The sequence below is a fragment of the Lycium barbarum genome, chromosome 2 (genome assembly GCF_019175385.1).
Source record: "Lycium barbarum isolate Lr01 chromosome 2, ASM1917538v2, whole genome shotgun sequence".
NCBI classification, from domain to species: domain Eukaryota; kingdom Viridiplantae; phylum Streptophyta; class Magnoliopsida; order Solanales; family Solanaceae; genus Lycium; species Lycium barbarum.
The window spans coordinates 1,520,836-1,632,818 of record NC_083338.1 but is presented as its reverse complement, the minus strand read 5'-3'; the positions used below and the strand labels follow the sequence as shown (position 1 = coordinate 1,632,818).

Below are 111,983 nucleotides of genomic sequence, written 5' to 3'. Positions count from 1 at the left end.
ATTGCTGCATTGGCCTTGCAATTGCAATGGCTTGTGATTGTATAGATAAGACCCAGATTGATACACACAAACCACAAGAAAATGACAAAAATGGTTTGTTCCTTTGAAAGATAAGCTTAAAATAGTCTCATAAACATATATTGAGTTTTATTTTTGTGAAAGATTAACACTTTTTAGTTTTCGTTAAATATTTAATAATTTATATTCATTAAATATAATAAATTATTGGATGTTTACGTAATGTTCCTAATTACCATAAACTCATATTAAAATATCTCTAAAAGACTATGACATGCAACATGAATATCACGTTCCAAAAATTTCTCTAAAGAGTTCCACGTGACAATACATGTGAAAAAGTTTGAGTCAATAAGTTAAAATCCCCCCAAAATTAACACCATTTTGCGAGATCATACCCAAATTTTTAGGTGTTAACAAAATTCACCTAAAGTGCCATGAAGTTATTGTACCAGATAGACTCATTTTTAGACTCCTATACATTTTGTCACATATTCAACTGGTTGTTTTTATTTAATCTAAAAGAAGTTATAACAGGAGGGCGGAGGTATTTCAACATCTTGCATCCAAGTATGAGTGAGATCAAATATGGATTATTACACGTGTTAAGCTATGGTGCTAATTAACTAATTAATTTCGTAATTAAGTTAATTAAAAACATTTCAAATAGGACATATTTAGATCAGACATTTAATGACACAAACATACGCGAGCTTAAGTATTAACGAAAATACTCAAATTCAATTTTGTATTGTACGAGGGTATATTTGGACCTTTTTCGTTCATTATTCTTGGACTTGAAGGTCATATATAGAATAACAAAGGGCAAATGTGCAAATATATCTTTCAACTTTACAATTCAAAACATATATACCTCTTATTAAAAAAGTAATGCATATATACCCCTACCGTTACACAATTGATGCAAATATATCCTTTTTGCTGCAAGTTAGTTAAAAAAAAATCATTTAATATGATTTAAAAAAATAAATCTACCCATTTTTTTGAGTAGATTTATTTATTGAAAAAGGGCCAAATATACCCCTGTACTATTGGAAAAAAGCCAAATATACCCTTCGTTATACTTTTGATTCAAATATATCCCTATCGTTATTTTTTAGGTTCAAATATACCCCTGTCATTATATTTTGGCACAGATATACCCCTCATTTTAACGGAGGAACATTTGTCATCCTCCTAGCGGTCTATTTAAATTTATACCCTAATTAATTAAAATTCAACTCATGATCCGATATCCAACTAAAAGATTCATACTCAATCAAATCAACTAGTGTATAGTAATATAATGTGATAACAAAGGTTCTTATTCTCCAAAATCCCCAAATGCTTTGATCTGGCCAAAAATACATGACCGATTAATGATTTTATTTAAAAAATAAGCTAAATAATTTTTTAAAAGATATACTTGCATAATTTGTATAACAATAGGAATATATATGCATTACTTTTTTAATAAGAGTTATATTAGTAGCCTGTTTGGCCAAGCTTATATTCCCCCAAAAGTACTTATTTTTTCAATAAGTGCTTATTTGAAAAAAAAGTGAGGTGTTTGGCCAAGCTTTTGGGAGAAAATAAGTGTTTTTGGGAATAGCAGAAGCAGTTTTTCAGAAGCTAAAAAAAAATAGTTTTTGCCCAAAAGCATTTTTTTGAAAAGTACTTTTGAAAAAAATACAAATAGAAGCATTTTTTTAAAAGTTTAGCCAAACACTAGTGACTGTTCCAAAGTGTTTTTTTAATTAATTGGCCAAACACAAACTGCTTTTCGCTAAAAGTTCTTTTTTGAAAAATACTTTTTTAAAAAAATACTTTTTAAAATAAACTGATTTTAGAAGCTTGGCCAAACAGGCTATAGCTGTGAATCAAAAAGTTAAGGGTATATTTGCACTTTTTCCCAAGACAAAAGATAAACATACAGGAAGAACTAGAAAAGTCTGTGAATGTACAATCCTACCCTCGAAGCCAACAGACCTTAAACGAACGGCCAAGATTAAAAATGTTCCACCAATCCAACGGCCCGCAACATTCACAATTCCCTTTATAAACTTCGTTTTAAAACCCTAATAAACCATACCGCTTTTCAGCTGCCTCTATTCACTCTTCCTTAATTTTCGCAAAAATGGTGAGTTTTCGCTATAACAATTCGAATTTACTTTTTTTTTTTTTTTATAATATTAATATGAGATTTTGCGTTAACATTGTTTGTTATAATTGTTAGTTAAAGTTGTATTTGGACATATATATATAGATATATATATTTATTTATTTTCACTGTTAATAAGTTTGAAGTTTTGTGCTGAAACGTCTACTGGGAGAAACTATTTACGCCACATAGCCGATATTTTGAGTTTGTTACCAGTTTAGCCAATTTTTGTGTATAAACAATTTTTATACGCTTTTGAGACATTATGTATAATACTGTATAATATTGTATGACATTGTATATTAGGCTATGTGGCGTAATAATGTATGTCGGGCTGTATATTTTTGAAAATTTCCCTTCCAAAAGGAAAAATTATGCTCTATCTATGTTTACTGGGAGAAACTATTTACGCCACATAGCCGATATTTTGAGTTGGTTACCGGTTTAGCCAATTTTTGTGTATAAACAATTTTGCTAGAAAGTTAAACTATATCATTTGGAATTTACTTCTATGTTCTTGAAATTAATTTCAGAATTTTGCGTCAACATTAGCTGTAATAATTTGAAGTTAAGTTGTGTTTGGCCATATATTTCACTGTTAAAATGTTCAAAGTTTTGGGCTGGAAAAAGCTAAGTTGTTGGAAAATTAAGCTGGGATAAACTATTTACGCCACATAGACCAAATTTGAGTTTGTTACCCTGTTTACCCATATTTGTGTATAAACACCTGTTATATACACTATGTATAATGCTTTCCAGCAAGTATAACGTTGTAATATGGCTACGCGGCGTAATATTCTATGTTGGTCTATGTATGTTTCAAGATTTCCCTGTTTTTGGAAAATTACACTCGTATGTTTATGGGGAAAATTATTTACACCACGTAGACCAAATTTGAGTTTGTTACCCGGTTTAGCCCATATTTGTGTATAAACACTTTTCATACACTTATGCAAGGTTTACATTATGTATAATGTTGTATAATATTGTATATAGGGCTATGTGCCTTAATATTTTATGTTGGGCTGTATATTCTTGAAAATTTTCCCCTTATAATTAGAAGTCAAAATTGTGTTTGGGCAAATATATATGTCACGGTTAAAAAAGTTTGAAGTTTTGTGCTGAAAAAAAACTGATTGAAACCAGCTTTTCAAATTTTGAGAACTCAACAATTTCCTTCTGAAATAACTATATCGATTCGAATTTTGTTCTATGTTCTTTATATTAATTTCAAATTTTGCTTTAACATTTTTTTTGTTATAATTGGGTTTTTAAGGTTCTTCCAAATGATGTCGACTTGTTGAACCCTTCAGCCGAGCATGAGAAGAGAAAGCACAAGCTCAAACGTTTGGTTCAATCTCCTGACTCTTTCTTCATGGTAAAAATGATTCTTCAATGCGTTTATATACTTTGAAATCATGTATTTGTCTTTTGAATTATTGAAATTGATGTGCAATTTGTTTGTTTTTCTGTACTCTAGGACGTCAAGTGCCAGGGTTGCTTTAACATGTAAGTTCTGTTTTTCCTGTTGCTCATTTTTCTTAGTTGTCGTTTGGACATGAATTGATAAGAGATTTGAAAAAAGTAGTATTTAAAGTTAAGTTGAAAAACAGTATTTGGGAGTTGAAGTTGTGATTTGATAGACATTTTGAGTTATTAAAAAGTTGAATTTTGTGCTTTAAAAACTGGTCAAAACCAATTTTCAGATTTGTAGAACTCGTGTTAAATAATTAATGTCCGCCTTTAGTGTTTGATGTTTGAACAAATATATGTGCAGAACGACGGTGTTCAGTCACTCGCAGACAGTGGTGGTATGCGGGAACTGCCAGACAGTGTTGTGCCAGCCGACTGGTGGGCGTGCAAGACTCACAGAAGGTTGTTCTTTCAGGAGAAAGGGAGACTAAGTGCTTTTAGAGTTGAAGTGAAAGTGAAAAGTTTATATGGGAAACAAAGTCAGTTTTGGTGTATCCTGTTTTTGTTTATGATCTTTTAAGAACAAGGATTTTGAGTCTACAATGGCTGATGATGTTTTGTTTTCAATTAAATTGGGTTTCACGCTTGGATTTTGAATTTTGCTATATATTAGTAGTTCTATGTGGCGATTCCTGAAATTCTCCATCAAATTCTTGAACTCTTATGCTTGCTGTTTGAACTCCACTATGAGTCTGCTAATCTTGTTAGCATGGTTTTTTTCGGTCTGGAGACAGCATCTTCTCCAGCATGTTTTGTACAGCTGCTATGATTGGATTTTAGAAGATTTGTTATAATAGTCTTAACTAGGCGTTATAAGGTTATGTATCATCTACCAAATTGGAGTTTGCTCAATTAGCAAAAGTCGATGTCTTGTTTGCAGTTACGAGCTCGAGACTTGTGCCAAACGATTTACGTTTGATATTTAAGTGGATAAGGGTAAAGGAATATGGCATTAGAAGGATTTCTTGTTGTATCATCTACAACCATGAATTCAATCTATGCAGAAGTGTCCTTCACTCGTACACTTTGTTTGCAATGGAAATAAAAGAAAGGAAAGGCTATGGTATTGTGCTTCCTGCCGGTCTAAGAAGATGTAGGGATGTTACCTTTTATAAGATCATTTGATTGATAATAATTATGTTTTCGAAATGAAATTTGTGATTATTTATGTGATGGTAAAGACGTTTTCAAGATCAAGTTTGTGATTCGTGGAAATTACTATATTGTTTCACTTGCAAGTATAATACATGTACCAAAAGTGAAGACCAGTATTTAGAACATTGTGACAAGTTGAAGCAACTCAGTAAACGCGATGATCTAGCTATTATGCAGATTAAAATGTTATTTTTGTTGTAGCTTGAGTTGTTTAAGGTGTGATTGAATGGCTTATTGACAGGCTGTTTTTTATCTAAATACGTTAACATTAGTTTGAGCCCGTTTGGATTGGCTTATAAGTTGCCTATAAGTTGTTTTCAGTTTTTTTTGAGTTTTTGACTGCCAAGCTTAAAGTCATTTTGTGTTTAAAATAAGCTCAAAAAATTAATTGGACCCGTTTCGCTTAGCTTATCTAAAGCAGCCTATAAGCTGCTTTTTTTAAGCCCATCCAAACAGGCTCTTTAACCATTATCTTTTAACCACGACAATGACAAAAAGGAGATGACAATTAGACCTGAGGCTAGTGTCTTTAGCAGAGGGTAAATAGATATGTCATCACCCGCCACCCATATTTGACGTTCTTTAACATCGTAGTGCTGACTTAAGCCAGCCCAAAAAGCACTCGTAATATAGTATATATTGTCCTTTAGACCATGCCCGGTTTTCCTCAGAAGAGACCTCACACCTTACATGTAGCTTACTTATCTATTTAGCAACTAAACTAATGTGTAACTTGCGTCATCAAAATTCATGGGCTATTTGGAAATTCACGGTGTGCCATCCACACCATCCAAGTTTTAATGGCTACTAAAGCCGACGGACTTCTTTGTGTATGCATCTTCAACGTTATGGATAAAGGTAGCAACCCAGCCCCTAAACCAGCAAAGGCACTGATCCGGGGCCTTGCCATCACCGCTATACTTGTCTCATGAAAAGGCCTTACGCCATTAAGGGTATTCTTACCCCTTACATGTAGCTCCAGCTACCAATGTAGGACTTTGTCTGCACACCCAACAAAAAGTTCAAGAAGGACTAAGGTTCTCTCAACTTTGACAAATATCAATCAATATATACAATCATTACAAATTACAGAACCATTTAGGAAGGCTCATATACATACATTTTAGCAATTCTAAGTAGCAATACATTTTTTTTTATGTTACATTTTCAAAAAGAAAAAAAAACAAACATACATTTTGGCAATTCACTTCAAAAGTCTCGGGCCCGAGTTAGAGTACATCCATGATGTTATGGTCTCCACAAGCATATTCAAGTCCTTCGAACTCCCAGAGTTAAGAATAATAGAGTCTACGCTACCAAGTGTATTTCCTACTTCCTTTGTGACACTTTCCCATGGTGTTCCCGCAGTCAAATTTGCCAATAGCTCGCTGCTCCTATTAACAGCGTCTGTCATTCCTGGAGGAACATCTGGCAGAGCCTGAAAGTAGGAAAAACGGTAAGATATAGTACATTGCTTCAACCTCTGAAAAAATGCACTATTTGTAGCACAAATTGGACATGCATAAATCTGCCAGCAGTGTCTCCTTCCGTTCCGTCCCAATAATGTGATGCACTTGTACTGCCATGGACTTTAAGAAAGAAGGAAAAACTTTTGAAACGTTATGTTCTAAAATTAACATTTGATATATTTTTACTATAAATTATCTCATTAAGGGTAAATTGAGAAGTTTAAAGTTAAATTGCTTCTAAATATAGAAAAGTACCGTTCTTCTGGGAGAGTCTAGAAAGGAAATTGGATCACATAAAATCAGAGTATTAGAATCAGAAACTAGGTGAGATGGGAGTTTCATTTCACAGAGTTCCATAGTTTAGGGGGAACCTGCTGTAGAGGAAGCGCATGATCTCCGGGAATAGTGCGGATAGACATATCCAGCATTGAGCTGATGGCAGAACCTGAGCTGAGCACCTGAGCTAGTGTTGAAGTTTCGTCGATTGTATCATCTTTGAACTTCACTAAGAGATTCCTCGAAATCCCGTAGTAGGACCTTATCTGTAATATACATTAGATAAGAAGGCTAACATAATTTTGGACAATGAAAATATACATTTTGTTTAAGCTACTCTGTCCCATTCTCTACAGCATAATTGCTACGTATTTTTTTTGAAACAGGTAACATCGGCATAGTTGCTAATTGGGAAAGTAAATTATAAAAACTGCAAAATCTATTCCAAATCGCGCCAAAATCCGGACCTGCCATTCTTTTTGGAATGGGGGAATTTTGTTGTAATATACACAAGGCAATTGAGTTATGTAAATCTGATATGCTGCATACATAACAGTTTTAAGTGAGCAGAGAACTACTAACATTTGTATAGCACATATCTGACAGGGATAGAATACCAAAGCATGAAATTCCAAATATTTAGAGGACTGTACAAATTTGATATCTTATGATATTTTACTCGTATATAGTGTTGTATACCCTGAATTAACAAATAAAAACTCCAATAAACATAATAAATTATGTCTACACGTGCAAAAACACACATCCATCAGTTATATGAAATTCAACATCATAATCTACTTTCAAGTCACCCAAGATCATAATAAATTTAAGAAAGCATCCAAAATACATTTCACATGAAATGCTACTAATCTAAATATCTAAATCAAGCTCTTGAAATTATTTATCTCATGCATAGTGATTAAATTATTATCCAGTGCATAACTTTTGCAACACCAATTGACTCAGAGAGGAAGAAGTAATCTATAATTAGGAGCCAGGCTGCATAGCATCAAAATAATCAACTCATACCAGAGGAGAAAGGATATGTATTTGTTCCGCATTTGCATAGCAGTAATTGAATTGGTCATACAAATAAACACTACATAGGTTCTGCCAGTAAATAGCAACAAAGTAAACTAAGATGTTCATGCCAGTTAATGAGCACTAAGATCTTAAAAATTTCCATACCAGCCTCTGAGTTTCTTCTGGTCTTGGAGTAAAGTTTTCTTTTCCATTAATCAAGTCCGTGTACAGAGAAGTCAGTTGCTCAACCAGTGGAAAAACTTGCTTCGCAATTGAGGGGCTAAGGTTCTCTATTTGCTTCATAGTCATCTCTGCCTGCAGATATAGAACACATGAGCAGAGTAAAAGAAGGTATCCTCTTATTCAGTTCCATGTGAAAGTTCATGAGAAAGTGACATAATGTTTGCACCTACATAACCAACATTTAGTACCTATGCCTAGCACTACAGCATCCCACCAAAAAGTGAAGGTCAACCAATTAGGAAAGGTGAGCAGAACATTCAAGTCAACTCAGTTCAGCAAAACAAAATAATTCAGATAAAAAATCAATTGGGCAGCATTAAGAGTTCAAAGAAGAGGATACGAAGGTTAGGCAATTCCTTTCACCTCTTCTACTGTTTTGTGCTCCTCTGAGAAGGAGAGTAATTGAAGATGCTTTGAATGAAAAGTTGTATCTGTCCTTATGTAGTATAATCTCGAGTGTATATGAAGCAGACACACACTTTGAATTCCTAATCAGTACAGCAATAACTAGGAAAAGTTTTGGCACAACTTTTGTCCTCTCCCAGCATTATTATTATCAGTGGTAGCAATATCAGCCGAAAATGACTAACCTGCTCAATCCACCCGCAATAAAACCATAGTCAACTCACCTGTTCAAAGTATGGGTTCGTACGGATTAAGATGGGTTGAGACGGATTGGGTTATAATGTTTCCATTTTCATTACTAATCCGAATAAAAGCTTCTTTATGCTTCCTGGGTCATGAAAGTTACCAGACTTCAATTTTCTCGGGCCTGTACTCTCCCTTCCCCCCTATCGCTCTCCCCTTCGGATATAGCGTGCCTATCTCTCTCAATGTCCCTCTTGTGCGCTCAGCAGGGGAGACACAGAAGAAAACCTTCCAGTTGTCGGCACAGGAAAACTCACAATTTTCAGAAATCAATTTTTTGACGAGGATCCAATTTTTGTTGGCCTGCTCAATCGATTTTTGAGTCATTTCATTTTATGATTTGGGGCTGTTCCATAAATCTTGATTCAACATTTGCCAAGTTCTCAACATGGCAGACCAGGATTATGCGTTTCAGCAAATAAGTGCTGGTGAGAGTGCCATCAATAAGCACTTTTCCAAGATACAGTTAAGTAGACATGGATATAAGTTGGATGTAAAATTCTAGTAACAAAATCTATTATCGTTTGTGTTTTGAGCAATCACACAATTACGTAGAGGAAATTTTACTGCTCTTGGCATCCATTCGTCTGATGACTAAATTGGTCAAAAATGGTCTTGATCCAACCCGTTTATCCAGGAAAAAGAACATCTATAGTGTCACATGTGAAAGTCATCTAACAAGAATAATCAACAGAAGCTTGTAGTTGGTGAATTGAGCTACATACCCCACGACGAATGGTTGGAGATGATGTGATCTGCGATAAAACTGGTCCAAAATTTTGCATCACTGGAACAAGAACAGATGAGAACAATGGCATTGCAAGGCTGGCATCCTGCGAAAACAAAGCAATAGGAAACTTTTTAAACAGTTCCAATGAGCATATGCTTAAGATGATGATGGGAGGCCGCCTGGCTTCCGGACACAAATATATTATTGTGCACATTAAAATGTTCAGCAACGGAAACTCCTAGTGGTATAACAGGAGTAGACCTAAAACATATAAACGTATTGCTGTTTTCACTTGCATGAATAGCTAAACAATTTTATTAATGATAGGGAGACCCCCATATAACAAGCCGTATACCCCCCCCCCCCCCCCCCCCCCCCCCCCAAAAAAAAAAAAAAAAAAAAAAAAAAAGAGAGAACCTAAAATATGGTTCTCCACAAAGGAAACCCAATAAAAGAAGTAACTTGGATATCAAACCTTGGTTCTTAGATTAAGATCTTAGCAGGAAGCCCTCAACGAACAATATTTCAGAAAACCATGTCAAACTTGTGAAGTGTTCATAACTACAATTTGCAGGTCTACTTGCCATAGCATTATTGTAAGCACCATGGACTAACAAAGAGGGCAGATAGGATGGGCACAAAAACCATGACAAAGTAATAAATGTGCAGGAAAAACATTTAACAACAACAAACACATGTAGACATGTATATATATTTTACATTGTGCTCACATTCATAAGATGAACTACAGGGAAATCATACTATAAGCATAGATTTAGTAGCTAGAATCTTCAGTAGTAGTCCATTGGTAGTTACAAGGTTACGTTTATGATATCCACACTATAGCCATCAGAACATAAATTCATGCAGTCGACCATTGGCCAATATGAGTCGGAAAACTCTCTTGAACACCTTAAGCTGATCTCTGAAGTGAGAGAAAGAGCACCAAAAGAACTGTCTCCAAAGTTTCCCTCACAGCCTATATTTTTGGGACACTTCCCCATAATTTTTTTTTTTTTTAAACCTCTACATATCTACCTCTCCTAAGCTTCCTGTATTTGTCATACATAGATATCCCCTGATAGCTCATTAAATAAGAGAGAAAGAGTTTGGTTCAACCAATTAAAAAATTCTTCATATCTAGTTCCATAAAGTACACTATTTTCCTTTATGAGGTTTGGAATTTAAATGGGAACCATGGACAATGCTGATTCATATAGCCAAGACCAACTTGTTTGGACTAAGGAGTAAATGTTATTGTATGAGTTTTGAATTCAGAAGTTCAAACTAAGGACAAGGTTCCAACTAATCAAACATGAGAGAATTGCAGCTATTTCCCCTATCTATGATAAGCTAACTAAAAGCAAACTAAACATAAGCTTCCAACTCTTCCTCAATGCAACTAAAGCACAACGAACTCTGAAGAAGCCTCATCTCACTCAGGATGGATGACTCTACAATCATGTAACGGGGTTGAGGATAATTCACACATTTCAGGATGTTATACCTAGGTTTAGTCTTAAAGCTAGAAATTACATAAAGGGTGTCACAGGAAAAAAATAGTTTTGACTGGTAAAGATTATTCCTGCAATTCTGAAGAGACGTACAATTATCCCATATCACTTATAAACATGCAGCAACTTGATCAGCCTGAGCTTATGAAGCTGAATCTAATTTGATATGTTGCTTGTATATTCTACCCTATCCCACCAACCAAAAAAGAGATGAAAAAAGAACAAGATAAACAAATGAAAGCAAAAGGTGGGAAATAAAGCTTGAATACGTCAATTCCATTTGTATCTGGCTTTGCATCCCTAAAACCGATTTTAAAGTTGTACGAGTTCAGGATAAAGCTGAAAATAAATCCATCGAGTACCATGTTGTTGAAAGCCATCAATACATTCCCACTTCTTTTCACAGCATACCTTGATCCTGATATCAAGCATCAATGTGTCAAACACCGTGGACCAAGTTGACCAAATTTGCCTCTATGTAATAATATTACTGAGAATACTTTAACTAACCAATCAAAAGGTGAATTACAGATCCCAAAGAGTGTCCAATGCCAAATACAGGAAGGTCTTCTACCTGTATCACTAATGGACATTCATAAGAAACAAAGCATGATAAAACAATCTCATCTTAGGCAAAAGCTGAAACTCACTCTATCTTGGAGAAATCTAAGGCACCTATCAAACTTAAATTGCACTTCATCTGCAATGTAGAAATGGTCAAATCCACTAGCATAAGGTGTAGCAATCACCAAGACATCCCTGTTCTCACAATGTAATAAAAGTAAGTTGTAGCAAACAAGAACATATTCCCATCTCACAATGTAAATAAAATTAACCACTATATTTACCCCACTTAACAGATGAGACAAAAAAGGGACAAGAATTATAGACTCAGATATTAGCAGGCTATAAAACCGCTGGAACAGGCATCTGGTATTCTAATACAACTAGTAGCACAAAACCTTTGCTTCTTATGTCTGATTAAACAGTTGGAAATCCCTTTACCAAACTACTAAAGTAAAACACGACCACTTAAATTATAATAGCGGCCGGCATGGGCTATAAAATGATACTGCTGGAACGGACATCAGGTAGTCTAATACAACTGGTAGAACACACAGCTTTGCTTCTTAAGTAACAGTTGGAAATCCCTTTACCAAACTACAGAAGTAAAACATGTAGTATATACTACAGTTAGCACCTTAACTAGCAGAGGATAAAGTTCATGTAGTATATACTGCTACGGGAAAGTGGATAGTCATTACTGAAGTCTGAAGAGATCTAGCAAGATACTATTGAAAAAGTGGACCTCTGCTCATGCTTACTGAAAATCTGAGAGGTCAACCTTCAAGCGTTAAATACAGCCTATGAGGGAATGGGAATAAATATATAGTACTGTCACCCCATTGGTACAGTGATTAGTTAAAGCCTTTTACTTCTCTTTTCCTGCTTATAAGTAATGCAAAAAAGAGAGAAAAACTAACTATAAATCAGAATGATTCCAAGGTGCACATATGTCACAAGTATAATAAAGAAGCAATGCTGCTTTCAAATAATAAGCACACAACTTTGACTCAAGCATCAAGATCAAACCACTCACTTTTCTCTGAGCCGCTCCAGGAACAGACGGTAAGAAAGCTGAGGAGCAGCCCCAACAAAAACACCTCCAACAAAATGTACAACTAACTTTGGCTTTGAGGTTTTCGGTTGCAATACCCATGCTCCCTGGAATAGCAGAGTGAGTCGATTTCATTGATAGTTCATCAAAGCATTGCTACAATTATATAGAATGTAGATATGTGAGCTACCCTCATTTTCCTTCTGAAGCAACTTACTGTCTTATTAACTGTTGAGTCATAATAGAGATTGTATCCACGTCGGTTCCCGACACCCATTATAATGACTCAACATATATATTGATCCAACATTAAGTTGTTTAAAAGTTACAATCCAAAAAATGGTTTAAGATACTCAGATTTGGAAAATTAGGGAAAGGGATAAAGGAAGCAAGATTCATATCAATATGCACTTGTAACTTTACACAAAAAGGAAAGAAATTTTCTTGTTTCAATTCTTCTGAAACTACAGCACGTTTTGAGGGAATTCCTTTAGTAACCTCGATTTCATCCCAGTCCTCTGAACTTCCCCAACCTTGAGATTGCTTCACCGTCTCTGTGAGTACTCTGTGAATAAACATGAGCAATAGTTACGTCTAGGTTTAATGAGCAAAAAAGACACTGTTTAACTGACAACGCTTAATCAAGAATCACTAGTCTTGTGATTAGAACTCCAAATTCACAACCATATATGGTGGTGGATAATTGACAATTATGGATAGATTAGATTAGACAAATACGACAATTCATAGTGATGAATTTATACCTTCAGGGTAGCTAAAAATGTAAGTTCAACAGTCTCCCCACATTCCATCACCGAGATTACAATTATACTTATCCAATTATTGGTATAGTAACTCATTCCATTTCTAAAAATTATTCCTAATTAACTTTTTTCTTTGATAATCCTGATATCGGGGTCATCTTGCGCACAACTCGACTAATTCTACGTGGCACCTGCTGCTTCCCGCCAGCACAGGTACCGGGTAACTCTATCCACCATGGCTCGACTAATTCCACGGGATACCTGCTACCTCCTACAAGCATAGGTAGCATAGATACCAGATAACTATATCCACCAAAGCTCAACTAATTGCGCAGGGTTTATCTGCTACCTCTCACCACACCTAGTAATTGGAATTAAATTTGAGACCTCATGATTATCAACCCACTTTATTAACCACTAGGACATAACCTTGGGTGCTCCATGCTTATATTAACTAAACTAGTCACACTTTGCATATTAATTTTGATCACTGCTTTTTCTTTTTTCCGATAGTACTAACCCCCAATGTTACACCTCAACCAACCAAAGGCAAATTACACCTTTTAAAACACTTCCCAATACTCAAACTGAATCCAAGAAGGAAAAAGGTGTAATTTGCCTTTGTTTGGTTGAGATGTAACATCGGGGGTTAGTATTATCTGAAAGAACAGTGATCAAAAGTTTTTGATAAGCAAATATGTAAAACAAGTTTTTTCATATGCCTTATAAATATTCTGAATTGTCAATTATAGTGACTTATAGTACCTTTTACATAGTTTCCGAATATGTAAATTTTATTTCAAAAACTTTAAAGATTCCATGTTCAAATTCACGGTCAAAATTGAAAAGCTTGACTCTCAAAATACGAATTATGCCACATAAATTGAGACAGAGAGAGTGTTAGTTTAGTTAATAGAAGCACCCAAGGGTGTGGCACAGTGATCAATAGAGTGGATAAATCAAACTTTGATCAATAGAGTGGATAAATCAAACTACTTAACTTCCACAAAGTTGGAGGTCCTAACAGGCAACAACAACATACCCAGCGAAATCCCACATTTGTTTGGGGAGGGTAAAGTGCACGCAGACCTTATCGGTGGCGAAATCAGGATTTTCATTAAGGGGGTTCAAAATATGAGAGGTTCAACATCTACTATATATATACATAAAAATAATTTTAACGATGTATAAATAGTGTAATTTTCCGCTGATGAAACCTTCCTCCCTCCACCCCTGGCTCCGAAAGACCCTTGGCTCAAGAGAAAATATGATCAAAGTGAAAATAGTGGCTTATTAGCTTTCTATGATTTTTTTTTGGGGGGAGGGGGTTTCTAGTTGAAATAAGCTTCAAGGATACAACTTTTTCTATTTCTCTGCAAAATAAGCATATGGGGGTGTGGGGTTTGGGGGGTGGGGGTGGTTTCCAGTTGAAATAAGCTTCAAGAATACAACTTTTTCTATTTCTCTGCAAAATAAGCATATGGGGGTGTGGGGTGGAGTAGGGGGTGGTTTCCAGTTGAAATAAGCTTCAAGAATACAACTTTTTCTATTTCTCTGCAAAATAAGCATATGGGGGTGTGGGGGTGGTTTCTAGTTGAAATAAGCTTCAAGAATACAACTTTTTCTATTTCTCTGCAAAATAAGCATATGGGGGTGTGGGGTTTGGGGGGTGGGGGTGGTTTCTAGTTGAAGTTCTCTTGGCTCAAGAGAAAACACTACAACAAAGGTCAGATAAGTACAAGCAATTCAAAGCTGTAAAAAGCCATGATAAAGATTCTACAATAATACTCACAGGAACTAATCACAGACCTTTCAATATCTCTATAAAGTTGGATTCCAGTACTTGTTGTTTCCTGCTGATTATTGTTACTGCTACTTCCAGTATTTTTCAGGTCACATCTGATTCTGTTTGATTTTCGATTTTTGGCATGGAAACGGATACTGTGATTGTGTAATATAGTAGAATTAGAGTAGAAGGAAATCGGCGAACAGCCAAAATTGGCCTTAGGAACAGTTACGGAGTTCATTTTACAAGTTGAAAGTAGAAAGAAATGATGAATACGCAACCGTGCTGTTCTTTACCTTTTGCTTACACTCTGTTTGTAATTCTAGTTTTATCTGGGTCGCTTTCGTTATTTGCTTTTCGTATCACTTTAAATTTCTTAGCCTTATTTAACCTTTTTTTATACTTTTTATTAAGCTGAATATCTTTCGAAAACAGCCGTCCTAACTCTACCCTCCCCAGACCTTACGTTGTGGGATTTCACTGGGTTGTTGTTGTTGTTGTTGTCTGTTTGGGTGGATTTTATATATTACTCCCTATGTTCATTTTTACATGTCTAATATTCTAAAAATAAATTTTTATTTTTACTTATCACTTTTAGCATATCAAGATAAGACGATTTCTTTTTTTCAATTTTAGTCATAGTATTAAATACTAGCTTTAAATTATTTTTCATATCGAATAAAAATATCACCAATTAATATGAATATATTGATAAATTATGCACTTTATTTATTACTCCTCCCGTTCACTTTTACTTGTTCAGTATTCTAAAAATAGATTTTTTCACTTTTACTTGTCAATTTTAGCATATCGAGAGAAGACAATTTATTTTTTCCTATTTTACCTATAGTATTAATTACTCGCTTCAAATCAATAAAAATATGCATCAATTAATATGGGTACATTGATAAATTATGAACTCCATTTATTATTTTTTAAACAGCGTGAAAAGTCCAAAGTGGACAAGTAAAAGTGAACGAAGGGAGTATTTCATAATATATTTATTATATTATATTGTAGTGTATTTCATAATAGTTTTGATAAATCTAACTTTTAGGATAGATTTTCTCGGGTGAATTGATTAAATGATCCTCTACAAAATATAACATATCGCCTTTGTGTTATTTCAGAATTGCTCGTGTATACAAAAGGTCATATACCTATATTTATTTTTGTAAAGACCCCTTTTAACTAATTTCCTCTCTGTGATTATATAGTGGCACACATCAATAATTTGAAGCATAAACCTGTAAGATAAATTAATTACTGAGTAGAACTACCGTAAAAATGTGGGAAAAAGATAAAAGATATGATTATTAGATACTTCCTTCGTCTCAATTTATGTGACACCATTTGATTCGACACGAAGTTTAAGGAAGAAATGAGACTTTTGAAATTTGGTGGTTCAGAACAAGCCTTAGATATTTGTGACCCTAAGTATCACAGGAAGATAAATTATTTCTAAATATAGAAAGATGACATTTTTTTGGGACAAACTAAAAACGAAAGTGTGTCACATAAATTGAGACTTATGGAGTGGGAGTAATAATTAAAGATAAAATGAGGAAAATAAATAAGATAACAACATGATCACACTAAATCGACCGTTACACAAAATGACACGTTTCGCCCTTACATAACAATGAATTTAAAAATACGATACAATAAAATTTGAGTAACAATCAAAACAAACATTATATTTAAACTAACAATACAATACAATGCAATACAAGTGGTGACAACCATCCAAACAAGTTGTTATTAAGCAATTACGTGGGATAAGTAACAATCGGTAACTGTTACCAGACATATTGGCGGGTCGGGTACGTGTTCTATTAGAATGGGCTTAAAGTCAACTCCCCTACTTTGTGATTTTGTTAATCATCCTTTAATTATTATTGGCTGAAAACATCACAATCTCATAAATGTGTCACTAAAATTCATTTGGACACAATGACATTAGCATTAGAACATATACAAAGTTTTCCTATTAAACACTTTCGCCTAAAAAGTTTTAGAAAAAACTTTTTGTGCGTGTTCTCAAAGTCTGAGAATCACGATTTATTTGAGTTAATGCGTATAATTAAAGGACATGATGACGTATTGTAAGTGGACAATTTATTTACATAATAAGCAGCGAAAACACACATAAACTTTTTTCAAAATCAAAAGCGTTTAATAGGTAACACTTTATAATGTGCCTCGGTTGTTCTTCCTTTTGCTTAAACACGTGGGATAAGTAACAACCAATAACTATTGAACAGGCATATTTGGCGGCTCGGGTATGGATTCTGTACCAATGGATTTATAGTCCAGTCACCTAACTTTGGTAAAGGGTTTATAGTCAAGTCACCTAACTTTGGTAAAAATAACGCAAGCTTGTCACTTTTGGGGCATGTAAAGGAAATATAATCACCGGTTGAAATGTAGTTGAGAATTATTATTTGAATTGTTGAATAAAATTATCCACAAGTTAAGGTGTCCTAAAATTCACACAAGCTTTTTGTAAGTTTCGAGCCGTAGTCATGTTTGTTTGTTGAGTTTGTAATATTAGAATGCAATAATATTTTCTCAGGTACTACTAGTGAAATAATGTTACATTACTTTGTTAAATATCAAGAGTGAAATAGGCACCCTGAGTGCAATAATGTTTAAGGATTAGTTTATGATAATGGAGGGATAAAAACTTGCCCACACCAGGTGAATATACCAATCGGTTAAAGCGTTTGTGACAAATAAATAAACTTCACATCCCAAGTGAAATTTAAATTCAAGATTAAGCTGTCAAGCCCTCCAGTTCACAGTTGAAAGTACACTATTTGCATGAAATTTGTTGTTACACGCATATTGCAATACAAATACAAGTTAAATTAACTTTCGTGTCATGTCATACACATTTGACTCGAATGAGGGGTAAGATGCCCCATTGTTTTGCTACAGAAAAGACAATATGATTCGCAACAATCAGTTCTCGGTGGTCTTCGAGTTTCAGGTAAACATCTTGTGCCTCATCAGTGAACCCAAAGCAAACAGCAACATCTGTTACTGGTGCCAGTTTTGAGCCAATATCCAGAGCAAAAAAACTTTACATAATTCCTAACTGCAAGCCAGAGTGGGCGTTAAACTGTAAGTGTTATCCACTGAATTACAGGCAAAATGGGATGCTGCGAAGAACTAGACCTCAGTGGTTAGAACGTCCAGATCCTCATCAGCACCAACTTAGAGCCATTGTCTACTGTCCCGTTGTCATTTCTCTATCTCCTCCTGAACATGACCATCTGCATTAAGAGATGAAGTTGGATAAAACATTGATGGCAACTCAAATACGACCAAACCCCAAGCCTGGAAAAAAAAAAATTAAACTCTAACCAGGAAGCTCAACAGCCAGGTTCGCCTGTTGATCTGCATCACAGTTTGATTCCTACCAAAACAAGAGTCGGGAAACTATTACTTCTCCAGAAAATCAGCAAGGTTGAACTAGCTCGGTAATCGATCAAACCATAATGAGGGCTCTAATTCAGTTATGGTGCTACTATAGACCAAGTTTGTGAGTGATAAACTGAGACAAGAATATAAACCAAGAATAAAGATGTAGAAAAGATTATTAAATTACCCGAAGAACATGAATGATGCGGAAAGAAAGAAACCTATCCTTCAGCTGTTTTGCCTGCTGATATAGCGTAGAGATGTTTTGATTTTTAACCTTCCACAGACCCTGGATCTGTTTGGAAAGATATACACTTAAAATGAATCAAAATGAAGCAGATAAAGAAAAGAAGAAACCACATTAAAAATTAAGCTCAGACGTAAAACAACTTGTCATGAGACCCAACTTTAGAAGCTATAATAGAGCATCTCGGAGTTATAACTATGCCCGTCAAAGACTTCACAGAATTCACAGAACGAGGAAAAGTATGACGATTATATTTTCCATTAAGAGAATCTTCTTGCAGACAAGAACTATTTCCAGCTTCGACCTTTTCCTTCTCTATCTTTACCCAGTAGCAGAAGGAATCACTCTTTTTTGGTTGGTCCAACTCAACCAACTTACTGTAAGACTACACCAATGGCGTTGTCGCTAAAGCATGCAGCCATTACTTGTCTAGGGGCATTTGTTAAGATCCCCATTACCATGAAATACTCAAAGAAGGTCGGCTAGCACTAGGTAAAACTGAACACAGATGACAGGGGACCTGATATAGCCATTATCAAACTTACCAAACTCATATTCTTTTGCACCCAAGAAGCTCAAGTCAAACTGAATATGAGGAGGAAAGTTAGATCGTTGTCCGATCTTTATCGTCTAATCCCTAAATGTGACGACCAAGAGGAGGAAGATATTTCCCAATAGAGGTCCTCCTTATGTCAAAATTATAGACCAGGTGTTTATTCCTTTCCTTCAAGTTCTACTGCACCCAATTAATTGTTACTAACTAACAGACCAGAAGATCAAAATAAATTGTTGCTTTTGTTCCACCCTAGGGGTTAGGGTTAGCTCAATTGGCAAAGGTTGAGGAGCTTGTGTCTTAGGTCCCAAGTTCAAGCTCCTGGGTGGGGAACTACTCCTTTGATGGGTGTCGCAATGGCCTTATTTGCGGTATTCGCGAACTAAGTCCAGTATTTTAAGTGGAGAAGGGTAGAGCGGTGGCCCATCATCCCCGAGTTTCGAAGGTTGCGGTTGGTCCAAAGGGATGGATCCAGACCAATTCCTCGGTCATAAAAGAAACAATTGTTTACTTTTGTTTCGTTTTTGGTGTTGAGAAGAATTCCTAGATGATCTGGATCCACTTTAGACATAATAGTCCTTGGAAGAAGAACAAGGATATACTTTCACTCTTTTGACATGTAGATGTGGCTACTAGCACAGCCTTTTGTGCTAAAGATACTAAGATTGTTACCTTTTAAAGAAAAAAAAGTTAATAGTTACTACTTACTACCTTATCCTAGAATGATCATGTACAATATAAACGTTTATCCTATAGAAACAATTTTTTTTAGACGAAGTGACTTGAGAAATGGGTCCACGGCTCGAAAAAAATTGTCAGACGTCCTTGACCTTAAAAATAAACAAATAACGATACCATTCATCTAGCTGAAGTTGAAAAGACCAAACAAAACTTTGCTGGAAGTATATTATCCAGGTACAACTTTGATTGTGCAGACACACAAAAGAGAAGCGTGATATCAAGAAATAAAAAGAACAAGAATAAACAAATAATACGGAAAACGGACCTGCATACAAACAAGTTTGGAGTCACCCTGAGCACGAATACTTGTAAACCCTTTGCTATGTGCATATTTCAAACCCAAGATAAAGCCTCGATATTCAGCAACACTGGTTGTTGCTATTCCTAAACCTTCACGTAGCCTACAGATCTATTAATTGCAAAGTTGTACTATAAGTGCGACGAAGAATAAGGAAAAGCAAAAACAAACACAAGAACAGTAATTATTACCAGACTTCCATCATCAGCTCGTACCACAGCTCCTGCACCAGCTTGTCCCGGGTTTCCTTTCGAAATACCATCAAATTCAAGAGTACAAGATCGCTGCTGAGTATAACCACGATCAGCTTCTTTCAGTCCAACACCATAAACCTTCAAGAGAATTTAAAAGAGCTCAACCTGATAGTTGCCGCAAATTCATCATAGATTCACTAAATTACGATTTATTAGCTTCGCTGACTTCCCATCAAGTATAAAGACAATTAATTTTGTTAATTAGATATACTGAAAGCATTTATGTTTTTTTGAATAAGAAGTCATCGTCTTAACAGCCACTCACACCAGATGATAGAGCTTGGTCACCCTTAGGAGGTTCTAACTTGATATGCTTTCTTACAGGATCATACGGAATAACTGCTGATCCAACAGCATCCTGCAAATAAACATGTCAAATAAACACGACAGATTCCAGAACTGTGGCAAGCCAAACAGATCGTACAGGGTGCGAACACAAGAAACTAGTATTTCATTTTTGTAAGTAATGCAAGCAACTAGTACTTCTTTCATAAGTGTAAGTATTCAGTACTACTTCGAGCCAAAATTTACATAATATACCTCTCCAAGAGCCAGATTGTACAATGCAGTACAGCAACAATATATTGCAATGAATATCGCAACTTTATGTACTTCGCACACAAAAGATCTCAGAATTCATCAAATTATAACATTTAAACAACCTATATATGTTTCTATCAACCAATAGGTGGTAATAGTTCCCCTTTAATGATCAATGCAAACTTTGCAGAGAGCTAACGTAAATACACTTATTACTCATCCAGTCATCTAATGAAAACACTTGATACACAGGTCACACGTAATTCCAAATCTAGAGGTAGACCCCCACAATGCTAATAGCATGTTGTTTGTCAATTTATGTGAGAAAAAAAATTCTGACAGGAAGGATACGACATCTCCTTTTATTGTTCCTTCCATATTACTGATGTTTCTCATCAGAATAACTTATTGTAATCTGTAATGGGAAAAGACACCTTGAATGTGTGCTATCAACAAGAGCACACATATATTAAAATTTCTATCCTGAATAAAAAAAAATAAAAAAAAGACACATTTTACTAGAAATATAATTTTCAGATCTCTAGCTACCTTCACTAGGATGTGGCTCCTTGAATAGATTCTCAGAACTATATAGTCCTTTGTAATGAAGTTCAATCTTATAAGGTTCACTACCTTACATTTCATTAAGAAATAGAAAGAAAACACAGATAACAACAGAACTTGTTGGCAAGCTACTTTTCTTATAAGCCACCAAGCATGACCTATTTTTATTTTTACTGAAATACTACTATTATTTTTTTGTAAGCAGCCAGCACAATCTATTAACAGCCTAAGGCACAAAGCCCCATAAGATAGAGCCAAAGAAAAGCACAACTACAGACAGGAGTTGACAAAATACTGTTCTTATAATCGGCACAGTATGACCTATCTTTATTTTTATTCTTATTCACACACAACTACAACAGCTACTGAAAATTGTCAACAACAACTATTGCTACTGCTTATCGAGGTACTACAACAACTGTGGAAACCTATTAACAAGCTACCAGTATTCCCTTTAAATAGATTTAGCTCATTAACAGGTTCCGTATTGGAGACTTTCGACCTCATTACATAAAAGGTCTACCGAGACATAACAGAAAAACAATGATAGTTCCCAGAATGGATTAGTATCCGATCTTCAAATTGAAAGAAGATCAAGTGCCTTGCAGCTGAACAAGTAACTTTCTCATGTAAGTTGTAAGATCATTGATTATGGCATCTCAAAGAAAGTTCAGCAAACAAGCCTCTAGTGTTATAGTCATGCTTCTATATCTAGAGAAGCAAATAGAAGAATGTACTCACTTCGTTGGATAACCAAAAACTGTTGACACATTAAGTTAGCTCTCACTGTAGAACAAGAATGAGATATGCCTCAAAGGCAACTGCTACAAACGCTGAGCGACTTATACAATAACCTAGTATTTATATAGCCCTAACTCACCCCATATTCTGACCATGTTGCTTCCTGTGACCTCTTCTTCGGCATATGCTCAGATGCTCCACCTTTGGAAGAAGATTGCGTCTGCAAAAGATTTAGTGCTGATAAACTTGCATGAGGGTTCAAAAGAAAAAAGAGGAAAGAGTAGATATGTTATTTCTGGTCAATGGTCATCACACTTTACTACTACAATCAGCTTGTTCACGATGGACTTGTTATCACAGAACAGTGCGGGGAAGAAGAAAAGGAAGAATAGATACAGCGAGAGGGGAGAGAAAAATAAAATAGCATAATTATCGTGATGTAAGCATCTTTCACAATTTATAAGTACTACTGATAACAGGAGTATTCACATCAATAAGGAAGTAGGAAATATAACTTATGTACAAATAAATTACTGAATCAGCTGCATTTAGTGATCATCTTTGATAATATTGACTATGTAGAAGAATAGCAATGTGGTATTTGTCACATGTATAATGTAATTTACAGAAGTACACTTTCTCCCTGTAACATTCGTTCATATGATAAGGGATCAATACAAAATTAATAATCCTTTCCTTAATAAGGGATCTGTGACGACTGAGGTAATGTCTCTATAGTCTATCCCTTCCATCATAAAGGCAGAAGTCATGTTTTAAAGTTGAAAGTATTTTCCCAATGCAAGCACCATGCACCATGGCGGGACTTCGTGAATTCTGCTTATGACATCAAGTGCTAAACTTTTTTCTTTAATAGACAAAATCAGCAGGGAATATCATGATTTTACTTCCCAAGATGAGTTGCAATTAATACAACAGAATCCCAGCTTTTCTCTTTTGACTTTTGCCTCTATTTTAGGATTCTTTCTTGGGTGGTATAAACTATATAATAAGTGGAACGGAGAGTTTTTAGTAATCAAGTAGTTTTAGCAAGGATCATGCATGTTCAGATTTGTCTTGCATCAAACTCACAACATGAGCCATAAGTAAAAAATTGGATCAGACAGACAAATTAAACTCTTTTCTTCTTTGTTCCTTTTTTTTTTTTTTTTTTTGGAAGTCTTGTGTGTCATCCTGGAAAGATAAACATACTGTGTATAAGGACTGCCTTTGTCCAAAAGTTCTGAGATGAAATACCTTACTCATAAAAGATAAATAGACAATTTTTACACACAATTTAATACAATATCTGACCTGAAAAGGGCATGGTGCTAGAGCCCCAAAGAGACCTTCGGTCAGATCTGCAGCTCTGATAGAATAAAGTGCATTTTTAAGCCCACAAGATAGAAGATATTCCTCTGTGTCTTTTGGCATGGAGTAGCCTTTATACACACTAACCGGAGGATCACATATCTGCCAAAGAAAAATGGGAAGAGAGGGGGAGTCCAACGGATTAACACACTGTGCGTTTGATATATTTTGCTTTTTCTCAACATATAGAAAACATAACTGCCTTTATGGCGTTACCACCCATATTCTGTTAGAGAATTCCTATACTACTATAACAGTATCTTTATCAGACAAACTACGATAACTATCATTAATCCAGAAAAACCAAGCTGAAGCTGTAACGAATTTTTTTATTTTTGTGACTAGCAAATGATGTGGTCAATCTTTTTTATGAAGTTCTTGTGGTGCAACTACCTCTGCAGATATTGACGAGGAAAAGAACAGACAAGATAAATTTGATGTAGCATTTGCCTATACATCTTGACTACAACTTCGCAAGTGAAGTTGATCCAATGGCAAGAGCACTCCAGTCCCAACCAATAGATTGGGAGTTCAAGTCACCAAGGGAAAAAGTGGGAAAAGTATATACACACACACACATATACATAAAGGTATACACACATACATATATACATGTAACTGCAGATTAAAATTCCTCAAATAGTTACCGAGGATCCGACTTGAGTCTGGCAATCACCCAAGTTTCTGTAGACTCCAACAAGATCTCCTTTCTTAACTACAAAGAAACCATCTCTCTCTTCCTTCATTATTGGAGTAGGATCAATCTTCCGTGAAAGAGAACTATCCCCTCTACACTTGTTAGATGCTAATTCTATTCAGAAACAAGTCAAAAACAACTTTCTAATTCGAGCTTGTGCAAAAGCTCATCTGCTAAGAAAGCACCGGAATTCCACAAATTGAACTCTTCAAGGAAAGACGTGTAGTGCTTGTAATATTGCAACAAAGCATGCATGAAACAAGCTATTCATTAAACGGGACTTCGCTCAGGCTCGATGTTCCTGCAAAACCAAAAACAAATAAGAAAACACAAAAAAGTATTTTTTTTAACTCACTGATCCATGCATGTATATACATAACTTCCCTAAATATCGTAGGGGAGAGATACAAAAGGAAAATATTATCTTGTACACTATTCTCTTTGTTCCACTACTACAATCTCAACATGACCAACTGAAACAACAACAACAACAAACATTCCCAGTGTGATCCCACAAGTACTAAATCAATTTTTAATTAAAGCCATTTTCCCAAAAAAAAAAAAAACAGGAAAATGTTTCCGACATTTGGTTGGTCCGGGAGACTATTTTCTAGAAAAAAAAATGTATATTAAAGTTCATCAATAATATTAGCAAGCGAAAAGTGTTTTCATTAAATTGTCAAGTTTTAAAGATTGAAGGGGAGCCTTGGCGTAACTGGTAAAGTTGCTGCCATGTGACCAGGAGGTCACGGGTTCGAGCCGTGGAAACAGCCTCTTGCAGAAATGCAAGGTAAAGGCTGCGTACAATAGACCCTTGTGGTCCGGCCCTTCCCCGGACCCCGCGCATAGCGGGAGCTTAGTGCACCGGACTGTCCTTTTGTCAAGTTTTAAAGATTAATTATAGGAGCTAATTGGAGCAAGTAACCCATACACTAGAAATTGGAAAATGACTTCCATCATAACAAACACAGCCTAAAACAACTCCAAATTTTGCTCTATTTTCAGATAATACATTCCTTTTTCCCCATTGTTGAGCGCAAGAAACCATAATTTTTTTGGGAAACTTACATAAATGTACCCTTCGGCCAACTAGTTTACAAAACATGGCCGAAGTATACACTACCTATACACTTCGGCCGCATATGTTGTGTATAGGTTTGTATATTATATGTATAGTATATGTATATTTAATATAAACTATACACTACCTATACACTGTGTGTACATATTTTGTAAACTAGATGTCCGAATGATATTTGACTGTAATTTTCCCTATTTCTTTTTTTTTTTAAACTTTTGAACTGCTTATTATTGAACAAAAAGAAAAATAACTTAAATCCAGCTAGATAATTGGATAATCAAGAATGTTACACTGTATTCTTCTTCTTCTTCTTCCCTTTGCCTTAAAAATTCAAACTTTAAGTAAATACCCTGCAGTAAAAAGTTAAATTCAAACATAAAAATGGAGGAAAAAAATTATGAAAAAAGAGTAAAGGAGTTGAATGAGAGCTAATAAATCGAAAATGATGGATGAAATTAGAACCCTAATTTGGAAAATTAAAAAAAAAGTGGGTAGTTTAAAATTGTTGTGTTTTTAGTTAATATGCATAAATGAAAATGAAATACCTTAAATTAATTGATGAAATTGCGCCAAATCTTGGAAAACATGAACACAACAAGTGTAGAAAGAGAGGAGTTATGAAAGAAAATGGGGTTGGCGTGGGAAGTGGGGTGGGGGTGAAAGGGAAAGTGGGGTGGGTGGGTGTATAGACAAAACAATATGTGAAAAAAAATAAAAAGTAATGGGTGCGTTTGGTACGACAAAAATGATTTCCCGAGGAAAAAGCGATTTATTCTAGTTAGTTTGTTGTGTTTGATAAGTGAGTTGAAAAATGTCATTTTTAAAAGTATTTACGTATATTGAAAATAAAATAAATTTATGAAATCAGAGTGCAACTTATGATGGCGGGGATAGGCGAGGTGGGGGTGGGGTAAGCAAGAGTACGTGGGCGAGGGGGTGGTCGCAGTAGGTGGAGGGGTAGGCTGGTTTGGGGGACCGAGTAGGTTGAGGTTTAGGTGGGGTGAGGTTAGGTGGGTGGGGTAGGCAAGTGAGGGTGGGTGAATAGTGAAGGGTAGGTTGGGAATGAGTTGTGTATTTTTATTGGTCCGGAAAGTATTTTTCCTCAAATTTTTAAAGAAAATATTTTTTAAAATATTTAGTGCAACCAGCTAAAAAAAATAGAAGAACATTTTCGGAAAAACATTTATGTCAAACCAAAGACACCCTATATGTGCTCATATATGATCTTTTAAATATGTTAGTAGAAGGTTTATAACATTAAAATAGAGAAAAAATCAAAATGATACACGAAATTAGAACCCCAATTTTGGAAAATCAAAACAATGGGTAGTTAAAATTGTTGTTTTCAGCTAATATGCAGAAATGAAAATACTAACACTCGATTAGTTGATGAAATTGCGCCAAACCTTGGACAGCATGAACAAGAAGGGTGGGGGTGAAAGGTATTGGGCGGGTGTGTATACACACGCAACATATTTTGTAAAAAAAAAAAAAGTTATGGGTGTGTTTGGTAAATGTTTTCTAAGGAAATATTTTTTTCTCGGGAAAAAAAATAATTTTTTTACTCATTTTCTTGTGTTTGGTACTCAAGTTGTATATTGTCATTTTAAGAGCTTTTGCGTATTCAAAGCAAAACACTGTGAGATTTTTGAATTCCCAGTGCAACTTCAAAATTGGGGGGGGGGGGGGGGGGTAAGGGAGCTGGAGTAGGTTGGGGTGGGGGTAGGTGGGGCAGGTGGGCGTGGGGCTTGGGTTAGATAGGGGTAGGATGAGCTAGGTGGGGTAGGGGTGGGTAGGGTAGGCAAGTAGGTGGATAGTACGGGGTGAGTTAGGGATGCGATGGTGTGATTTTATTGATCCGAAAAGTATTTTTTCTCAAATTCTTAAGAAAACATTTTATACTATTTTGCGGAAACTATTTTTCATCGAATGAAATTTTTTAAGATATTTAGTGCAATAAAACAAGAAAAAAATATGAACCATTTTTTGGAAAGCATTTTCCGTCGTACCAAACACACCGAATATAAGTAAAAAATTTATATAAGCATATAATATTGTTTAAATTTTATATAGCATATATTTATGGTGCTTGCTTGACTTTTTCAATTGAAGTTAGTTATTAGTAATTTATTTTATCTTAATCACCAAGGTTTAGGTAAGTCCGTGAACGTATATTAGTATGAATGTAAAGCTCATATATATCTTTTCTGATTTTGTTATGTTACTTTACAGATAATTCTTAAAACATACTAATTATTTAGGTTTTATATTGAGCTTTGCATTCTATATTTAAAAAAAAAAAAGTAGAAGTCATTTATTTGTTCTTTTTAATTATTTAAATTTGGTTAAACTTAAAACTATATATGAATGTTCATTTGTTGTTGGATATAATCCAAGGAGAAAATTTATCACACAAGAATATTTCAACTTCTTATAAGTTCGTCTGTTTGTTTATTTCTGGAGACTGAAAATTTTGACTAGATTATCTGGACGATTCATTATTTGTGATTAGACAATTTAGTGTGGTAAAGTGACTCAAGAAAGCGATTAAGGGGTGGGAGTAATTAAAAATGCACGAAAATAACTTGATTGCATGGAGTATATTCTCTCTCTATATGCTACTTATAAAAGGAGAAATTTGTTCCTAATAAGCCATTATCTAATTATGCTACAAATTCTATCTGTTCCGGTTCGCATTATATTTGAAGTTGACAATTTCGCTTTTGATGTAGTTAGTAAAGTTGAGTTTTGTTTTTAACTTTAACAAACCTGTGACTGCCTGAACAAACTAGTCTACGCTTAGCAACCATTGGGACACAATGTAGCCTAAGCGGTGTGATGCGCTATACTTTCGGCTAATATTTTTGCACGTCGCTTGATCATTCAGTTGATAGTACTGTTTATCTGGCGTTTCTTATTCCCCTATTCACTGTGAAACAATTACTTGATTGAAATTTTGTTGGAAAAATAAGTAGAATTTTGTTCCTGCGAATTATAAGTCGAGACGCGCACAAGTTGATTTGGATACCACCGTTATAAATTTTGTTACAGTAACATATATTCGTCAATCTTCATGACAAGCATGATATAGTAATACAAAATCAAGTCAAAACCTGCTATATAATTAGTTAAATTGGACTCTCTAACAATTTTGACAATGTTAGCATAACAATACGACTCAATGTGTTCAAATTCTTTTTATTGTGGTTGATATTTACTAGTTACAAATGAGACAAAGACGAAATATTATTATGATTCTTCGAACTGAATAGATGGTAATAGTATTAACCAAATATCTAGTAAAAAAAATTGATATATCTAGAAAGAGAGTAATTCTAATGCAAAAAAAAAAAAAAAAAAACATAATTAATATTCTCATTAATGGGTTGTACTGTTGTAGTACAAGAATTGTCACTTAACGAGGCTAAAGAATATTGTTTATACGCAGAGAAGAATAACAAGTATTTAGCATAATACAATCATGATTATGAATTTAGGATATTAATATTTATACATAATCATGCAGTCACGACTTCTATATTGCCACTGTTAACCGTTTAAAAAAAATACTAATCTACAGACACACGTTAATTTTCAGCAAAGAAATTAAATTTGCACGTATGCCTTTTAGCCGTTCCTTCTCATTCACATGCTCCAATACCATCTCGTCTTGCCTAATAGGAAGTAGTGTGTCGTAATGATGAAAAGCTCTCGTGACCCCCTTCGAGTTTACACTCATAGTTTGAACACCACAAGTATTAACACCACTTAATGAAAAATTCATTGACAATGCCTTCAACAACAATGCTTTAGCTTCTTCTTCATTCATCCCTTTCTTCCATTCTTTCTCCAAGAAATCGCGCAAATAAGTAACCCCATATCCACCAACATCAAAATTAGACTTCTCCATAACCATTCCACCATAACATATCTCATATAGTTTACTTCCTCCACCAATAATAAGTCCGGTTTGTAGCATGTTTTTCTTGTTGTAATTATATGAGGACAACATTGTACCTATAGTCCCAGCCGCGACCATAGTACTTTCTTGGTCAAGAATAAAATTGCGAGCATCTTCCAAAAGGATTTCTGTTTCTAATGCACAATTACACAACATGACATTAGCAGTTAACTGTGTGATTGCGTTAGTGGAACCAAGATGATGGTGGTGGTGTTGGAGGGGTGGGACTCGTTGGAATCAATGATGAACAAGGACATACTTCAAGTGTTAAAAATTGATCAAGCGAAATAATCAAGGAACACAAGCAGTAATGAGAAGATGGATTCAACAGAGGGGCGTTCCTATATATAAAGAGTAACTATAATTACTAAATTGGTTAGGATTAGGAAATATAGAGATCTCTTAAACGGAATAGTAGAACCGTAGTTTTGTACTTTTGTTATAGTTCAAGCGGGATTATGAAGAGAATACTAGTTCAACTAGGATTATGAAGAGGGAAAGTTTCCTAATTTTTTTCTCTCAACAGTTTCCTAATTTGGTTAAACTTAAAAGTGTATATGAATGTTCATTTGTTGTAAGATATAATGAATGGGACAATTATCATGTTCCAAGGAGAAAATTTATCACTCAAGAATATTTTAACTTCTTATAAGTTCGTCTGTTTGTTTAATTCTTGACAGTGAAAACTTTGACTAGATTATGCACGATTACTAAATAGTGATTCGACAATTTAGTGTGGTAAAGAGAAGTTTGGTTAATCTTTTATAATTCTCAAGCTTACTCAAGAAAGCCTCGTGACTAAACGAGTTACAAAAAGAACTTTTTGTAGGAAATTGGACTTAAGCTAACATTGGTTGATTTAAAAATCAAGAACTTTGTGAGGAATGTGGTTTAAAAAAGAAAAGCGATTAAGGACTGAAAGTAATTGGAAATGCTTGAAATAACTTGATTGAATTGAACTTGATTGCTTGGATTATATTCCTTCTCTATACTAGATATGCTACTTATATACGGAGAAATTTGTTCCTAATTGTGCTACAAATTCTATTCCAATTCGCATTATATTTGAAGTTGAAAATTTAGCTTTTGATGTAGTCAGTAAATTTGAGTTTTGTTTTTAACTTTAACAAACCTGTGACTGCCTGAACAGACTAGTCTACGCTCAACAACCATTGGGACACAATATAGCCTAAGTGGTGTGATGCACTATACTTCCGGCTAATGTTTTTGCACGTCGCTTGATCATTCAATTGATAGTACCGTTTAGCTAGCGTTTCTTATTCTCTGATTCACGGTAACAATTATTTGACTGAAATTTTGTTGTAAAAATAAGTAGAATTTTGTTCCCGTGAATTAGTCGAGGTGCGCACAAGTTGATTCGGACACCACCGTCATAAACTTTGTTACAATAACATAAATGCAAGATATGATTGCGTACAATAGACCCTTGTGGTCCGGCCCTTCCCTGGACCCCATGCATAGCGGGGGCTTAGTGCACCAGACTGTCATTTCCTTTATATTCGTCAATCTTCATGACAAGCATGATATTGTAATACAGGAAACCGAGTCCAAACCTGCGATTATTAGTTAAATTGGATCAACTGTGTAACAACTTTGACACTGTCAGCATAACAATACGACTCAATGTGTTCAAATTGTTTTTATTGTGGTTGATAATTACTAGTTACAAATAAGACAAAGACGATATATTATCGTGATTCTTCTAACTGAATAGATGGTAATAATATTAGCCAAAATATCTCGAAAAAACTTGATATATAAAGCATCCATCCTTCCTCTGCTTCCACTGAAAAATTATGAAAAAGAGAGTATTCCAATGTTAAAAAAAAAAGTAACTAATATTCTCATTAATGAGTTATAGTAAAAGAATTGCCACTTAATGAAGTCCGGCTCAAACATAGAAGAAAATAACAAGTATATATAGCATAATACAATCATGATTATGAATTTCTGATTCTAATATTCATATTTAAATCTTGCAGTCATGACTACTATATTGCCACTATTAACTGTTAGAAAAATACGAATCTAAAGACACACGTTGATGTTCAGCAAAGAAATTAAATTTGCATGTGTGTACTTGAGCAGTGCCTTCTCCTTCACATGTTCCAATTCCATCTCATCTTGCCTAGTAGGAAGTAGTGTGTCGTAAGGATGAAAAGCGCATCTGACCCCCTTCGAGTTTACACTCATAGTTTGAACACCACAACTACTAATACCACCTAATGCAAAATTCATTGACAATGCCTTCAACACCAATGCTTCAGCTTCTTCTTCATTCATCCCTTTCTTCCATTCTTTCTCCAAGAAATCGCGCAAATAATTAACCCCATGTCCACCAACAGAAAAATTAAACTTCTCCATAACTATTCCACCATAACATATCTCATATAGTTTACTTCCTTCACCAATAATAAGCCCGGTTTGTAGCATGTTTTTCATGTTGTAATTATATGCAGACAACATCGTACCTATAGTCTCAATCGTGACCATAGTACTTTCTTGATCAAGAATAAAACTATGAACATCTTCCAAAACTGTAACACCTCGTAACTTCGGACGAAAGTTTGACTCATAAGATGATAATATAATGGAACCAATATGAGGATTATAGGAAGTGTTTTGATAAATATAATTTGATTTCCTATTCAGATGAACACCTTGAGTGGGTGACAGTCCGGATACATCCGAATGTGTGTTAGAAACCAAGGGCTTAAGTTAATTTCAGAGTTGAGTGATTAGTGGAAGAAGAAATCAGCTAAGCCGTAAAAGAGCAAACTACAGAAGAATAGCCTTTAAGAGTTGTCAAAAAGGGGTTGCCCTAATATTTACAGTGTGAGCAGAGTTAAGTCGTTAAGATGAAGTATGCTAGTTATGAATACAGTAGCAACCCGTTCATGTAAGTAAATTTAGTTTTTCCCCATGAGAAATTGCTCAGATGTGAGTCAAAAAAAAAAAAAAAATCGTCAGTGTTGTAGAATACAAAGAAATTACAGAAGATAAGGAATGTTAATTGCAATCCCATCAGAAGAGAAGAATTTATAAGTATAAGATGTTAGCCTTGGTCTAAGGGGGAGATGCATAAATCGCTAGTAAGTCCAGCGAGATAATGGAAGACCTGAATGGTTAGTATGAGATATGAAGAACCTCAGTTAAGTTAAGTTGGTATAATGAGACAGTCTCCATAAGGAATATGCCTCATCTTAGAGGAAACCCGAAGTGAGTAGAATGATCGTCGAGCGAATCGTGTCAAGTTCAATTACTATCGATTAGGCGATCACAGAAAAGCTATAAGATCATACCCAGTTATGTGTCATAAGGGTAGTGCCATTGCACAAGACTCTAATCTTTAAGGTGCTCGCAAAAGACTTAGCGTACAACCGTACTATGAGTATTTTAGGAAGAATCTCAAAAAAAAAAAAAAAAAAAAAAAATCAAGTATGGGAAGTACAACTCATGATTTAGGCAGACAAGAGAACTAAGGTGAAAGAATTTCACTATTTCTCCAAGCTAGGAATTCGACTTTCAGACTCCGAAGTGGGTGGAGTTATTGCTCAGAACATGACTTATTCCTCCTTAGTCATCGAAGTTAGAGAGAAGCAGTTTGGTGATTCCTGCTTGCTGCAGATGAAAGAGGGGATTCACGAATAGAAAGCCTTAGCTTTTGAACAAGGGGGAGATAATGGTACTTTGAGATACCGAGGCAGATTATGCGTTCCAGATGTAGATGGAATCAGAGAGCTAATTATGTCAAAAGCTCACCATTCTAGGTCTACCCCGTTCAGCTAGGAGACATGATTTAATTTCGGTGATTGTGGACAGACTTACGAAGTCAGCGCACTTCTTGCCAGTTAAGACCACAGATTGAACAAGAAGATTATACCAAGTCATATGTTAATGAAATTTCCGGATTGTATGGGACCCTAGTGTCCATTATTTCAGATTTTGGTGCTCAGTTCACAGCGAACTTCTGAAAATCCTTTCAGAAAGGATTTGGGTACGGAGGTGAACCTTAGCACAACTTTTCATCCTCAGACAAATGGTCAGACAGATACGCTATTCAGATCTCATGTTATGATATTCATGTTAGTTCAATACTCAGATATTTATGTCAGCTTAGTACTCAGGTATCAGTCCAGTACTCACGTATTCATGCCAGCTCAGTATTCAGCTAATCCAGCATTAAGTTAGCTCAATATTCAGTCAGCCAGTCTTCAGTTAGTTTAATAGACATTCAATTTAGTATCTCAGTAGTTTAGTAGTCATGTATTCATTCAGTTCAGTAACCATGTGTCCTTGATTTCAATGGTAATTGGGATGACCACCTGCCTCTTATTGAGTTTACTTACAAAAATAACTACCATGCTAGTATTGGGATGACACTGTTTGAAACCCTTTTTGAGCAAAGGTGTAGATCACCAATTGGTTGGTTCAAAGTTGGTAAAGCAGAGTTGTTAAGATCAGATTTGGTTTACCAGGCTATGGAGAAAGTTAAGTTAATACAGGAGCGTTTGAAAACGGCTCAAAGTCACCAGAAGTCTTACACAGATGTGAGACAAAAGGGACTTAAAATTTTCAGTAGATGATTGGGTGTTCCTTAAAGTCTCACCCATGAAGGGTGTCATGAGATTTGGCAAGAAAGGCAAACTCAACCCCAGATATATTGGACCTTATAGAATTCTACGAAGGATCGTTCTAGTAGCTTATGAACTTGAGTTGCCACGAGATTTAGCTGCTGTACACCCAGTGTTTCATGTATTTATGATGAGGAAGTGTGTAGGAGACCCGTCGTTGGTTGTTCCTACTGATACTAAAACAGTTAAGGATAGTTTGACGTATGAGGAGATCCCCATAGCCATTCTTGACCGTCAGATTCGCAAGTTGAGGACTAAGGAAGTAGCTTCAGTGAAAGTCCTGTGGAAGACTCAGAGGGTTGAGAAAGCTACATAGGAAGCTGAGGAGGATATGAAATCCATGTACCCGCACTTGTTTCAGGCTGCAGAAGAGATTTATGATGAAGCACCAAGATTTTGAGGTATGGAAGCTTTCTTTTCATGTTTTTGGTCGTGTGTGGCCAATTTATAATGCTATTGTGATGTAGCCCTGTGAGGCAATGATATTATGGGTTTTTGTGACAGGTTGGTAGTGCCTTATTACAGGGGAAACTCTAGCGAAATTTTTGTAGAATCCCGAATGGTTATCATTCGAGGACGAATGATCCCAAGGGGGAGATATTGTAACACCTCGTAACTTCGGACGAAAGTTTGACTCATAAGATGATAATATAATGGAACCAATATGAGGATTATAGGAAGTGTTTTTAAAACCAATTAAGTCATAAGAAATGTCTTTGGGCAAAGCAAAGTTGAAAACCATTCTACGGAACATGTTTGCAAGAGAGTTTATAGAAGGTCATACTTCCAACGATTTTAACCCCATTATTAATTTGGAATTTGGGAAAACATCCTTGATTAAAGTTGTAGCCCTTTGAAATATCTTTCCAACAGTATATTATGGAGGTCAAACGGACATCTTTGCAAAGCGTTATGCCCGTTTTACTGAAGCCTGTCTTCGCTGGAAAATGGGTGACTTCGACGGGAAGATCGACGGTTCGTCGATCTGATCGACGGTTCGTCCTTTGAACCGTCGATTGTGCATTGTTCACTGGAAATTTGACCAATTCGACGGAGCAGATCGACGCTCCGTCGATCTGATCGACGGTTCGTCGTTTGAACCGTCGTTTGGTCCGTTAAGTACGTTTTCGGGTCAAAAGTCGGGTTTACGCGTTTTCTTGTTATATTTGGGGTTGGGGTTTATTTCCCCAACACCCCATTCACGAAAATTCTCTCTAAACTCAGAGACAACAAATCCCAAACCTCAAGATCTTCCAAGGTAAGTTTTTATCATGATTCTAAGTTGAATTTAAGTCCCTAATCCCTTTCTAACTTGAGTAAAACTCTTCTAATCCATAGAGTTAGGATTGGAACATTTTTGTTGGATGTGGAAACCCTAGAACCCGAATTCAAGAGGATTGGACTTCAACAAGGTAATGTTTTTATCCCTAATCATTTATAGTTGTGAATTGATGAATTCTTGGGAGAATAATATTTGGGTTGGATGAAGAGAATTATATGAACTATGCTAGAGTTGTTGGATTGTTGATTTGGGATTGTTGTATTCATATGGGTGATGAAGAATGATGTTAATTACATCTAATTGAGATTTTAGCATTAGCTAGAAGTAAAAGAATGGAGATTGGGTGAAGAAAACACCATTAATGAGGGTTATAGAGCTTCATGCCCACTAAGTGTTTGATAAAATGCTTAGATGAACAAAACATGGATATTGTTGCTAATATAGGATCCCTATGACTTGTATTGCTATAGATTGAAGTTGAAGGGGTTGAAGGACATTGTGATACGCTCAAAAGCGGAAAGTTAAGGTATGTAGAACTTCCATCCACATGTGGGAATCTCTACGTTCTTCCCCATGATTCGTTTCGTAAAATATATGAAGTTCAAATCCTAGGGCATTAAACCCAACATATTGGTAGCCCGTAATTATGTATGTATGTACATGAATTTTGTATCTATGTTCGTTATTGTATTCCTAATCTTCCATTACGGATATTAGGAATCCTAGCTAAATCCATGAATCATGAATTCTTCCTCATGTGTTCTCATTATGTTTATATGAAACTTTATGATTTCATCCAGCAAGTTACAAGCATGTTTTCAAGTCAAGTATATATATATGATTATGAACTATTGTTATTACTCATGCATCAAAAACATGTTTTGCAAGACTATGACAAGTTATCTTATGAAACTATATTTACAAGTTATGATTTATGAAAACCATGTACAAGCAAGTTATGATTTATGAAAATCATGTACAAGTAAGTTATGATTCATGAAAACCATGTACAAGTAAGTTATGATCATGAATACCATGTACAAGCAAGTTACGATTCATGATATACCATGGGCAGCAAGTGCCACTATTTTCATGTTCATGTTTTGGGAGTTGCATTAATTACCGAGGAGGGCTTCAGATAGCCTCAAAACTACGTAGCCACCGTAGGATGAGGATCGCTCCACCCATGTCCCGGACGATCTCTCATAATGACTGGATCCTTTCATATTTTATTAAATCTCATGTTCCCTGGCAAGGACTGAGTGTTCTGCTGGCGGGACGCAAGCACCAGACCATGGATCGGTTATAAGTTATTGCTCTCCCTACTTATGATATTTTTACCATGTTTTATATATATATGTATGCACTCATGTTCATGTCCAGGTTTTCAGTTTCAGTTCTTATCATGTTATTCCATGTCCCATGTTATTTCTTTCAGTTGTTTTACATACCAGTACATTCAATGTGCTGACGTCCCCTTTTTATTGCCCGGGGGCCTGCATTTCACGATGCAGGTACTGATATACAGGACGACACATCTGCTCAGTAAGACAGCATTCGTATCAGCTTATTGGTGAGCCCCATCTCATTCGGGGTTTAGTCAACTTTTGTTTTATGCTTAGTTATGCATCTGAAGGTACGCTGGGGGCCTTGTCCCAGTAAGTATGTTTTCCAGTCAGACTCATGAAAGAGGTTTCATAGACTAGACAAGTCAGTTACGTTATGTCAGACATTCGGAGTCGTATAGCCATTTTTGGCTCATTCATGTTATTTCCGCACTCATGTTTAAACAAGTGTTTTTATTAAGTATTATGACTTACTACGTTTTATAAAGGCTCATCATGCATTCACGTTATATTTCCGCTCATGTATGTATCATGATGATTCAGCAAGCCATGTGGTTCGCTCGGTCACACGCAGTCAGGCACCGAGTGCCGTGTTACGTCCAGGCCATGGTTCGGGGCGTGACAAAAACGATTCCTGTTTCTAATGCACTATTACACAACACGACATTAGCAGTCAGCTGTGTGATTGTGTTAGTGGAACCAAGAATGACACCATCGTCTTAAGTGACTCCGAATCAGGGGCGTATGCAGAATTTTTTGCAAGCAGTGTCGATATTTAAAGAATTTTAATTAAAAAAAAAAGGATACTCTTAATAAGAGGCCTATACGTTTTTTCATACTTTTGTTTATAGTGTATATCCTTAACAACATAAAGTCTTTAATTTCACTTAATAAAGATATCATTTATATTAGTAAGTATACATTCAAGTTAATAAGATGTTAACCATGCGTTAGAAATACAATCTGTAGGATATTATTGTATAAAATCTATTTACTAATATGAAGATGTGAGTAGTCTAATGCAAAATTCTGAAATATTTTTATAATAAAAGTAGAGAATTTTTATTTTTATTGTTTACTTTTTTATATTTCTACAAACTACAATATTGTTTAAGCGATGCTCAAATCATGAAATTTACAATTAATTAAAAAATTGGAGCCTAAAATTTTTAGGGGCCTAAAGCGAAGGCTTCACTAGTCTCCCCCCTTGAGCCACTTCTGAAGTGAACAGATGAATAAGTCACTATAACGACAACATAATTTAGAAAAATACAATTAAGGTGTTAAACTACAACTCTCCTCGATGAGCTTCTATTTTTTTGAAACGTATTCGTAATAAACTCATTACAAATATTACTAAATACTTTTTTTTTACAAGTCACAAACTAACTACTCAGAAGCTTAGCAAAGACAATAACTTATAAATCACTATAATGACATCATAATTTAGAAAAACACAATTCAAGTATAAAATTACAACTCTCCTCGATGAGCTTCAATTTTGAAACATATCTATAATACACTCTTTGAAAATATTACTAAATAATTTTTTTATACAAGTCATAAAACAACCACTCATAAGCTCATCAAAGGCAATAACTTATTTTTGGCTGCAATATGAATTTGATGGATGTTGGTTTACTTGGTTTAGAAACTTTATTTTTGGGTCGGCGTCAAATGATCAAGACCCGACTTCGATAAATTTTCTGAACAATGCTATTTTTTTTTTAAAAGTCATTAGGGCTGACCAGATTGGAACACTCGACCTCGATGGTAAAACTAAAAGCTTAAACCAGCGCGCGGATGGAAGCACTTTTATCGAGCAGTGTCATTTTATTTATATAAAACCGGTATATCTTTTGATTCGCTAGATTATTTATGTAGATATAAATAAAAAATATTTCCGGCCAAGACACCGCTTGGTGTCATGTGCCTCCGCCCATGACTCCGATGATTGTGGTGGTGTTTGAGGGGTGGGACTCGTTGGAATCAATGATTAACAAGGATATACTTCAGCTGTTAAAAGTTGTTGATCAAGCTAAAATAATCAAGGAACACAAGAAGTAATGAGAATATGTGTTGGTGAATTCAACCAAGGGGTGTTCCTATATATAAAGAGTAACTAGTATTACTCAGTTGATTTGGAGTAGGAAATATAGAGATCTCATAAATGGAATGGTTGATAGTTTTATTACTAGTTCAAGTGGGATTATGAAGAGGATACTAGTTCAACTAGGATTATGAAGAGGGAGAGTTTCCTAAATTTTCTCTCAGTAGTCTCCTAAAATTGAATTATGGAGAAATTTCAAAAACCCTCTTCTATGCTTTGTCTTTGTAACACTTAATTTTCCTCGTGGATTAAAAATTAAATTCACGTTTTTTCATATGAAAACTTATTTAAATGATAATCTGTGACTAACTGAATAGACAGTCTACGGTCAACCAATATTGGGACGCAATGTAGCCTAAGTGGTGTGATGCGCTATAATTCCGGCTTATATTTTTGCACGTCACTTGATCATTCAGTTTGATAGTACTTCTTAGCTAGCGTTTCTGATTCCCCAATTCAAGATGAAACAATTGCTTGACTGAAATTTTGTGGTAAAAATAAGTAGAATTTTGTTTCTATGAATTAGTCGAGGTGCGCACAAGCTGACTCAGACACTACCATTATAAACTTTGTTACAATAACATATATTCGTCAATCTCCATGACACCAATGATATGGTAATTAGTTAAATTGGACTACCCGTTAACATAACAATACGACTCAATGTGTTCAAATTCTTTTATTGTGGTTGTTATTTACTAGTTACAAATAAGACAACCAAAATATCTTGAAAAAAAAAATTGATATATATATATAAGCTTCCATCCTTCCTTTGCTTCCACTAAAAAATTATGCAAAGGAGTGTAATTCCAATGCAAAAAATATAATTAATATTCTCATTGATGAGTTGTAGTACAGAAATTGCCACATAATGAAGTCAGGCTCAATCATATTGTTTATACGCAGAGAAGAAAATAACAAGTATTTACCATAACACAATCATGATTATGAATTTATGATATTAATATGTATACATGCATGATCTTGCATTCGTGACTACTATATTGCCACTGTTAACTTTTAGAAAAATACGAATCTAAAGACACATGTTGATGTTCAGCAAAGAAATTAAATTTGCACGTATGTCTTTGAGCAGTGCCTTCTACTTCACATGTTCCAATTCCATCTCGTCTTGCCTAATAAGAAGTAGTGTGTCGTAAGGGTGAAAAGCTCTTGTGACCCCCTTCGAGTTTACACTCGTAGTTTGAACACCACAAGTGCTAACACCACTTAATGAAAAATTCATTGACAATGCCTTCAACAACAATTTTTCAGCTTCTTTTTCGTTCATCCCTTTCTTCCATTCGTTCTCCAAGAAATCGCGCAAATAAGTAACCTCATATCCACGAACAGCAAAATTAGACTTCTCCATAACCATTCCACCATAACATATCTCATATAGTTTACTTCCTCCACCAATAATAAGCCCGGTTTGTAGCATGTTTTTATTGTTGTAATTATATGCGGACAACATCGTACCTATAGTCTCAGCTGCGACCATAGTACTTTCTTGATCAAGAATAAAATTGCGAGCATCTTCAAAAACGATTTTTGTTTCTAATGCATAATTACACAACATGACATTAGCAGTTAACTGTGTGATTGTGTTAGTGGAACCAAGAATGACACCATCGTCGTAAGTGACTCCGATGATTGTGGTGATGTTTGAGGGGTGGGACTCGTTGGAATCAATAATGAACAAGGACATACTTAAGTGTTAAAAATTGATCAAGCTAGGAAAACAAGAAGTAATGAGAAGATGTGTTGGTTGATTCAATTGTGGGATGTTGCTATATATAAAGAGTAACTATTATTACTAAATTGATTCGGAATAGGAAATACATATAAGGAGATAATCTAAATGGGAAGTAGAACCGTAGTTTGTTACTAGTTCAAGTGGGTTTAGGAAGAGAATACCAGTTCAACTAGCATTATGAAGAGGGAGAGTTTCCTAATTTTTCCTTTCAACAGTTTGCTAAAATAGAATATGGAGAAATTTCAAAAACCTTATTCTATGCTTGTCTTTGTAACACTTAATTTTCCTCGTGTATTGAAAATTAAATTCACGTTTCTTATTTTGATCTTTTTTCTGTAAGAAAATTTATTTACATAATAACTTTTTGATTTGATTATCATGGATAACAAGGACTTCACTCGTAGGTCTGGTTTCCATTCCAATTATCATAGTGATGATAAATCTCCTCATGATATGCCGTAAGAACTTGGAGTCTCTATCATATTGATGACAAATCTCCTTATGCTATGCCAAACCACAAGCACCGCAGGAGGTGAAAGCCTGGGTGAATGAATTTAATAAAACAAAATTAAAAAGAATAAGTTTTTGTGATCAAACGTTATAGATTTTTTTTCTCAATATGTTAGCATATAATTTCTAGCCATAAAAAATTAAAAATGATGTATAGACATATTCATGATGCTTTCCCGAGTTTTCTATTCTTCTACATTAATAAAATTAATTAAGAATGATTTATTTATTGTTTTAATTATCAAGATTAGGTAAGTCTAAAAACATGTATGGTGTAAGCTCATATATCGTTTGATGTAGTTAGTGAGAAGCTTATCTGTTTTTAGCTTTAATGTGATTGTCTGGGCAAACTAGTCTACGCTCAACCAACATTGGGACCAATCTAGCCTAAGTGGTGCGATATGCTACACTTCTGACTAATATTGTTGCACGTCGCTTGATCATTCAGTTTATAGTATTTGTTTAGCTAGCGTTTCTTACTCCACAATTCACGATACCGAATTTTTGTGGTAAAAATAAGTAGAATCTAGTTTACATGAAATTAGTTAAGATGTGCGCAAGCTGATTCGAACACTACATTTATTAAAAAAAAAAAAAAAAGCTCTTTCATCTGTGTCCTTGGCCATGGGCTACAAGCTATAAGTTGAGGCATTCAACTAGCTCACTAGGCTTACAGGTTGAGCTGCAGTTTATTTTGTAACTCACTTGTTTGACAGCATGACATTCAGAATCTTAAAGAAAACAACAACGTATTACTTTAACATCCTGGTATTAATTACAGTCAATCGAATTGATTATATAGATAGAGCAAATACGTAGATTCTACATTTCTTCAAAAATCAAGATTCTCTATTCTTTCACATTATTCTGTCCTAGCAAGAAAGGATCACACTGACCACTAAGGAGTGCGACGGGATTGATGGGATTCCTCAACCCTTAATCAGATGTTTCGAGTTCTAGCTCTAGGAGAATGGAGAAACTCTTGGTAGGGAGCATGTTCCCCTTTATGAAGCCTACACTATGCAAATATGAATTAGTCGGACTAGTGACCTCTAGATAAACTCTAACAGTCATTGATAGCCTCTTTCTTGGGCTCTCCAAGGGAATAAAAGAGAAAATACCCAATGGACAGAAATCTGGAAAAATCACCATATCTACTAAACTTTCTTCACTCAATTAAACTGTTTCTTGATTACTTGCAGCAAAATCTCGTTCCATGTATCAATAGGCCCTGGCAAACACCAATGAACACAGTCGTTCTGCACGCGTTCCTCAATCCCATTAGCAAATGGAAAAGGATGCATATAAGGTCCGGGATGACCATCTGGCCTTAGATATGCCAATTTCGTCACGTCCACTGCCTCAAATCTAACATTATGTGACATGTTCCTCTCACGAGCTTCCTTTTTCGCAGCGCTCACTTGTTTTATCGCTGTTTCCCTCATCTCCGCATCCATCCATTCGAGCTTCTTTTTCTCCTCTGCATCATAAGGCTTTGTCTTAGAACATGCCCCATACTTGTCCCACTCCCCTTCAAAATGTGCTGGTGAAAATGTTGTCATAATCACATCAAGTGGTCCAACATTTTTGCCTCTCCTCTCAATTATTGTCTTAAAAGTAGTCTCAAATGCCTTGCCATAAACATCATAAAATCCAACCTCAGTGTAATTCAAACCAGAACAATAATGACAACCTAGTACTTTGTCCCCGTAAAAATAAACTGCTGAATGCAAGAACCAATGTCCAACTGAAAAAACAACCAGATCCATTTGGCCTAAATCAGAAGCCCATTTCTCATCAACAGAGTCCAAGAACAAAGTGTTATAGTTTTTCTTGTCTGATTTTTCAACCCCTTTAACAAGAAAAGGTGACCAATATATTGATACATTCACATTATGTGAAGGAAAATGCCATTTCCTAAACTTGTTGTCCTCACCATGATTGAAAACTAAATCATGAGGACTAAAAGTGGATAACAAACAAAGTAAAGACTCCAATTGATTCCTAGCTAGTGAATCACCAACAAAGGCTAAATTCTTGTTCTTGAGGAGTTGAAGAAATTTTTTTGGGTCAAATCTTGGAAGTTGACAATTTTTTGGCTTCCATCTCCAATAGAGATAGTCATTATCAGGCCTTCCATGGGCTATGCAATTTTGCCCATCTTTGACTGTGCCACATTTTGTGTACAAAGGGCCTAACTTGTCATGAACCCAATTGCCATTGCTATAGTCACATGAAATTTCAACATTATCATTTCCTATTTCTGCAAAAAAGAATAATCTTTTGATGTGCAGCATTATCAACAAATGTGCATGCAAATCTGGAAAAACAGTGACTGAGCCAGAAATGTATACAAGTTGATTTTAAAAAAATAGTGAAATACCATACCTAAGCTTTGAATTTGTGACACTAAGAGCCTGTTTGGATGGGTTTATGTCTATAAGCTACAAACAACTTATAAGCTAAAAAAAATAAGTTGGTAGTCTAACTTATTTTTTTTTGGCTTATAAGCTGCTTTAGATAAGCTAAGTCAAATGGGCCAATTATTTTTTGAGCTTATTATAAGCACAAAATGACTTTAAGCTGGCCAGTCAAACACTTAAAAAAGCTGAAAACAGCTTATAAGCAACTTATAAGTCAATCCAAACGGGCTCTAAGACAATTTTTGAACTCCCTTTACCATTACACAAGATCTTTTTATGTCAAGGGGATTAAATAGTTCATATATAACATAAAGAATTATTTTCATCCTATTTGGATTGTACAATTTTCTGGTGAAGGGGATTCAATTGAACCTCCTTGACTCTCTTTAGCTCCGCCACTTCTTGTATTAGCTATAGTCTCAAACAAGTTGGGATTAACTATACAAATCCTCACTAGGAATGTTGCTCCACTTAAACTCATCTCTGGCAATTATTATACAAACACAAAATAAAGTACTAGAAGTTCTTTATATTCTACAAGTATAAATCTTTGAAAGGCTAAATGACGCCTTAAAAGCATATGATCTATTTAAATTCATCTCAAGTCAATATTATACAATACAAATAAAATTTACTAAAAATTCTCTATATTTTTTGTATGTATAAACCTCTGATAGGCTAAATGATTCCTGAAAAGCATAGAACCTACGATAAAAGTGCTAAAACAACTAAAACATGTTTTCAACTAATAGATATCGCCGGTATAAATCTTGGAAACACATAAAACAACAAGAAATTCCCTTAGTTTTTGCATTGTACCTTTTGATGGAGTTGAAGAAGAGGTGGTGATGATTAGTGAATGTTTAGATTGAGAAGGAGAAAGAGGAAAAGGACGGGCAATTAAGTGAAAAATTGCTAATATAGGAAGAAGAGCATAAAAAGCCCAAGGCAATAACTTCCTTAAGGGAATTGAATGTGGTTGGTCTTTGAATGGATTTGTTGTATCCATTTCTCATTTCCAAACCCTTTTTTTTCCTTCCTTTCCCTCAAAGAATAGTTTGCATAAAAGTGGATCAATATTAGTGCATTTTGGCAATAGGGTGGCAAGAACAAAGGAAAAAGATTTTGGTTACCAGTAGTTTTCCATTTCTTTGTTTTTGTTTTTGTTTTTGGAAGGGGTGATGGTGGAGGTTGAAAGATAGAGTATTTTGTGGATGATTAAGTCAAAGTGATGATCCCACTATATTTGGTTGGCCAACCAATTTCTTTTTTTGATAATGTGTCACCTAAGATTCAAACAAGTGATACAACTAGCATTTTCCATCCCTTTTTGCATCTCACATTGGAGTAGTTAGTGCCATACCAAATCAATAAAAGTGTGTTGAAATTTATCATAAACAATTGATATGTCTAGGAAAAACATGTAGAGAAATACTTCTTGGTTGAAATCATGAAGATATCATCAAGGTTCCTTTATAATAATTTGGTATAAATTTTAAAAGTACATTTACAAGGGGAATGACAAACGATTGAAATAGAATGGTGAAAGGAGTTTTATTTTGGAAAGTGTACTTAGAAAATTACAAAAGATATTAAAAATAAATAATAAATTTTTTTTAGTCAAATCAAAGTGTCTATAAGCTAATTCGACTTAATTCGGATTATAAGCACTTTTAATAAATATATGTCCTTTTAACCCTTTTACAGCCATTTCGAATAATAATGACCACCTTCCATTTTTTTTTTTTGTATAATGAATAAGCTAATTTAAAGTTAAAATTATTGTCTCCTTACATTTGTCATGCAACAAGAAATTACTACTACGATAGCCCCACATAATTGTTACTATGAAGAAACATTTTGCTCAAAACTTATCTTAAAACTCAACAAAAGAGAGCTAAAATTCAGCAAAACCAGTATTACCCCCACAGCTTTCTTAGATTTGTGAATTTCATACTAATCCAACTAACCTGTTTCTTTCCCCAAAATTATCTACCATATAGGTTAGAATTGATCCGGTGAAGAAAAGAAAATTTAATCGATAACGACGTTAAGTCTGGAGAAAGCATCTGATCACATATTCCAAAACCTTCAAGGATTAGGCATAAATAGTGTAATTTTATGAAGGTAGCAAATTTAGATGGAGAAATCATTATCCACAGATCAAATCATCAACAAGATTTTATTGCACTTACCCGTGAAACCTCTCATTCGATTTCGATCCGTTTGTAAATCATGGCGTTCTCTAATCAATGATCCAATTTTCATCGATGCACATCGAAAGAAAATGGAAATTGTTAGCGACAACTTGCGTCTATTCCAAATTGTGTACCAATTATATCCCAACGAAGGGCTTCGATCGTGGTGTTACGCGGGAAGCCCGAGCAACGAGTTAATTCACCCGGGCTTCCCCATAATGAACACGAAGCCATGTACCTATGAGTTGGTAGGTTCGTGTAACGGATTAATTTGTTTCCTCACGAATTTCTTACACGGTAAAAAAGAAATCAATTTATGGAACCCGTCATTGAGGAAATACAGGACGGTGCCCGCTTCCACCTTCTCCCCGGAACGTCAGAGGCACGCGCCTAGTTATGGGTTCGGTTTTGATGGTAGCAACGATCACAAAATGGTAAAAGTTACTTACATTGATGATAGAATATTAAAAAAACCAATTGTCGAGGTGTATAGTTTAAAACAAGATTCATGGAAGACCATTGGGGACTGTTTTCCTTCACAATATTATTACGTACGAGGTGTCACGGTTTTCTTCAACGGGTGCATCCATTGGCTTACGCAGCGCGAATACGGAAAAATTCGACCTAGGAGGTTGCCTATAGTTTCTTTTGACGTGGAAAAAGAGGTGTTTCAAGAATTTTGGCTCCCCAATCCTACAGAACGGGAAGCCAATTGTATAAGCCCGTTACATGGATCACTATGTGTTTGTGCAAAATCAACTTCACCAATCGATACAATTCTCGATATTGAGGTTTGGTTGATGAAAGAATACGCAATGGAGAAGACGTGGACAAAATTGTATGTGACAAGGTTGGATGAAGAGTTGTCCGGGCCTATAATTCCTTTGAGAGTGTTGGACCATTTTGCAGAGGCAATTGTGTACATAAATAAGAATGTTTTTTTATATGATCATGAAAATGAAGAATTTGAGGATTTTGGTATTTGGGCTAATGGAATTGGAGTTCCTTATGTGACTTCTTTTATGGAGACTTTGGTTTGGGTTGAACCAATTATAGTTGAAACTACTCGAATTAAAGAAGAAGTTAATTTTACAATTGAACGTATGGAAATTGAGAATGCAAAGCTAGAGAGTACAACTAGTAAGAAGGAAACTAAGGAAGTAGGTGCTAAGCAAGATGGTAATTGTGTGATCCTATGATACAATTTCCTCATTATGTTGTCTAGGGACACTTTTTCTTGTAATTTTGTTGTTGTATTATTAGGATTAATGTTATTGTAATGCATCAATTAGTATAATTCACAGTTAGGCTTTTGAATATTTCTTTTCCTATATGGGTGAAAAATTTCTTTCAGAGAAATCCAATCTTTTTTTATGGTCAATTTATGTTTTAGAATTAGGGGTTTATCTTAGTATAAAATTTGGCATTAAATTTGTCCACGGTAGTGTTTGGTTGTGGACATTAAACTAAAACTAGGAAAAAATTTATAATAATCCTCTTATTATAATCGCGGGATAATCTTGACATGCCGAAATGAGTTCTCTTTGATTCACGTAAAGCTGCACGAAGAATATCGAAGGAAGTTATTGCTTTTGCTATCAAATCGTCCATTATCCCCATAGTGCATGGTTACCGGCCAGATACAGTAAAATCAAATGAAATGTGAAAGAATTTCACATTCAAATCTATAAAATTTAAATTCTAAATCCATCTCTGTATAAAATGAAAATACGTTAACATTACATTGTGAAAAAAACAAGCAATCACCAGAACCAGAAGGGGCGAGATGTGGATGGTCGATCATTGCTCCTTGGTTTTCCCCACATTTGCGTCTCTTTAGGACTATGAAAATAACAGAATAAAAAAGTAAGAAGACAATCAGAAATTTTTCATAAGACAAAATTTGACGTAGCTAATACTATGTGGTCAATTCATTATTTGACATTGACAACGTAAGAACATAAACATAAGATAACAATGCATATAATGTTGGAAAGAAAATGAAAGTACAAAGTCATTCTAATGTTTCTCAGAAAAAACATCCTAAACGAATAATACTAGTAGTAATTAACTACGTAGTAATTTTGGGATGGTGACTTTTTTCGGATTTGATGTTTTTGTCTGTTTTTCTTTTACAACACAATGTGATAAGTATTGAAATAACAATAAAAAGAACTGAAAACCCATGTGCTAAGACCTTCAAATTCAGCCATTCTACCACAGTAAACATTTTTTCTTTTACATGTTCGGTATTCATTTTAGAATTTACGTTACATAAGGTCTATTAAAGGGAAAATGTTTTTTATTATAATTTTTTTTATTCACAAGACTTGAACTCGAAATTGTTGATTAAGGATGAAAGAATTATATTCATCTCACCACAATGCTCAATAATAAATCACTTTTATTGGTTAGGAGATTCCAACATAGTTTAAATTATTATATAAGTTTACAAATGGATCATACCTCACTATAGCGAGCCTCCTCATCTCATGATTATAAAACCTGCCACACAGACAAATTGCACCAACAAAATAAATGAGTATAAACAAACAATATGACTGTTTGCACTTAAACCTTGTTCTTTGTTAAATCTGTATAACACAAATTATCTATGTCAAATGTGTAGGTTCAACGATACTATATTCCAGAAAGAACATAAAGGTTTACAAAGAGCAAGTCCTCACAAAGTAATGCCCCAAATTTTATTGTAATGAGAGACTTATCCTCTATTTTTGTTAATTTTTATCAGTTTTTGGTGTCTAATGTAATTTTTGCTGTACAATTTTTAAAATTTGATGGGGCTTTTCTTGTGTTTCTTGTTAATTTTTTTCCCACAATTTCCATAAATCTAACAGTCCGAATTTGTAAATATTTGATGGTGACAAATTTAGAGTACCAAACTTCTCAAGAAATATGTTTAGGAGATATTTTGAACCTACTGTCAAACATAAAGACCATTTTTATTATTATTTGACCAATTGAGCAGATAATAATTACATCAAAATCAGATTAATGTACTTAAGCAAATATCACAAATCTGCTTTGAAATGTTTTACTTAAACCGAGAGTTTACCGAAGACAACCACTCTATCTCTCTGAAGTAAGGGTAAGGACTGAATACACTCTACCCTTCTCAGACTCCACCTGTTGGGATTACACTAGGTATATCGTTGTTGTTTTGTAAGCAAATATTATAAGTAAATCAAAAACTGTAACCAAATTTATTAATGATAAAAATGACCCAAGTTTCCATTTAGTTTTGAAAATAAAAATGTATTTAAAAACCACATGAAAATATTGTAAATCATAAGTTAGTTATATACAAGGGAAAAGGGTCAAAAATACCCTTCTACTTTGGAAAAAGGGTTAAAAATATCCTTTGAATTTATTTTGGGTCAAAAATACCCCTCTCATCCTTAAAGTTTTCAAATATACTCCTGTTTTGACGGAAATTATCCCCCAAAATAACCCGAAATCATTATTTAAACTCGTTCCATCATTTAAACCCGACCCAACTAAATAATAACTCATAAGATCCTCTTATTCCCCCAATTCCCTTAAAATTCAAACCTACGTATTGGGGGAATAAGGGGATTTTATGGGTTATTATTTAGTTGGGTCGGGTTTAAATGATGAAGCGGGTTTAAAAAATGTTCGGGTTATTTTAGGGGATAATTTTCGTCAAGACAAGGGTATATTTGAAAACTTTAAGGATGGAGGGATACTTCTAACCCAAAATAAGTTCAAAGGATATTTTTAGCCCTTTTTTCAAAGTAAGAGAGATATTTTTGACCCTACTCCCTGTATACAAAGCAGATAAATGAGAGAAAAGAGGAAGTTTACCAGCGTCCAGTTCTGTACGCTATATAACCTGCTGTAGTATACACTGGAGCCATAATAACTGTCATAGCATTCAATTATCGCGAAATTAGAATTTTCATTAAAGAGATTCAAAGTATAAAAAAATAAATACATAAAATGTCAATGAAATTCAACAATTGTATAAACATTATATATAAAGAAGTCAGAATTCAGATCAATAGCATTTCATAAGAGTGAACTTACGGGTACGTATTATATTTTTGATGAGATTATTTCCAAAATCAGCCATTTTCAGAGCTTTACTCAGCTAACAAGAAACAATGGAAGTGGAGAAAGTGGGTGGAAAAAAGTGTGGTGCTTTTTCGACAAGGAAATTAGTGCAAATAAGAATAAAGATTAATAATATTTATATTACAGCTAGGAAAAGATTCCTTAGTAAAATAATATATACTCTTATAAATAAAATAATATCTCACGCGTTTCACTTTACGTGACAAGGTTTAGAGTACGTGTATTGAAGATTTAAAGTACATAAAAATTTTGTATGAATTCGGATATAAATTCTTCAGATTTTGGAAATAAAAATTATGCATTTAAACACTCCAAATTAAAATATTAAATAATTCAAAGTATTTTAAAATGTGGTTAACGATGACCTATTTTGGCTCACCAGACAATAATATTATGCCATATAAATTGAAACAACCGCGAATCAATGATTCATGAAGAATAAATAATGAGCAGAAACATCAAAGAAAGAGACGGTATGATGTTGAGAACCATCCTATTTTGTTGGAAATTATTACTGTTCTTTTATTTTGTTCATCTGCCCTTTAATATGATTATTCCAAAAAAACAATAAACAAAATAAAGGTAATGAGAAAACAGAAAAGTTTAGATCAAATACCAGACAACTGTTCATTGGCATTTTAAATTGAAACATGCAACCCCATGTGGAGCACATCATTTACTATATGGTTAAAAAATATTTTATTCTTTATAAAATGAAAAGCCAAAAGCAAAAGGACAAGTATCTTCCACTATTTGTTACTAGTTTATTTGATAATTTATCATTCTTTGCTTAGGAATTAAAGAGACTTTAGTCAACATTGGATTTGCGGTAAGATGGAGGTCTTCTATTATCCATTTTAATTAAACGTTCAGGCTGGTTGTTATTAGCATTCCAAAATGGACCGTATGACCAAACACTATGAATATTATAGATTAGCATATATAGCTAACGAACTAACGACTTCATCATGCGATAAGAAATAGATTTTGAACTTAATTTAATTTCAAAAGTTAATTCATAAGGTTAGCATTGTCTAAGATAATTAAAAATACCAAATAAGATTATTTATTGAGTTTAACTATAAATCAATCGTTCATGTAATCATATTCGGCGTTTTCTTGTCGATTATTCTCGTGAGACTGAATTTAGAAAGAATTAGCTGTAACTGGGATATTCTATCAATTAATTGCATAAGGTACCAAGAATAATAATAAAAAGTCCAAGTGAATTTAATAGAAACAATAAAATTGATCAACGTAGCAATAAGGGAAATCATGACCTAGATTGTTTTCCGTTCATAAATAATTCATTTTTTCTTTGATTCTTTTATCTAATTCATTCTTTGTCTAGTTATCGTTCACTATTTATTCTTCGATTTCAGATAAAAGGGCGATAATGTAGAAATTATCATATTTCGTTATGAATAGCCCAATCCACACTAACAACTATTGGGCCAAGAAGTAATAGGGTCCAAAGATTTTCACAAAAAGCTTATTTGGGCAGGCCCATTTAGCAACTAGTTAAAAAAGACGAGGAGTTAGAAAGAGCGGTTATGCGTATTGTAATGAACAAATGAGGGTTGCTCAGTGGGTAAAGCATCTTCAATACGATCGGTAGGTCCAGGGTTCGAGTCAAGCAGGAGGGAAAGTGTGGAAACAGTATAGAACCTCCAAAATGGGAGTAAAATTAAAAAAAAATTGTATCTTAATGTTTAAGAGTTCTCTCTCGCTCGTCTCTGTATCTCTGAGTTTCCACCCCTTCTGTATCAGTCTCCTTCTGCTATTTCCTTGTAATTCTGTTTAGTAATTGCAATACTACAAGTCTGTTTCATTGTATGTGAATTGATTTTTTCGGGTTTGTTACATTGGTTTCTATGAGACCTGTTAGGGTTTTGCCCTGATTTTCTTACCATATTTGAGTTTTACTTTTCTCTTGAAGGAAAGTCAAAGTATAACCATAATTGTTTTACTTTTCCTGAAAGGAAAATATAATTCTATTCCATATTTGGCTAATCCTTTTCTTGGAGGAAAAGGCTTTGGACCTCTATATATTGAAGAATCTCTCTCATACAACAATGACACTATAGCATCCACAATGTAGTCATTAAAGAGTCTTGCTTATGGGGAGATAATTCTCTCAATAGGTTTTATGCTTTTATATATTATTTTTCATATGTAGGTCAATTGATCAAACCCTATTAGAATATTATGTCAGTTTAGTATACTTTTCTTTGTCGTCTTATTTATCGTCGTTCAATGTTTGCAATTGTAAGCTTCCGCATGATGCCCTGTTATTTCGATCCCAACAAGATCGAGATTTACATACCTATCCAGTCACATACTTAGGTTTAATTAGTCTAGTGTTTGCCTAGTTTTATTCTTTGTGATTAATTTACTTGGAACTTGGCAATTTTATGATCAAATATAGGAATGAGGAACAAGAAGATTTCTCACTTTCAATGGCAATTCAAGTTGTCTTAGGAAGAGCTTTGGGTTTAATTTCCGCAGTAGTCACAAATCAATATTCAAAGGTATCTATCCCAGAAGGATGATAAAATATCATGTTTATATACATTATGGAATATGTTATTGGATATCTGTCCACCAAACATTGAATAGATGGAAAGAAATCACTTAATATTTTTGTCAACTTGCATTCTTATTGAGACAATAACTCATAAAGAAGAGAATCAATTTATGGATGGAATCAAATATGCCCTTTCAAAATTTAAACCTAAAATCTCATAATTTTTAACTATTTTATTGATCACTAGATCATAACCTTTAGTGCGAACTTAGTTCCATCTTTGAATTCTTTTTCATGACTTGCTTGGATCACTCGATTTGTCCCCCCAAAACTAATGTTTTCTTTTTAGCTTCTTGTTTGACAATAACTTCAGTCACACATTAGTTAGTTGGCTTGAGCATTAGACCCTTTGACTTAATTGGCTTCCCGCTATTCATAAAAAAATTTCCCTATCATTTACGCTAGAAAATACTGTTGGCTAAAAAATAAATAAGTTAAACCAAAAAGTCAACATCAAAATGAGATTGAGTTGCGTAGACTCCATAACCTGTTTGATTCTTAAAGTTTCTCTTTGCTAAGAAACTCTGCCTTGCTTCTCAACCCCATCACTTAATACAACTCCCAATTAATACTTCTCACGATTGATTAACTTATCCGCTTAATAAACGCTTGACAATACATTCACGTATTAGTATTTTTAAAATATGAGCCGAAAGTGTTTAATAAAAATAAATATTACGTGTTCAGATGTACAATTGAAACAAATAATCAATGTTGTTCACTAAAATTATAGGCTAAATATATCAGAAAAACCCATAAATTTATAGGTACATTTCATTTAGATATTCGAACTATGAACACGTAATATGTGTTTCTATTAAACACTTTCGGCTCATATTTTAGAAATACTTATATGTGAGTGTATTGACAAGCGTTCATTACGTAGATAAGTTAATCATATAAAATATGTCTCGTCCTTTAATTAGAAACATGAACATCAATTGGAACATGCATGAAGTTTTATGGCTTACTGAGGCTAATGCGTTTAATCAAAAGAAGATAACTCATTCTAAGCGATTAACTTATCTACTTAATGAGCGCATATGAACACGCATAAAGCCTTTTCAAAATGTTCGTGTCGAAAGTGACTAATAGAACACTTTATCTTGTATTTACAGATGCTCAATTAAACAAACCGTAATTCGAATATTTAAATAAAATTTACCGATAAATTTAAGGGGTTATCATTGTAACGAAAAAAAATATGAAAAGATTAAGAAGGGCAGAGATAAGTCATCATCACATAACCAAAGGATGTGATGCAGTGGATGGGGCTGGTTCGAGTCCTGAGTATAGAAAAATTCTGGGTAGGAAGAACTTTCTACCGAATGAGGCCCTACGCGGCGCGAATCTGAATATAGTCAGGCTCCAATACCGATACCGAACACCGGGTGAGAAAAAAAAATCGATCATCACTGAGCTCTGACTTTCTTAGCTGCAACGCCAAATACAAATTCTTAATTAATACTCCTTGAGTTATAATAATGCACAAATACTATTGACTCGCCATTACTATGTCGTTCCTTTTTCTTCTCGTTCTCGATTTCCAATTATTGCCGCCCTCATCCCCTCCACTATGCTAAATATCTAATCCTATTTTATTGGAGTATCTTTTTCCTCACTCATTCCTCACATGGGCCATTAAATAAAGACTTACACCTACCCAATTTTATATTAAATCAAATAATTTAATTTTTAATAATTTAAAAGTAAATTACTAATACATCTCATTTAATCAGAATTAACTGACTAGATAAATGAATGTAAGACACATATTTTACATTTATTTATTTGATATAAATATTGGAATGTTGATGAAAATCAAGAAGCTATATTGGGCTTTTGTTATTTAGGGCATCAACAACAAGCTCTTGTGAACCCAAGAATTGGTATATGGACTTGTCTTCAAATTCAAGAAGCCCAAGGATGATTTCAAGCCCAAGAAGCCAAGTTAAAATTATTTCCTTCTTAAATTAGGATTAGTTGTTTTCTTTGTTCTAGTAGGTTTTACTTTCCTCTTTCTTTGTAGAATAGGGATTTTAATTTCCTTGTTTTTAGCTATTTCCTTTTTAGAGTAGAATAGGGAGTTGTAGTCATCAAAGAAGAGACTCTAAGCCTATATAAAGTGTTCTTATTCTTTGTTAAACACTATTCACGTTTTTAGCATAAACCTAAATTTTGCAATAGAGTTATTCTCTCTATTTCTTATTCTTTATCCTTATTTTTGGTTCCAAGCAAGGTGGTGATAGTCTTTACCTTGTTTTGTTTTTCAGTTGCGTGTGGTATTTCTTTATCACGTTAATTGATTTCAAGTGGTGACTTAGGAACTTTATTTGTTCTTGATCATTCAAGAACGCGTTTCTTGATTAAAATTCGTTCTAGTTCATACCCAGAACCTTAATTTCCTTTCCATCATTTTGCCCTCAATACTTACTTGATTTAAACCATTCAATAGTTATTTTTATAGTTCAAATCATCATCTTTCACATAGCTTTTGAATCACTTTAATCCTACACCTACAACTTGAGATACATCCGTTTCTTAAATCTGTCCATCAAACCGCCTCAAGAACAGAAACTACATAAATTCTACCTCAATTTTTATAGTTCCCGTCAAATCTAACAAATAAGGTTAAGTAAAGATTCACGTAGACCAAAGTGTTAAAGTACATACTTAAGGGACTATTTTGAGCATATTCTCAAACACAAGGGACCATTTTTACTATTTTCTATCCTACAAAGAACATTCAACTTCAGCTTATCCATCACAAAGAAGAAAAAGAAAGAAAAACAAACCAAGAAAAAAAAAAAGAAGACAAACACCACCGATGGGTGCAACCACTGAGATCATCACCGGCGATACAGAATCCACGTCACTACTCCAAAACCCAAACCCTAAAAAAATCCCAAAAGACAATTTCCACGTGGCATACATAATCTACTTCACACTCGGTGTAGGTTATCTTCTCCCATGGAACGCATTCATCACAGCCGTTGATTACTTCACTTACCTTTACCCAAACGTAATGGTAGATCGCATATTCGCTATTGTTTACATGATCATAGGTTTAATTTGCTTGCTTTTCATTGTCGTTTTCGGTAATAAAACAAGTGCTTTCGTAAGGATTAATGTCGGAATGTTGTTGTTTGTTTTTGCGCTTGTTACTGTGCCGTTAATGGATGTGTGGTATGTTGATGGGAGAGTTGGTGTTTATGAAGGGTTTGGTGTTACGGTGTGTTTGGTTGGGATTTGTGCAATTGCTGATGGGTTAGTACAAGGTGGTGTTATTGGTGCTGCTGGTGAATTGCCTGAAAGGTATATGCAAGCTACTGTTGCTGGTACTGCTGCTTCTGGTAATGATGATATTTATTGACTGAAATTACTTTTTTGCCCTTTGACTTTCAGTATTTTGACCTAGATTGACTCTGTCTGTGGTTAATCTGAATCTGATGTTAATAGTTGCTCTTCTGTTGATATGAGAAAAGTTGCCGCTTATAGTATTTTTCGTGTAGTTTTCAAATAGATAAATTTTAATATTAAAATATGGAGTTAAACTAGTGTAATTTAGCTTCAAAGTTTAATGATTATTTTGTTGAGTGAAATTACTATTTTGCCCTTTTGACTTTCAGTATTTTGACTATTTCACCGATTTTATACAAAATTTATACAGTTATATAGAGATGAAATATCGGAAGCTGCTTCCGGTGTGATATTTATTTGCATTTTTGTTTGTTTAGGAAATTACTCTTTTGTCCTTTGACTTTCAGTATTTTGACCTAGATTGGCTATTTCTGTGGTTAATTTGAGTCTGATCTTTTGTTTGATGATTTATGTAAGAGGTGATGGTTAAAAGCACACCTGAACGATCGCCTTTTTGCGATTCACCCCTTTTCCTACCTGAACTATCATCATCTGTATATTGAAACGCACCTGAACTATCAGTTGTTCTCTTTTCCTATCTGAATTATGACCATAGTTCAGGTAGGAAAAGGGAACATCATATAGTAGGGATGTGAAACTCGCGACAATGTTACAGTTAAGGTGTGTTTTTGACCATTATCTATTTATTTAATTTTTCAATAAAGACTTTAGTATGTACGGGGATAATGTTGGTGTTTTTTTTTTTTTTTTCCCCATCTATGGATTTTTTCCCCTGATTCAAAGTTCTGATTGCACTGGTGCTTCCGGGAAGCTATTTCGACTGAAAATTCCTCGTTTTTGCTCGTTGACTTTTATTTTGACCTAGATTGGCTCTCTTGGTGGTTAATTTGAGTCTGAAGTTAATTAATGGTCACAGATTTTGGTGATAGCATATTTTGTTTTATGATTTATTTAATTTTGAGATAATGGTAGAAATATACACCTGAACTATTACTTTTCGCTAATTCCATACCCTAACTATCAACTGTTCCCTTTTCCTACCTGAACTAATCACCATCTATGTATTAAAACACTCCTAGTTGAATAGATGGTGATAGCTCAAGTAGCAAAAGGGAACAATTGATAGTTGACCTAGTCAGCTTCGAGGTGTGTTTTAATACATAGATGGTGATAGTTTCGGTAGGAAAAGGGAACGACTGATAGCTGAAACCTCCGAAAATGTGATAGTTCAAGTGTATTTTGACCACCCGCAAGTGTGGCTCAATTGGTTGAGCATGGGGCTTTCATAATGGAGGTCTTAAGTTCGAAACCCCCTGCCTATGACAGCAGGGGATTTGCCTTCTGGGTCGAGCTCGTCGCACGGGTCTTGCCTAGTGCGGGTTATCTCTCCTGTGTGGTTTGCGAGCTATTACACAGGGGCTGGTTTTACCCTGTGCGCACCCGAAGGGTAGCGTCTGCGGGTTCCCGTGTCATAAAAAAAAGTGTATTTTTGACCATTATCTCATTTTTCAATAAAAACTTTACTATGTACTGGGATAATGTTTGTTTGCTCTTTTTTTTTTCCCCCTCCTCATTGGCTTCTGTTTATGTGATTAAAGCTGGCTGGTTGCGATTGATTTAGATGTATTGGAATGAAATTAACCTGAATTGACAGGTGATTCATATAGGGATCTCAATTTATTTGGGGTTGAGGCTTAGTTTAGTAAAGCCACATTTGATGCATCTCAATGTTATCTACAACCTATGTCTTATTCTTACCAAGTGTTATTCATGTTAAAGCTACATTAGAGGTTCAAACAGTTGTTCAGGGGAAGTATCTGCCCCTGAGTCAATGTGATATCTTCACTAGTCTTGCAAATGAACTTTACCAAGTGTTATTCTGAATGTTGCTAAAACTTGTGTTTCTAATTGTCCAACCTGTTATCTTGTCTTGCAGATCTTCTCTAATTCTCTATTCATTCATTTGCTACTTGAATAGGATAATTCAATTGAACTAACATCTCGTAGTCCCACATTATCCTCACCCTTGATTTAGATTTAGTTAAAGCTGTAGCATGTGCTGTAGAGTAGCTAGTGAAATATAAGTCAGACCCAGTTAATATTTCAGACTCTTTAGCTGATGAATTGTTCTACTAGGCACTATATAATCTGTCACAGTGATCTGATATCATTTGCTTGTTAAGGTGGTAGATAGGATCAAAATCTTCTCACGACTTTGTAAAGGAAAAATTTGCTTTAACCATTAAGTTGTAGAATATATTTTATTGCTCTTCATGATGAAAGATGGCATGCGATGAACAAGAACATGATGCTAACTATCGTTCAGCAAGTACTATTTCTTGTTGGGTATCTCTGAGCTCCTTCTTGTAGCAATGTCATGCTGGAAGATATTGCATGCAATGTCTTGTTTTTAGCAAGAGATTCTGATACCATATGAAAAGAGATAAATAAGAGAAAACGTTCTATTGCGATTTGGAAACAATATACTGGAAGTTCCTTATATAGAAGTTTCAGACTATTAGAGAAAAAGGAAAGTGTAGACTAGATGAATTAACGAAAGTAATTATAGGAGGGATATCTAAATACTGAGATTCCTAATTATAACAGAATCATGAAGAGTATGGCATTGCATGTAGCCTAGTGTAGCTGGGCATTAGCCTTGCCGTTGACAATGTGCTGGGCATTAGCCTTGCCGTTGACAATGTGCTGGGCATTGGTCTTGCACACACCAAAAAACCTGTCGTTGTGACATATTGGCATTTTCTGTACTAGTAACCAAAACATAGAATGAGTATAGAACATAACATTCTAATTACAACTGCTCCATTCTCTTTTTTTTTTGTCTCAGCACATTAAGATCAGAAAGTTCTGATGTAACAATCTTAAGACTCTTCTTCTATGTTGCAGGTGTCCTTGTTTCGTTCCTGAGAATTCTAACCAAAGCTGTATATCCACAAGATGCTCATGGGCTGAGAAAGAGTGCAAACCTTTATTTCATTTTCAGCATTGCTGTGATGATTTTGTGCATAGTCTTTTACAATGTGGCACATAGGCTTCCAGTAATTAAATACTACAATGATCTTAAAACTCGGGCTGTGAATGAGGAGAAAGAGGATAAGGGCGACTTAACTCCGGAATTGTGGAGATCAACTCTCGACATTGTTGGGACAGTGAAATGGTATGGATTTGGAATCCTCAGCATTTATGTGGTCACCTTGTGTATATTTCCAGGATATGTCACAGAAGACGTGCATTCTCAACTTCTGAAGGATTGGTATCCGATCTTGTTGATTACTGGCTACAATGTGTTTGATATGGTTGGAAAGTGTCTGACTCCTCTATTATATCTTGAAAACGCCAAGGTTGCTATTGGTGCCTGCTTCGCGAGGCTGTTGTTTTTGCCTCTATTCTATGGTTGCTTACACGGGCCTAAATTCTTTAGGACGGAGCTTCCTGTCACGATACTAACTTGTCTACTGGGATTAACTAACGGCTACCTGACTAGTTTGTTACTGATGTTGGGTCCAAAAACTGTCCAACTGCAACATGCAGAGATAGCTGGGACCGTACTTGTTTTGTTCTTGGTGATAGGTCTGGCAATTGGTTCTGTTGTATCATGGTTCTGGATTATATAGTTTCTCAGCAGCTTGTAAGATATTGGTTCCGTCAACTAATTGTCACTGGAAAACTGTCGAACTTTTTTATTCATTCCATTTCAGATGTGTATCCTGACATCATGTAATTTATAAAGCGTTGAATCGCATTGTTAATGTATATTCATGTGAATTTTACAAATTTCTGATGATACTTCCTTCTCTACTTTATGATCACACAAATTCAGATTCATTTTCGGATAGGCAGACAGGTAAAGAGCAAGGGCGGAGCCAAGTGGTGGCTAGGGTGTTCACCCGAACCCCCTTCAGCGAAAACTTATCATGTATAAACAAGGTTAAAATTATTTTTTATGTATAAATAGTAGATGTTGAACTCTCTCGGCTTCTTCGTTTCTTACTCTTTTATATTCTTGAACCCTCTGGTGAAAAATCCTGATTCCGCCACTAGTAAGGAGGCAACATCTTAACTATGGTTTCTATTTTCGGAGAGAACAGTCAGAAACTTCTTAAAAGAGGTCTCGGTACAATGTTGCTCAAGCTGCCGGAGTCTGAGTTGGAGACTTGTTGCAGATACCCGAGCTTTCTAAACTTAACTTAGTTGCGTCAGTCAATAGAGATTTTTGAAACTTATCGTCTAAAATAAATTATAGACGGAAGATTCTTAGTATTATTTTTTCTTGCGGATAAACAAACTCTCTTCGTGCTGATTTCTCCAGTGTCTTCAAGGATCCTTTGCAACCATATTATCCGTGAAATTGCTTTAGTTGTTGCTCATACGTGAACACACAAACGTTGAACATGCTGAGTAAACAAAACCATGTGTATGATGGGGCCATAAGCGCTAAAGTTTGGTGATCTGTCATTACGACTTTTACCAAAATGTCTAACACGGTCACACACCACTAAAAATACCTTTACACTTTATAAATAACTTTTTTCTTTTCAGTTATCCATATATCCACTAGGACCCAGTTATCAAATTTTGACGATATATATAACTTAAACTTACAATGTAACCACTTCCAGAAAGAACCATACTTTTTTTCTTTACTATTGACTTCACTCTGTTAAAATTTATAAAAATAATCCTAAAAAGAGAAATTAAGAAAAAGGTAAAGATATAAAAACAATTCTTTTAAGTTGAGTGGTGTCCACCAAAGGATGTAGTGCAACAGATGTGATTGCTTTTTCTTTATTTCAGGTTCGAGCCCTTAGTATAGAAGAATTCTTAGTACAGAGTACTTTTCTGTGAATGACACCCTATTCGAAGCGAATATAGATATAGTCGACCCTATTCGAAGCGAATATAGATATAATCGAGCTCCGATACGGATATCGGGTGAGAAATAAAAAAGAGAGTTGAGTGGTGGCATACCTTCTATCCATTTTCAAACGCGTGGCTTACGTACTCCAATAACAGTAAACGTAAAATGAACTTCACAAAAACTCAAAACAAAACGTAACTCAAATTCATTTGACCCAACAAAAAAAAAAAAAAAAAAAGGAAAAAGAAAAAAAGAACAGAGCTTGAGCCAATTATCAACTTGATAAGCTTGAATTTGCAATAGGTGAGTTAATCTTTTCTTTATAGCCCTTTTGTTAGAGTTTTGAGTTAATTATTAACCATACTTAATTGTCCATTTTTTTTTTCTTGTAATTGATATTTCTAAATATTAGCTATCTAAATTCATAAGACAGTTGATTTCTTCTTTAAATTCAGCTCGAGCTATTTGTAATTATCTTTTTTCTTATTTTTTCATTCTTATTTGTTTAACAATGTTTCTCTGCTGTGGGTAGTGTGGATAAGGTTATTCACATAGGATCTGGGAAGCCAAAAAGTGCTTTTATTTTTATTTTTTTAAAATATAAAGATATGGTAATTTTAGAGAATTGAGATGCATGGCCAAAATTTTAGAAGAAAAAGATTTTTTTTTTACCACCAAAGTATGTGGTGGGTGGGTTGCTCCTTCCTTAACTAGAGGTCTCGGGTTCGAGCCGTGGGTATGGAGCGCTTCCTCTTGAATGGGGCCTACGCGGTGCGAATCCGGATATAATTGAGCTCCAATGCGGGTACAGGATACCGGGGTGGGAAACACCACTTTTTTTTAGAAAGTTGAGGTGTTTGGCCAAACTTTTAGTTGCTTGAGGATTATTTGAGAGAGACAATTTGGCTTTGTTTACTTTAGGAGCATGGTGATTCCGAAAACTTCAGTTTTTTCCAACTCCAAAATGGAAATAAGAAGTTTGTGAAAGAATGTATCTTGTGTCGATGTGGTAAGTAGGCGTTTGGACATGAGTTGAGTGATATCTGAAAAAAGTATTATTCCAAATTGAAAGTTAAAAAATGGCATTTGTGAGTTGAAGTTGTGTTTGGACATGCATTTCACTTGAAAAAGTTGAAATTTTGTGAGTGGCAAAAATCTTCACTTGAAAAAATGGTCAATCATCTTCAAACATTAAGCAAAAGATCATTCTAATGTATAACCAAACATAGTTTTGAAAATATTTTTTGAAAAAAAGATAAAAAATTCTTGTCCAAACGGGCCCTAAAATCTGTCGAGACTGAGTACAGTATTACCAGCTTTCTTCTTTTAGGAATTGTGTGGCTTGGTATTGGTTTCAGTATAGAATACAACTTTGATGAAGAAACATGGCTAGTGAAGGGTTCATATAGCTGACCCAACTTGTTTGGGATCGAGGGCAAAGTTGGTGTTGTTGTATGGAATACAATTTTGATCCGCTTTGTCTGTTTTTAGGAAGTGTGGATTCCACGAGTTTCAGTTTTTCCAACTCCAAAATGGAAACAAGAAGTTTGTGAAAGAATGTTTCTTGTGTCGATTGGTAAATATGTCGAGATCAAGTACAATATAAACCTGCTTTCTTTTTTTGGAAATTTTGTGGTTTGATATTTATGGAAAAAAGGGTCAGTGAGGAACCGAGGATTCATATAGCCGACCCTAATTTATTTGGGAGTTAGGGATAGTTGTATGCCAAATGGACTACAATTTTGATCAACTTCCTCTTTTTTAGAAAGTGTGATTCCAAGAGTTTTGGTTACACTTGCAATAACAATCTGTTTTTATAATTGAAGCAACTACGTATTTCACACAATTGGTCATCGCGCCTGGTTGAAAGCCAGTTGCGCGAAGCTACCGTGTGTTGGATTATGACTGAATGCCTCCAAGTCACCCAGGCTAGAAGCGATGCATGCGCCTGCCATCCGCTTGCCGACCCACAGTAGGAGCCTTTGACTCCCAAGGGCATGTGTCGTTGGCTAAGTCATCGCGGCGGAAGAGTCGTGGTGATCGCCTTGAAGTACCAAAAAAAAAAAAAAAAAGAAAGAAGAAGAAGCACTTACGTATTCCCCAATAATTGGAGAAGTTGCATTTCTTAGTTTATAAGCAGTGATACAAATTAAGGCACTTTCAACTCAATGTAGAAACGTTAGCATTTTGTTGTATATGATGATATAAAAATGTTGCAGAAATTAATGCTTGCAATTATGCAGGCTCCGATTAGCTCAATGAAGACAGAGGGTCAGGGCGTAGATATAATGGAGAATACGAGCAATGTACATAATAGATTGCCTCGTCCAATGATCCAGTCTATTTTCTCAGGATTCCAGGAAAAGGTCCAAGAATGTGTTAAGGTTTGTTCCTTCCTCTTCGATATGTTTTTTACCTGTTGACTTATATTTTATCAGTGTGCATTCACATATTTTCTTTGTTGCTGCAGTCAAATTTCAAAAGATTGAAAACCAATCATGATAAATCAATCTCATCAGTCATGAGAGGTAAGAAGAGAGGAGCATCTGCAATCATAGGTTTGGATAAAGAGAAGCAATTACAATCTTGGAAAGAGAATCCGAGTTGGGTTGATCCACCGCCAAATGTAAAGGTAAATACTCAGTGAAATTATTCTTAGGGTGTAAAATTCCGATTGAAAATTGACCTCCCGGTTTCTTGTGCTATATCTGGAAAGGATCATTTCAACATTTCAAATTTAAAATTTCGTCGAATAGAAATTTTCCTGATATCTTAACGTTACTATTTTAGGTCCATTAATGCATTTCTCCACCATTGATCTTCTTTCTATTAACTTGTTCAATCTTGTTTTATAATGAAAGACTAGGACCATTTCTTGATTTGTGCATGTTGCTTTTGAGCAGAGGCCATGTTAATCTTCTCTTGATAGTTCCAATTTTATCAGACTCCTGAGGGTACTTATTCAGTTTTACCAAGGGAGGAACAGAGGAAGTAACGGAGGATCATAACGGATTGATTTTTTCGTAGTTTGTATTTCACCTGAGAAGTCACAAATTCAGTCGGACCACCGTGTCTGTTGTACTTATAGAGCTTAATTGTGTTGGTTGAACCTCTTATGAGGCCTTATGATTTGTGAACTTAAATCCTTACAGGTAAGTGTACCCAAAGGTTCTCTCTGCAACCTGAATGTGAAAGTTAATATTGGATTGCCCCCAGATACTGTGTATGACATTGTAACCGACCCTGAAAATAAAAGAGTCTTCAAGAATATCAAGGTAAGATATCTCATTAATATGTTAGAAAACCTCGTCTCATCAGAATCTGAGGGCATCAAAGTTCCTTTCCTTTTATATCTCTTCTGTTATTCTCTTCTTCCCTTAAGCTTTATTATATCATATGCCTTTTCACTTTGAAATCTGATAAAAAAAATAGCAGAAACTACAAAAAAAAATTGATTTATTTTTGGAGTGTGCTGCATCTTTTTGAGGTCTAATTTCTGATGTTTTCCAATTAAAATTCTTTTTAGTGTGTACTGCAGTTTTCTGTATTGTATATTTTAGGTTTTGATGGAACTTTCTTGGCGTTTATGGTTAAATTATTTTTTTCTGCTATTTCCGTCAAATCTAAGCGAACATAAATTGTTAAATATCTGATAGAGACTAAAAATGTTAACTTTTGGCAAACTTAAGGGACCAAAATTGTTAAGTGCATGTCATTTTCTCGCTCTGAGGGCATCAAAGTTTCTTTCCTTTTATATCGCTTCTGTTTCTCTCTTTTTATCATAAGCTTTATTATCATATGACTTTTCAATTCTAATTCTGATCTAAAGTTTCTACATATATCAGGAAGTATTATCAAGGAAGGTGTTGGTTGATGAAGGTTCAAGGCAAGTGGTGGAATTAGAGCAAGCCGCAATATGGAGATTTCTTTGGTGGTCAGGAACAATATCTGTTCATGTATTAGTGGACCAAAACAGAGAAGACTACACGGTAATTACTAACCTGATCACTGATTATTTGCTACGTATTTGTTAGACCGCACTGCCTGTTTTTTTTAATATTGGGTCATGAATTAAAGGAAAAGGTGAGAAGTCAAAGAGCACATTTAGTGAAACACAATCGATGATGCAAGATTAAGTTTGGCGAGTAGTAGTTGAACTTTCAGCAATCCATTAAATACTTTCTTTAAGTTTTGATGCTTAAAAAACTATCAGGTTGCTGATCTTGATATACCAATCTGTTGGACCAAGTGGCAGCTTACATAAGTGACTACACAAGTTGGAATCATTTGTCTCACCTTGATATATAGCGAACCAATATCTGATTGACAATTAATAAGATAATACCAACACTTGTATGCATCATCGTCGTACTTTTCAACTTTATCTTGAAGAGAAATAAGCTCATCATCATTCATGGAGGAGTTGTCTACTTTGTTTGGATTCTTCTCAGTTAAGATGTAAGAAACACTGAGAAGTGAGAAGATTTAAGTGTAAAATTATTTTACCTTCATCTCTTGAAATGAGTACAGTTGAACTGAAATGGCTTGTTAAGATCTCCCAAATTGCAAACTCTTGTTTTTTCACTCTTGAGTAATTTGAAAGTAGATTTGAGCCTTTGACTGTAAATGCAATCATAGTTACAGACTGAAAGAAGTACTCGGGAGCAGTGCTTTTAAACAATAGAACTTCTAAAAGTCTCTGGAAATTACTGCAGGTGCTTCAGTTGCAGTTATACTGGTCACCAGAATATTATTCCTATAAATTGGTGCTTATCTATGTATTAAAACTAGTTTAACTTTATACATTGTTTGGTTACAAAAATGGAGAAAAATAATCTCCAATCTAGCATAAGTTGTACGTGTTTGGATGGTTTTTTATCTTTTCCACATAAAACATAACATTGCTAATATGATCTTTGGTTCATGTTTCTCGTTTCTGCATAACTAATACATGTACAAGATATGAGGGAATCTATGTCGTATTTTATTTAAGGTAGAAGATGGAATAACTAATACATGAATAAGTAAACTCTGCATTTCTAATTCCTGCAGTACTAATATCTGCATAACTAAACCTTGCAAGTGCTTCTTTCAAAGCAACATTCGTATCTAACTGTGACTGGGCATCGTGGTTCACCATACTTCAAACAATGGAGAAAAATAATCTCCAATCTAGCATAAGTTGTACAATGTTTGGATGGTTTTTTCTCTTTTCCACACAAAACATGACTTTGCTAATATGATGTTTGGTTCATGTTTCTCTTTTCTGCATAACTAATACATGTACAAGTTACGAGGGAATCTATGTTATTTTATGTAAGGTAGAAGATGGAATAACTAAACTCTGCATTTCTAATTGCTGCAGTACTAATATCTGCATAACTAAAACCTTGCAAGTGCTTCTTTCAAAGCAACATTCGTCTCTTACTGTGACAGGGCATCGTGGTTCACCATACTTCTGTGTGATGCCAGTTTTTAATTATCCTAAACTGCCATTATATCGCGTATAATCTACTGTACTATCAAATGTAGATTTTTGTATTTCTCTACTTGCCCTTTGATTTTTTTATGTCTGTTTAGATGAATTTCAAGCAAGTGAAAACTGGATTCATGGAAAGATTTGAAGGTCACTGGAAAGTGGAACCCCTGCTTGTTGATCAACATCTTTGCCATCCCTTCAGACCTAAGACGTTAGCGGATTACATATCATACACTAAAGGAAAAGGCAGGATTGGATCAACGGTTAGCTTGGACCAACTCATTCAACCAGCTATCGTACCTCCTCCGCCCATTTCTTGGTATCTTAGAGGAATAACTAGCAAGACGACCGAGATGATTATAACAGATTTGGTTGCTGAAGCAGCTAGAATACGAGGATCTTCTGGCACTGATGGTCACCAAGGTTTGCAGGTAAATGAGGAATCTCCTGCTGAACCCCAAGTAGGCGATATTCGTGATATAAAAGAAAGGTGGGCGTTGAGAAGGAGAACTGCAAGGCATCATCGAAGATTGTCTTCGATTGTCAAGTCATCATAATCTCTATTTTGGCAGTTTAATTGTGTAAAGCACATTCTTTGTTGTAGTATAGCTGACAGAATCTACTCAAATAAAGTGTGATTGAACACATTCTTTATTCTGAGTTCAATGAATGATACTATGCAATGAGAAACCAAATATGACCTACAAGTGGTAATTACTCCTCCATTTTTAGGGAGCAGATTATCGGATTTTTCGACGCGAATTCAAATTTAATTAAGCCCCATGCAGATACCGAAAATCGAATTAAAAGGAAAAAAAAAAAAAAAAAACGAAGTATGAATTTAACATTTTGGATTGTGCGGGTATCAATTCACTTCGTCGATTTCTATTTTAAGCGTTGTCATAAGGGCCCATTAAATCCTTTGTATCTTGTGGAAAAAAATAATCTTTAATCATAACTTAGTACAACCTATAGCTAGAAAAATCGAAAATAATCTAATGGAGTAAAATCAAGCAAGATAATTCAATGTAAAATAAGGAACGAGAGGGTTTCCGAAACTATTTTTAAGGCTAGCTTCTATTATGCGGCGCAAATGGTTAAAAGGAAAAATTTATCACCTTGATATAATGTCTGTTATACCCCATTTTAACCAGGTTGAAGCGGAGTACAACATATTGGAGATTCCTAAATTGCTTTATTTTAAGGAGTCGCCACCTAATTGACTTTAAGGTGAATTAGGGCACCTAATTATTAACTAAGGTAAAGCTAACTAAACCTTCGTTAATAGTCTGCTTAATCAGTGTGATTCTAGGTAAGGGTTCTACATTATCCTAAAGGGAAGGGGTTAGGCATCCTTTAGAATCCGTTAACTACGGTTATCCGGCCGAACTTAGGTTAATTAATTAATGCTAAATAAGGTGCTTTGAATTTTAAGAAAAAGGGCTAAGAAAGGTTGTTAAGGTTTTTAAGGAAAATATAAGAATGTTGCTTAAAATAAGATTTAGAGAAAATATAATAATTTGCATAAAAGAAGACTTTAAATAATTTTAACATAAGAACTGAAACTTAGGGAATTAACTATTGGTTTCTCCTTTAAATTTAACTACCCGTTACTACTAACATTATCCCTACTAATCCGCTGGGATTCATCTAATGTTAAGAAAAAGGAACAAGGCAAAGCGTTAGTCATTCAATGCCAAAGCAAAAATGCATAACGGAGCATAAAATAGAGGAGGAAAGGAATTAAATGGATCGGCCCATTTCAGGCCAATTGTTGTGCACTGTTGCTGCTGTTATGGGCCTCGGCCTAGAATCGTTTTACACAGCTGATGGGGCTGACTCGATAGAATGTTTCGTTGGGCTTTGGCCCAACATCGAATGCAGAAGAAGACGAGTTCCTCGGACTCGCACGCGGTGGTCATGCATAAAAAAAAACAAAAGGAAAAAGATTAGTATGTAATCGATAAATATGGCTAAACACGTAAGATACAGACTCAAAACAGATTGGTAAATTAAATATATATACTGTGTATATTTAAGTATATATACACAATTCGGCCAACACAAACATTTGAAATACGTGACAGAGTCAACATAAGACAATATCAAATCAACATATATCTCGATCCATGAAGCAGGGACTAATAAGAGAAATTTTCTGGTCAAATTGGGTTCAATGCCTATGTATCAAGGCTGTCAGGTGCTCAAGTATGTTTCAAAAGACATCTTTAGATTGTTTAAATCTAAAACAACATCTAATCTCCTTAAGATGATATAAACCACCCCAAGAACTGAAATTGATGTATGTTAATAGCTCCAAACAACACATCCATTTTATCTTATGCTAATTTTAAACCAGATTTATTTATCTTATCCACAAGCCATCATTCTTATCATAGTACAAACTGGATACGTTTTCTCTATGTTACAATTCCAGCCCTCCATATTACTATGTCATTACTAAATTGCATTAAACAATCTTGTGTTATAATCAGGAGCAAACAGAAGTCAATCACAGACTTAACTACTAGTCATGCCTGACCTAACAACAAACACTTAAACAAGCTCAAACATCCTACTAACTAATTGTCCAGATTTATACGACGATGTGCAACTTAAACCAACTAGCATGATTAACTCATACATCTGAATCGACTGAAGCCAATCTATCACACATAATATATGTAATTACGTAAGCAGAGCCCAACTCGATACTTAAATCATCACACAAGACTGATTAGGTCCGAATTAATATCAACACACAAACAGGCTTACCAAGCTAATCTTAACTAATTAGCATATTTTAAAACCTAACGACGATTAAGAAAGCATAGATTAAGCAGAAAGTAAAAGGGAAAGGGGAAATTACCTTCTTCGGGTGCAGCGAAATAGGTGCGGGGGCCTTCGATTCACGTTCGAACACTATCAAATTTGAGCTTGCGATGCTCGGATTCGAACCAATACCCAAGGACGAAAGAGGGACAAAATATGATCTGGTATTTAAAGCACAACCGATGCAAATGAAAACAAAAATGACTGGATTTTGACTCGATATTCAGAAATAAAGTTGATGCACTAATATTGCTTAGGGGATTTTGGCCGCTGAAAAACCTAGTTCTTGGGGAATTTTCTCAATCAAAAGAAATCTCCAGGTTCTTGGGGGGGGTTTCCACTAATAAAAAATCCTCCCTTAGACGAACACAGCCACGATTATTTATAGCATTCCTTTGGGTTTGAGATAGGGTTTTCGTTTTTTGAAGAAGAGAGAGGAGCGGGAAGAGGAAAGGGAGCGGGGGGACAGAGGGAAGTGGGGGTGGCAGAGGCGTGGGGAACAGGGGCAGAATGAACGTGGGAGAGAGGAAGGGCGTGGAAGAGAAGGAGAGAAGAGAGAAGAAGAGGGGCGGGAGCGGCGGTGATGATTGAAGAGTAGAAGCCCTACTCTTCATTTGTTTTGAATGAGAATTGGGTTGGGTCGGGTCGGTGCAAATTAAGCGGGTATGGGCTGCTGATTGTTCAGATAATGAGCTGGGTTGAATATTAAAATATGGGCTAGGGTGAATAATGGGCTAATGGATTAAAACAGGGACTGGGCATTGAATAAAATGTGAGCTGGTTTCACGAATTTAGCCTTAGCCCAAATAGTTTTAGGATTTAATTATGGACTGAACTAATAGAGACTAAAATATTACTTAATGTAAAATATGCAATTATTAGTGCTCAGATAAAATTTTTATATGACGTCGTAATAGCCGTGCGATAATATTTTGAAAATCAACAGTAAATAAATGCTATTATTTAATTATACGAAAATAAATGCGATGCGTGTGCATAAGCTGGTAAGAATGCTGAAATGATAAAAATGTGAGTTATAATAATACTGATAACCATAATAACAAATAATAATAATAATAATAATAATAATAATAATAATAATAATAATAATAATAATAATAATAGTAACGGTAATAAAAATAGAAGATAATAACAGTAGTGACTTCAACAGGATAATAAAATGCCAGTAAAAAGTTAATAATTATTGTAAAATATGAATAATTATTTTTTAAGTTGCCAAAAAAAATATTAATAAGGTAAATAGATATTTCGGAGGAAAGGTGAGACAAAATTGGGTGTCAACAATGTCTACTTCAAAAATCAAAATTATACTTTTTGATTTCTTCTACCACAAAAATCAATCCAATATGAAAGATAGAATTCCGGACACGAAGGATTTTTTACAATCCACTTGATACACATTATCTTGTTACATAGCTAAGTACGATATATTAAGAACAGAGCTAAGAAGCTTAGCTAAGAAAACAGGAAATAATTATCAGATTATGTAATATCATATGATGTTCAATTATGTTGCTCAGACTTTTCAAAAAATGTTATTGTCCCCATGTCAAGTCGATCCTCAAAACATATACTTCTAAAAGTTTGACACCTGTATATCGTTGTTTTTAAAGAATTCGAGCAATGTTAAAATGCTTTTCCAATCAAGCAGCAGAAGAAGCAGTAATAAAAGGTGTCAGTCTTTTAGGAACTCTACTATCTTGTTCATCATCATGAGGGCAAATGTAATCAAGGGAAGCATCATTGTAAATGTCCCACCATTTCTTGACTAACATCTTTACGTCTTCCCTGTCCATGTTTTCTTCTTTTCCAGTATATCTCCACGGCTTTGATCCCTGTGTACGTATTATATACCAAAGAATATGTTCCAATTATGTGAATTTATTTGACCGGCGCGAAATTTAAGAAAGAAGTAGATTTGAAACTTGTGTCATTAAATACGCCCTCCCTCCTATCCATTTTTACTTGTTCATGTTTGACTTGGCACACTCCTTAAAGAGCAATAAATAAAATGACAATTTTATTATATCACCCCTAATTATGACATATCATCTAAATAATTGAAATCAATCAAACATATTTTAAAAGTTGGGCAACCACTAACAATTTCTTGAAGTTTCCAACCCAATAATTAATAATAAGGTAAAATATGTATGAAAAGGTAAACTATCTCTTGATTAACCAGCTAAGTAAAAAATGAACATTTGTTTTTAATATACTGGACACGTAAAAATGGACGGAGGGAGTATAATATTTGTATCTATAAAAGCTACTCATTAAGGATAAAAAAGTACCGCAGAAAAAGAAAAAATAATGAAGGACAGTAAAAATATGTCGCTAATCCTATTAAACGATTGATTAGTCATGAATTATTAAAAATTCGTGTTAGCTATAGACGATTTAATGACAGATTCATTAACCAAATTTGGTAGTTAATTTCTATTTTTTTTTTTTGTAGTGAATTGAAAAGTTTAAAGATAATTTTTTCAAATAAAAAAATATTATTTTAAACAGACTTAAAAAAAAATAGAATTACATAAAATAAAAAGAAGGGAGTAAAACTTACGGCTGCACAGTAGTGAACCACTTTAACTTTGTCGAGGTCAACGTTTTCAGGGTGGTGCCACAGCATTGCTAGTACCAAGTTGTATACCAGAGGAATTGGTTTGTATACTTCTTGGAAATACATGTTCAAGAAATCCTGTCATATTTTGCACATGGAGGGAAAATCCTGAGTAATGATACCCTCTTATTTTAGTTAACTTAGATAGTGTAAAAATTATTATACATATACTTTAATTCTCATTTGATATCTGTTCCCAGAATCCAAGACCCTAGTTAAGGATGGAAGAATATCTATAGCACAACACTTGGTGATTATGTTGTAAATTTAATATGTAGCAGTAGGGGGTGACAAAATTAACCAATGAAAATATGACCTGACATCCGATCCAAGTTTAGGTTGGTCAAAGCCCATCTTGACCCGCCCAAATTAAACTCATCTAAAACCTGTCCTAATTTGGACAATTTGCTAAAATTTTCAGTTTGATCAAAGTTAATTTTTTTTTTTGCGCGGATTATCCTTCATTTGGGGTGGTCTTTAAGTTTTTCCCTTCGCCTAATACCCCGAATGTGAATTTAAGATTCTAGTAGTACTAGCTTTATATTACCTGCTCTGCAAATGGAGTAGGTGGAGTAATTTGGACAGCTTGAAGAAGGTTATCATAAGTAACACGGCTAGGCTCAAACACGAGCATGCCAGCATTGAAGTACAAGGCAGGAGCTGATGAACCGGCAGGCCAAGTGATCGCTTTCTTTTTATCAGGACAATGTTGTTGGCAATACCCAACGGAATATTGAATCGAATGGTTCCATTCCTTCTCGCAGAAACAGTCCATCACAGCGTACAAGTATCCATTTGGTGTGTCGTCTAAGAGATGATCGATGTTTTCGTATACTTGAATGTCTGCGTCTAAGTATACCATCTTCTCGTATTCCACAAGCTGCGATATACCATTAAGATTATTTGTAAATTCACATTGAAAAGGTTGGACATGTGTAAAAATTGGCCTCAAAGTTAAGGAGTAAACTATATAGTATTCTGCTTTTTTGTTTTTTGATTTATTTTGATACTTTAACGCTCTTCTTTTGAGCGAGGGTCTATCGGAAATAAGCTTTCTATCTCACTAAGATAGGGATAAGATTTGCGCAGATCTTACCCTCCCCATATCCCACTTGTAGGATTACACTGGATATGTTATTGTTTTTGTTTGATACTTTGGAGTAACTATATTTTAAAGGTCATGTTCGTTGGCTACGGCTGACTTCCTTATTTAATCTTTAAAGAAGACTCTTGGAGTCATTTCTTTAGAAGACGTTTGACTTTTGTCTTCATGTATCGAAGATTAACAAATGGAAGATTGCATTTAGAAATTTGATTTGTTTTAAAATGTAAGAGTTAATTAACTCCCGCCCCCTTCCCCACGAGAACATTACTAATTAAACAATAATACTTCCTTTTACTCAATTTATGTAATCTGGGCATAGACCATGGAGTTTAAGAATTAAAAAAAAAAAAGGATTTTTGATACCTTGTGGTGTAAACTATATCATAGATTTTTATGTGCTTATAGTTCATTTCATTAAGGGTAAATTAAAATTTTTAAATAAAATTATTTGTAAATATATAGTCTTATTCTTTTTTAAGACAGACTAAGAAGGAAAAAATATAATATAAAATGAAACAAATAGAGTATCGGAAAATGAAAAGGCAAGACTAATACTGATTAAATGTATTTGCATATATAAACTTACATTCCATAAACGGAGCTTGGAGTAGTTGATGACATAATAGGCCGCAACAAATTGAATTTGGTGCTTAGGAGGATAAATTGGCTCAATTTCACGAACAATGCAACCTTGTTTGCGTATGATTTTCCGGTGCTCCTCCGGCACGTCGGGCAAGACGGCCACCACAAGAGGGTACACACTCTTCGCCTTTCGCAAACCCTTTGCCAATCCAACTACTCCTTTCATGTAATCGCCATTTCCAGCCAAAAACGTCACGTACGCCTTCTTAGCGCGACTCGTGTTAAGAGTTGAGACGTTTTTAGAGTCGGAAAAGATATCTACAGATAATGCTTCAGCCATTTATAAGAATTATGGAAGTGTAAAGCTTATAGCAATGTTAAGGACCGGTTGATGGCTTTAAATAGGATCGGAAGAATGGCACATGCATGTCAAATGAACACCAAATGAAATGGAAATGCAACTTCCCTTTCATTTCATTTTTCTAAATAAGTTGGTTTGTTATTCCATCTATTTCAATTTATATGATATGGTGAATTATTAAAAAATCTAAGGAAAAAATGAATATCTTTTTAAGTTGCGGTTTTAACTGTGTCAATATTTGTGTGTTTATAAGACTTTTGAAACTTGTAATTTTAAACATGTCATATTATTTATGTAACTATTAAAACTTCGTCTCGTTAGAAATAATACAAAAAATTAAATTAAATTAAATTATTCACAAATATATAAATGTATCATTCTTTTTTTGAAACGAACGAAGGAATAAATAATGTCATAAAATTGAACAGATAGGGGAGAAAAGCATGAGAAAGTGGGGAATAAGGACATCACGATAAACCGTCATGTGTTGAGAAAATACTCAAAATACCCCCCAACGTTTGACCAAAATCCCAACTACACATCTAACCTTTGCATTGATCCTATTACCCCCTGGACAAATTTTTTTCAGTATCAAAATGCCCCTTTTTTGCTGATGTGGACAAGAGCGTGAATGCACCGCTCAATGGCGCGTTATAGCCTTTAAAAAAAGCATCTGACGTGTTTTAAAATGCCAACTGGACTGCCACATAGATGCCACATAGATAAATTTAAATTCCCTCCATTTTTAGGCTACTTCATCTTCTTCTTCACCCTATTTAATACCATCTCCATTTTTTTTTTGTCAAAATAATACCCATTATAAATTCATAAATTAAACTCCGTTGCTACTTGTTGCTTGGTTGGAGATTCTTTGAGTTGATTTGGAGAGAAAATTAAACTCCATTGCTAGGAATTTGGAGAAAGCCATGAAGAACACCAAGTGGGTTTCTTTAAATTCTTGATTGTTTGATCAAATTAATGGATGAACTTTGTTCTACTTGGTGTTAGGAAGCTTCCTTTCACATTTGGGTTTGTTTGGATCATATTTGAGAAAGTTGGTGTGATTTTTTTTTTTTCAACTCCTAATGAAGATGATGATGATGTTGATGAAGATGAAGGAGAATTGGGTATGGGTTTTCGGATCCTCATATTGAAAATGGAGTATGGAAAATTGAGAGATTTTTTTTTTTTTTTTTGAAGAGTAGATGGATGGAGGAAGGGGGGAAATTAATAAAAAATGGGAGGAAATTAAAGATGTGGCACGTGGGTCAGGCGCGTGTGGACAAGCGCCTGTTAATAATTGGGAGTTGTTATATTGGACTGTCACATCAGCAAAAAAAGAGCATTTTGATACTGAAAAAATTTGTCCGGGGGGTAATAGGACCAATGCAAAGGTTAGGTGTGTAGTTGGGATTTTGATCAAATGCTGAGGGGTATTTTGAGTATTTTCTCTCATGTGTTCGTCGTCACCTTAAATTATTTTAGGTTTATCACTTGAACCAACGACTAATAGGAGATTGGTAAAGGTTATAGTCATTTTAAAATATAATGGTCGTCACCTTAAATTATTTTAGGTTTATCACTTGAACCAACGACTAATAGGAGATTGGTAAAGGTTTTAGTCATTTTAAAATATAATGGTCACGATGTTGATTGTTTTTTGTTGTTATTGTTGTATTTTACTTTTTAAACTATTTTGTAAATCTAGCTAAGTGATGAAGGAGAAGGAAAGACTGAATGTCTCTATCACTTGGAATAAAAAAGGATTTCTTCGGTAGTTAAAGTGAAGCTATCCTACCTTTGCAAAAAAAAAAAAAAGCTTTTGTCCTTTGAATATTGAATTGAATTACTCGCAACCAAAATCCATCCATCAATTGGATTTATTGGAAGTTTATGTTTGAATTCCAAATTGTGCATTCTAATATGTTTGGATATCTTCCCTTGTTTATTACGGTCAAATCTCTCCATAATGGCAGCATTTGAAGTTTTGATCTCACCTAGCTATTATAAACAAAAATACGCAAAAAATTATTTTTCTATACTTTTTATGTTATAAATGAAAACAAAATACTTATTAATTTTAAAATCTCAATTGATTTTCATATTTCATTAATTAAGAATTGAAGTGACTAATAAATCCATAACTAGTTATACCGTATCGATAAAGAATTAAAACCTAAGGAATATATGCATTTAAAATTAATTAAAAATTTAAATATTTCAAGTAGGACGTAAGAATTCTACAATTGTAAGTCGATTCGTGAATTCCCGTCTCTTAGTGATAATATAACGCTTGAATTGACGAAGATTTTTGTCCAAACTTTCAACAAAAATGAATTCATAGCTTTCCCTTGATGATTACCATAAATATTTTAATATTTTATTTTTATACATGATATATTTCTTATACAATACTATTGCACTATATTTGAGTATGACGGTTATAGAGAGGTAATTTTACAAAGAGTGTACCGCTATAATGAATGTCACTGTTGTTATAGAGAAGTAAAATATAACATGAAAATCGATTCCGGAGAAAATCAGATTGTTATGATGAAATGTTGTTATAACGAATGACAATTATAAAGAGGTTTAAATAGTATATATCTCTAGCAACTTATTGTTACCATAATTTTACATTTTGTCGACCCTAGAAATCAGCTCGACAAACACAGGGTCTAGCTCATCCAAAGGCGAACATTACTAGCCAAATGCCACGTGCCAGGCTCAAGTCAAAGGAAATCACTCCCACAAAAGTCAAAAAGTTATTGCACAATAAAGATTATAACCTACCCTTCCAGAATCTGCAATCTGCATATTCTGAAAAATATTTTTCTTGCAAAAATGCTTTTTAGTAGTCAGTGTTTGATTAATCAACTTAAAAACCACTTTTACTAATGTTAGAGTAATTTATATTTTATTAATTAATTTTAAATTAATTTTTATTAATGTTAGAATAACAATTTATGCTTGACCACGATGTTCCAGAAAAGGGTTCTAAGGGAAAATATATATTTTATCACCTTCTATTATCCTCAAACCCACTTTTTCTTTTCTTTTAAAAGCTTGAGAAAACATCTTAACTTTTTAAAATAAATAATATTATTTTTTTTATTTAAAAAAAAACACTTTTGACTTTCGAGAAGATATAGATTTTTGGAGACAAGAAAGGTTGGTTGAAAGCTACCTTCAACATGATGATCAGTCGACGTGCAATGTTATGTAATTAGCCGAATATGCAAATGGCATGCACCGCTTCGATAGATCGTGTCCTATCTTTAGGGATATACTCTTTTGTCTCATAATAAGTGTCACCTTAATAAAAAAATATGCATATTAAGAAATCAATAATGCAACGTGAAGTTTACCAAATTATCCCTATATAATAAAAATAAATTATTTTTTTCTCTTGATTAGATCATGCACAATTAGTAAATTTTTTGATATTGGGAATCCAACTATACCAAATTACTATGTGACTTTTTCAACCATCATTTAGGTGTTACTTTAACTTATCAGTTTTTGTCTAAGAGTAGAATTGAAAAAAGTTAGCCAATTTATGTCTTGATTTCCTAAGATTACACTTATTATGAAACAAATTAGTTTTGCTAAAATGACACTTATTATGAGACGGAGAGAGTAACTTCTAGTACGATTAGATAATGGGTTCAAGCTGTTAACTAATCTCTTATCTTTGAATAATTAGAATAATTTATGTAACACACGACCAAACAAAAACAATAACTATGCTTTAGCCCCAGACGACACAAAACAAATCAGTCAAATCTTTCGGTCATTTTTCAAGCATTCCTTAATATTTTTAGCCTTTTACTTGCTTCCTTTTCCACATGTTTTTACTGTTTTCTTAGCTTCTAAACTAGTTAATATTAGTCTAAGTCCACTTTTCACACACAAGCTTTTATTGACGACTTGTTTGACTAGGACATTTTCTTGAGAACCTACAATATTGGAGAACCAAAGGCCAAGGAAGAAATCAATAGCATCATGGTAATCTCTCAGGTGGAACCAAAGTCTATCCATCCAAATGGGACCAATCAATACACGTGAGAACCTTCTTTGATACTAAAGCAGCTTGTTCACACAACGAACTCTTGTTCTTCCAAGGAATAGGAGCTTTGGTACAAAAAAGATCATTGGTCTTTGCAAACTTAAGGAGATATTTCAGTGCAATGAACAAAGAGTGCAAATAAAAAAATGGAGCACACATAAAGGGTGCAAAATACGAAGAACTCCAATAAAGAGCTAGTCTTTGTTACAAGTTATAACATTATACTCGAACCTAAACAATCAGCAATTACATACATCCATCCAACCATTGTATTACAAAAACATTTCCAAAAGGTCCTACTAAGAAGCAAATAACTGTCAAGGGATATTCATAACCACACAGATTCAGAGAATGACAAAGAAAGAAACCAAAAAGAAAAAGAAACTAGATAAAAAACCGCCTGCATCCAGGGATCAACCCGCGACAACTCTACTTCAGCTTAGGCCTGTAAATGGAGGACGTTAGACAAAAAGTGAAAAGAGGAAATTCAATCGTACACAGCAAATTTGCCAAATTATCAAGTACCTTATTGGCAATGTTGTTAGAAAGCCAATCAAGCCCCTCATAAAGTCCCTCTCCAGATGTTGCACAAGTGCTCTGGATGTACCTGAATATAGCGAAGGGGCAAATATTTAGCATGTCTTTAACAGAAAGGGATGCTTGTCCCGTGTTATGGCAGAGAGCGCTTTACCAGTGACGCTGCCTGAGTGAGTGGAGTCCAAGCTTATCAGTTATTTCAGCAGCATTCATTGCATTAGGAAGATCTTGTTTGTTAGCAAAAACAAGCAGCACAGCATCCCGAAGCTCATCCTGGGAACATTTAGGAACAACATAGGTTAAACTCGATTCAAAGGATCATGAAATTCTTTTTGCACTTTCTGGTCTAGTGAATAACGGAAAGTAGATAACTGCCAATAAGAAAAAAAGGGGGTGTAAAGCAGCAAGAGAACTAGGACTGTGGTTTTTAAAAATTCAAAGCAGACTCAACTGTCTTTACCTAGAATGAAGCTCACATCAAATTGAAAATTCTCAATCTAGAATTTTACAGGAACATTTTGAAGATCTTTTTTTCTTAATGAACTTAATTCTTCAAGGTCTCATCATCAACTCAGGAGTTCTAGCGTTCAAGAGGATGTGACAGTGAGAGTCATAAGCAGTAATCGCTTCTCTTCTCAGAGAAGATGGCATCAGCCTTTAAAGAATTAAGTGGTACATAATCAACGCGGAATAACAACTACCTACACCCAAGAATATCAGATTGGTAGTAGCTTAGAAAATAAATGATGTGTTGCATACCTAAAGCAGTGTTGTCAAAAGCGCGCTTAAGCCCTAAAGTGAGGCTCAAACATGTTGAGCGCTTTGCCTCGCTTTATGTGCGCTTCAGTGTCATCATCAAGGCTCTAAGACATACTTTACCTTGCCAATGGGCCTCTCTTGAAGAGGTGACACTAGATAATTGATATTTCACTTTATCGTAATGTATTTACGAATTCTTTGTCCATATATTTGTTATTCGTGCTTATTATTATTAGTCTTGGACTAAACATATGTATATTTGTATTTTTGCACCATTTGCACCTTTTTTCATGAAACACCACGCTTTATTTGCGCTTTGCGCTTAAAGCCCCAGCTGATCTTAGAGCTTTTTTGCGCTTTTCGCTTTTGATAACACTGACCTAAAGCTGATCTAGTCAAACTTAATAGATTAGAGGTTATATTTTATATCATCCAGTATAAATATTACACTTGTAACTGAAGTATTTTAAGTAAAGTTTGAGACTCATTCACATAACTTCATGTCATTTAGCTCAAAAGTTGTAGAAGCCAAATTTGACGCCAGCAAGAATTACACAAGTTACAAAGAGAGCGAGAATTATTACCTCATTCAACATCCTGTGCAATTCATCTCTTGCCTCCACAACACGGTCTCTGTCATTGCTATCAACCACAAAAATGAGACCCTGAGTGTTCTGGAAATAATGCCTCCACAATGGACGGATCTGCCAAAGCAAACATAAATAAGCTAGATCATTTAGATAATACTCCATGCAACATAAATAGAGCTAATAGCAAAACATAAATAAGAGTGATAAAGAGTGAAGAAGAGAGGCAGGACTAATTTTGTCTAACAGAGACCAAACTTTATGCCGAGTATAAGTCTTTGGATTAAAACAACAAGTATACCTTGTCCTGACCCCCGACATCCCAAACGGTGAAGCTGATGTTCTTGTATTCAACAGTTTCCACATTGAAACCTGAAAATTATCAATTATTGTTGATGGCTCATCTTAGCAGCTATGTTATCGAATCTTCATTAGAGTTTATACTAAGCTGATTAGCTGAACAAAAGACAGCAACACAAGACATAGATGACACTTCAAAACGCTTTTGCAAATCAGAGCAGAGAAAGAGAATCATTAATCATAATTAATGCGTCCCTTTTTAATGCATTTTAGAGGAAAGTTCAGAGAATCATAAACAGCATGCATATTAAACAACCAAACACAATTGCATTAGAAGAACATATATTGGTCCGATCCTTACTTGTCCAAAGGCAAGGGGTAGATTTGCATCATTGCACCAGAAAATGTAGTCTTAATCAATATTATTTAAAAGAAGATTCACGAGAAATCTTAAAGAAATAAATGTATGATACACAGCTAGTTCTATGATAAGAATAATCCAAGCTTCAATTTCAGGAACTTTTACATTTTCATACTTTACAATCATAAGAGATCAGCACACAAGCAGTCATTCGAGACCACATGTAAAGAAGTCAAAAATATTATTTGATTAGACATTGCTTTGCCTAGACCAGCATTAAGAATACTCCTATCAAAATGCTTGGTTAGTCTTTTGGGTCACAATTGCAGCAGAATTTTCCACACTTATCCAACTAAAAACTGTAGAGATGTTATTGCCAAATGCCAGTAAAGTACATACCAATAGTTGGAATGGTGGTGACGATCTCGCCCAGCTTGAGCTTGTACAATATGGTGGTCTTACCAGCTGCATCGAGTCCAACCATGAGAATACGCATTTCCTTCTTGGCAAATAGCCGGCTGAAAAGCTTGGTGAATGTAAGCCCCATTTCTCTACCTTCTTAATGATCCCTGTATACATTAGCCCAATTGAATTACGCAAATCAAAAACCATCATTTCTATCTAAGATCAAGTGATGCAACAGGAGAAAAGATGCAGCAAAATGAACAGAAAACCCGACATTCGGATGGTTGTTAGTTGTTACCTATTGTATTGTCTTGTGTTGTTAGTTTAAATAAAATGTTTGTTTTGATTGTTACCTAAATTTTATTGTATAGTATAGTTAAATCCATCGTTATGTAACAGACGAATCGTCCCATTTTGTGTAACGACCGATTTGGTGTGATTGCGTCGTTATATTTTTTTTTTCTCATTTTCTCTTTACTTATTATCTGATAATCTTATTTATCTTTTACCTTACATTTTATAGTAGCTCTACATGCACCCTACTTTTCCTATAGGTTTATCCCTCAAATTGTTGATATGTGACATTATGTAGCGACAAAAAACGATATAATCTATCCAAACATTGTGTTCATCAAAACAATACAGTACGATACAATGCAATATAATACGGTACATTATGAAACAATACGTAACAACCATCTAAACAGAGTGTAGAAGACGGACATCAATCAAATAAACAAAGAGAAAAAATTGGTAATTCTGCCCACCAAAGCATAAGATCTAGATCAAAATTTCACAAATCAAATCACTAAATAGTACAACAATTTTACGGAGTACGAAGCAGGTCTAATTGTATCAATCTTATGACCACATCATAAAAACAGAAAAAAATCACAGCAACATTCAATCAAAATTTCATGAATCAAAACATTAAGCTATCGTTTGGCCATAAATTTTGGATCAGATTTTGCAAAATTATCTATTTGTCTATGAAATTTGATCAGATTTTGAAAATTTTGGGAAAAATCTCACTTCCACTCACAAAACTTCAAATATTTTCGCCGCAAAATGCATGTCCAAACACAACTTCAAAATCTATAGCTAAACAAGACATAAATCGTACAATTTTACGGAGTACGAAGCAGGTCTCATATATCAATCTATTACCACATCATAAAAACAGAAAGTCACAGCAACATTCAATCAAAATTTCATGAATCAAAACATTAAGCTAGCGTTTGGCCATAGATTTTGGATCAGATTTTGAAAAATTATCTTCAAATATCTATTTCTCCATGAAATTTGATCAGATTTTCAAAATTTGGGAGAAATCTCACAAAACTTCAAAGCTTTTCTCCGTAAAATGCATGTCCAAACACAACTTCAACATCTATAACCAAACAGGACATAAATAGTACAATTCACAGCAACATTCAATCAAAATTTCATGAATCAAAACATTAAGCTAGCGTTTGGCCATAGATTTTGGATCAGATTTTGAAAATTTATCTTCAAAATATCTATTTCTCCATGAAATTTGATCAGATTTTCAAAATTCAGGAGAAATCTCACAAAACTTTAAATATTTTCGCCGTAAAATGCATGTCCAAACACAACTTCAAAATCTATAGTCAAACAGGATATAAATAGTACATATATCAATCTATTACCATATCATAACAAAAAAGAAATTCGATAAAAAAAAATAAAAAATTGAAACAAAATCTAATAAAACTAAATCTGAGATCGATAAATTGAGATTAAGATTAAAATTTACCTGAAGAGAGCTTTTGGAAAAAAGGGATCTAGTGAGAGAAAGCTCAAAAGGTTAGAGAGAGAAAGATGGAAACCTGAAAATAACGCATCAGAGGCTATAAATAATGGGAGAAAATGATAAAAGTGGTCCCTTATCTTTGCTAATAGGTTTAAAATAGTCCCCTAAGTATTACTGGAGCAGTTTTTGATTCTTTAAGGTTGTCAAAAATGAACGCTTTTAATTTTCATTGCGTATTTTCCAAATTTTGATCATTACTCCTTGTAATCCAAAATAATTAAGGTTTTAAGATTGAACATATGGATTAAGAAATTCACTAAAGTCTAAAAATAAAGAGGAGTTTTGACTAAGATTTTCTGGTTGATGTAATTATTATGGTGATATGAGAATGTATTTTTCGCAAATACGTTCTTGATTTTGTGGAACATTAATATTTTTGGACCGATAAAACCTTATTTATTTCGGATTGAAGTTATTTATTTTGGATTGAAGGAAGTATATTTAACTAGAACTGTAAAAAAATAATGTAACCACCATGTACGTCATACACAAAATTGTAGGTATTTACACACATGAGATTGTAGGTTTAGATTTTATAAAAATCACCACCATGTGTTTGAACTAGCATCCTATACTTTCTACTAGCCTTGGAAAAACATAATGTTTCCAGTACTTTTGATTTCTCATTTTGGTCATGAAAAGCAACTAATTATACCATCATAAGTTGAGCTTAAATGTAATAGTTATCATTCATATAGCCGACCTCAACTTGGTTGGGACTGAGGCACAGTTGTTGTTGTATCTAACTGCTCAATCATGATGATCTAGTCTGCTTCAAGAACACGAGGCGAATTAATGCTTATGATTTTCACACTTTCATCATCTGGGGTAAAAAGAACTGTGAGATAAGTTGGCAATTGAAGCAGAATCGCCTTCTCCAAGCGAATACTTCTCCCAAGGGTCATGAAGTTCCATAGTTTTCTCATCAACAAATGGTGGATTGGTAGGTAGCGGCAACTCTTCTTCTTTCTTGACGAACATCCGTAACGCCTTAGATATGGATGGCCTTAACGCCGCGGTCTCTTGAGTGCACAAAAGTCCGACATGTAAAACTCGCTCTACCTCATTTTTCACATTGATTGTGTGGTAGTTATGCAACATGAGATTCGGATCGAACAGTTCCTCCACAGTCTCGCGTCGAAAGTGCTCCCATGCCTGTTAATTTTAAGATCAATGAGCAAAAAGTTTTTCAAGATTGAAATTTTTTCTTCAAGCGAAAAGTGATTGATTGCAAATTACAATGGAAACTAAGCTGACTGTATATTCGGCATTTTTGCTACTGTTATTTTGTCTTCCAGTAACAATCTCTAGTAGAAGAACTCCAAAGCTGTAAACGTCTGCTTTTTCTGTTAATTGGCCATGTGCTAAGTATTCTGGAGCCATATATCCTCTGCATAAAAAGGGTAAATCATCCATTATTGGACCATATTAGTCTTTGCGTTTTTGTGTACTTTTACGCGAAAAAGTAGAAAGTGAGATGAGGATACACTGACAATGTGCCAGCTATGACAGTGCTTATGTGACTGTTGTCTTCTTGGAATGACCTGGCCAACCCGAAATCAGCAATCTTTGCACGGAGCCTCGAGTCCAACAAGATGTTGCTTGCTTTTATGTCTCTGTGTATTATTCGTCTCTTTGTGTTCTCGTGGAGGTATACCAAACCTTCTGCGGTCCCAATAATTATCTCAAATCTTTTCTCCCAGTTTAGAGTTTTACCTTTGACAGGATCTGTCGATTTTAAGATTAGAATCAAGATTCGTGACACTCATTCTGGTGGTTATGCAGAACACACAATATAGTCTTAATGCAACGCCGGTTACTTACCAAATATGAAGCGATCAAGACTCTGGTTAGGAAGGAACTCATATATAAGAAGGCTTTCCGGTCCTGAGCAACTGCATCCCAATAACCTTATCAAGTTTTTGTGCTCGACGCTACTGATTATGTTAACCTCGTTATAAAATTCTGCAGCTCTGTGTTTGTTGTTAAAGAACAATCTTTTGACAGCGATCTCTCTCCCATCTGCCAAAACACCCTGCAACAAATCACGCCTCAGACTTGGTCTAATAGCATACACTTCTAGTATTGCATTGCTGTTATGGACAATCGATGAATTCAAACATCTGAATTGCACTACATTCAACCATTCCATACCTTATAAACCGTGCCAAATCCACCTTGCCCGAGCTTGTTGGCCTCATCAAATGACCCCGTGGCTTTGTCAAGTGTCGAATACTTGAAGTTCAAGCTGTTGTCATGAAGGATCTTCACTAGTTTCTTAGCATCATTTGCACCTGACAAGTTCAAAAATTTCCAGGAAAAGTACGATTGGATCATATTGCCTCTAATAATTATTTTAAACTGTTTTCAGTAGAGTTGAGTGCAGATGATCACGCGCTAAATGCTCAGCTAAAAATATTGGTATTTTCTGCTTTTACTGAACCAAATTTTAGCATAAAAAGCCAACTATATTCTCATTATTGATATCCTAAAGAATTTTATCACTAATTTTGGCACAAAAGGATTTACGGGTTGATTTCCGGACGGTCACTTAAGTAACTGTAATTATCTTAGAAAGTCACTTTTTGCAACATGATGACTTGCATGTTGCAGAAAATTGACTTTCTGAGATAATTATCATTAGTTAAGTGATTGTATGAAAAATCAACTCGAGGATTTACCTTTCCTCTTGTTCCGGATTTGTTTGTTCTTCCAGACACAAATGCCAATGACAACACCTACTCCCAAGACGACCACGGAACTAACAGCAACAATGACAATGACTACAACTTTTCCTGCATTAATATGGACATTAGAAAGTTAAAACAAAAAACCATTTATCAGCAAAATTACTTTTTAAGTCGATAAATAACAGGCAAACCAGGACGAAAGAAGAGTAAAGGTTACCTACTGATGACGAGCCTCCACCGGTAGAAATAACATTGAGAAAATTTGTATCAGAATACCTCATGAAGCATCCGGTATACAGAGCTCTACCTTCTGACAAAGGTAAGCATCCCAGCATTGAGGCAGATGCGTTTTGCAGACATGCTGCGCAGGAATTTGCGCTTAGAGACTTCCAACAATCAGCGAGAACATAAGCTGTCTCCTTGAAATGTCCAGGCACTGACACTTGAGCACGCGCGTAGCCATTACTACTTGGTGCGTTTGCAACTGCTTGCTGAACGGCTCGCCTAGCATTCTGTTGGAACAATGAACCCTTTGTGGTCCTGGTTCCACATACACGCCTGTCCTCTGGACCTAAATACTCCTCATAGAACGTGTAATTCTCCACTCGCATAAAGCAGCCATCAAGATAAATTCGCCCTCCCATAGAAGGGAAGCACCTGGGCAGAGCAGCTCGCGCTTCAGCGTAGCATAAGACGCAGTCGGGTAAAGAAAGATCACCATAGCATTGGCATAGTCCATAGTTAGTATCTGGTCCAGTGCCAGTAACTGCTACTCCATACCCTGTAGTTCTCGTTTGTTCACTTATACGTTCCATTGTAGCAACAAAATTTGTGGCGGAAACCGCTGTTTCATTTCCACATATAATCTGGACTATCTGAGATCTTGGTTCAGCCACTGACGTGTCTAATAGAAGTAGGATCAACACAATAACAAAGTGACTACATAAAATTGAAGGGGTTGCTCTCTCCATTTTGCCAGATGTGCTGCACAACATAGAAAACAATGTAAAAGGACTATCTGAAGTACTGTTAAAATGAGAAAATAAGAAAGATATTGGTTTGAGAATTATGAATACAACTTTCCAATTGAAATGAAATTTACAAGAAGAGAAACAAGCAGCAAATTCAATTCATAAGGTTAGAGGTGTTTCAATGAAGGCAGTTATATACAGCAGCAAAGACAATTCATTCAAATTTCAGCCATTAAAAGCGTGTTTTTAGTTTTAAATCTTAATCATTTAGATCACAATTATTAAGTATTTTATTTTTCTATTATACCACCACTTAATAGTCTGAATAGAACTGAATGATCAAAATATTAATCTATAGCAAAGTTTTAATAGCATTAGAATGTTATCCATTCAAGAATTTCTGAAAAAAGGACATCTCTACTATTCCATCTTACTTTAACCGCTGGTAGACATGTGACTTTTTACCCTCTCAATATTTTACACTGTTTTGTTCTTGGATTTTATTTCTAAAGCTCGAACTTGAGACCTTTTACTAAGATTGAAGAAGTACTTGCCATCCGTACACACCATAACCATTGAAAATTTTCTCTTTTGTTCATATGCTCTTATCAAAATTCCCTTTTTTTTTATTTTTTATTTTTTAAGCAAAGCCACCAGAAAGGTAAAAAAAATTCCTTTCTTATCAAAATTCCTAGTAAGCTAAAATAGAACAAATAAAAGAAAAAAAAAACTGGATAATTGTTCTATGCTGAATCTAAGACATAATTATTGTATCTTAGTGAAACAGAATAAGAAGCAAGAAGATAATAACTCACAAAGTCCGACTGATCAGCTGCTGTTAAAGTTGTAGAATCAGAGTGATGAGGCAGAGAGTAGGTGGAGAAAATGAAAAGTAATAAAGAAGGAAATATTTTTGTTATTGATCAATGAATCAAACTTGAAATGTTAAGAGTGGTTTTATTAATGGGTCGCTTTGTGAGACGTCTTTTTTTATAATAATTATTATTATATTAGTATCCACCCGGTGTTTAATATCTGTATGAGGTTCGACTAAATCCGATGAACTCGTGTTGGGAAGTTACACATCGGGAGTAAAGTGTTCCTTAATAAAGATGACTCTCTATCGAACAAAGCTTAAACTTAAAATTTCTAGTTAATTAAAAATGAAGAAATACTTATCACGGCCTCACAATTTTTTGTTATTGTTGATGTTGGTGTATTTTTTGTAGCGAGAAGTCAACAAGAAGAAAGAATTGTGGAGGGGTACTCGTCTATGGTCAAGTCGCGTGGGAAGTATGAGAATGACATATTGATGACTTATAGAATGACACATTGATGACTTATAGAAATATCTATCGCTCTTTATTTTATTTTAATTTATGTAAGCCTATTAATTTATGTCAAAAAGAATGACTTATTTTTATATTTAAAAATAATTTATCTTTATATATTAATTTATAGGCACTCAAAATATATGTGACTCATTTAACACCGTAAATTTAAACGTCTTTTTATTCTTTCTTAAACTTAGTGTACAGTCAAATAAATTCACATAAATTGAAATGGAGGAGTATTATGAGAAGTATAATGACATAAGGTGCATATAGGAATTTCCATTATGGGTTAGAGCTCTAAAATTTTACTCCCTTTGTCCCAGAGGCGGAGCTAGGTTGGGCCGAGGGGTTCACCCGAATCCCCTTCGATGAAAAATCACACTATGAAGATAAGGTTGAAATTATTTTTTGTGTATATATAATAGATGTTGAACCCCCTTGGCTTCTTTGTATGTTTACTTGTTTATATTTTTGAACTCTCTTAGTGAAAATCCTGACTTCGCCACTGTCTTTCCCATTTACACGACACACTCTCCTTTTTAGTCTGTTCCGAAAAGAATGTCACCTTTCTATTTATAGAAATAATTTAACTTTATGAGATGATCTATAGTCACACAAATAATTAAGGCGTATTTTGGACCATAAATTTCTAAAGTATTCATTTTTTTCATAAACTTTATGTATAGTCAAACGATGCTACATAAATTGAGATGGAGAGAGTAATATATTACAATGAATACTTTAATAACCTCAGAAAATTACAATTATCAAAACTAAAAGTCATTCTATTGTTGAGGAATACCACCCAAATTATAAACGATAGAGTACTTGAAACTGTCATTGATTGGAGTATAACCAGAACACATACGATCAAGAAATAGTAACAAACGTTGAAAACAAAATTAGTGAATAAGCTACCATGCAATTAGTAATGCAAAAAAACTTTTTAAGGATGAGCGACATCAAAATTTTAGGTTAATTTTTTACAATTAAATTTCGTTAATGATTTTATATATAAAGTAAGTACATATATTATTCTAGTTTTAACGTCAATTTTTTTTTTTTTTTTTTTTTTTTTGTATAGCCTTCATATTATGAATGTTGTAGGTTTGTTTGTGAACTAGTGAAGTAGTCCGAGTTTCGCGCGGTACAATCGCGACATTAAAATATAATGGATATAATTGATACTGTTATAATTTACTTAAGATAGAGTAGATTAAATTTCTTATGTATATACATATAATATTTAATCTTATATTAAATGAAAGTTACGTTATAATATATTTTATTAAAAGTAGACTTAGATGAACTGAGTTTTTCATTAGAATTAAAAAAAAAGATAGATAAATGAAAAAGTATACGTATATATAAATTTTATAGACATTGCTTATTTAAAAACTATTTTTGGCTTCAGATCTAAATAGATCAAAAACGTTTTAAGGTTAATTTATTTCTATCACTTACTTTTATATTTTTCTCTATTTTTCATTCTAAACTAATAAAAACAACAATAAAAGAAGAATGAAAGGAAAGATAAAATTAAAAGTGAACAAATATAATTTGAAGTTCACTGAACTAAACCTAAGAATCTCGTCTATATTTAGGCCTGTCATTTTTTTTTTCTCTCTCTATTTTTCATTTCTTAATTAATTCTCTATCTGCTCATTTTTCACAAAAACGTCAAATACGCTTATGCACAAGTAGAGGAGAGCAATGTCGGTTCAATATATAATTACAGTTCTTTTATTGTATTGATGTTCGGCCAAAAATGCATATATTTAGTTATTATTGTCTCACATGTTAATACTTTTAATTGTCTTTTGAGTATAAACTATATTGTTTTGTGCTTAATATTATATTTTTATGTGTAGAATAAAGCGGTGTGAAGATGAAAAGATTTGGAGCAAAATTGAATAAAACGCGGAAGAAAAATTAACAAAACAAAAAAAGGAGAAACATACAAGAGAAAAGGAAAAGACATAATAATTGGCTCATCATGTATACACTCACAAAAATACTTCTTAAATAATTAGATACTAAAAAATATTTTAATTGTTATTATTCAGTTATACCTCTCACACAAGGGCATGCTTGTCTGTTGTCTTCTCTTGGAATACTCTTGATGTCTTGTACTTTTAGTTTATAACTATTTTGAGAATACAATTGTTTGGATTAGTTTCTTAAACAAAATTGAAAAATTTAAGTTTCTTTATTTCAATTGGATATTTTTAGAAGATAAAATCATAAATAATCACTATTTTACTGAACCATCATTTAAACCTAAAATATGATAAAAGGCATCATCTATGACCGGATAATTAATTATCTCAGCATATACATACTATCAAATTAAAAGGTCTAATCATAAATACATTGATTTAAAATTTTAAAAGAGTGACATAATGCTTTGAAAAAAGAATTTTGAAGCAAATTTTCAAGCCTTCCATTTCTACAACCTCCACCTTTTGTCTTTCTTATTCCATTATTTTCTTCGTTGGACAATTAATTCTTGTCTTTAGATATATAGAAAATAATTAAGAAAAGAAAATATGGGAAACCGAATACCTTAAAGATAAAATCCCTCTCAACATTCCTTTTGAGCATAAAATTATAGGGAATCTACATAAAGATGAAAAAGAATACAACTAAATACAAAATTGCATTTGTTATAACTTTTTGAGACTATAATAATACATCAAGGACCTCAAGAGTTGTCTTGTTTCCTCCGTCTTTTAACAATATTTTACTCCTGCTTGGATCACTGGAAAGCATGATCTGGTACATAATATAAATTTTGATAAACGGTAGAAGAATCGAAACATATTTAATTGAATCATAGTTCCTAGACTTTTGTTAGGGAAAGAAAAAAAAATACAGCAAGCTAAAATTTGCAATAGCACAAAAATTAAACAAAAAGACCTACGATAAAACAAGCCAAACTAATTATATTAGAAACAAAACAACAATGTAGGAAAACAGAATAATCCAACAAAAAATCAATAATATTACTCCCTCAAATTGTGAGAAGAACACAAGAACATAATATTACTCTATCATACGCAAGAATTTAATTTGATGAACAAAGTGAAAATGATAGATTGTTTGAAGCCTTCTTCTTTCCGATTTAAATAGTAGAAGAATTTATGCTCTATTGATTAAGAAATTAAATAAAACAGTTACAAATGACTTTATTAGTGAAATCTAAAGACAACAAAAGGACAGAGGTGAAGGAAAATGGATAATTAAAACAATTAAGAGGTGTAATTAATTAGAGAATTAAGAGAATGACTTTTGAATTATTTAATAGGTAGCATATTGATTTTAAAATTAGAGAAAATTAAAAAAAAAAGAGGAGAAAAAAAGATAAATGATATTCTAGGCCATAGAGAGGTGCCACATCACCTTGTTTATGCTTAGCTTTATATTATATATAGATAGATTTGATTTTATGAAGAGTGATGAAGCTCAACTTCAAATTAAGACTTTTGACCTTAAAAGTTTATCAGTGCGGCAAGCGGGGTCAAAAGTTCAAGCCCACTCATTTTCAAAAGTATTTAGTGTAATTTTCTGATTTCAAGCCTTCTTTAAAATTTATATATATAAAAGATTTCTTGTGAAATGTATGTATAGAATGTAGTACTGATTCAGCATTCTATTTATAGAAGAAAAACAACTGTAAGACTTTTTAGGAAATTGATGTAAGGCAAGCCTTTTTAGAAAGTTGTTACAATGCTTTTCAGGACGTTTTTTTTTTGTGTGGATTGCCCTTCAAAGGCACTATCTTTAATTTTTACCCCTCAAATTGGTGATTTTTAATTTTTGCCCTTCGCCTATTACTTCAAGATTTTGGGTTCAAGCTCCAGCTCAGTTAAAAAAAAAAAGGAATTTTGCAAGACAAAGGTTTGGATTCGCAAGGCAGATTTGCAAAACTCTACCTTAAGGTAGAGTTTTGATTCAAAACTATGCCTAAAGCCTAACTTTGGCCCCAGTAGGCCTAAATTTGCTACAAAACTCTGGCTTGTGATTTTTTTTTGACTGAACCGAGATTCGAACTCCAAATCTCATGATATTAGATAAAAGACAAAAATTAAAGACCACCAATTTGAGGGACAAAAATTAAAGACCAGTGCCTTTGAAGGGTAATCGTGCAAATCACCCTTTTCAGGAAGCTGCCTGCATGATATTTGCAACCTACTTGCTTGATTGCAATTCAGAAAACTGTTATAAGACTTTTCTTGCATCCTGCCATGCATGGATGTTAGAAACTAATGAAGGTTAATTAATACAATTCAGACTAGAGAGTTATATTTTCAAAGTCTTCCACTTTAGGGCTTTGGATAAGTATATGCTCATTTTTTGAAAGTATGTATTACGCTGCCGGTCCAAATAAATACATATGATGTAATTACATGTTGCAGAAAGTCAAGTTTTTGTTCATAAAGTCAAGTTTCTTTTATCAACTTAATTAACACGGCAGTAGTAGGTGATATCAAATTCAAACTTTTTAATTTTGATAGTAGGACATCGATTTTTTTGTTTTGTTTTTTATAATAAAATATATATATTTAGTAACTACGTAAAAAATACTTTAACTTATACTTTCTAATAATTTAAAACATTGAAAATGCATATGACAAAATTACGATTAAACAATAATTCGTTCGATTCTCGAAATCTAAACGCCGTCACATAAATTGAGAAGTAATATTTGTTAAAAAATTTGAGAATTCACTGATATTGGGCATACAGTAAGATTAGTTCATACTGAAGATAACTCAAAGGTACTTACCCCCACCATCATCTTTGGTAGTTTTTTTTTTTTTTTTTTTAAATTAATCTCCATTGAGGTGGCAGGGGTTTGAGTTAGACTGCTAACTTAAAATTCAAAAAGCAACAACTTATATATTAAAATTTTAAAGCAAATACAAAAGGGAAGGGACATAAAACCTAACCTCCACAAAATACAAGTGAGAATTGGACACTTCCAATTGATGAAATCTTGTTAGTCGAAACTTTGGGGTGTGGAATAACCAAGTACTAGGTATTTCCTAGGATAAAGATACTAACAATTGTAAGGATATTCATCTGCAAATATATTTCTTGGACTGTCTGAATGTGATGTTTGAAAAAGATACTAATAGTATAGTATAATTTTTCGATATGCAAAACATTAGAGATAGGTTTATCTCAAGTTACAAACATTTTTGTCCAAATACTATTTGAGAAATTCAATTTGAGTTGTTTTAACAATTTATAGGCTAGAAAGAAAAAAATGCTTAGTGGGATTATTAATGTACAAAAGTTATTAAGAATCACCAGAATACAAGTATTTACACATCAAAATTGTACCTTTAGATTCTACAAAAATTACCACCAGGCGTTTGAACTAGCTTCCTACAATTTCTACTAACCTTGAAAAAACATTGTGCATTCTAGTATTTTTTACTTCTTATTTTAGTCATGCAAAGCAACTAACTGCTTGATCATAAGTTGAGCTTAAATGGAATATATAGTTTTATTTCACATAGTTAATCTCAACTTGTTTGCGCTCAAGCGTAGTAATTGTATCTAACTACCCGGTCATTATGATCAAGTCTACTTCAAGAACATGAGGCGAAATAATGTTTTATAATATTTACTTCGGTTTCATGGCAGTGGAATATCATCATCTGGGATAAAAAGAACTGTGAGATAAGTTGGCAATCGAAGCAGAATTGCCTTCTTTAAGCGAGTACTTCTTCCAGGAGTCATGAAGTTCCATGATTTTCTCATCTACAAATGGCGGATTAGTAGGTGGCGGCAACTCTTCTTCTTTCTCACAAACATCTATAATGCCTTAGACATGGATGGCTGTAACGTTGGGATCTTTTGAGTGCACAAAAGACCAACATGTAGAACTCTCACGACCTCATTTTTCACATTGGTTGTCTGGTAGTTATGCAACATGAGATTCGGATCCAACAGTTCCTTCATTATCCCGTGTTGAAAGTGCTCCCACACCTGCTAATTTCATCCAATATAGTTAAGATCAATGAGCTAAAAAATATTCAAGATTGAAAATTTTTGTTCAAGAAAATAGTGATTGATCAGATATTACAATGGAAACTAAGCTGACTGTATATTCGGCGTTTTTGCTCTTGTTATTTTGTCTTCCAGTAACAATCTCTAGTAGAAGAACTCCAAAGCTGTAAATGTCTGTTTTTTCTGTTATTGGCCGTGTGCAAAGTATTCCGAAGCCATATATCCCCTGCATATTAAAAAGGTAAATCATATTAGTCTTTGCGTTTTTGTGTACTTTCATGCCACAAATTTGAAAATGAGACGAAGAAATACTAACAATGTGCCAGCAATGGCAGTGCTTATGTGACTCGTCTTCTTGGAATGACCTAGCCAACCCAAAAACAGCAATCTTTGCACGGAGCCTTGAGTCCAACAGGATATTGCTTGCTTTTATGTCTCTGTGAATTATTCGAGTATACCAAACCTTCCGTGGTCCCTATAATTATCTCAAATCTTTTCTCCCAGTTTAGAGCTTCACCTTTGACAGGATCTGTCAATTTTAAGATTAGAATCAAGACGCGTGACAAATTCTTTTTTGTGGTCATGTGAAATCACCATTTGGTTTTAATGCAAAGTCTCTGCTAAACCGAAAAGTATCTTTGAAGGAAATATGAACCATTTCTCGCCTTTATATAGTTGTTCCTGATTAATGTTCTTTGGACTAGCCTTTGACATATTTTATTAATTGAATTAGCATACACTTAATTAGTTAATGGCTCTGCAAATTCTACAATTTTTAACTTTTGATAAATAGTAATTGCCTTAATTATGTTGTTAAGCCTCTTTATATGCGTGTTCAATATTAAGGTGTTATTCTAGCGCTGTTTGTTATTAATAATCTTGAATTAATATCTATATTTAACCAAAATGTGATGATGAACATACACTGAATGATTTTATACTTTAATATCAGACTACTATTTAATTATTTGTAATAACTTTTTACATTCTGCTCATTATTCTCGACCTTCAGGTGCAAACTTAGTTTCCGCGATTCACAAATATTAATTTGGATTATTAGGCAGGATAAGTGCACAAAAAATTAAGTTGACTATTAATTTGGAAGCCAAATAATGGCTACATGACTGTTGCTTTAACAAAATACAATGTACTCCAAAAATCTTACATTAGCTTTGCTATTGATTTCCTGTTAAATATCTGATTCCTAAACGTTTCACTTATCCAAAAGTCATTTGGTTGAAAGTAAATTTGTTACTGATTTTATTTAATTTTACCTTTAGTTTGTGTGGGAATAATGCATGCTGAGTGGGTAAAAATGTCCAACATTTTAAGGTTATTAATGTCCAACAACAATTTAAGGTTATTTCGGTAATTCAACTTTTAGTTTTGTTGCTTCCCATGTTTAGTATGATATGATACTCCCTCCGGATCAGAAAGACACTAAACCGTTTTTTCTAGAGTAAAAAAGAATGTCCACTTAAACCTTTTTCTTTGAGTAAAAAAGAGTGTCCACTTATTGAATCAAGAAATAATTAACCTTATTTTTTTAGATTTGTCCCTACTAAGTGTTATGTGATCAAATTTCAATACCTATTTAATTAGGGGCAGTTTAGTTAAATTATCTATTTTTGTCTAGAAGTTAATATTTTCTTAAAGAGTGTGCAAATGACTAAGTATGATTTAATAAATGTATTACGTCACTTAAATATGGTTAATATTATGATCTAATAAATGTATTACGTCACTTAAATATGGTTAATATTATGATTTAATAAATGTATTACGTCACTTAAATATGGTTAATATTTACACATTCCCAAAGCAACGGTTACACTTCCAAAAATATGGTAATGCAGAATTCACTTTATTATAAGTTACTTCCGGATCAAAAAGAGAGTTCACTTAGCCACTAGCACATTCCTTGAAAAAATACTAACTCGTAGCAAAAATAGTTAAATTTGTTTAAACTACTTCTAATTAAATAAGTATTGAAATTTAATCACTTAACACTTAATAAGGACAATTTTAAAAAAATAAAATTAATTATTTATTGATTTAGTAAGTGGACACTCATTTTGATCCGCAGAGAGTAATATTTAATGTTGAATTAAAAAATCCAATAATGTTACAACGAGGATGAACTCACCGGCTTCAGTAACATATATGTAAAGAATTGGAAGGGACTTGAGCCATACAACGTGATCATTTAAATGTGCCAAACTAAATGCTTCATTGAATACAACTACTACAACAACAAGCCCAGTATAATCCCACTATGTGGGGTCTGGGGAGGGTAGAGTGTACGCAGACCTAACTCCCACCTTGAAAGGTAGGACGGCTGTTTCCGAAAGACCCTCGGCTCAAGAGAGGAGACAAAGAGAGGAAAAGACAAAAGGTTAGATATGATCAAGCGTATCGAAAACAATATGAAAGCAAGGAATAACAAAGCAAGAAAGTCATGGTAAAAGGAGAATTAACTGCTATAGATAACTATGAAAATGAAAACAATAAAAGTAAATAAGTCATTATAAACCAACAGATACTCGCAGAAATCAAGAGACAAGAAACTATAGAACAACATAATTACTCTTAAGGAGGATAGACGGGACTACCTACTATCCTTCTACCCTAATATGAGTCCTCCATGCCCTCCTATCTAAGATCATGTCCTCCGTAAGCAGGAAATGCGCCATGTGATGTCTAATCACTTCCCCCCAATACTTCTTCGGCCTACCTCTACCTCTTCTGAAACCATCACCGGCCAACCTCTCGCACCTCCGCACCGAGGCATTTTCATCTCTCCGCATCGCATGCCCAAACCATCTCAGCCTCGCTTCCCGCATCTTGTCTTCCACTGAGGCTATTCCAACCTTGTCTCGGATAACTTCATTCCTAATCCTATCACTCCTAGTGTACCCACACATCCATCGCAACATTCTCATTTCCGCCACTTTCATCTTCTGAACATGAGATTTCTTGACTGACCAACACTCCGCCCCATACACCATAGCTGGTCTAACCACCACTTTGTAAAACTTGCCTTTTAAGTTTCGGTGGCACCTTCTTGCCTTTAAATGCTTCATTGAATTTGGTTAGAATTTTAAAAATGATCAGCTATTTCTACCATAATTAATAGAAAATTCATTATAATTTAATGGCGATTTTTATTTTCTGAAGTGTTTTTACAATTTTGTACATGAATATTGAAGGAATAGTTCATGACTACAACAACAACAATAAGTCCAATATAATCCCACCATGTGGGGTCTGGGGAGGGTAGAGTGTACGCAGACCTAACCCCCACCTTGAAAGATAGGGAAGGAATAGTTCATGACTAAAGGGTAAAAACGTCCTTCAACTTTTAATGAATATTTTGGTAATTTAACTTTTCAACTTAGACTATTTCCACTTTTAGAATAGCATGATGATGATGATATGATGATGTTTTCCCAATCGTATTTTCATGAGTAAAACTCACTGTAACTTTTTCTGTCTTCACTGGTGCGATGTTCGGAAACTTCACTATGAAAAAACATTTCATCCAGTGTATCTTGATCTTTGAAGATTACATTCTGTACTGAGAGACCTGGATATAATGATACGTACACATGATCTGTGAGCATGAAAAGACATTTGCAGAAGCGATGCAGATATCCTCTTTCACTGTGTTTTTACTTTAAGAATTCAATCTCTCCAGGCATGATAGTATCAAATTTAGTGATGTTATAGTTTGTTAATATCAACCACATTAATATCCAAAAAATAAAAATAAAGATCCTTTTGATAGGATGCCTGTAATTCATCAAGTATATTGTACCATTTCAAGCAAAATAAAAAGCATAACTGATAAAGACATTGCCAAATTAGGTGTCTCTTGACATCATTATCATTCTAGTGTCGTTTGAAAATACGAATATATATATATATATGTGTAGAAAAACTTTAATGTCTTGTATTACATGAAGCCACTCAAAACTCAACAACAACAACATACTCAGTGATATATGATTGTTTTCCTAGCAACAATGATAGTCCTGGAATTCCCACTTGCAAGAGTCCAAATATAGGAAGCTCAGCTTAAGCCTTCTGGATTGTTTGCCAGTAGGAATGCCACGTTCATTCTTTCAAATTGTAGTAGTACAAGGGGAAAAATAAAAAGACCTTCAGACCTACTATAATTTACTACGTTTTTCTCTGTATACTAGTTTCTTGGTGTCATGATCTTCCAGTCAATTTAGTAATAGTTATCCCATTCACACTTTCGCGACTCCTGCTACTGTTCTGTGGATGTGAAAACCAACAGCTCTGCATTTGTCACAACTACTCAGAGAGCGAGTTCTTCACCAATCATTTGTTCAACCAAATGATCGTAATCCTGCTCAGAGAATTAAGGTTTCAGGGGCACAAAATTCAACCTTGACATTCCGCTCTCCAGAAGGCAAACCGCCTGAACCATTGAAGGTCTGTCTTGGGCACGACGTTGACAACACAAGAGTCCAACAAGGACGCATCCTAAAACTTCATTCCAATCACCTGGTTTTTCTATCATTGGATCCAGTAGTTCTATGCCATTCCTTTCGTTCCAAATTCTCCAAGCCTGACAATCAAAAAATCATACATGTTCAATGATTTAGCACAAGGTGAAACTTCTATGTAACCAATTTAAGAAAGTGAAATAGTGATCATAACCAGGGGATGATAACTTACATAGCCTACAAGATCTATTTTAACGACTAAGTTTTCGTTCATGAGAAATAATAATCAAGCCAAAAAAATAGAGACAAAGAATAGTAATTTGTTTCAAAGATTTGTACGGGGGTTACAAACTTTATAAAATCTTTCTCTTATTCTTCTTCTCACCACCGTCAATCAAGGGCTTTGTTGGAGGTATGAAGACTTGCGGCTCACCACTTGGAGACACAGACTTCTTAGTTTGCTAAAGACTTGTAGGTCACTTTTGGAGCTGAAGCTTCTCTATGTATTTTTTCTTGATATATTTTAGCTTTATGAAGACCCCTATTTATAGTTGCAAGGGAGAACTAGGGTATGTATATGATTGGTTGAACCATGTCATTCAAATACTTGATGACATTTGGTTGGTTCTTCTATTGACTTGACATGTTGCGTTACTTATGCACGTGACACAATTTAATTGGTCCCTAACTTGAATTGACGCCCCGCGTCATTTGACACATGACATGGACCTTGGGCTAATGTAGTGGGCTCATGTGAAGTCCAAAAAGATAGACTAGCACAATTGAATTGCTCTTTCAATTAAATCCATATATGTTAGACTTAAGAGATAAATCCGATTATATTAGCTCATATATTTGTTTGGACCAATACATCACGAATTTTGAATATGATCCAATTAATTTTAGATTTAAGGCCGACTAAATTTCAATGCGTATACCTATATTATAGATCAGGTTCCGATTATAGGAACAATATCAACAACTTAAGTTCATATATGAACAATATCAACAAGCTGATTTCAGATTTGATTAGATTTTAATGATTGTAATTTGTTAGAATTAGGAATGAATCTTTGTAGTTTAATATTCTTCCTTTAAGGTGATGTGTTCACGACAATCAAACAAGTTTGACCAATTGGAAGCATCCACGTGGTTGTTATTCGCCATTGCTTCTATTTAAGGACCCTCATCAAATTTGTGAGAATTAGTTGTACACATCAATCCAACAAGTTTGATCAATTGGAAGCATCCACGTGGTTGTTATTCATCACAGTTTCTCCTTAAGGACCCTAATCAAATTGTCAGGAATTAGGTGATGTGTACACGTCAATCCAACAAGTTTGACCAGTTGGAAGCTTTTAACGTACTTTTTACGTGGTTGTTATTTTATAATACTTTTTACATAATTTTCAAATATACTAGTCTTTGGGCATGTGCGTTGCACGTGTATCCCATATCAATTTTACATTATATATATATATATATAAATAAATAAAACAGTTAAATTTTTTGCATATATATTCTAACTTTTAATTGAAATATAATTAGAAATTAAAATATCCCAAAAGTTAACATATTACATATTCTTAATACTTTCTATGAATGAATTCATAAGTCCTGCTGTTTCCCAACTCCATCTTTGTTACAATTTTCAAAGATAACATTATCAAATTACAAATTAAATTCTGAACAATGGACGCCATTACTAATTATATTTTTTCACGTACGTGTCAACTAAAATTTGTTCAAATAATTATTCAATACTATCACGCCTTTTCTTATTCGCATGCAACTATTAAAATATTTTTCTCCTACAATAATGATTTAGTAGGATAAACAATTTAGAATTACTATGTGGATTATGAAAAATGTATAGTATACAAAAAGCTCATCCTTGCACACATATTCATTCATGCTCTAAAACTTTATTTATGTTGTGAATAAATTGGTGGATGACCATGTGGGCCCTTGCACTATAGCAAGTCATAGTGCCCAAGTTTTGCAATGTAGCAAGTCATGGTGCCCAAGTTACTCTAGGCTTATAAATAGCCTCCAACTTCAATAAGAATGGTACACCTCAAAAAAGAGGAAAGGAAACTTACTAGTATTACTTTGTGTTTCTCTCTCCCCCCTCATTTTTGCTACTTTACTTTATTGCATTGCATTTATTTTATAACACGTTATGAGCATAAGACTACCATTTTGAACACTTACATCAATTTAATTTCAGGTTTTGGAAGCAGTTTAAAGAGAAGGTAAGAATGAATCTTGTTGATCAATTTTTAATTATTTAGTGTAATTACAAAGCTACGGAGAAAGAAAGAGATGGCAGGTATACATCTTTCTGTTACGAAAAAAGTATAAGATATCAGTAAAGGAGTTTTTTCACCAAGCCATATAAGGGCTCTTGGTGTGAAGAGCAATAATTTTTTTCCTATAGCAGGTGTACGTTTTTATGGGTTAATATTAAGAAACAGGTAAGTATTGAATTTGGTTTGTTTGAAATTCAGTTTTGTAGTATTAGATGCAGTTTGACCAAATAATTGCTACGAGCTGACACAAAAGTATTATTGTTAAACTCATTCATTGTCCGAAAGCATGTTCACACTTCTTCATGAGGTTTGTAGCTTTATACATGCAAGATGGCTTTCTCTACACTCTTCATCGTTTTACTATATATACATATAAAGTGTATTTTTTCATAAAAGATACAATTAAACTCCCATAGTGTTTGTAGAAGGAAATATATGACCACTGTACGTGGTAGTATTTTCGAAGCCTAGTTATTACTAAATTTAATTATGCTTGTAACCACCAGAAGTGGTAATATTTTCATAAGTTTGTTGTGGCAACAATTGAAGATATTTTAAGGAGAAATATTATTTATATCATGTCACAAAATTGCTCTCGAAGAGCAATATAAAAAATTCGAGAGATATTATGACATGATTTTTTGGTCCACTCTGAACTGTAATACAGGTTACAAGAAATGTTCGACCACAAGAATTGGTATATTTCATTTCGGTTAAGCGTAAAATCATAAAGTTGTACTTTATTTAAAAGACTCTAGAGTGAGTCTCAGTGCACTTTGGCCTATTATGCTATTAGTTTAGGGTAAGACAGTGGAGTCAAGTCCCATTACACCAAAAGAGTAAGACATCGAATTTGAGTCCCGGTGCACTATGATGATAATATAAAAGTTGGGTTCAATTCCCATCGGATTATGACTTAAAACACCTTTATACAAATAAGACATTGGATTTAATTCCCAAAGCACGATATTGATGATATGATTATGACCGAGAAAATTAATATGCTCTTGCTAAAATTGTGGAGCCCGTCCCACTCACTTTGCTCCATTTCTTGAAGTGAATGTAGTAGCAGTATATGATAAATCTGAAAGATGACAAAATATTTGTTGTGGCTATATGAATGAAAGTGGGCATGACAAAATACAAAATAATAATAGTCATCATTATGATAATTATAAAAGCGAAGAACATTATGGGTTCTCAAAATGGTCCTTCAAAAGGTGAAGATAATTTTTTATCATCAATGTGATATGAAACGTCATTGAGCATGCAGTTGTTGTGCGACCTGATTTAATAGATTTTATAAATCCTCCATCAAAATAAAGAAATACAAATTAGAGACGTACTTGACCTTTCAAAATGATGTTGAGGTGGATCATATAAATATGATAAACATTAAGACATGACAATGAGTTTATATAAAATTTATGAAGCATATATATATATATAATTATAATTCATTCCTTTAAGAGAATGTGACTTATGATAAGCAACGTGAATGCTGACCTATTCTTGAAAGTGAATGGGGAAAGATATGATAAAAGATACGGATAAATATGTACTTATGTATGGATATGCTTGTACCACAACTCACCTCTAGGGGAGGTTTGATAAAAGTCGTTATTGTGGAATAAGTAGTCATTGATCATGTTGTCGATTATGATTATTGAAGGGAAAAGGTTAAAGTAAAAAATAGATCTTGCCTATAATAATTTTGATCATGGCCGAAATGATATAATTTTCTCCTTTAAAGGATATGTTTACCATACTGATGGTGTTATGAAATATGTGGTAGTACACAATTAATTGGGAACTCTGGAAGAGCCAATTTATTACTGGTTTGGAGGAGTTAAATTGATTATCAAGAAAGTATTATACTATAGTATGTCTCAAAGAAACTTATTGAGTTTCAAAGGTATTCACCAAAGTGGTCATTCATATTGAGACTATAAATTATGAAAAGATTTAATATCTATATATTACTATAGTCATATAGTGGGTAAGAAATCTAAATGTGAAATGTTACCCTGCTTCTCTCTTGTTTATACTACACAAATACGAGCATGATGATGGAATCACATGCGATGGTAAACTAGAAGTTTATTGAAATAAATATCAGTTGGCATGACCGGTTGGCCATCCCGATTCTAATGTGATGCAAATATAATTGAGAATTCACATTATTATATATTGAAGAAATAAAAGATTCTTCAATAATTCTCTTGTGCTACTTGTTCTCGTGATAAATTGAACATTATACCAGCTAAAGATGGGATTGAATCCCTCAATAATTCTGGAACATAAAAAGGTGAATATAGGGCCGTTTACCTGCCATGTGGACCGTTTGCTATTATATGATTTTAATAGATGCATCTATGTTATGGTCACATGTGCATTTGGTATCAACTTGCAATTTATTTTTTGCGAGGTTGTTTGCTCAAATTGTTAAATTAAGAGCCTGGTTCCAAACTATGAAATCACATTGATAATGCCGGTTTATATCCAAGTTGGTTTAGCAAAAATTACACGCCTTTAATTAGTTGCTAAAAAATTGATTATGAGAACAAATCTCCCAAACAGGGTTTTGGTATGAGATGTGTTATTTAATATGTAGCAACTTATATGTATCAAGCCAATAAGGTTCCCCTATTACAGTTAGTTCAAGGTCAGGAACCAAATAATTCCCATGTGAATGTGCGGTATATGATTCAATTGCTCCACTATAGCGCACAAAGATGGGTCCCCCAAATAAGGTTGGGGGTAAATTTAGATCTCCTAACATTAGGGGGAGATATGATAAGAAGCTAGAAAAATAAATTATATATAATGAATTATCACTAGTATGATCCTCGTTTAAAACACAAATCAAGTTAACTGCCAAACACATTTGTTGAACAAAGTGAAAATCATATTTTAGCTGCAAATGCTCCTACTATAATTAAAGTCCTTGAAAGATAGAGTCTATGGCACAACGAAAGTATGATAGACCAATCGGTTCCAAAGGTAAATCTCCTTGAAGAAGGAAAGGAGCAAATGATCAAAATGGGTATAATAATGAGGCAAGTTCTTTAAAAGAGAAACACGATATAACACTTCATGAAACATTCGGAAAGGTTTAGGTACCTGAAAGTGATGAAAAATGAAGATATCTCGATAAGTTATGTCGCCTTGGAATCGATCTCAAATGACCGCCGACAGTATCTTTGATATAATGTAGCGCTCAATATTATAAATGGTGATGAGGATCTTGAATTCAAATCTGTCAAGAAATGTGGACAGATAGATGACTGGCCAAATTAAAATACAAAATTTAAGTATATTTGATTTCACATGGTAAATATGAAATATTTTGGATTTATAGTCTAAACATTTGAAGATATAATGTCAGTGGGGTATAAAGAAACTTTTGAGCGAAAAGTGAAATGAATTATTAATCCGTAAGATATAAAATACGGCTCGTGCATTGTGGTATAAAGGTTCTTTTCGCAAAAGTCCTGACATTATTGTATGGAGATGTGTTCTCTAGTGGTGGATGCGATGAGGTTTCATACAGTTTGGCAGTACATGAAAAACTTGAATGCGTATAATGAAATATTTTCATGTCTAGCTAGACAGTGAAGTTTATATGAAAATTCTTAAAGGATTGAAAAGGCCTTAAATCGATTTCATAATGTGACGTTCTACGTGACAATAAATTATTGATACTTATTCAAGTCCTGCCAAAATAACGATGACTTGTAAAGCAAGTCAGGAATGTATTTGGTTGAGAAATACAAGCGAATATGTTCACTAAGGCATTGACAACCTCAATATTTGAGAAGCTAATACACAAGATTGGAATGCATCATTTTTGAAACATTAAGTGATGCTTTCATCAGGGGGAGTACTCCTCATTAAGAGATTACTAGTAAAATACGCGTTGCACTCTTTTTTCCTTAACCAAGGTTTTGTCCCATTGAGTTTTCCTGACAAGGTTTTTAATGAGGCAGCAAGCAATGCGTATTATGAATAACTATGTAATACTTTCTTTCATTAGATTTTTGTTTTTTTCTTACACGGACATCTAAGAGGGAGTGTTGTGAATACTGTAGCTTCAATAAGAATCGTACACCTCAAAAAAGAGGAAAGAAAACTTGCTAGTATTACTTTGTGTTTCTCTCTCCCCTCTCATTTTTGCTACTTCAATTTATTGCATTGCTTTTATTTTATAACAATTTTTATAACCGGGTGTAATTATCTATTGATTAAACAAACGATCAACTTGATAAATTCCATAGTCAAGTACCAACAACAACAACAACAACAAACCCAGTATAATCCCACCATGTGGGGTCTGGGGAGGGTAGAGTGTACGCAGACCTAACCCCCACCTTAAAAGGTAGGGCGGCTATTTCCGAAAGACCCTCGGCTCAATAGAGGAGAAAAATAGAGAAAAACAAGACAAAAGGTTAGATAGGATCAAGCATATCGAAAATAATATGAAAACAAGGAATAATAAAAGCGAGAAAGTCATGGTAGAACACTTCGAAAAGAAAGGAGCATTAACTACTATAAATAACTAAGGCCACCAAAGTACAACGACCCAACAAATATAAGCAGCAATCAAATGCACAAATCAAATGGAAATAAACAAATGAGCAAAACTACAACTACTAAGGTGAAAGGATTGGCCACCTAGCCTTCTATCCTAACCTGAGTCCTCCAAAACCTCCTATCTAAGCTCATGTCCTCGGTGAGCTGACACTGTGCCATATCCTGTCTAATCACCTCTCCCCAATACTTATTTGGCCTCCCTTTGCCTCTCCTGAAACCGTCCATAGCCAACCTCTCACAGCTCCGCACTGGGGCATCTGTGTCTCTCCTCTTCACATGCCCAAACCATTTCAGCCTCGCTTCCCGCATCTTGTCTTCCACCGATGCTACTCCCACCTTGTCTCGGATATCTTAATTCCTAATTCTATCCCTCCTAGTGTGCCTACACATCCACCGCAGCATTTGCATTTCCGCGACTTTCATCTTCTGAACGTGAAATTTCTTGAATGGCCAACACTCCGCCCCGTATAATAGGGTCGGTCTAACCACCACTTTGTAGAACTTGATTTTAAGTTTTGGTGGAACTTTCTTATCACACAACACTCCGGAGGAGAGCCTCCATTTCATCCACCCTGCACCAATATGTTATGAGACATCGTCGTCGATATCCTCATCTCCCTGTATAATAGACCCAAGATACTTGAAACTTCATTTCTTTTGAATGGCCCGGGTACCAAGCCTCACTTCCTCGTCGGCCTCACGCGGTAGGCCACTGAACTTGCACTCCAAGTATTCTGTCTTGATATTACTCAATTTAAATCCTTTAGACTCCGACGTCTGTCTCCAGCTCTCCAACTTATCGTTAACTCCGTTGCGAGTCTCGTCAATCAAGACTATGTCATCTGTGAACAACAAACACTAAGGCACCTCACCTTGTATTTATCGCGTCAATTCATCCATCACCAGGGCGAACAGAAACGGGCTAAGCGCTAATCCCTGATGCAACCCCATCATAACAGGGAAGTGCTTCGAGTCTCCTCGTACCGTCCTTACCCTGGTCTTAGCTCCATCATACATGTCCTTTATCGCTCTAATGTACACAATAGGTACGCCTTTAGCCTCCAAGTATCTCCATAGGACCTCTCTTGGCACTTTATCGTAGAACTTTTCCAGGTCAATGAATACCATGTGCAAGTTCCTCTTCCGCTCCCTATACTGCTCCACCAATCTCCTTACAATATGAATGGCTTTTGTAGTCGAGCGCCCCGGCATAAATCTAAACTGGTTCTCTGAAATAGACACACCTCTCCTCACCCTCATTTCCACCACCCTTTTCCACACTTTCATAGTGTGACTTAGCAGCTTGATACCTCTATAGTTGTTGCAGCTTTGAATGTCTCCCTTGTTTTTGTACACGGGAATCATTGTACTCCATCTCCATTTTTCCGACATCTTCGCTGTCCTGAAAATGACATTAGACAACCCAGTCAACCACTCCAAGCCTACCCTGCCTGCATTCTTCCAAAATTCCCCAGGAATCTCGTCAGGTCCGATCGCTCTTCCCCTGCACATCCTACGAACAGGTCCCTTAACCTCCTCAACCTTTATACTCCTACAATATCCAAAGTTGCGACGCCTATCCGAGTGTTCCAAGTATCCCAACACAATATCTCTGTCCCCTCCTTCGTTCAAAATTTCATGAAAGTATAATTGCCATCTCTGTGTAATGTGAGATTCCTTTTCCAACACTTGGCCATCCTCGTCCTTGATGCACTTCACTTGATCCAAGTCGCGTGCCTTCCTCTCCATCGCCTTGGCGAGCTTAAATAACTTCTTATCCCCACCTCTGTCCTCTCGTTCTGCATAGAGTCGCTCAAAGGCGATCGTTTTAGCCGCTGAAACTGCCAACTTCGCCTCCTTTCTCGCCATCTTATACTTTTCCCTGTTTGTCCACTTCTCTTCATCATCCTTGATATCTAATTACTTTACATATGCCTGTTTCTTTGATTCTACCTTCCCTTGGACTTCCCCATTCCACCACCAATCCCCTTGGTGCCCACCACGACGGCCTTGTGAGACCCCCAATACCTCACTAGCTGCTTCCCTAATGCAACTGGTCGTCCTATCCCATATACTGCTCGCATCCCCCTACTATCCCACGCTCTACCATCAACTTCTCCCCCATCTCTAGGGAACTAGATGGGGTCAAACTTCCTCACCTGATCCTCAGACGGTCATCCACGACCCTCTTCTTCTTCTTCTTCTTCTTCTTCTTCTTCTTCTTCCTTCTTCTCTCCAAATCCATCACCAATAGCCTATGTTGGGTCGTAAGATTCTCACTCGGTATGACCTTGCAGTCCTTACAGAGACCTCTATCGTCATTTCTAAGAAGCAAAAAGTCTATTTACGTCGCAACCACCGAGCTACAGAAGGTTAGCAAGTGCTCCTCCTTCTTCGGAAAGGTCGAGTCGGCTACCACCAATCCAAAAGCTTTTGCGAAATCCAGGAGTGAGACTCCTCCACCATTCCTGTCCCCGAAGCCAAATCCTCCATGCACCTCATTGTAACCCCTCGAAGCAGACCCAATGTGCCCATTGAAGTCTCCTCATTTGAATAACTTCTCAATAGGCGGTATACTTACCACTACTTCGTCCAAGTCCTCCCAAAAGTGCCTTTTTACCTCCTCGTCCAAACCCACTAGTGGCGCGTAGACACTAATAATGTTCAAGGTGAACCCTCCAACGACTAACTTAATCGCCATCATCCTGTCATTGATCCTCCTAGCCTCTACCACCTGATCTCTAAGATCACCATCTACTAAGATCCCTACCCTATTCCTATATCTCGACTTGCTCGAGAACCAAAGCTTGTACCCGTCCACCTTCTTAGCTTTAGGTCCTACCCATTTAGTCTCTTGGACGCAAGCTATATTAATCCTCCTCTTCTTAAGAATCTTAACTAACTCTATGGACTTTCCCGATAAAGTCCCAATATTCCAAGACCCTATTCTCAACCTAGAAGCTCCCTTAACCCCCTTAGCCCTTTTAGCCCCCCTAACCCTGGGCCTCGATCCCAACTGAGAACATGACCCTAGTCTACCATCCCTCACCAAAGTCAGTAAAACAAATATACGCTAGTGAAAGGTTAATCTAAGACAAAAGAAGGGTCAATACTAAAGCACACATTAGCAATAGTCTATAAGCAGTGAAATATGTGGAGCAGGCAAAATTTATAAGGCTAAAATACAGGAAATGGGCTATTGGAGGTACGAACTCCAAGTAAATAAAATAAAACCTGTTCACCACTGAGAGATCTTTGTTCGCCGCGGAAAATACTGTTCACTGCCAAAATCACTGTTCACGACCGGAATCACTGTTCACCTACCTTTGCAGAAACCTTAGTCAAGTACCATATAAATAAAAACTATTTATCCCTCAATAAAGCTGAAGACTAACATTAAAAAATAAATAAAAAAGATAATCTGCCTAACATCAATTTTGATTTCTTTGTTTATTAATCTTAATCTTGGTAATTTTTGAATTGTAAAACTATCTGAAATGTAAGTCAAACTTAACCAATAAACTCAAACTTTTCTGCTATCTAGCATTGCATGTAAAATCCAGAACTTGTAAACATTAGATATTACCTGAGCTTACAATTCCAATACGTTAAGAATCAACTGTCTCCTCAAACAACTGCACATACATGTAAAACAATCATCTAAGCTCAACTAGGTGAAATAAAGAAATTATTTTGCTTAGTGACAGTAGATATTACCTGAGATGACAAAGAAAAGGCATACACAAATACCTGAATTTTGCCACCTCTAGATGGAACTATCCCAAAACCCAACTAAGATTTATATAAACAGGAGATATAGATAACACAAAAATGCTTAACCAATGGCTAATACATGTGATTAATCAGAAGATGCGAAGATGCATAGAGACTTCATGATGTAATAATGAATTTTAAAGTCCATTAATTACATTTATTTGATAACGTAAACAAAATTTTAAATTAGACTTTCCTTGTTTCATACTTCCTCCGTTCACTCTTACTTGTACTTTATACACTTTTTAGAAAATAATAAATGAAGTGCATATTTTACCATAATGCCCAAATTAATTGATGTATAATTGGATTGGATTTAGAAAATAATTTGGAATGAATAATTAATGCTAAGGGCAAAACAAGAAAAATAAATTATTTTTCTCTTGATATACGAAAGTGGATAAGTAAAAGTGAAAATTTATTCATGGAATAATAGACAAGTAAAAAGTGAACGGAAGGAGTACACATTTTCCTTAAAGAAAGCCAAAGGTCATATTAAAAGATAGAACTATTAGTAAAAGCTAATCATCTCTAGAGATTTCACGTTTATGGCCATGTGAATGGCTCTTAGAATTCTCTTTATTATGATTTTATGTTTGTTAAGCCTTTTTTTTTTAATAGAATATGTTTTTACATTTTTGCACCCAAATGTTCTTGAAATAATGTTTGGTTGAAGGGCAAAGTAGTCATCTAACTTTTGATGAATTTTTTCGTAATTCAACTTTTGACCTAGAGTCTTTCCACTTTTAGTATGGTATGATAATTGCGAAAAATAATAAGTATCTCTGAATTTGTCTTGAATCTCAATTACACACATGTAGTTTGTCTTAGTATTTTCTAACTTTTCTAAATGTGAAAATATAGGGTAATAAGACCATGGGAAAGTAAAAGCATGTAACTGGAATTTCAAGATAATTTCAGGCGACACTAATACAACAACAACAACAAACCCAGTGTAATCTCATCATGTGGGGTTTGGGGAGGGTAGAGTGTACGCAGACCTAACCTGTGAGGACCCACAGCTGGGCGCTAACCATGCTGTGAACCTCTGGGTATCTGACCCCATGAACATGAACATGAACATGACATACTTGGGTATTGTGTGAAAGGGTGCTTAGCCAGTTCGATATACGCTGCAGCGGCTGGTATCGAACCCGCGACCTTGAAGTCACCTTTACATTCCCCTGAGGGAATCACCTCTTACCAATTGAGCTGCAGCTCAATTGGTAAGAGGCGCTTCCCTCTGTGGAAGACAAAGGGCTTGAGGTCACGGGTTCGATACTCCTGTAGCGCTGCAGCGTGAAAAGGGATTAAATGGGGGCAAATCCCTGTGCGATCCGTCTGTTGACCCAAGTCATACAATGTTGCAGTGTACATGCAAGTCATGGAGGGCAACCCGCAGCATGCATGGGTAACACCTGCGAATCCTCAAACACAAGACGCCTTTTTTGTGAGGATCCACAGCTGGGCGCTAACCATACTGTGAACCTCTGGGTATCTGACCCCATGAACATGATCTACATGACATGACATACTCAGGTATTGTATGAGCAAGAGACACAGACGATTCGATATACGCTGCAGCGGCTGGTATCGAACCCGTGACCTCTCCCCTTTTGTTCTCCCAAAGGAGACACCTCTCAACAAAAAAGGTTTTTCAAGATTGAAAATTTTGTTCAAGAAAAAGAGTGATTGATCAGAAATTACAATGGAAACTAAGCTCTTTGTGTATTCGGCATTTTTTCTCCTGTTATTTTGCCTTCCGGTAACAATTTCTAGTAGAAGAACTCAAAAGGTATAAACATCTGCTTTTTCTGTCAATTGGCCATGTGCTAAGTATTCTGGAGCCATATATCCCCTGCATATTAAAAAGATAAATCATATTAGTCTTCGCGTTTTTGTGTACTTTCATGCGACAAATTAGAAAATGAGACGAAGAAATACTAACAATGTGCCAGCAATGGCAGTGCTTATGTGACTCTTGTCTTCTTGGAATGACCTAGCCAACCCAAAATCAGCAATCTTTGCATGGAGCCTTGAGTCCAACAGGATATTGCTTGCTTTAATGTCTCTGTGAATTATTCGAGTCTTTGTGTTCTCGTGTAGGTATACCAAACCTTCTGTGGTCCCTATAATTATCTCGAATCTTTTCTCCTAGTTTAGAGCTTTATCTTTGGTAGGATCTGTCAAATTAAAGATTAGAATCAAGATGCGTGACAAAGTCATTTTTGTGGACATGTGAAATCACCATTTAGTTTTAATGCAAAGTCTCTTATTAGTTAGACCTCTCTATAATAATCATCCTCTATAACAAACATATTCTATAACAACATTTCACTATAACTGTCAAGTTTTCTTTGGAACCAATTTTCATGTTATGTTATATTAAATGTTATCTATAACAATATTTCCCTATAACAACAAAAAAATGTTCAGACAAACGATGCCTTTACGGGGAGGTTTAGCTTTAACCTATTTTCACTTTTGTTTTTAGTTGATGTGATGATGACATGAGTTCACCTTAAATGGAATAGTGAGGATCCATATAGCCGACTCTTAACTTGTTTGAGACTGAGGCATAGTTGTTGTTGTTGCAAAGTCCGGTTACTTACCAAATATGAAGCGATCAAGACTCTGGTTAGGGAGGAACTCGTAAACAAGAAGGCTTTCCGGTCCTGAGCAGCTGCATCCCAATAACCTTAACAAATTTTTGTGTTCAATTGTACTGATTATGTTAACCTCGTTATAAAAATCTGCAGCTCTGTGTTTGTTGTTGAAGAACAACCTTTTGACAACAATCTCTCTCCCATCTGCCAAGACACCCTGCAATAGATCGCGCCTCAGACTAGTTTTAATGCGAACACTTCTTGTATTGCATTAGTGTGATGGACGATTAACTTCCAACATATCAATTTGCACTACATTCAGCCATTATGTACCTTATAAACCGTGCCAAATCCACCTTGTCCGAGCTTGTTGGCCTCGTCAAATGACCCTGTGGCTTTGTCAAGTGTCGAATACTTGAAGTTCAATCTGTTGTCAAGAAGGATCTTTACTAATTTCTCGGCATCATTTGCACCTGACAAGTTCAAAGTTTTCAGGAAAAGAGACCGTAACGCCTCAAGTTAATTCTTGGTTGTTTTCATTAAAGTTGCGTGCAGCTAAAATTTTTTGCTATTTTCTGCTTTTACTGAACCAGTTTTAGCGTAAAGACACAACATATGTTCATCATCGATATCCTAAATGACTTCTATAACTAATACTAGCACAGAAGGATTTACCTTTTCTCTTCTTCTGGATTTGCTTGTTTTTCCAGACATAAATACCAATGACAACACCTACTCCCAAAATGAGCATGGAACT

At 34.6% G+C, this 111,983-nt stretch overlaps 12 protein-coding genes, 1 long non-coding RNA gene and 1 other non-coding gene across 17 annotated transcripts in view; 4 read left to right on the top strand and 10 right to left on the bottom strand.

Moving 5' to 3' along the window:
• Positions 1 to 2,043: 2,043 nt before the first annotated feature.
• On the top strand, positions 2,044 to 4,290 carry LOC132625788 (small ribosomal subunit protein eS27y-like). The gene is made up of 4 exons (XM_060340360.1): positions 2,044 to 2,158; positions 3,456 to 3,557; positions 3,660 to 3,688; positions 3,957 to 4,290. The coding sequence occupies exons 1-4, from the start codon at positions 2,156 to 2,158 to the stop codon at positions 4,081 to 4,083; spliced, it is 261 nt and encodes an 86-aa protein (XP_060196343.1). The 5' UTR covers positions 2,044 to 2,155; the 3' UTR covers positions 4,084 to 4,290.
• Positions 4,291 to 5,834: 1,544 nt separating this feature from the next.
• On the bottom strand, positions 5,835 to 15,191 carry LOC132625773 (uncharacterized). Its single transcript, XM_060340356.1, has 10 exons — positions 14,905 to 15,191; positions 12,830 to 12,896; positions 12,314 to 12,438; positions 11,364 to 11,472; positions 11,224 to 11,287; positions 11,076 to 11,131; positions 9,195 to 9,302; positions 7,744 to 7,893; positions 6,648 to 6,818; positions 5,835 to 6,245 (listed from the first exon to the last, which is right to left on the bottom strand). The coding sequence occupies exons 1-10, from the start codon at positions 15,120 to 15,122 to the stop codon at positions 6,012 to 6,014; spliced, it is 1,302 nt and encodes a 433-aa protein (XP_060196339.1). The 5' UTR covers positions 15,123 to 15,191; the 3' UTR covers positions 5,835 to 6,011.
• A 2,415-nt stretch (positions 15,192 to 17,606) lies between these two features.
• Positions 17,607 to 26,087, bottom strand: LOC132625759 (uncharacterized). Of its 2 annotated transcripts, XR_009576982.1 has the most exons (12): positions 25,937 to 26,087; positions 25,682 to 25,741; positions 24,261 to 24,611; positions 23,557 to 23,715; positions 22,385 to 22,465; positions 20,666 to 20,758; positions 20,338 to 20,478; positions 20,114 to 20,257; positions 18,495 to 18,602; positions 18,251 to 18,302; positions 18,062 to 18,159; positions 17,607 to 17,981 (listed from the first exon to the last, which is right to left on the bottom strand). XR_009576982.1 is itself a non-coding variant. In XM_060340351.1 (11 exons), the coding sequence occupies exons 3-11, from the start codon at positions 24,357 to 24,359 to the stop codon at positions 18,128 to 18,130; spliced, it is 909 nt and encodes a 302-aa protein (XP_060196334.1). In that variant the 5' UTR covers positions 24,360 to 24,611; positions 25,682 to 25,741; positions 25,937 to 26,087; the 3' UTR covers positions 17,607 to 18,127. The 2 variants fall into 2 exon arrangements, 1 of the variants encoding a protein (XP_060196334.1); XM_060340351.1 differs by having other exon boundaries at positions 17,607 to 18,159.
• A 13,760-nt stretch (positions 26,088 to 39,847) lies between these two features.
• Positions 39,848 to 40,453, bottom strand: LOC132624323 (proteasome subunit beta type-6-like). Its single transcript, XM_060339122.1, has one exon. It carries the CDS (start codon positions 40,451 to 40,453, stop codon positions 39,848 to 39,850), a length of 606 nt encoding a protein of 201 aa, XP_060195105.1.
• Positions 40,454 to 41,782: 1,329 nt separating this feature from the next.
• LOC132625749 (xyloglucan O-acetyltransferase 1) lies at positions 41,783 to 44,649 on the bottom strand. The gene is made up of 2 exons (XM_060340345.1): positions 44,254 to 44,649; positions 41,783 to 43,274 (listed from the first exon to the last, which is right to left on the bottom strand). The coding sequence occupies exons 1-2, from the start codon at positions 44,441 to 44,443 to the stop codon at positions 42,184 to 42,186; spliced, it is 1,281 nt and encodes a 426-aa protein (XP_060196328.1). The 5' UTR covers positions 44,444 to 44,649; the 3' UTR covers positions 41,783 to 42,183.
• A 735-nt stretch (positions 44,650 to 45,384) lies between these two features.
• Positions 45,385 to 46,920, top strand: LOC132629205 (F-box/kelch-repeat protein At3g23880-like). Its single transcript, XM_060344920.1, has one exon. It carries the CDS (start codon positions 45,575 to 45,577, stop codon positions 46,829 to 46,831), a length of 1,257 nt encoding a protein of 418 aa, XP_060200903.1. The 5' UTR covers positions 45,385 to 45,574; the 3' UTR covers positions 46,832 to 46,920.
• Positions 46,921 to 47,205: 285 nt separating this feature from the next.
• On the bottom strand, positions 47,206 to 49,854 carry LOC132629204 (uncharacterized). Its single transcript, XR_009578144.1, has 4 exons — positions 49,701 to 49,854; positions 49,479 to 49,536; positions 48,099 to 48,137; positions 47,206 to 47,474 (listed from the first exon to the last, which is right to left on the bottom strand). It is a non-coding gene; the product is annotated as an uncharacterized LOC132629204 (long non-coding RNA).
• Positions 49,855 to 55,084: 5,230 nt separating this feature from the next.
• LOC132625718 (equilibrative nucleotide transporter 1) lies at positions 55,085 to 59,490 on the top strand. Its single transcript, XM_060340310.1, has 2 exons — positions 55,085 to 55,688; positions 58,624 to 59,490. Exons 1-2 carry the CDS (start codon positions 55,163 to 55,165, stop codon positions 59,349 to 59,351), a joined length of 1,254 nt encoding a protein of 417 aa, XP_060196293.1. The 5' UTR covers positions 55,085 to 55,162; the 3' UTR covers positions 59,352 to 59,490.
• A 1,237-nt stretch (positions 59,491 to 60,727) lies between these two features.
• On the top strand, positions 60,728 to 66,740 carry LOC132625729 (uncharacterized). Of its 3 annotated transcripts, none has more exons than XM_060340319.1 (6): positions 60,731 to 60,898; positions 62,839 to 62,979; positions 63,066 to 63,227; positions 63,748 to 63,870; positions 64,441 to 64,584; positions 66,176 to 66,740. In XM_060340319.1, exons 2-6 carry the CDS (start codon positions 62,854 to 62,856, stop codon positions 66,629 to 66,631), a joined length of 1,011 nt encoding a protein of 336 aa, XP_060196302.1. In that variant the 5' UTR covers positions 60,731 to 60,898; positions 62,839 to 62,853; the 3' UTR covers positions 66,632 to 66,740. The 3 variants fall into 3 exon arrangements, with proteins under 3 accessions (XP_060196317.1, XP_060196302.1, XP_060196310.1); XM_060340327.1 differs by lacking the exon at positions 60,731 to 60,898 and adding an exon at positions 60,989 to 61,604; XM_060340334.1 differs by lacking the exon at positions 63,748 to 63,870 and having other exon boundaries at positions 60,728 to 60,898.
• On the bottom strand, positions 63,453 to 63,550 carry LOC132629506 (U6 spliceosomal RNA). The gene has a single exon (XR_009578279.1). It is a non-coding gene; the product is annotated as a U6 spliceosomal RNA (small nuclear RNA).
• A 3,493-nt stretch (positions 66,741 to 70,233) lies between the features above and the next one.
• LOC132625699 (galactinol synthase 1-like) lies at positions 70,234 to 73,578 on the bottom strand. Its single transcript, XM_060340293.1, has 4 exons — positions 73,242 to 73,578; positions 72,098 to 72,430; positions 71,494 to 71,628; positions 70,234 to 70,762 (listed from the first exon to the last, which is right to left on the bottom strand). The coding sequence occupies exons 1-4, from the start codon at positions 73,575 to 73,577 to the stop codon at positions 70,571 to 70,573; spliced, it is 996 nt and encodes a 331-aa protein (XP_060196276.1). The 5' UTR covers position 73,578; the 3' UTR covers positions 70,234 to 70,570.
• A 4,252-nt stretch (positions 73,579 to 77,830) lies between these two features.
• LOC132625710 (ADP-ribosylation factor 2) lies at positions 77,831 to 82,550 on the bottom strand. The gene is made up of 7 exons (XM_060340301.1): positions 82,394 to 82,550; positions 80,611 to 80,780; positions 79,852 to 79,922; positions 79,548 to 79,667; positions 78,359 to 78,477; positions 78,193 to 78,274; positions 77,831 to 78,112 (listed from the first exon to the last, which is right to left on the bottom strand). The coding sequence occupies exons 2-7, from the start codon at positions 80,756 to 80,758 to the stop codon at positions 78,107 to 78,109; spliced, it is 546 nt and encodes a 181-aa protein (XP_060196284.1). The 5' UTR covers positions 80,759 to 80,780; positions 82,394 to 82,550; the 3' UTR covers positions 77,831 to 78,106.
• A 290-nt stretch (positions 82,551 to 82,840) lies between these two features.
• On the bottom strand, positions 82,841 to 87,084 carry LOC132625692 (cysteine-rich receptor-like protein kinase 2). The gene is made up of 8 exons (XM_060340290.1): positions 86,927 to 87,084; positions 85,358 to 86,124; positions 85,132 to 85,245; positions 84,605 to 84,744; positions 84,275 to 84,485; positions 83,944 to 84,178; positions 83,690 to 83,840; positions 82,841 to 83,605 (listed from the first exon to the last, which is right to left on the bottom strand). Exons 2-8 carry the CDS (start codon positions 86,109 to 86,111, stop codon positions 83,270 to 83,272), a joined length of 1,941 nt encoding a protein of 646 aa, XP_060196273.1. The 5' UTR covers positions 86,112 to 86,124; positions 86,927 to 87,084; the 3' UTR covers positions 82,841 to 83,269.
• Positions 87,085 to 110,305: 23,221 nt separating this feature from the next.
• Positions 110,306 to 111,983, bottom strand: part of LOC132629203 (cysteine-rich receptor-like protein kinase 2) — a 6,596-nt gene continuing 4,918 nt past the window's right edge. Inside the window, exons 4-8 of the mRNA XM_060344919.1 lie at positions 111,902 to 111,983; positions 111,560 to 111,699; positions 111,233 to 111,443; positions 110,569 to 110,803; positions 110,306 to 110,478 (exon numbers count right to left, since the gene is read on the bottom strand). The exon at positions 111,902 to 111,983 is cut by the window's right edge and continues 32 nt beyond it. Coding sequence (XP_060200902.1) covers positions 110,775 to 110,803; positions 111,233 to 111,443; positions 111,560 to 111,699; positions 111,902 to 111,983 — 462 coding nt within the window. The 3' untranslated portion in view covers positions 110,306 to 110,478; positions 110,569 to 110,774. The remainder of the gene's footprint in view (positions 110,479 to 110,568; positions 110,804 to 111,232; positions 111,444 to 111,559; positions 111,700 to 111,901) is intronic.

What these genes read in the sequence shown, in the direction of transcription:
- LOC132625749 (XM_060340345.1), bottom strand. Translation starts at nt 44,443, where the DNA reads ATGGATACAACAAATCCATTCAAAGACCAACCACATTCAATTCCCTTA. An exon ending in TTCTTCAACTCCATCAAAAG is followed by an intron (nt 43,275 to 44,253) that starts GTACAATGCAAA and finishes TCTTTTTTGCAG; the next exon opens with AAATAGGAAATGATAATGTT.
- LOC132625759 (XM_060340351.1), bottom strand. Translation starts at nt 24,359, where the DNA reads ATGAAGGAAGAGAGAGATGGTTTCTTTGTAGTTAAGAAAGGAGATCTT. An exon ending in GCATCATTCATGTTCTTCGG is followed by an intron (nt 18,303 to 18,494) that starts GTAATTTAATAA and finishes TTGTTTTGGTAG; the next exon opens with GAATCAAACTGTGATGCAGA. An exon ending in CCTGGCTGTTGAGCTTCCTG is followed by an intron (nt 18,160 to 18,250) that starts GTTAGAGTTTAA and finishes CTCTTAATGCAG; the next exon opens with ATGGTCATGTTCAGGAGGAG.
- LOC132625699 (XM_060340293.1), bottom strand. Translation starts at nt 73,577, where the DNA reads ATGGCTGAAGCATTATCTGTAGATATCTTTTCCGACTCTAAAAACGTC. An exon ending in CCAAGCTCCGTTTATGGAAT is followed by an intron (nt 72,431 to 73,241) that starts GTAAGTTTATAT and finishes GGTATATCGCAG; the next exon opens with CTTGTGGAATACGAGAAGAT. An exon ending in TGGTTCACTACTGTGCAGCC is followed by an intron (nt 70,763 to 71,493) that starts GTAAGTTTTACT and finishes ATACGTACACAG; the next exon opens with GGATCAAAGCCGTGGAGATA.
- LOC132625692 (XM_060340290.1), bottom strand. Translation starts at nt 86,111, where the DNA reads ATGGAGAGAGCAACCCCTTCAATTTTATGTAGTCACTTTGTTATTGTG. An exon ending in TGGAGGCTCGTCATCAGTAG is followed by an intron (nt 85,246 to 85,357) that starts GTAACCTTTACT and finishes ATATTAATGCAG; the next exon opens with GAAAAGTTGTAGTCATTGTC. An exon ending in CAGTCAGCTTAGTTTCCATT is followed by an intron (nt 83,606 to 83,689) that starts GTAATTTGCAAT and finishes TAAAATTAACAG; the next exon opens with GCATGGGAGCACTTTCGACG.
- LOC132625773 (XM_060340356.1), bottom strand. Translation starts at nt 15,122, where the DNA reads ATGAACTCCGTAACTGTTCCTAAGGCCAATTTTGGCTGTTCGCCGATT. An exon ending in CTTTATAGAGATATTGAAAG is followed by an intron (nt 12,897 to 14,904) that starts GTCTGTGATTAG and finishes GTTTATTCACAG; the next exon opens with AGTACTCACAGAGACGGTGA. An exon ending in CAGAAGAAACTCAGAGGCTG is followed by an intron (nt 6,819 to 7,743) that starts GTATGGAAATTT and finishes TGTATATTACAG; the next exon opens with ATAAGGTCCTACTACGGGAT.
- LOC132625710 (XM_060340301.1), bottom strand. Translation starts at nt 80,758, where the DNA reads ATGGGGCTTACATTCACCAAGCTTTTCAGCCGGCTATTTGCCAAGAAG. An exon ending in TGCACAGGATGTTGAATGAG is followed by an intron (nt 78,478 to 79,547) that starts GTAATAATTCTC and finishes AAATGTTCCCAG; the next exon opens with GATGAGCTTCGGGATGCTGT. An exon ending in TCACTCAGGCAGCGTCACTG is followed by an intron (nt 78,275 to 78,358) that starts GTAAAGCGCTCT and finishes CGCTATATTCAG; the next exon opens with GTACATCCAGAGCACTTGTG.
- LOC132625729 (XM_060340319.1), top strand. Translation starts at nt 62,854, where the DNA reads ATGAAGACAGAGGGTCAGGGCGTAGATATAATGGAGAATACGAGCAAT. An exon ending in ATCCACCGCCAAATGTAAAG is followed by an intron (nt 63,228 to 63,747) that starts GTAAATACTCAG and finishes AAATCCTTACAG; the next exon opens with GTAAGTGTACCCAAAGGTTC. An exon ending in GAGTCTTCAAGAATATCAAG is followed by an intron (nt 63,871 to 64,440) that starts GTAAGATATCTC and finishes TACATATATCAG; the next exon opens with GAAGTATTATCAAGGAAGGT.
- LOC132625718 (XM_060340310.1), top strand. Translation starts at nt 55,163, where the DNA reads ATGGGTGCAACCACTGAGATCATCACCGGCGATACAGAATCCACGTCA. An exon ending in TGCTGGTACTGCTGCTTCTG is followed by an intron (nt 55,689 to 58,623) that starts GTAATGATGATA and finishes TCTATGTTGCAG; the next exon opens with GTGTCCTTGTTTCGTTCCTG.
- LOC132624323 (XM_060339122.1), bottom strand. Translation starts at nt 40,453, where the DNA reads ATGTCCTTGTTCATTATTGATTCCAACGAGTCCCACCCCTCAAACATC.
- LOC132629205 (XM_060344920.1), top strand. Translation starts at nt 45,575, where the DNA reads ATGGAGAAATCATTATCCACAGATCAAATCATCAACAAGATTTTATTG.
- LOC132625788 (XM_060340360.1), top strand. An exon ending in CTCCTGACTCTTTCTTCATG is followed by an intron (nt 3,558 to 3,659) that starts GTAAAAATGATT and finishes TCTGTACTCTAG; the next exon opens with GACGTCAAGTGCCAGGGTTG. An exon ending in TGCCAGGGTTGCTTTAACAT is followed by an intron (nt 3,689 to 3,956) that starts GTAAGTTCTGTT and finishes ATATATGTGCAG; the next exon opens with AACGACGGTGTTCAGTCACT.